This window comes from Myotis yumanensis, unplaced genomic scaffold (genome assembly GCF_028538775.1).
Source record: "Myotis yumanensis isolate MYYU_CA2020_CCGP unplaced genomic scaffold, mMyoYum1.0.hap1 SCAF_6, whole genome shotgun sequence".
Classification (NCBI taxonomy): Eukaryota; Metazoa; Chordata; class Mammalia; order Chiroptera; family Vespertilionidae; genus Myotis; species Myotis yumanensis.
The window spans coordinates 28,357,140-28,501,318 of record NW_027223757.1 but is presented as its reverse complement, the minus strand read 5'-3'; the positions used below and the strand labels follow the sequence as shown (position 1 = coordinate 28,501,318).

The following is a 144,179-nucleotide window of genomic DNA, read 5'->3' as shown; positions in this document are numbered from 1 at the left end:
GGCATTTCTGAAGAATGTTGCATTGTGGTTTGTACACATGAGGCTTACCTGTTCAACAGGCCACAGATCTGTATCTCCCGTGGTAATTACTGGCAGTCATATAACGGAACCCTCCAAACAGGTGACTAATATATTTTGTACTTACTGCTTTTGAAGTGGGATATGAGGTGCATATCAACATTGACAAATTCCTAGGTAATTTGAAATCACTGACCACTCAGATAACCGTAGTTAGATTGAAACGAGCATATTTGTTGAATTATAGGTGAGCAGCCTTTTAAAATACTGGCTTAATGACTGGCCACCCTCAAGGAACTTAAGTCCTCATTTGAGGCAAGAACTACATAGTTTAAGAAAATAATACTTAACATAAGAAATTATAAAGGACAAAATGGTAGATCTAGTCTGTTGTACAGGTCAATTTCATATTATACCTTGAAAAATTAGTGAAAAAAGAATTTTTTTTAATTTTCTTTTTTTATTATAGTTGACATGCAATATTACATTAGTTTCAAGTGTAGAGCATAGTGATTATACATTTGTATACCTTACAGAGTCTAGTACTCATTTGGCACTGTACATAGTTATTACAATACTAGAGGCCCACTGCACGAAGTTCGTGCACTTTTGGGGGCGGGTCCCTCAGCCTGGCCTGTGCCCTCTTGCAGTCCAGGAGTCCTCGAGGGACGTTCAACTGGCGGCTTAGGCCCCCTCCCCGTGGGGAACCGGACTAAGCCACTAGTCAGACATCCCTAGCACAGCAACGGAGGTGGGAGAGGCTCCTGCCACCGCTACTGCGCTCACCAGCTGTGAGCCCAGCTTCTGGCTGAGTGATGCTCTCCCTGTGGGTGTGCACTGACCACCAGGGGGTAGATCCTGCATTGAGCGTCTGCCCCTGGTAGTTAGTGCATGTCATAGTGACCGGTTGTTCTGCCATTGGGTTGATTTGCATATTAGTCTTTTATTATATAGGATTATTAAGTATGTTCCCTGTGCTATACTTGATATCCCTATGACTATTTTTATAACTGGAAGTTTGTACTTCTTAATCCCTTTCATCTATTTTTGCCTATCCTCCTATCTACCCTCCCATCTGGCAACCATCAGTTCATGCTCTTTATCTATGAATTTGTTTCTGTTTTGTTTGCTCGTTTATTTTGTGTTTTAGATTCCACATATAAGTGAAATCATGCGGTATTTGTCTTTTTCTGTCTGACTTATTTCACTTAGCATAGTACCCTCAAGTTTCATCCATTTGCAAATAGCAAGATTTCCTTCTTTTTTATGGCTGAGTAATATTTCATTATGTGTATAGCTCATCTTCTTTGTCCATTTATCTATCAATGTACACCTAGTTTGCCTTCATGTCTTGGCTATTGTAAATTGTGCTGCAGTGCACATTGGGATACATATATCTTTTCAAATTAATGTTTTAGATTTCTTCAGATAAATACCCAGAAGTGAAATTTTGGGGTCATAAGATAGTTCTATTTTTAATTTTTTAAGAAACTCCATATTGTTTTCCATAGTGGCTACACCAATTTACAGTCCCCCAATAATACACAAGGATTTACTTTAATGAGAAAGGATTCTTAAGAATCTTCAAGTCCATTCCATACCATGAGAGGAAGCACCATTACTTTTTCTTGGAAAGAGACTTTCACAAAGATATGTTGTTAAACATATACTAACACAAAACTATCATGACAAGAATCCAGCAATGATATTATGAAAATAAATACCAAATATTATTTGAAGAAGCCTTGCTAATTCTTTCATGAAAGGGCTGGAAAAATAAATTATTTTCACAGCTCTAGATGTTCAAATGTGAAAAATGACTGTATAATTTTGTATGATATTGCAATTCATTGTTTAGGTGCCTACATCTGTTGAGACAGTGTAGTTTAAAATAACCAAGTCATTTGACATTTATATTGTCATATTAATGGCAAGAATCCTAGAATAATAATTAAGACTATTTATCTCTGGAATAAATACATCTTTTGAGACCATATCGAAATGAGTTTCCTAGATAACTACTTCTTGAGTAGCAATAAGACAGAAGTCCAGGCATAGGTTGCCTTGGCAGTGGAAACCTAGTTCCCATGACTACTCTGCATTTGGGCTTAGTATGTATAATTATTGCTATTTGTCTTCATTGTCAGGAACATTTTTGTTTTGTTTCACTTTTTTTTTCAGCATGTACCTTCCAATAGTAGAGAGGAAATCTATTTCAACCTTTTTTTAAAAAATGAGATAACTATCAATTAATTTTTCTAGCATGTGTAGTGGGATTTGGGGAGTGACAGCATGCGGTTAATTCCAAATTGTATAGTAAAACAATCATGTATTTATGGCGTTGGAGTAGGTTCTTGAACTTTCGCTTTAGTATAGTTGTATTTGATGTTCTGGGACTTTAAAACATACTAAGTCTGCCCTGAGGAAACCTGATTCAGGAGAGGCTGGAAGCTGTCCACTTTTCTATTTCAATCTTCTGGTCAACCCTCCAGCATCCTATTTATTTTAGGCTCTCACCAGTTGAACTACAGCTTGCTTTCTCTCAGACTTTCTTATGGAGCTGAGATGATTCTTTAATATTTGGGCTTCTGAAATAGGTGTATTTACTAGTAAAATGAATAGAATTAACTGATTGGATCTTTAATAAACTCTTTCTGTGAGAGACAAGGTGTAACATTTTAAGAGTGATTTGGAAATTCATGTTAGTTCTCTCCAAATGATCTGAATATTAGTTTATATACCTTAACAGCTTTAAGGAACTGCAACCTACACATTTTCATTACATTCGCAAATTAATAAGATTCAATGAGTCGAATTCCAAAGCAGTCAGCTGCATCTTTCCCTCGTGTCTAATTTTACATATTCTAACTGACAGTATATAGTCATCATTTCCATGTGCCAATCAGTCCTGAAAATAAACTCTTCTGCTCTCACACTCTATTGTGCTATTTTATTGTTTTCTCTATGCTTGAACATTCATTTTATCCCAAACTTGAAAATTTAATTTAGTTGGCAGATGCTTTTGTTGTTTTATAGCTTTAAGTAGCATGCTACCACAATTATCTTGGTTTGATTTCTGTGTTATTAATGTGTAGATCATATAATGCTGCTCTGATTTAAACACTACTGTTTGTTGTTCTTTTCTCATTAGGTGGAGTCTTTGAATTTTTAAAAAGACGATAGTAATCAGATCTACTTGAAAAATTAAGTGAATTGACTTGGCTGGAACAATCTTTCCAATTCTTTAACATCCAACAGCAGGGTAAGTTGAGTTAAGTGTTTTCTATGTGGCTTGATTTAAAAATTATTGGAAAGATCGCTCAAGAAAAATACTAAGCTTTATGTAAAATTTTGTCAGTAATGATTTGAGGCCCTCAAACCCTGTAAAAGATGTCTGCAATGCTATCTAAATAAACATGTTTGTAAGTTTTTCTGTATTTCTGGAAATATCCGGATTCAAAGGATGAGAAGATTAGAAAATATTGTCATTTATAGTTTGGAACCAGATTTTAAAATTTACTTTATCAATGATTATTTGCTTGTAATCTTGAGGTAATGTGAGAATGTCAGATTTTTCTTTTAGTGAGATATTTATGTGTAATTATACTGTATTGTATCAGAGTCAAACCTAAGGTAAAATAAATAAATCAGTACCTCTTTTTCTTTTAAGTCATTATCATTTTACAGAAATCTTGGTTTCTGTGATAAGAGTAAAAATACCTTAAGATCTTAATTCAACTTCCCAGTTGCACAGTTTCTGCAGAAAATTCACAAGGTAGAAAACTCTAAGCCAGGAGGAGTTTAGGCTTTTAGCAAATTATTGGTGCTGCCAAGACAGAATTCAGTGGGAACAGGACTTTGGCTACTGTTAAAATGTCAGTATAGTAAAACCTGCTCTGTCAAACAGATTTTTGGCAGCAGAAGTCTAAATGATACTGATTTTAAGGTTGGTAAATTTTTTTAAGCCCAGGCAAACTCATGTTTTAATTAACCCTTTACAGAGTAATAGAAAATTTGGGGGAAAAAAGTATTTCTAGTCTAAAATCCCAAGATATGAGCTTCTGAAATACTAAATTTTATTCATATTTCTAAACTGTGCAGCTTGTTACTCAATTTTCCTCTGAATAAACTAGAGCTATTCTAAAACCTGATGAAATATAATGAATAAGAGAGGCAAGTGTCTAATCATGTGGGGAGCAGACTTTGCAACCAAACTAATAGTGTCTGCTTTACCTGTGGGCATATGAAGACATTTGAGGTCAGGTGGTTTTTCAGGGTGATGGTTGCATTGTTTGTACAATGCCAACCACTGCCTTTGCGTTGTCTAAAATAATCTCCCCTGAAGCGATTGCCCCGGAAATTGATTTGTTAGTGTAGCCTCTGAGCATTCCGTGAGTGTAGAAATATCAAGTGTGGAAACCCCAGGTAACTTTTCATTTTGCCTGCAAGGTTCATGACCCAAGATTCATTTGTGACCAATTATTTCCATTGTTATGGGCAAATGGTGCCATTCGGAAACGTTTTTGGATAATTAAAGGGATATAAGTCAGTTAGATGAAAAACCCATCAGGAAGAGAAATGTTAAAAAGAGTTTCCAAAGCAAAGGCTTAATTTCTTCAATAGCTATAATAGATGTTCGAAGATGAAAATTAATACTCTGAGCCACTAACTTCAGTGTCTTTGTCTGCCACATCTAATTTTCTACCTACTCACAAGGTTGGCTTTTACAATTATTCCCCAGTACCCTATAGTGGTACAGTTAAATCTTAGTTGGCAGGACCTAATGTTAAGTTGTGTTTAGGAGACTGTGCTATTCATGCCTCCTGAGGATGGACATGGCCTGGACATTGAGTCCAGCTGGCCTTCTCTTTGCTTATTGCACTGTGCGTGGAAGTCTTTGGTTAAGTCAGTTCCCTTAGGTCACTGTGTTCTAAAATCATTTCTTTGAATTAAAGAAGGATGCTACTGAATTCATAAGACTATGTGAGGATTAAACTCTTGGAAAGTAGTAGACACTCAGTAACTGGTAGTGACTATTGATGATAGTGATTAATAGTGGTAATGGTCACACTCAAAACAATACTTATGTTTTATGAATCATGTGACTGATACTTTAGCCTATCATCGTGGGCATAACCCATAGAGATGAGTATATTTTCTCAAACCAAGCACTTATTTTGGTAACATTTTATGAAATTGGTAAGCTTTTTTTCATGATGTGTATGCCTTGCACAATCAGCAACCCCTCAGGGACTTTATCTGTTTACCTGGCCTTGACCATTAGCCCAAATGAGGATTTACTTTTTTAAATAATAAATTTTAAAAATTTGTCCAACTTTCTCCATTACAAATTGGTACTAAATAGAAAACTGTTTGCAAGACGGAAAACCCTCGCCATTAGAATGCTTTCTTTTTTGTGGTCCTTTTTAAAGATTGCAAATACAAATTATTTTATTTATAAAGTAATGTGTCTTTTCATATCCTGCTGTTTCCCTTCAAGTAGCCAGTACTTTGGACTTGCCTTGACCTTATTCATTTTAAGGTCATATTAGTTGAACTGTGAACCTTTCACTACCAGTACATGCACAGATTTATATGCTCTCATTGCATTGGAGGTGACTTTTATGAATTATGTAAGTGGTATTTCTTCTTTAAGCTGAGGAAAGGTAAGAAGGAAGGTGAAAACTGTTAACACTCACTGGACATGTTCCACGGAGTCAGGTTCTTTGCTGTAGCCGCTTAATTGTTTAAAAGTAAAATTTATTCATTTGAGGAAATCGGGTTTCAAAGCAGTAATTACTTTGCTGAGAATTACATAATTATGACAGTAATTTTTGGAGTCAGAGTTATTGAAATCTTACTTTAAATTAGGATATCTGAAATATGTCATTCTACTTTCTGTGAAAATTACTGTATTTTGTGATTTCCCAGACCCATTGTTCATCCATCTGTCTTTCTTCTGTTATGCCTTTATATGTTTTTGTTTTTGTTTTTTGGCGGTGGGGCGGAGTAATTACTTACACCAGTATGGAAGATAATAGTGAAGGACACTTCTAATCCTTTCTACTTGGACACATCTTGGCAGGTCTCAGAAAGAATTGATAAGGTTGCAAATAAGATCTGCTGTTTGCTTCCTATGGTGTGATAGAACTTTTCCTGCTATTACATATAATTCAGAGTAAACCTAGTAAGCTTGAAGGTAGTTGTGACCTTCAAAATATTTCATTTTATATATGATCATTTTTACAGCTTTTCAGATGCATACATTCTTCTGTTCAGGTCTTCTATGTTTTAAGGTAACTTGAGAGTGTCTCAGTGTGTCTTATTATTATTAAGCTGATGTGAAACATAAGGACTCTCACGCCTACTTACAAGGACATCTATATATTTCTCTGTTACAACCTGAGTGTGTGGAGCCCCTTACTGTTAGCCACATGGTTTCATCTTTCCAAAATTTTTTTCTTACCCTCTTCTGTAAAACTTAACTCTTCCTGCTGTGTTTTCAAGAATGTCGCTCAGCTATACCTTGATTTATTCCTACATTCAATACTTTACCCGTTTATGTATTCATCATTCAGCCAGCAGGCATTAATGAAACCAGTGGTACAAGCAAAGCACATTATGTTGCATGGGCATTCTGTAGCCATCTGAAAAACTGACTGTGGGTTGCATTCATATCTTTTCATAGTATTACCTTCTGCCTGTCCTTCTTCCTGTCTCCTTACTTTAGCTTACAGTGTAGGATGGCTGTGTGAGGGAACCTCTCATCTTTTTCTCACCACACAAGTGCAACTGTGCGATTGTATGCCTTGTTTCTGTGATGGCCTGAATTACCATTTGGGTAGAGCTTTACAGTTTACAAAGGGCTTCCGCGTGACATTATCTCACTAAAGGCAATGGGTAGCATGTAGCTATCACTCACTTTTTGCTTTGTTTATGAAGAAATGGAGGCAATTTAATGAATTGCTCAAAGCCATAGTATTAGTGAGTCATAGAACCAGAATTCTGTTTTTCTAATTTCAGATGGTATGCCATTCACTGCCAGATCACTGGCCTAGTTGACTGGCAGTGTTCAAATATCAGAGCTTTGTTGATGTGGCCTCTATATTATATTAGTACCAATCATATAAGGAAATGGAAGTCATGTTGGAATTTGGAGAATTACAGTTCATAATTGTAAGGAATTTTGGAGGCAGCACACCTTTACCTTCCTTGATGATATTAACTATGAAGTTCACCCAATCACTCCCCTGCTCTGAGAATCTCAATCTCCAAGCAACATCTTTATAGATCAAGAATGGCCTTCAGAATTCTCAGTTCCTTGGCAATTATAGGTTTTATCATAAATTACTAAATTGGATATTGAACAAAAGCACCCACTTAGAGATCTTCATGTTTTATTATTTTTTTCTCTCTGAATCATTTTGACACTTTACGTTTCTCCCATGTCATTTCTTGTGCATATATTTATGGTCAAGTGGCTTTTGTGAGGTCTATACCTCACATGCTCATGCTGTACTGTAAGCTTCTCGAAGGCAAAGACTATGTATTCATTTTATTGATGTCCTCTTCAATCTTGAAAATGATGATTGAAAAAACAGTAGCTATTCAATAAATAATTGTTAAATTTAATAGAAATATTTGGTTGTGTGTTTCCTTTTATAATTTATTTGAGGACTGCAAATTGATACCTGGACACAGATTTAATTTTAATCATATTAGTGAGCTGAATCAGCAAGTCTGATATGTATTAAACATCCAGAGCAGAGCCATCAGGACACATTTATGTGCTTTTTTAGTGTTATTTTGAATGTAAAACATCTTTCTGAAAGTAAAATAACAACAATCCCTTCCCCCCTAGATAAAACAGAGCAAAAATCCCTACATTCTACTTACAAGAATGTTTTTTTGTCTTTGTCTTGACCATGGGAACAAAAACAATTGACCTCTGAAAAGATTTAAGAGAAAAAGTAAGACTTTCTGAATATAAAGCTTCCTGGGAGATCCAGGTGGCACTTTAAGGCAGGTGTGGAGCACAGCTCTCTGACTTCAGGACTAAGGCTATACAGTACATTTAATTTGGCCTGTAGTGGTGGGAAGCCCCTGAAATTGTTTGAGCTGCAGAGTGATGTAATCAGAGCTGCACTTTAGGAACATAGATGCTGCTGGATTGTGTTGGATGGCGTGGGGGTAGAGGTAAGGGTGGGGTGAGTGGGCATGGAAGCCATTTAGGAGGCACTTAGATTAATTCATACAAGAGCTGTCACCTCATGTTGTGCCCTTTACCTTTCCTCCCACACTGACATCACAGATGAAAGCACTGTTTGGAAAACTTTAGTGAACATTTGAATCCCAGGTTTAGGAAATTCTTTCTGACTTAACTTCCTGCAATCCCTTCCTTAGTTACTCATGTCTCAGGTTTTGCATCATAGAGCCCAGATTGTTTTGTGTGTTTTTTTCAGCTCAAATTGTTTTTCTTAAGACTCTCCTGATATTTCCATGGGTCGCTGCCTCTGATAATTGTCCCTGGATTTCCAAGGGTTCAGTGCCTAGACTTGTCCTTGGAAAGTTTGCTGCTTGGATCCAGAGAACCTTCTGCTCTCCTGACTTTGTGCTGGGAGATCAGGTGGGTGCTGAGGGCCTGAGTTGGAGTGGTGGCAGTAACGATTGACAGGACACAGACAATAGGAGGGAGAATGTGCAGGAGTGTGCTAACGTAGGACTATCTAATTGGAAACAGGAAGTGTGTGTGCGTGTGTGTGTGTGTGTGTGTGTGTGTGTGTGCTGCACGCGCACTCGCTCGTGTTCTTCTGGGGATACTGTCAATGATGTCACCAGATTTTGAGCCTGGGAGTTTGAATATAACTTTATAGAAAAACAGAGATAAAGAGAGAAGCTGGTTTGGGTAGTAGGATGATGACTGTGAGTTTTGAGTTTGAGATAAAAGTAGATATAAACATATACTTGATTTTTTTTCCCAAGCGGGTTTATCTTTGGAAACAGGAATTCACTGGAAGACGTGAGTCTTCTTCCTCTTTTTGCTGTTCTTCCAGCTCCTTATATTTTTCTCAAGAGCTGAGGATGGTTTTCGGTTTTATCAACTTTTCCTCTGCCAAAATCCCCCACAAACTCACCTCCTCAGGAACATGTGTACTTGTCAGAGTACTCACAGCAGCCAGAGTGTGCCTTTCAGCCTCCTCAAATAAAAACATACAAGCAGAACAGCTCTCTTTTCCTTTTGAGGGGCATGGTCATTGTCATCTCACGACTTGCAGATATAGCACAGCCCAGGAACATTTTTTTGGCAGGCTGAGAAATCTAGGGAATTTGCAAACACATGCACTTCTCCTTTGCTATGTTTCCGATTGAGGCAGTTTAGTTCAGGGCAGCAGGACAATTTTTATTTGAGCGCTAAAATCGAAAAAATGTATGTCATTAAACTCTAAAGTTATTTTCTCAATCGGTGGTGTTTCTAACAACAGGATCCTTACGCTCTTAAGTTTGGGGGTAGCAGTGAGTTGGCTGGTCCCAGTGGGACCACCACCCCTTTTCCCATCCACTGAGCAGTTTTGAATGTAGAAGAGATACTCTTAATTAAATCAGTTTAAGAGCATGTAATGGTCCTGTAATTATCATGTCATTACCTTGTGTATTAATGATTAAAGCAAACATTTAATAGCTATAGGGCAGTAAATATATTTCAGTTCTTAAACCATAAAAAGATTTCCATTAACAGAATGTTTTCTGCACAAATAAATTATTCATTGACTGTAGCAGAGCTTGATTCTGTCATCAGCCTTAAGTGGAAATTTTGAGAACACCAATCATCACAGATGCCAACAGTAAGTTGGCTTGAGCCCTCATCCCTCTTACATGGAACCTGAACTTTTTTGGCTATTTGTAAAAGCTTTAGTTCGGTTAAATTCAATGAATACTTATGGCATTTCTGACATATGAATTTTAGTGTTCTGGTGGTTGGAGAAATACAATGATCAGCAAGTCTGAATTTTAGCCTTTAAGTTGCTTATAAACCTAAAAGAGAGATAATACTACTGTACACCAAACTTGGATGAAAGGAGCCTAAGTAGCACCCTCAGAAATGCATTAAGTAAAATGTGTTGCAAATTCAGAGGAGAAAGGCATCATGCACTTTCTTGTGGTATAAGGTGGGGGAAAGGGCGTGGGGACCAGGAAATGTTTCCTGAGGAAGTCTTTAAAGATGGGCAAGGTTTTGACAGGTGGAGAGAATTACAACCACATAAGCAAAGAGATGGGATGGATAATAGGGGTGTTATCATGGAATGAAAAGTAACAGGATGGGAACAGCTTTGGTAAGTGAAGATAAGACCTTAAAGAAGAGGAAAGAAACATACCAAGAGATCTACAAAGGATAGAGGACCTTGAATGTGTAATTAACATATCAGTTAGTTAGACATTTGAGAGCTTTAACCAATTTTTGAGCTCAGGAGTAACATGATTGGATTATATTCTTGAAATATATCTCACCTCACCTCACCAATAAGAAGTAAAAAACTTGGAGGCAGACAAGTTAGGAAGCTACTGGGACAGTCATAGTCGCCATGAGAGGTAATAAGGTTCTGAACTAGGTTGGCTGTAATGGGATTACAAAGGAGGGGACAGATGGGAGAGACACTGTCATTAATTGTCTACACTGGTTGTGACATGAGATTGGCTACATGAGAGATGGGAAACAGGAAGGAGTTTAAAATTCCAGTCAACAATCTTAGTAAACTTTGAATCCAATCAACGTTTATGGAAAACCAGCCATGTGCAAGGCACTGTGCTTGGTGCTAGAGAAAAATGAGAATGGCCCTGTTCCCAAGTAACTGAAAATGTAGTTGGGGATATAAAACATGTACTCAACTAACATTTAAAGCAGATTATGATCAGTGAGATAACAGGGGTCGAACAAAGGGTTATGAACACAAGGAGAGAGGCCTTAATTCTGACTGGAAAAGTGGGGTAGCCTATGGACGAGATGACCCTTCAACCTTGAAGATCAGGTAGAGAACTCCAAACTAGGTTAGCTCTCAGATGTCCCTGAAAATTTAAGAGGGGCAAGTACCAGTGCTGAGAGGAGAGGAACTTTAGGGAGAGAAGAGCTCTTACTGCCTACTACGTGTCAGATCCTGAGCTGGCCCCTCTGTAGTTAAAGAATATAACTTCAACAGTGTTAAGTGCTACAAAGTCGTCACCAGTGTTATGACCTAAGAAAGGGCCACTATATTTCACAAGGTAAGGATTACAGGATGGCTTTTGAAGAGGTTTCAGTAGGTTAGAGGTGGGAACATTCTGAAGCTTATTACTTATCTTGAAGATATGATTAAACTGTATCAGCCAGAGAAAAGGCTAAGCTTTCCTCAGGGGTTTCTCCTCGATGGGTCAAGTTTATATAAACCTCAGTGGGTCTCAGTGCTTTGGCTGGATGTAGAGGTATCACTTGGGACTGCGTTTGTTAGTCCTAAAAAGTCTTTGCAAACTTCAAACTATTTTAAAATTGTTGGGTTCCTAGATTATTTTCTCACTAGTAAAAGATGTCAACACTTATTCCAACTTCCCTCTTCCTTCCTGCTTCCTCTTTCCTTCTTCCCACTCCTTTCTTTAAAGCACCCAGCTGTTTAGGGTGCATGCATTTGCCACACCCTTGGCTCAGAGTCAGGGAAGTCCTCGGGCTTTCCTTGGCTCTTTTCCCATGTGGAAGGAGATTTCCATGGAGAACAATCCAAGGAAGTGCATGTACACATAGACACACAGTTACACACACACACCAGTTCTTTTCCTGTCCTCAAGGATATTTATGTGCCAATAACCAGACATACAGTCATACATAGGCACATCGTGTCACATGCACCCTAAGGAAACAGGGCATGGATGCAGTCATCTAACAGGAAGCTGTAGAGATATTATTAACAATTTAACATTTGAAAAATAGAAATTAGAGAAAAAATTTTAAATTGTTTTATTAAGATGAATAACATATTATTATAGAATGTAAAGGGATGAGATTTATATCATGGTTATGTTTAGTTGATTTTTGTTGTGTTTTTTTAAAAATCAGTTACTACAGCAAACTGGGCAAATAAAGAAACTTTCTCAGAGGCACCCATATTATTATGGAGCAATTTAAAATTAAAACAGACCACCCTATAATTTAAAAGGGATAAAGGGAGAGCAATTAAAAAGAGTAGTGGGATGGAGGAAGAAGCAATTGCTCCTTAACCCCACAAATGCATGATAGCATGATAGTACATGAACATGGTATGTGTGAGTGTGCTATCATCCATCCATCCATCCATCAATCCATCCATTCACTTACTTGATCACTCAATCAGTAAACATTTACTGATTTCCTGTTGTATTCCAGGCTGGGGGCTGGGAAATATAGCTAGGTAGAGAAAAGATATATGATATTTTAAATAAAACACATTCTTCTTATAGGAAACTGACCAATATAAATAAGTTTGCCTGTTTTATAGGTAGATGAGTTGATGAAAGTACATTTACTACTGCTTTTACCTCTCAAAGCGATTCCTACCTTTGTGAACCCTAAAACGTGTTCAACCTGCTAGAATCCAGGAATCCAGTTATTTGATTAATGATAGTGGGACTCTTCAGAGCTTCTAAAGAAATTGCCATATATTCTCATCAGATTTTCCCTACTACAGAATTGGTATTCTTTTTCCTTAAGAATCAAATTGGCAAGATATTTCATCAGGCTGCTTTCCCCCTGTCTTATCAATAGGGCAAGTATGTTTATTTGTGTGCACAGGTAAATATTCTCAGGGAATTCCCCAAATGTAGGGATATCTTCTACCGTTGGAAAGCACTGTCATGATCTTTTCAATCAGCAATCAAGCTCAGAAGTGGGAAGGACCACTGACACAGATAAGGCAGAGTAAATCTGAGAATGGAGCAGTATGTTACCGTGATAGAAAATACTTTCAATTTTTATTCTTTTTAAAATTATCTCTCCTTGCTTCATTTTAATAATCCATTTTTTCTCACAACTGGGAAATGTGGCCGGGAGGTTTGTGTCTTGCAGTAGTTATCCTATTTTAATTTCAGCTTGGTTATGCTTATGAATAAACAAGGCCTTCATTTTTTTCTACCTATTTGCTTTGCAGCCCACACTCATGAATACTAGGGTCAAATGTAGCATGCCACCATGTTTACCTCTATTTTAAATAGTCAAAAATTCAAATTGAACTGGTAAACCTATGGGACCTTTGCCATAGAATTATTCTTGAGTTCTTTTGTTTCCAAAGCAAATTAAAAATATATATGTATGATATATGCATAAAGGCAATTTTTATTATGTCAAATTATAAATCGTGAGTTTTTGGAATTGATGAACATATTAACATGTTTTGTAGAGTTACTAAAATATTCAAATTAAACTATATGTTAATTTGGAAGTTTGTAATGCAGATTTTTTAAAATGTATTTTTATTGATTTCAGAGAGGAAGGGAGAGGGAGAGAGATAGAAACATCAATGATGAGAGAGAATCATTGATTGGCTTCCTCCTGCATGCCCCCTACTGGGGATTGAGCCCGCAACCTGGGCATGTGCCATTGACTGGAATTGAATCTATGACCCTTCACTCCGCAGGCCAACACTCTATCCACTGAGCCAAACCAGCTAGGGCTATAATGCAGATTTTAAGAATACCTTAACCCAAATTTGGAAATTATATTTGACAAAGATAAAATGTTCACGTGGATTTAAAAAAAAATTTAGAGAGAAAAAAGTTAGGTGCCCTAGTGAGGGTAGTTAATTCTAATGGGGAGGGAACAGTGATTAACTGGAAAGGTCATTAGTTGAAATGCCAGGGAACCACAGAGGTTCTTGCCCTAGATGCAACAGAATATACAGACTTTGGGCAAGTCTCTCAACCCTTGAATTTGAAGATACATATATAGACTTCTGTATATATCTGCAAAACCCCTAAAATTCTTTCTCTGTTTAAAACATGAAAATCAAGACTTCATGCACATCCTATATAATAAAAGCCTAATATGCTAAGTGTCCAGTCGGCTAGTTGGCCGTTCAACCAATCAAAGCATAATATGCTAATGATATGTTAAGACCGCTCAACCGCTCGCCATTATGTGCACTAACCACCAGGGGGCAGATGCTCCGACGGGTAGGTTAGCTTGCTGCTGGAATCCGGCCGATCAGGACTGAGCAAGACGGGCTGGACACACCCTGGAGCCCTCCCGTGATAACCTCCCCAGCTGGCCAACCCCTCATGTCCCTCCCTGGCCCCGATCATGCATTGGTGGCGTCCCTTGGCCTGGCCTGCACCTTCTTACAATCTGGAACCCCTCGGAGGATGTTGGAGAACCGGTTTTGACCTGATCCCGCAGGCCAAGCCGAGGGACCTTACTGGTGCACGAATTTGTGCACCAGGCCTCTAGTCTTTAAATAAAAATAGATATGGATTATTGCAAGATTCAGTTCCTTAATCCAGATATATAGGAAATATTCTTCTAAACTTCCAAGTACAAAGGGACAACTCTATTAAAAACACTCATAGTGCTCATGTAAAAAAAAATTGCACCAAGGTTTACCTTTCCAGTTTAAGATCTGGATAATGAGCAAAAATGTGAAAGGGGACTTTGAGAGGCCTGTTCATTCTATTTGGCCTTTGCCATGCTTTCTCCTACTAGACCTTAATTTTAATTAGTCTGATAGGGAGATGAACATGTGGTGTGGAGATGGTGGAGCTCATGGCAGTCCAAAGAGCCTTGGAGGCAGGGAGAAGAAGAATAAGAGGAAAGAGGGATAAACCCAGTACACGGCTCTGTCTATAAATGTATGGAAGCTATTGGGTTCAAACTGCAGAACTCCTCTCTCACTTCTAGTATGTGTTATCATCACAGCTCTGCTGGTGTATCTGGCTGAGGTGGGGCAGAGGATTCCCAAGGTGGGCCATGAAGGGCATAACTGTTGTCTTTCCAGCTCCTTAGACTGGACCTGAGCCATCGTGTAACATAGTGACAAGGCCTTTGCAGTAAACTTTGTGAGATTAAGAAGAGTGGAGGCCAAAACTTGGTGGAACTGCTTTCAAGACAGTCTTGAAGGAGAATTGGTTAGAAGCCAAGCCTGGTTGGACTTTAAGAATCCACAACTGAGGGATTTAGCTATTGCTGCCAATGCTTGTGGGGCCTCCAAGGCAAGAGTTCAGATGGAGGCCCACATACATTCTTCTTCATTTGATCAGTGATAAATTTTTTATTTGTAAAGAACATGCAGTTGCAGGGATTTCTGGATGAGGATAATTTTCTGGCTCATTTTTGTTTGGAATGGTAATTAAATCTTCATTAAGTAAAGAATTTGTAATGTCCTATCAGTGAATTTTATATGGGTCATGCTTGACAAAAGTCTGCTTACTTTCATTGTTTCCAGCTTTAAAAATTAAGCAGACTAACTGGTTTTAGATATTCTATTGCCCGCCCCCGCCCCTGCCCCCGCCTTAGCTTTTTAAGTTTCTGAACTACGAAAAGGAAGCTACATATACCAAGATCTCTACTTGTATTTATTCTGGGTGACCTGAAGGAGTTAAAAAAATAAAATGTAATTGTATACAAAGTATACAAAATATCAATATATTTTCAATAATTAAATTAGACTAAGTAAAAATACTAAAGTATTTTTGAAAAAGTTTTTTAATTAAATATTCAAAATTACATGTTAAAATTAAAAGGCAAACCTATGTTATAATGATTGTATAAAGCATTTTAAGTCCACAATCATTCAAACAAGGCCGAAGCTTATAAATATATTTTTTTGGAAATTTTATTTTCTTAGATATTTTAATAGAAGCAAATCCATATTCGGGTTTAGTGTTCAATGTTCATTTAATTGATAATGTAAAGAATTAGCATCATACTTCATGCAGTTTACGTATTCACAAATATAAGAATAAGAATTGTTTCATTGCAAAATGTTCCTCACATGCCATGTGTGGTTCTTCCACATTCAACACTAATTCATTAATTATTCTAGAACAGTGATCAGAGCATGAGAGAAGCAAGAAAAAGGATGATTGGCACTATTATACCTTGTTCCACTAGTGTGTGTGGCATTGCTGCCATCTGAGAGAAATACCTGGGTAACTGTCTTTTTCTTTAACATAAGCATGAATGGTGCCCACACCTTTTCTGCTTTTGAAATGGTGTCTAACTCCACGCTCTGCAATACCACACTCACAAACCTTCGGGGCATCTGAACTCAGTCACTTTTTGATTGGAGCAAAGAGGTTGGTCAGGGGATGTTGAGAAACATTTCCCTGAGGCCTAAACAGCTATAGTGAGGAGCCGGGACATTAGGGCTACAGGACATCTGGATGCCAGTGACAAAGGTGCCCATTTATTCTTTTGTGTGTACTTGTGGTACTGGGGCCTTCTAAAGCATGGGGCCCAAGGCAAGAGCCCCTCTTGTCTCAATGTATGGGCTCCACTAGCTGTGAGAGCATGTGGGCATTAGCATTCTCACGAGGGCCACCATCTCTAGGGGGAACTGGCACAGGAAGGAAGAAATGGCAGATGGTGTTGTGACTGTTTGTCGGAATGCCTGTGGGCTCGTACATATCTCCCTTGCTGGCATCCTAGAACTACTTGGTGGGGACTTTTCAAGGGGACTGGAGGTCCTGTGTGAACAGGTGGGGCTGGAACAGGAGCTGTGGGTAACTGGTGTTGATGCCCTTCATCTGTAATGCCTGTAGGCTGGGTGTGCCTGGGTAACTCATTTCCAAGTCAATAAGTGCTCCTTCTTCACTTGAGTATTGATGGGGAAAGGCACTTCCATCTTGTAAATCTGTTTTTCTCCACACGCTTGCAAAGGAGAGGATAGTTCCATTCTCCTTTGTGAATGTTTTCTGTGGAGGGAGCCAGGGACACAATGTCATCACTGATCCTCGATCACTGGAATTAGAAAGGAATTATTTATTTACTTAGATTGGGGATCTGAACCACAAAAGGATAGAATTCAGAGGGAGGGTCTAAATTTCAACTATCTTTTCACTAACCTGTAACTGAACTTCAGCACCTCCTTTATAATTAATGTAGGCAATAATGACAGTGGTTTCAGTCCTATTTGTGTTGTTGCCACCAATAGAAATCACAGATATTTTTATATCACATTACTGTTGTGGCTAATATCTCATTTTAATAAAGAGATAATTTTATCTAATTAGCTAGTTTTCTAATTTTAATAAAGAATCACATATTTACTATCAACAAGTTTGTTTTAAAAAATTTTATTTTTAGATAACTGGTGTCCTTTATAATCCTACACATTTTATTTTACATAGTTTAAAACATTTTAAGAAGGGATCTGCTGGCTTCATCAGATTGCCAGAGGGGCTCATGGCAGCAAGAAGGTTGAGAAGCTCCAATGTAGATGAAAAACCATCTTTTACTGCAGACCATTAAGACCTTGGAGAATGCAGCGTTCCTTAAGGTCACGTGGTGGAACAGGGATTAAAAGCAGTGCCCTTCCTGCACTGCGTGCCTCTTGGTGCCTCAACCCTGATCTCAGTGGCAGGGGACTGAGCACTTTGTCTTATTCAGCAAGCCCTGTGACCATGATGAAGGCCCAGGCAGCGTCCCTCTTTGTTCGCACTTCCCTGGCCTGTGGTGGCCTTTCTCCCTCCCTCCTCTCCTTTCCAGGCCTGCTGCTGCTGCTGGTGAGGTGTGGTCAGCTCCAGTGGTGCTTGCCCTTGGGTCCCACAGCATCACAAAGCATGTTGTCCTAAGACACCTGAATGGTCAACAGGAAGAATAGAAAATTTAACCCTGATTGCTTGACCCAATGTTAATGGTACTTCAGGTGATATTGGTCCCTGTATGCGCAGGGGGACTCTTTCATCCAACCCAGTGGGCTTTCTTAAATTCATTTAGGGACTCTTGTCCTATTGTTCCCTTCTCATTTTGGACTAACATATGCCTCAAAAATCAATAGAAAAATATAGAATTAATAACTAAGATTCATATTTCACTTATTGGTGCCATTTCTAAGCACTGTATAATTTTTTTAAACAATTCTAAGAACATTATTATTATCCCCATTTTACAGATGGGAAAACTAAGGCACAGAAAGGTTAGGTGACTTGCCTGATGTATATGTCTACTACTAATAAGTGTCAGAGATAGGATTTGAAAGAGGTGTTCTGGCTCCAGTGTCCATGATCTGGGCCATTATGCTACATGTCCAGTTATTACATAAGTGACTTTCAGCACCATTGTCCAGATGCTGTTTTCCTTTGGTTTGGAGTTTGACTAGGAACCTACATATCTGGGGTGAACAGCACCTTGGGATATTTTGATAACAGTCCTATGAGGAACTCTTTCCAGTGTCTCAGCGCTGTCCCTGAAAGCTACTTCACCACGTGATTCAGTCTGTTCAGCTTTTACCCCTTGCTTGTAAGTATTCAAGGCAATATGGAGAAGGAAAAACATGTTCATCCCCCAAAAGTTTAGGAGTGCTGCAAAATGGTACATTTGGATTGACTTTCTCTCTATTTCAAGGACGTTGACAGTGCCTTGATCTTTGCTTTTGAAGCCTTCTCGTCAGCAACATTGGCAAGTACACCTTTGAAAATTTCTGTCTGAATTTTTGTGTTTTTGAAAAAAAAAAGTTTGTTAGTGTTTCTCTTCTTGAACACTAGTTGATATTTTGCCAACTAGTTAAAAGTCTGAAAATCTGAGTGCTGGCTGGGAAGTTGGCTGTAGCCAGTTATCCCCAGATGGCCAGATTTTGTTGTGTACCACTTTTATAGATGCTCACTGGCTGTGTACTTGGGGCTATGAGGTGTACTGTTCCACTTGTTTTTGCCAGCCATGCACAGTACATTATTTGAAAGGTTGAGACAGATGGTATAGCTCAAACTAAAATGATGAGGGAGAAAAGAAAGTGAAAAAAATAGGAAGGGGCACTTGATTTTCATTTCGGAAGTGAATTTTAGTTTCTGTGATTGACTAATAAATGCAGCGTTGCTATAAGACTTGAATTCATTAACATCTTTTTAAACAGATATAACTGAGTAATCGGCAGGAAGCAATCTTTTCCTTCATGGATGCTGTCCCAAACTTCATGGGACCTCCTCCAGATTTGAAAATGTTTGGGCCATTGGAAGTTGTCAAAAATAGATATGGGTCTTTCAGAATAAGACAGACCACCACCAGTACCAATCAAAACAGAAAAATCCCAAATTTTATTTTTAAACTGAAGAAAATATATATATACTAGTATAGCCTGGTGAAGTAGCGGTGATAACGACAATTAATCAGTTTCATGCAGCTGCTTCCTGACATTTCTGCAAATTGTTGTGGAAAAATTAATGAAGGTTAGATCAGTAATGGTTTCAAGCTTGGCCAGTGGAAACTATGACAGTGTTTCCATCAGCAATTAAGCTGGGCTGCTTTCTTTTTTCTATAGGGGAAGTGGTATGATGTGTGTTCTCCACAGGAAATGGAAAACGACAGCTGAACTGTGTGAGCACAGGTACGGAGGAGCACCCCAGGAACACGCCACCAGGCTGTCTGTGATTGGCACTACAGATCTGCATTTTCTGCAGAAGGGATTTTGCTGTACAACACTGAGAAATCATTCCTTAAAAAGAGAGGAAGAATTTGGGGATTTTATTGAGCTGCCATTTCAGAAACACAGCTGTGCTATGAATTTAAACTTCGGGAACCAGAAAGTGGAATGTATGACAAATAGAAAGTGAAACTCACCTATCTAATTTTATTTTCCAAGCCAAAGGTAGTTCAGTACAGGCCCAGTTCACATCCTGTGTAACCCTATGGGATTTTCCCCAGTATTAGTTAAAAATTTTCCCATAGGGTCACACAGGATGTGAATTAAAGTAAACACTTAACAAGCATGATGAAAAGGAAATTAGCTTTCTAAATGATCCTTTCACTGCTAACATCCTGAGTAGTTATTAGAAATATGGGAAAGGGTTACTTCAGTGACTCATTATCAAGTCGTTACATTATTAATAGAATATATTAACAGTCTTCCTATTACATATGAAGTGTATTTCCTTATATATAAAACTAAATTTTACATATATTTTTTCCTTTTTTGAAATCATTAAAAAGCTTACCAAAATTCTCTATAGATCAGTGGTTCTTAGCCTTTTGGGAGAGGGGTTCATAGGCCTGTTTAAGACTCAGTTAAAAGGCCCTGACCCCTTCCCCCAGAAAAATGCATATATACCACATTTTGCATACATATAATAAAGTTTCACAGACCATTTAAGTGACCTTGGACCCCAGGCATTTATCGTAGAACTAGGTTTTTAAAGCATGGACAGGTAGAAAATTAGTTACAACCATAAAATGTTAGCTCATTATGAGTAAAGATTTTATAAGAGGCACTTCCTAAACTTTAACTGTAGCAATAATAATTATTTCCCTTTTTTGCTTGAAAAATCCTTGCACATTGAACAGAACATACAAAAGTTGGGTTTGAAGCTGGCTGGCTGTATGATAGTTTAGCAAGTGGCTTTAGGTGTCCTGCCTTAGTTTTACCATCTCTAAAATGGTGGCAACAAAGGTAATGTGTCACTTTTGTCTGGCAAACAATCATATATATATATATATAATCTCTTGTCTTCTTTTCTTCTTCCTTTGAGATCTAGCTTAAATGTCACTTTCTTGTACATCTTTTTGAGACTCCTCAAGGCAGATCCCTGCCCCAGTGTTCCTCTATTGCTTTGTAAATTTCTTTACTCTTAGGGTTGTGTTATGTCTCCTTGGTTACATCTCAAGGTGTGAGTTTTGAGAATGTTGTATCTTATTAATTATGTTTCATGTATTTCTATGCATGCTCTGTCCAGCAAAGTGCTTAAGACACATAGGCATTTTCTGTTTGTTAAATTGCTTGTAATAGTGTAATGATTATTAGAAATGAAATGATTTGTATTTGGGCTTCTAATTGTCTCTGGATTGTGTTTACGTGACTCCTAGTCATCTCAGAAGAGGGGTCAAATGATCAGTGTACAGCCAAAGTTGGATCTAGTGAAAGAACAGAGCCTGGAACTGTAAGTGTGTCTTTTCTAGGTTTGACTACAACCAGACGGCATCCTAAACTAGAGCCATAGAATTTTGGCTAGAGTTTGCAGTCAGATCAATTACCAAAGTGATTTAAAAGGTACCATTAAATATCTAAAATGTATAGACCTACACGTTATCAGAGCCTCAGAAGAAAATTTGGACCCTCGAAGTCTTAATTCATTCTTTATTTTTTAGGATCTGCAGTCGAATGATAGATTGAAGGACATACTTATCTTCCTCTCTTTGGATTAAGTCCTCACATGCTTTTGCGAATGATGTTAGACTCAAGTTATATGCAAATCGACCGAACGGTGGAACGACCAGTTGCTATGATGTGCACTGACCACCAGGGGGCAGACACTCAACGCAGGAGCTGCCCCCTGGTGGTGAGTGTGCTCCCATGGGGCTGACAGCTGGTGAGTCCAGCTGCGGTGGTGGGAGCCTCTCCTGCCTCAGCAGCAGTGCTAAGGATGTCCGACTGCGGCTTAGATGTGCTCCCCATGGGGAGTGGCCTAAGCCATCAGTCAGACATTCCGTGAGGGCTCTCGGACTCTAAAGGGCGCAGGCTGGGCTGAGGGGACCCCTCTCCCAGTGCACAAATGTCATGCACTGGATATATATATATATATATATATATATATATCGAGAGAGAGAGAGAGAGAGAGAGATACATAGATATTTACAGTTGTGAGTACATGAAACAGTTTATTCTTGTATCATTATTATTGCATTATTTTCCATATGCACAACTGTAAACCTATTTTTGCCCCACCCTGTGTGTATATACATATGGCCTGCAGCTCTTACAAATGTTTTATAAGCAACTTCAATAAAAAATGTACATGAAACCAGATTGTCTTCATACTTGAACAACTTAGTGGCAGTCAGCTCTGTTCTTTCTGTACATGATTAATGATTTCCAACTCATAAGTTATGATTTGGAGCCTTGAGCATAAAGAGTGACTTTGAGCCAGGAGAGGCTTGGAAGAGGGCAATGGATAGTTGTGCTGCCAGAGGCATTAGAGCAAATTAGTATGGGAAAAGCAGCAGTGAGTAAGAAAGGAGAAAGCGAGGAGAGTGAAGAGGGGAAAAATAAAAATGTGGGACATAGAGAATGATGTCTGGTAGTCTGTGGAAGGTTTTGACATATAGAGAGAAGCTGTTAGTCCCAGTATACAGAGCACAGGAAATCATGAGTACAACACTGGCTGAGGTGATATGCAAACCAGACCCATGGAAGGGGCTTCAACAGTAGAACTGAGGACCCATTGAGATGCTAATGAGGTGGGGGGTTGTCATAGTTGAAATACAGTATGAACATAAGTGTGTGGTTATGAAATATAGGTAAAGAGATACATTTAGGAGATATAAGGATGGAAAAAATACACATTGGAAATGGGCAGAATTGGGGACAAAGAACAGTAGGGTTGAAGATTTTGCTTAATAAATTGTTGGCGGCGAATTCTTGGCTCTCATGAGTTGCACAGCCATTCCTTTGCTCAGGCATTTCCACCTCCTGGAAAGCCTTGTCTATGCCTGTCAGAATTTTCAAGCCCTTATTTAACTTTAACCAGCTGCATAAGTATTTCTTGCACAACACTAGTTCATAGCAATCTCTCCTTTACTGAGCTCATACAGTGCTATTATAAATGTAGTGGCACTTAATTGATGCTTAAAGCTACAATTTAAATTTTCACCTGCATGGCTTATCTCTTCAATGATCTTCCAAACTTCTGTAGAATTAGATGATGTAAAAAAAATTTTCTATCGTCTAATATAAAGTATTGCATGTAGCAATCACTCAATATATTCTTTCTGTTTTTAAAGAATATTAGGTTTTTACTACATCCCTTAAACTGGAAGGGACAAAAGAAAGGAAGCATAATACAGTCCTTATTCTTATAGCATAAATGACCAAGCTGGATGTTTTGTTTAGAAGTTTAGCAATTTAATGGAAATTTGGCATTAAAGAAAGACTATTTTGGAGTCGTCTAAATTGTCTAGAATTAATCAAGATAATCCATGTAAATTTCTTAGTCCAGTATCTGACATTATTCCATAATCATTTTTTAGAATCAAGTTTATTATTAATATTAATATAATCTGTTGACTGGGCCTTCCATAACTGAAATTCTTAAAGATTAATCTCTATTAACAATGTCAGGTTCTTTACCTCCTATCTAATAGGAATCTGGCTTTAACACCTCAACTCAACTGCAGTTATTCATGTTAAAGATTCCCCTGATCTTGTAATCAGCAGCTCTAGTGGACATTTCTTATTTCTTACTTAATATGACTTGCCTTTTGCGTTTGAACTCTCTCCTCCTTGACATAGTCTTCTCCATTGGTTTTCTTGACACTATTGACTCCTGTGTTCTCCACTGCCTCTCTGATTATTCCTTCTCTATATCTCCATCATTGGTTCTGTCTCTCCATCAGCCCAATTGTTGCACTGGAGAGTTCTGTCACAGGATTTCTCACTTCCATTTTATTCTTCATGCTTACAAGGATTGAGTGTTTTTATCCTTTTTTATTTCTTCAATTACTAATCTGTAGTAGAAGCTCTAGTTTCCTACTCCGTGCTTCCAACTATAGAGGTTGGGGCAAAAGTGGCTTTGCAGTTGTTCATATGGAAAACAATACAATAATCCTATATAATAAAGAGCTAATATGCTAATTAGACCGAACAGCAGAATGGACAATCTTCTGGATGAAGCTGGGGCTGTGAGGGCTGGCCGAGGCAGCCAGGGCTTTGAGGGCCAAGCCCCTTGCTCGAATTTCGTGCATTGGGCCTCTAGTCTATAATAATAAAAGTGTAATATGCTAATTAGACCGGACAGCCAAACGACCTTCCGGATGAAGCCGTGGCAGCGGGGGCTGAGGCCGAGGTGGTTAGGGGCAATCAGGCAGGCAGGCAAGTGGCTAGGGGCAATCAGGTAGGTTGCAGAGTGATTAGGGGTGATCAAGCAGACAGGCAAGCAGTTAGGGGTGATCAGGCAGGCAGGTGAGCAGTTAGGGGCGATTAGGCAGGCAGGTGAGCAGTTAGGGGCAATCAGGCAGGCAGGCAGAGGGGATAGGGCCCATCAGGCAGGCAGGCGAATGGTTAGGGGCAATGAGGCAGGCATGCAGAGTGGTTAGGGGCGATTAGGCAGGCAGGCAGGCCAGTGGTTAGGAGCCAGCAGTCCTGGATTGTGAGAGGGTGCAGGCCTGGCTGAGGGACCTCACCCCCGTGTACGAATTTTGTGCACTAGGCCTCTAGTTAATAAATAGTAGTACACGAATAAACTCTGTTTGCAAACTCACAACTGTAAGCCAACTTTTGCCCCATCCTGTACACTGGATATCTCTGCTTAAGTAGCCCAAATAAACTTCAATTTCAACATGCCCAGAATTGTATTTCTTCCTCAAGATTTGATCCTCGTTCCCTCTATTCATTAGAAGCCCACCATCCCTGTAGTCATTTCAAGCTAGAACCCTGGAGTTACCCCTCATTCCTTCCTCACCTTCATGTCACACAGACACACACAACCAATCCCCATATTCTGTTCATTCTTCTTCCTAAGTGTCTCTTTAATCAGTGCCTTCTACCTTTGTCCCCTTCAGTTTTTCAATGTAGGTCCTTGAACTATTGCAATAGACTCTTGACTGATGTCCTTGCCTTAAGCTCCACCCACCTCCACGTTGATCTCTCCACACTGCTTCCAAAGCTATATTACTAAAAAAGAAATCTTCCTTCTGCTTTCAGATAAAGTTCAAAATCCTCACCATATTACACTGGGCACTTTATTGTCTCAACCTACTTTTTAATTCCTACATCATTTCTCTCATCTTATTATTATTCCTCACATAACTTATCTTCAGTAATACCCAAATTTATTTATTCCCAGAATATATCTTGCTTCTTCATGCTTCTGTGCATTTGCAGTTGCTGTTTACTCTGTTTCTAAAATAATTTCCAATTTCTCCATTATGTGAACTTCCACAGATACTTCAAGACATAAAGGTCACCTCCGCTGTGAATTTTTTCTTACTCCTCCTTTCCCTCATCCTTCACCACAGCAGTTACTCACCTTTTCACTTTTTTTCCCATAGACCTTTGTCCATACTTGACCACATATATGGTGTAAATTTCTTTTCACCTTGAGTGTTGTGTCTCATTCATTATTATATTTCCAGTGACTCGTATGGGCCTGCTAGGCATTCAATAAAATTATAAAAGACAGATTGTGAAAAGAAGCTGAATATATGTTCTGTTATAAAACACTAGAGGCCCAGTGCATGGATTCGTGCACATTGAAAGGAAATTAATTAGAAGGTGGTCGGTGGGGTGGGACTGGGCGAGATGGGCTGGACATGCCCTGGAACCAACCTCCCACAGTTCCTCCCCAGCGGGTTGCACTTGGGGTGGCGCTGGGGCTCAAAGGACATCTGCAAAGTAAGCAGGGTCCCTCCAGCAGGTGGGGTCCCTTGGCCAGGCCTGTGGGGATCAGGCCGAAACCCACAATCCGACATCATCCAAGGGGTCCCAAAGTGTGAGAGGGCACTCTGCAAAGTTGCTGTCCCTCAGCAGCTCCTGCATTGAGCGTCTTCCCCCTGGTGGTCAGTGTGCATCATACCTACCAGCTGGTCAGCTGGTCACTTAGCCTTTTATATATATAGATTGGAATTGATGTTGAAGCATCTATATTTAAATGTCTTGTGGTTTATAAATGATTGAATTTAAATGATTTAACAATATGATATTTCTTACTACACTAAAGAAAATTATTAAATATGTGTGTCCATCCATATATATAGGGCCATGTAATCTTGAGTATGAATGGTATTTTCAGAATCCAGAAGATCAACAACAGGAACGGGGAGATGTAGATGAACCAAAAGATGGTTTAATTAGAAACTAGATCACCATAACAAAGAACATTAATCCTTCAAGTGAAATAAACTCTCCTAACAAGTTTGATTGCATTAATAGGATTATCTACAATTATTGAAAACTAATGGCCTAATGGGTTTTAATTATTGTATAACATATTAACATATATAGCTGATAAAGTTAAACTAGTTTTTTAAAACTGTGAAGTTATAAGTTTTGTTGGTCCTCATTTAAGGCTCTGTAGCAGTGACAGGTCTTAGAAATAGTATGTAGAATAATCATTAGAAAGATTTAAAAGTGAGACAAGTCTATAAAGTCATGCACTTTTATCAAAAGAAAAAATAAACTTTTTTTTTTTCATTGTGTTAAATGGATCTTAAACTACATTGTGAATTTTGTCTCAGCCTCAGGGCAACTGGCCTCATTTCACTTTTAAAAGTTTAGACTGAATATGGCCAAGTATTTGGTCTGTCTCTCTGTTTCGTTTTGCATAATTTCTATTGCTGTCTTCAAGTTCAGCAGTCTTTTTTTCTGCAAGGTCTAATCTGCCATCTAGTGTATTTTTTCTCTCAGATTTTGAGGTAGTCCCTCTGGGAGTTCAATGTGGGCCTTTTATATCTTCCATATTTATTCTTTTTAAAATATATATATATTTTTATTGATTTCAGAGAGGAAGGGAGCGGGAGAGAGAGGTTAATGATGAGAAACATCAATGATGAGAAAAAATATCATCCATCAGCTGCCTCTTGCATGCCCCCTATTGGGGATCAAGCCCACAACCCGGGCATGTGCCCTTGACCAGAATCAAACCCGGGACCATTCAGTCTGCAGGCCAACACTCAACCCACTGAGCCAAACCAGCTAGGGCAGCATATTTATTCTTTATTCTAGCTTCGTGAACATATGGAATACAGATAAAACAACTTTTAATGGCTTTTCTACCAATTCTGTCACCTGTGTCACGTTTGGATCTGTTTTGCTCCATTAACTTTTCTCTTCTTTATCGGTGAGATTTTTCTGTTTCTTGGCAATGCTTGGTAATATTTTATTGGAAACTAGAATTTTACCTAGTTGGGTAACAGAGTTTTGTATTCCTATAAATATTCTTGAGCTTTGCTATTGGGCACAGTTAATATACTTGGAAATAGTCTGATCTTTTCAGATCTTGCTTTTAAGCTTTGTCAGGCAGGACCAGGGTAGCATTTATTTAAGTTAACCTTACCCACTATGCAAGCAATACCTTTCTTGATATTCTAACCAGTGCCCCGTAAATTATGAGGCTATCCACTCTGGCTCTTGGGAACAGGCGCTCTTCTTGGCCCCATTTGAATACTGGGCATTGTTCTCACTGAGTTTCACTTGTGTTTTTCTGACTGTGGGTGGTTTCCTCATATGTACTGCTCAATAGTTTTTCTGCAGATCTTCAGAGTTCTCTGTGTGGTGCTGTCCTCACCATGCTCTTGGTTCCCTCTATTTCTATATCCATGTTTTCAACTCTGGGAGACCACTTGTCTCTTCCTGACTTTCTCCTTTGTAACCATGGTGAAAAATTTTCTCCAGGTAGCAATCTGGAGCAATTTTAGGTCTCAGCTCATTTGTTTCCCTTCTCTCAGGGATCACTGCCCTTTGCTGCCTGCTGTCCAGTATCTTGAGAGCTGTTATTTCATATTTACTACCTACCTTTATAGTGCTTTTCAGGCAGGAGAATCGGTCTGCTTCCTGCTACTCCATGCTGATCTGAGGCTGAGTTAAGGCCTATTTTAATGTTCATTACCTCATTTATATAATATATTTTAGTCTGAAGAATTTAGGATGCTATGAGATAATTGCTAAATAAGGGATTTAACTTAATGTACACACCTAACATAGGGAGTTAGGTCTGTGAAATCTGTGTTGAGAGAATGTGTTAGGAAGTGCTTTCATAGCATAATGCAAAGTAGCATCGTTGGCTCTTTCTTTCTGAAACCTTCCATCCATTTTAAAATACTGAACTAAAAGTTGTGTGTGGTTTAAATTTAGTTGTGAATTTGTAATATTTCAAAATAATGGTGCTTTCTTTGCCTTATTTCCAATCTGACATCCTTAAAAGCAGCCACATTGTGTGGCAGCGGAGGAGGGGAAAGACTTGTGACATGCATGAAATTTTAGCCATTGCACCAAATGATAGGGTTTAGAAGATGTAAATAGCGTGGTTTGGACAAATCCACCTACTTACTCCTATTTGTAAGAAGCCAGGTTTCTTAAATTGATCTTAAGTGATCATTTTGCTTTCACTAACCGCTCTGCATCTACAATGGAAGACAGTTTGCATGTGTTGCATTTTTAATGATTTGTCTTAGAGTGCTTCTGAGGTTATTATATAGTAGAATGTTGTCAGATTCTCATTTTCTCTCTCTCTCTCTCTCTCTCTCTCTCTCTCTCTCTCTCTCTCTCACACACACACACACACACACACACACACACAGACATCTTCCAGAGAATTTTCTGATGTACTGTTCTTTGAATGTGATGACATTTGTTTACACAGGAAGCTAGACACTAGATTCTTTTCTTTGGAGACTGTCAGAAACACATTTCCCACATTGGTTTTTCTCAATATGGCATACATATGTACCACTTACATATTTAATGTTTGGGAGGCATGGAGACTGATGAAGAATTCTGATATGAAGTGCTCTTATTGATCTACTTTAAATATTTAATGCTTAGAAAACATCCTCTTTCCTCCCCACTAATTTTCTTTTAATTCTCCTTGACAAACCATAGAGCAGAAATCAGATTGAAGGCAGACTCTATAACCTTACCTCTTGTGCCATGTTTTGCACGTTTTTCTGTCAACTCAATATGGCCCATGTATATTCCATTGTGTGTGTGTTTGTGTGTGTGTGTGTGTGTGTGTGTGTGGATCAAGATTTTTATTGGAAGCATGAAAAATAATTTATAGCCCCAAATGATGTTGGTTATGTCTGTATGGGGTTTCAAATTAACTTTTTAATGTTGATTTTTTTAAAAACACAAACATTTATATATATTCATTGAAAAAATTATATATGTATCAACATTTACTTTGCCTGCCCTCTTATTCTAGTACTTATAATTGCTATCGTTATTGAGCCCTAACCAAATGCCAGGGACACTATTAGGTATCTTATTTACTTACCTAACCTCTAGTCCTTACAAGAGCTGCAGGGAAGATGCTGTTATCCCCATAGGATTCAAGAGGAAATCAGCTCAGAGGTGTAAGTGATTTGTCACAGATCATATCACTAGTAAGAAGAAGAGCTGATGCCAGGCTAAGTTCCACTACCCTAAGAGATTCAGTAACACATCCCATATTTGTTAACAGTGCTGGGTGTACTTGGTAGATAAAAAAATTAGAATGTTAACCAAATACTTCTAAAAAAATTATATAAGAAAACTTATTGAGAGCCCAGTATGTGCCAGATCCTGTTCTCGGGGTGACAGTTAATAGAGATGAGCAAAACTGACTCTTTTGCCCTGAGGAGGGAGCAGGAGTTACACAGTGGTGTGCCAGCCTTGTTTCGGAAGGGTGCATGCACATGATGCCTCCGGTGCAGAGAGGGGACCTGGAATCCTTGGGGGAGTGCAGTGGGGAAATTGGAATCTTGAAGGAGGAGTAGGAGATGATGACCTTGACTATCTCTGTCAAAAGTTAACTAGAGAGCTAACCTTTATGTGCTGTAGTTAAGGCTAAGCTAGGCCCATTTACTGATCCAGGTACTCATTTGTACCAGGTTTTATATCTTACTTGGATTAAACTTGCTATTATGCACATTTGCCATCTGCTGCCAAGTGTGCCATATTGCTTTATTTCTTATATCTTGAGCACACATTCTATGGAAGACCTTGTACTGGAATTTGTGTAGTTCAAACTTCAAGATCCTTCCATTTAATCATTGAGATAAGAATAGTATTCAGAGGTTTATGAAAAAAGGGAGCATGCAGAGAGCTTTAAAAAAGGAACAGAAGTGTGCTATGGTACACTGACAAGGGAATAATCTCTGCCAGGTAATGGATTCATGATGAGATCTACCCATCCATCCATCCATCCATCCATCCATTTATCCATGCATCCATCCATCCTCCATCCATCCATCCCCATCCAGCCAGCCAGCCATCCATCCATCCATCAGACATATAAGCATTTATTATGTACTAAACTTTGTGGAAAAGTTAACACGTGAGCTGGATATTATGTCTAGGTAGGTTATGATAGATCACAATGGAGATGATAAGGAAAGTCTATCAGGCAGAGCATATGGCCTGAGCAAAGACATAAAGATAAAAAATGTTGGTCCTGCTTGAGAATAATGACACAGCCATCTTTTCTACAACCCAGGTTATTGGAGTAGATATATTAGGTTATGCTGGGTAGACAGATAAGGACCAGATTTTGGAGGGTCATATACGGCAATCCAGGGAATTGGAACTTGGTAGATGAGGAGTCACTGAAAGTCTTTGAGCAGGAGAACATTAATATTAGAGATACTGCTTTAGGAAGCTTCTTGGGGCAGCCATGACATGTGGGCTAAGTTGGTGGGGGAGGCATCTGGAGATAGGGAGACCCCCCTGTAGCTGGGCGTGATTACCCCAGTCAGTTTGCTCAAGACTGGACTCCACAGGTTTGAACTTCTGGTCACTCCTGTTTTTGATGACAACTTGCCTCAAGCTGGTAGGCTTTATGGCCTTGTGCATAATTTCTCTCCTGGGAGTCACTTTGGAACCAAGTCCCACAGTTCCTCCAAGACCTTCAAAGGCTTTGCCTCTAGGGATAGGTTCAGTACATTTACATTATGACTGTGTCAGCACTCTTAATTTATTTTTTATTCATTTTTATAAATATATATTTTTATTGATTTCAGAGAGGAAGGGGGAGGGAAAGAGAGATAGAAACATCAATGATGAGAGTGAGTCATTAATTGGCTGCCTCCTACATGCCCCATACTGGGGATTGAGCCCACAACTCAGGCATATGCCCTGACTGGGAATTGAACCATGACCTCCTGGTTCATAGGTTGAAGCTCAACCACTAAGCCATGCCGGCTGGGCAACCACCACTCTTAATTTATATGTACACACTGAAGGTATTATTCTTTAACAAATACAAGTTATGGTACTGTTAGTTACAATATTTGGGGTGATTTTATTACAACATTGATATGAAATGCCATCCTTGTTATAATTTGTTTCTATGGAAAAAACAGATTTGATTTACATTATTTTAACCAACAGGGATTTCCCAGGACTTTGTCCAGCCCCAAGTTAGCATCCTTTCTGCTTTTGGATGACACACATGTCTGCTTGTCTTCCTTTTAGCTGCTTCCTTTCATTTCAGCTTTATGAGACACTCTACCTATAAGATATCTTTATCTGGTTGTACTGGTCGACCTCCATGCAAATTAAGCATATAGTGTACTCAGGGCATGCAAACTGAGTTTAAAATTTGCTTAATTAAACATGAAGGCAGCTTTGGCCTCAGCTGACCTTTCAGCCTTACAGTTCTCAATTTATCAATGCAAAACTATGAACTTCTAAACAAGAGGACTCCTCCCAGCTCACTTGCCCTTTCCCATCTCTAGGCTGCTGGTTCATTGTTCTACCAACCTGAGTTGCCTTTCCCTCTAACCCAGCCGTGGGCAAACTACTGCCTGCTGCTGGATCCGGCCATTTGAAATGAATAAAACTAAAAAAAAAGAAAAGACCGTACCCTTTTATGTAATGATGTTTACTTTGAATTTATATTAGTTCACACAAACACTCCATCCATGCTTTTGTTCCGTCCCTCCGGTCCAGTTTAAGAACCCATTGTGGCCCTCGAGTCAAAAAGTTTGCCCACCCCTGCTAACCCCTGCCTTCAAAATCCTTCTAACTCTTCCAGGTCCAAGTGTAATATCATTCTCCTTCATTCAGCCCTCCATGATTACTTCAACCACAAATACATTGTGATTTTCTTTGGATTATTCTTGTAGTACTTGTCACAGACTGAGAGCCGGGGCATTGCAGTGGGGTGTACCTGGTTTCCAAGCCAGCTGCTTACTTACAGCCTGTGTGACCCTGGACAAGTTATTAACCACACTAAACCTCACATAACATGGAAGTAAAACCACTCACCTAATAGGATTATTTTGTTGATTAAATGAGATAATGTACACAAAAGACTTAGCAAAGGGTTGTCACATGGGATGTGTTCAGACCATATTAGCAATTTTTATGTCTTCCTTCTCTGGGAATAAGTTCTGAAGTCAAGTAACATATCTTATTTACAGTATCTTCTTCTCAAAGCCTCTAAAAAACCTATCATAGCTCATCAAATATAACAAACATTCCAAAAATATTGATTTGAGAAAGGAACTAAATATGATTTTAAATTCCAAAATTCACCCCCTAAAAAGGGATTTATGAAAAGGTAATCTTAGGTTCTGGTTTACCAGGCCAAGTCCCAATATTAAGTTTTGCCAGTGCCCCCTTTTTCTCTGAAAAGTGCAATGGTTTGGATGACAAATTTTATAGGCACCTTATTTATGGAATATTTGCAGTTTTGAATTATCTATGCTACTTTTCCAATTATATTGTTATTTACATTTCATGTAGATGAGCTGTCGCTTAAAGGAGATTGTAAGCTACTTGAGAACATAAACCATTTCATATCTTATTTCTTCAAAATCTACTGAGTGTATTGGGAGTACTGACAATGCAATGAGGTCAGGCATATCTATAGGGCAGTGACCCAGGAGGTGCTAAGGATGTATTGATATTGACCATGATTTAAATGCTGCTTTTTAATGAAAGCATTAGTGTACAGATATATTAAGTGATGTGTATGTAAGTGGAGAATAGTCATTCTAACCCTTGATGGGAGGGATGTCTACTAGACAGAATTACTCTAGAGCAGAGAGCAAGTTTATTTGCTTCCCCACTATAGCCAAGCACAGCATCTAAAACGTAGTATGTGCTCAATAAATATTTGCAGAACAAATGAATGAATAGTGAGGTTCTTGGCACCCCACTGATTGGTATTTCATTACTTTCTCTTAAATTTCTCTTGGGTCCTTTTACTGAAATTGAGTGGTGCTGGCCAAGCCACAACCATGTGTAGTCTTCCCTTATAATTATTTCCAAGTCCGTAGAGCTCTTTATCACTAAGGTTTGATTGTTTAAGCTTTGAGCAAATTCTTCCAATTAGAATTTATACATCTTAGTTAAAAATAAACCACTATTTGCTTCCATGTGCAATTAAAGTTTGAGCTGGAGTTCGCTGCACTGTATCATTGGAAACTTCCAAGTGTCATAAAAATAATTAAAGGAAATTGTGAAAACAGGTAGAAATAGCTTCTGATATTCATACTTAAGAGCTCCTTGAGCTTAAAAGTTGAGCCTGACCGGTATGGCTCAGTGGTTGAGCATCGACCCATGAACCAAAAGGTCACCAATTCGATTCCTGGTCAGGGCATGTGCCCGGGTAAGGGGCTCCTAGGAGGGGGTGTGCAGGAGGCAGCCAATCGGTGTTTCTATCTCTCTATTCCTCTCCCTTTCTCTGTCTCTAAAAAATCAATCAAAATATATATTTTTTAAGTTGAAACCTTTATGAGTTCAACAAAGCTTTATATGAAAATGAGAGAATTTGGTTCCTTTCCCAGTACTTCCAACTTCCCATCCCTGAGGACTCGGGTACATGGAACAGCATTTTTACACACACACATCACACGAAAAGAGGTTTCTTCTCTGTGACTTGGGCTAGTGTACTGGTACTCTGGCCCTTGATGATAGGCAAGGGAGAATCATTTCATGGTTCCCCTTCTGATTTTTGCTCTGTCCTGATATTTGCTGCACACCTATGAGGGGAAGGTAACTTCTGAGTTTATTTTCAGTGTAGGCGTCTGTGCTCTCCTGCATTTAGGAAGGGTAGCTTCTCTCTGTATTATGTGTGTGCGTGTGTGTGTGTGTGTGTGTGTGTGTAGTTCTTTTTTTCCCCCTCAGTGTTGGTTACAGCTCTGCAAGATACAGGCAGCAGTAGCTTCATGGTTAATCCTAACTCTGTGCCCACGTAGTGTAGGTGAAGTCTTTTTTTTTACCCCTTTCTTCAACTAATTATATGCCTCGCCTATGCAACTGTAATTATTTCACCAGCATCTGCAGAACCCATGTCATTTCTCTTTTAAAATATAGTCAGAAAAATAGCAGAAATAAACCTATTTTGAGAGCTTGTGTGTTGAAGTAACTTCCACTGAAGTACAGAGATCCTCTGGGTTGGTGCATTATCCGCAGCATTTCATCACCTAAAATTTCTGGTGGTGATGAAATACTGGCATATGCACATAGTTTCCTAATGGAGCTTAAACTTATACTTGATAGATTTCTTTTCATAAGGATTAAATATACTGGCAATCTTGACTTGGTCAAATGTAGATTTGTCAAAATACTTTGCATACTACAGAGTTTTATATGATGTCTTTAAAAGACCATGCATTCATTCTTGGTGTATTTAATGACTTTACTTAAAACAAAAAATTTGCGCCTTTTTTATCTGATCCATTTTTAATCTCAACTCATTTTAAAGCTACTTAGATATTAAAACATCAGTATCAGAGTTTTATAATGTAAAGTCTAGTTTAGTTGCACAAACGCGACAGGGCTTTACCTCTTAGTATTAGAAAAATGTGAAATCCTAACGTAAATTGCAAAAGTAGACTCTGTCTTATTCTCTCACTTCTTCTTTATGTATTGCTAGGAAACTTTGTCCATGTTCATGATTCTCCCCTCTCTGTAATATTGACTCATTATGAGGTAATTCTTTCTTTGAAACTTTGGGCTTTGCTTTATGATACTTACCTTTTTTTCTCTTGGTAATATAGTTTTTCATCCTTAATACTGAGCTGGGGCATATTAGAAAAAGGAAGGCAAGCAGTGAATCAGTGAATTTTAAGTGAATTAGATCTAAATCCTATATGCTTTACATATAGTATATTTCCCCTTTTTTACTGTGTGGCCAAGACTTGGGTGGACTGGTCTGTCCATCCATAGATCAGCAAGCATCCCTGCAGTTTCTAATACAAGTGTGGCAGAGACTGGCTGGCTGTTCACCAAACCCATGTCCTGTCCTTCCGGGACTCACAGAATGCATTTCCCTGCCTCTCCTGCAGTTAGATGAGCCATGTGGCTAAGTTCTAGTGAATGTAATGTGGGTGGAAGTGTTACCTGCAACTTTAGTGCCTGACTAATAAAACCTTCCCTTGGGTGACCCTCCGTCTTTTCACCCCTTTTGCCAGCTAGAGGCAGATAATCATGGTGGCCTTGGATCCTCATTGGAGTTGGTGAAGCCAGAATGTTAATTGAGAAGGGACCTGGGTTTAACATTCATATTTTCCAATGATGTAGATATTTTTATTTTAATATATCATATTATATATGTACCATATTACACATATCTATATATATAAAAGGCTAATATGCAAAATGTACCCTTGGGAGTTCGACTGGGAGATTGGTCACTCGCTATGACGTGCACTGACCAACAGGGGGCGGTGCAAAATGAAGGAAGGCTCCGGTCAGCAGCCTGAAGGCCCTAATTGGCCCTGATTGCTGGCCAGGCCTAGGGACCCTACCCATGCACGAATTTCATGCACCAGGCCTGTAGTAAGTATATATATGTACATACAGAAGCAGGAGAGCTGAATTCTTTTGCTGATTGAGAAGTGCCATAGATCAGTGGAAATATTGGGGTTTCTAGGTAAAAAAATTAGCATAGAATCCTGTCCATGGCATTTACTATCATTGTAACTTTTGGTCTTATCTAACCTTCTCAACTGTAAAAATGTTATGTTTCAGTGTTTTCATGAGAATTCAATGAAATAAAGTATTTCAAAGTGCACTGGTATTTGCTTGAATCTGGCATTCTTTTCATGTTGCCATAGTACCTCTTACCTATAGCTGTGACTCTCTGGACCCCTTGTTCCCAAGGGTGTTTCTTTTTTTTATATTGACCACTGATTCCCATTTGCTTCGCTTATCATCCCTCAGAATACTAAAAGGAAGTGATTTAAAGATTTTATCATCTGGCTTAAACTGTTAATCTCAACAAATTTAAATCTTTTTTCATCTAATAGATACCCTCTAATAGAAAATGCATTCCTTTATCAATTTTCATATATATATTTATTATGCTCTTTCTTGTCGCTAAGCATACTGGGATTTTATACAAATGAAGGACAAACTGAAAAACTTGAGGTGATTCACTTGGAAAGGAGTCAAACGTCTAATAGGGAAACATAAATCACGTGAAGGTGCCACCTGGCAGTTTGGGTCCCACCTTATTAAGCCTGAATTCTGCGCTTCGCACGGCAGAGGCAGAAGTGTTAATAAGTGTCAATAGTGACTAATATTGTATCATGGATGCTAACCGAATGTTGCTGAGTATCTAAAAATCGCAGTAATAGAGACATGGATGCTAATTGAATGTTGATGAGTATCTAAAAATCGCAGTAATAGAGACACACTGCAGCAGCTGAATGTGGTGATGCTCTGTGTCCTGGGTTTAATGCTTCAGATCTTAAGCCACTTAGAGTTTTTTGATGCCACCCAGCTGTGCTGTAGCCCAGACACTCATCTGAAATAATGGGAAAATATTTGCTTCTTAATCCAATTTCTGGGAAACTTCTTGGGCAACAATAAGGTTTTTAACATTCTGCAGGGTGGGGATAAAGACGAGTGGTGATACACTTTAGTAATTTGACCTGCATTTGAAGAGAATCTGTTATTCATTGGCATTAAGAGATGTCTGGATTTTCGTGAACAAGGGAGTAAGGTAAAGTTCAAGCTCATCAATGGTGCTGGGAAAGGAGTTGGTATTGATGTATAGTTCCTTGCTAGCTTGCAAAAGGACCATTTTCTCCCACTAACTAGATCTCCGCCCAGAGGCTTCTTTGCTTTCTGATGTCACTAGTTTGCTACTTTACCACCTTGAACTTTAATTACAGTTTCGGGATGCATTATAGAAATTAGTTGATGGAACTCTGATGTTCGGAACTTTTATAATGTTTAGGGGTGGGGAACACTTTTAGAAAATGTTAATATTCCAAATAATTTGTTGATCTTGAAGCTACCAGCTAAAGACCAGAAATTCACTAATATTTAGTCACTCTTCTATAGGATCAGAAGAAGCAAATTACAGTATGAGTATCCAACTTTCCCACAATGATGCCTGATGGTCCCTCTCTCCCCTTTCTTAGTATTATAGCACAAGATTCATATTCTCATCTATCTTTCAGGGACACTGGGCTGCACTGGAGGCCTGAATGGCTTTCCTGCTGACAAGCTGAGAAAGGAGTTACATTTCATGGCTTGTCATTCTGTCAGTGTGTGTATGTGTGTGTGTGTGTGTGTGTGTGTGTAATGCATATGTTACATATATAATATCTATAATATGTGAAATAATTATAATATTTATATTCCATTTAATAATTTTTATTTTATGAAATACAATTAAAAATAATTTGCCTTTTTAATATTTTCGGGCTTTAAGTGATACCTGCACTGAGACAAAATCTACAGACCTACACACACATATTCACGTGTCCTAGAATACATGTGAAATCAAACAACCATTTTCAGCTAATTTGAGATGCCTGCTATTCTTATAGTTCAAATAATAAAAGTCAAGTACCTACCTACTTTTATAAATATAATATTTGCCTTTATTTACAGCCGCTGGAAATTTAACTCTGCTAGTATTTAAAAAAAGGATGCTAATACTTTGTATTTATTTGATCCAGATATTATTCTGAATGATTTACATGTGGTATCTCATTTAATACTCACAACAACCTTGAACATTTTGTGATCAGTAAACAGATGTTAAAAATGTCAGTAATTGGATCAAGGTTGTGAGAATTGAGACCCAGTTCCAGCTTAAGTTCAGAGTGCATGCACTTCCCCTGTCTTCCTGGGGTCATCCTTGACCCTGAGCACTCAGGAGCAGAATTGCTTTTTGTTTGGACAGAGTGAGTTAGGCGTAAAATTGCCACCCAGGTGGAAGACTGTTCAACCTTCCTGCTTCTTGGCTGCCTGCCTTCTTCATGGACATGTCAGCAGATCTCGGAAGTGAGAAATACCAACCAATGTCACTTAATCAGCATTTGTATGATATCTCTGATAGGGGGAACACAGAACCTGCCTCAACTCTCTAAAGCAAAAGCAGAAACATGATTGGCTCATGCTCCTCGCAGTCCAGAGGTAGTGTGCTTTCAGGCTCGGCTTGATCCAGAGACTGTGAAGCCTTCAGGATCTGTTGGTTTTTTTTGTTTGCTTTTGTGGGGATTCTTTTGGCTCTGTCCCTTCTGTGTATCAGATTTGTCACTAAGTGGGCTCCTTTCCTGGTAGTAGCAGTGACAAAACATTCCTATCTTCCTCTCCTCACCACACAAAGCAAAGGAAGAGAATTTTTTGTGGCTGCTCCGGAGGAAAACACTCTTCCTTCATGCTTGACAGACATTACCTATTGTTACCAAGAAGCCCATTGCAATTATTCAAAACTAGAGGCCTGGTGCACAAAATTCGTGCACGGGACAGGAGGGGGGGGGTGTCCCTCAGCCTGGCCTGCACCCTCTCGCAGTCCGGGAGCCCTCAGGGGATGTCTGACTGATGGCTTAGGCCTGCTCCCCATGCGCTGCGCTGCACTCACCATCCATGAGCCTGGCTTCTGGCTGAACAGTGCTCCCCCTGTGGGAGCACACTGACCACCACGGGGCAGCTCCTGCATTGAGTGTCTACCCCCTGGTGGTCAGTGAGTGTCATAGTGACTGGTCATTCCACTATTCAGTTAACTTGCATATTAGCCTTTTATTATTTAGGATACTCTTCTTGACATGAAATCACTACATTAGAAGCAAAGGGAAGAATTTTCCAGATATATGTGTACATGTTTTTGGGCACACCAAGAACTTATGTACACATGCGAAAACTGTAATTCAAGAACAACCTTTGTTTATAATTTTGAATCACATCATCTCCATTTACATTCTGAATGATTTATACCTATTTTACCTTAAAATCCTAATTACTAATTTCTTGAAAAAAGTATTTTATTTACTTACTATTGATAAGTATTTTCTTTGTTCCATGTAGGCTGTGAAACAACTTAGAATTAAATATTTTAATTCAATTTGGATATATTTGTGCAGATAATTTAATCCTAAACATAAAAAAATTACAACTCAGAACTTTTAAATGTTACTATTTTACACTCTTTTTATCTCACAGAAATTAAACCAAATAGCAATTTAGTCACTTACCATTTTCTTTGAGATGTTTCTGTCAGAGAAAATTAGCTAACAATATGAAAACCCTCCATTGATAGTTTCCTTGTGATGTGCTTATATTTTTTGGTTCTGAGTACCATATCTAAATTGTTTCCTTTCTCTTGCCTTTTCTTTCTTGTGGGTAAGGACCTCTAGCCTCTATTCCGCTTTCTCCACAAGGAGAAAAGAAAGGAAGGTCTGTTTTATGAACAAGTCATGGTAGCAGGTAATGAAATAAAGTTTCCACAGGCTCATATACTATATTATATTCTTTCTTTCCTCCTATGTACTTATCTCCAGTTTCTGAAATATAGAATTTAATGTTAACAATTGTGAAGAAAAGGGACCGTAATTGTCCACTGGGCTGTGGTTAAAATGTAGAAAAACATTAAGAGTGAACATGCCATGTGTCTTCAAGGTCAGAGCGCTTTCGTTTTTATGGACTGGGTATCACCAAGCAAGTGTGAATGTTTAAGGGTTTTTAAGGGCATTAATGATTCCCCTACCCCCAAATTAAGAAAACACTCTTGGTGGATTTTTTTCCTCCATGCCTCCACTCTCATTAACCTAAACTAAAGGTTAATGTCTAATGTACAATGTGCCAGGCCCAGCTGAAATAATGCCTTTATCAGCCTCTGGGTTGGAGATGCTGGAAAGCCCACACTAGAGGAACAGTAAACCTTTCCCCAAATGCTGATACATCTGTCCACGGTAGCTCAACGGGACTCCCATGTCTAGAGTTCTTCCTGGCCTTCGAGAGTCCTTTGTCAAAGGAAACTCACTTTTGGGTTGATGCTAAAGGATTTCCATTTAATGAGCAAAATGAATGAAAGTTTGCTGCTGCTCTATGTGTGCAGAAGGTTTAGGCTGACCTTGATGAACCATAAAGTAGTCCCATGACTACTGTGTAAAAGCTTTCTGACTGGTCACTGTGGTAATTGAACTTTGTAAGGGTTCTCAGTGAAGTAGGAAGTATTAGTTAGGGCTCAGGCCTTTTCATTTCTTCCATGTTAGTGTCTTTGGCAACAAAATTGCTTTGTGTATTAGTATTAACAAGAACAAGGATATCTACTATATGGTGATTTTAAATTGGCAGCCACCTTTCACCTGTCAGCTCAATTTGTGGCTCACCAATAGAGTGGTATAAAAATGGGACCAGCACCTTCATTATTCCCAATTACATATGAGGAAATTCAAGCTCAGAGAAAGTAAGGGAATCACCCAAGGTCAGTCCATGACAGGGGGGATCTTAACCCTATGTCTCCTGCCCACTCATCCCACACATGTTCTCTTAACTGGTTTATAGAATCCATGCGATCCATGCCATGGAAGTTTCCTTGTGCTAGGAGACAGGGGCTGATTGTGTAATCTTTGACAGATTTGCCTTGGTAGTTGCTTCACCTTCCTAAGCCTCAGTTTCCTCATGCTCATCTTACATTAGGAGGCTGAAATAAGTTTTGAAAATAAAATAATGCACCTACACTAGACATTATTAAAACATTTTCTTCTCTGAATTGTTCTTGCTAGTTATGAGTAAATGCAATGTTATAATGTGCTTGTTCAAATAATTTATACCGGTATTAAAAGCAGAGAGTAGATGCCGCAATAAAATTAGTGCTGGTACCTTAACTAAGACCCTTAATGAAATCAGGGCAAGCCTAGCAAGTTAGACAATATGATAAAATATTTAATTTTATAATCTTTTCTGCATTTTTGTTTATTTAAGTGCTTTTGCTTATTTTCCCCTATTTTTGTTGTTTTAATGAGAATATGTGCTAAGGAAGAATTCTTAACAAGATTTTTAAAGCACATTCTTTTTCCATCAATTTGTCAGAGAGAATGAAAGTGAGATTCCAAATAACATCAGTAAATGTGGAATCAATGAATATTGTATAAATTAAGTAAATATATATACTTGTGCAAGCCCATTTTCATGCCATGGACCCCATGGATCCTATAAACCAGTTAAGTAAATATGTATATTTACTTATAATTTTTTTCAAGATGAATTATTTCTGGTCACATTGTTTAAATTGTGTTCTTCAAGTTATTTATATGGGTGTGAAGAACACAGGAATTAAGCCAATATGCCCATATTGGATATAGGTCAATGTTGACAAATCCAAAATTATCAATCCTGTACACACATTCTCTAGCATTTGGGTTTATTTGAAAACAAAGATCAAATTAAATAACATGCAACTGGTTCATTGAAATGGCACTGAAAATGATTTTTAGACTAATTTGTTGTTTAAAATTTTAGTAACATTTAGGACATTTGATGCTTATACCTCAAAAGTACAGGTTGGTTTGAGACCTGACATGCTTTCTGAGCAAATGGGTTCTAAACTTGTTGAAATACATGTGTCCAAATCTGATTTTATACCCTATGGATGCTAACAAATAAAAAAATATTCATCCGACCCCTTCACTGGATTTGTGTGTAGGACCTGCCAGTATAAGTTATCTGTGTCCAAGAATATGTCAGGTGTATTTACCATGTGTGCAGCTGAGCTTTGACAGTAACTGAAAATTCGACCATGTCTCAAAGATAATATAATCTGACCATATTATTTCCATATTATTCATATGCAATTCTTTAGAGAAGGAAAATGGTTAGTTTCTCTTGAGTTGTGTTGTATGTACCTTTTCTGTTATATTTATGAGATCCTCCCTTTCCTTGGAATCAATACAGTTGAAGGCTGAAAGAAAAGACAAATATTTGGGGAGTTTTCACATTCCTTTTATATACCTGGAACCAATTAGTTTTCACAGTTGTGCTGCCCAACCACGATTGAAATGTAAATATATGTTCAATTTTCGAAACAGTTTCCAGCTACATTTATTGTGTGTTTTTTTGTAACAGTCCCCATTCTTAAGGTATGTATGTATACATATTAGTAAGTGTGAATATGATGGGAACCGAAAGTAGGAATAGTACTTGAAACTAGAAATGATGTTAGTGATCAAAATACATGCCAAGAAGGCCTGGGTACTTCCTAGAGCAGTGGTTCTCAACCTTGGCTGCACATTAGAATCACCTGGGTATCTTTTTAAAATCCTGATTTCTGGGCCTCATCCTCCGGAAATTCTGTTTCTTTGTTACTAATGTTGTGGCCCCACCCCATAACAAAGAAACAGAATTTCTGGAGGATGAGGCTCAGAAATCAGGATTTTAAAAAGATTCCCAGGTGATTCTAATGTGCAGCCAAGGTTGAGAACTACTGTCCTAGAGGGAGGCTCCGAATAAACACCTTAGCTTTCCAGCAGCCAACCTAAATGGGGACACTTCATAGGCTTCAAATGTAGGACCTATAAAGCCAGTTTTCAGTTAGAATAAAATTATTCTTTTTTTAAGTATATTTTTATTGATTTCAAAAAGGGAGAGAGAGGGAGAGAGAGGGAGAGAGAGATAGAAACATCAATGATGAGAGAGAATCATTGATCTGCTGCCTCCTGCACACCCCACACTGGGGATTGAGCCCACAACTCAGGCATGTGCTCTTGACTGGAATCGAACCTGGGACCCTTCAGTCCGCAGGTCGACACTCTGTATCCACTGAGCCAAACCAGCTAGGGCTAGAAAAAAATTATTCTTGATATTGACACACCAGATAAATTTCTCCCATGAGGATTAATTTTAAATAGACAATTAAAAATTGTATACCACACGGCTCCTTTTTAATGCTAAATAAACTAGAATAGATATATTACCTTGTCCATAGTAGCAATCAATGCATATTTTGATAACCATTGAATTGGGGGTAGCGGGCTGAATGTGGTATAGAATCATCAACAATTTTCTTTGATAAATTATTCGCTAAAACACTGAAAAAAATCACCTTGCTCACTAATGATACCATAAAAAGTGAATATTCAGGCCATCAATAAATATTTAAGTGTTGATAGAATTTAGCATAACATGACTATTACAATGTCTTCCTTGGTGTAGTAATATAGAATTATGAGATACAATATCTTTAATTATTATAATCTCTTCCCCCACAGGAGTCCCCCTTCATCCCATTATCTTTAAGAAACAAACAAACAAACAAACAAACACCAGTAGGCATCCTGGTTACAACAACCATGATTGGGAGAAATTACTGTTTTTATTTCTGAGGGAAGAAAAAAAGGGTAAAAAAGATTAAATGAATTGTCCAAGATTATACAGCTCCAAGGTATTAGAACCAGTATAGGAGTATGGATTTCCTGACTCAAAATCCAATATTCTTTTCTTGGCACCTTTTCTCCCTCATTCCAACAATTTTATGTCCTTTGCAAAATTGTGTTAAATTATTATATTAATCTTCTCAGTCTGCCATTTTAAAAAGCCACAGACTTGGTGGTTTAACAGAAAAGTATTTCTCATAGTCCCATTCTGAAACCTAACTTGGCTTTCCGGCAGCCACCACCTCACTGTGTCTCACACAGCCTCTTCCTCCTGTGCATGTAGAGGGAGAAAGTGAGCGAGAGCTCTCTGAGGTCTCTACTTATGAAGATACTAAACCTGTGCAATCAGGACACCACCCTTATGACCTCATTAAACCTTAGTTACTCCTTAGAAGCCCCATCCAAATATAGCCATATTGGGGGCTAGGGCATCATATCTGAATTTCGGGAGAACACAAACATTCAGCCCATATCAATTATGAGAAAAATTCATGTAGAGGAATGCAACCAGGCACTCCTTCCTCATTCCTGTGCCTGGGGTGTAGATGAGGCTCCCAACCTAGATATAAGGGCTTAGGTTTGTTCTAAGCCAGGCTTGAGTGAACCATTGTCATCTTGTACAGTTGCCTCAAACTCAAAGTTGGCTCTATATCCTGGTATTATCTGGAATTGTAGTGACCAAGGCCCAGGCTAAATCTCTGAGGGCAGTTAAAACCCATAATAATAACAGCCACAATAATACTTGAACAATCGCCATGTACCAGTTACTTTCGGCTAAGTGTTTTGGGTTCTTTGAATTTGATGTGTTTTATTGAAGTCTCACAATTGAATGAGATTGGTAGGTGATATTTGATATTGTTACTTCCTTTATACTAAGAGTTCATGGTCATGTAGCTGGTGAATGCTTGATTCTTGATTTATTTAAACCTAGGTGCTTTAAATACTACCCCATTCTGCCCTTCAAGTTAGCAAGTAGGCCAGGATCTTGATAGTCAGTGAGGTAAATGTGCTCTAAGACTGCAAAAGATAGGAATATTCATGAGCAAACCCAAGGGATGGCTTTTTATATCTCGCGAGCCATTGATGTCAGCGTTGTCCTACTTGTCTTCACCATCACTGAGAGCAGAGGCAGAAGTTTGTGGCTGAAGCATTGCCCTGATGCTTCAAGTTCTGATCCAGGAGTCATCTTTCATTTCCCCTGGTTTTCTATTATCTTCACATTTCTATGTTTGGAATAAGTAAAGCACATAGACTCAGTATCACACGTCACTGGTCTTTAGCAATTAAAATGACCACTCCAATCAATAAGGAGACAGGAAAGAAAGCGTGAGAAATTGGAGAGTCCAAGTTAAATCAATAGTTTATTGTTCACATTTTTGGTAAAGAGATGTAAGCCTAACTCTTAATTGCTTAATTTAATTACTGTGTTGAATTGAGATCCTTAACAAAGGGTAAAGTGGTTAGATGTTTAAACTTATTATTTGGTTACAAAAAATACATACTTCTGTTTTGTGTTTTTTTTTTTTTATGTAAGTGTATAGCATTTAAAATGTATGAAAAGTTTCCTTTTGTGTTTGGTAGCTGAAAATGTTCCAGAAATTCTAAAATGAATCCTTTTTGAGATGGGGGTTGCTCAAGTTTTCCGAAGTCCACTTACACGAGTCACTTAGATCTGATGGGTTTCAGTGTCCTTGACTGTTGGGTATGGTGTTGGACTTGACTAGATCCCTTACAAGCTCCATGTGTGAAGATATATGATGCTCTTTCTCAGTAATTAAGTCAAAAGAGTGTTTTCCCAGGTTCTGGACATACACACATGGTATATTCACGTTCATTTCTTAGTTCATTGATTCATGTATTCACATTTATGTTATTCATTCAATCACTCAGCTGACAAATATCTGTTGACTTTCTACTCTGCCAGCCATTGTCTTATGTCCTATGTGACATTCAATTGGCTTTTTAACTTTCAATATAGTTCATGTGTGATGAATGTAAGTAGTTAATTCAGTAAGGTAAGGAATCTGTATTTCGGATATTAACTATAAGTTTGACCTTCTAAGACTCAGTAACATTTCTAAAATTAGTGTAGATCACTGTTTACATTTATAGTAAAAAGGAAACCTCTGCAACTATGCTTTCAAAGAATCTTTATACAGGATATAAAGATTTTTTAAGTTGTCTTAAATATACTGGTTTATTGTTCATTATCTTCAGAGTTTTATTTAAAAAAACAGGTAAATTTATATATTTTATTGTATTATTTGATATGATAATATATTATTTGCATATATTTATCAACTTAGATAAATTTTGCAAATATTCTTTTTATTTATTTTTTTCAATATGTTTTTATTGATTTTTAGGGAGATAGGAAAGGAGAGGGTGAGAGAAACATCAATGATAAGAGAATCGTTGATCGGCTGCCTCCTGCATGCCCCATACTAGGGATCAAGCCCCCAACCCAGGCATGTGTCCTGACCCAGAATCAAACCAGTGACCTCTTGGTTCCTGGATCAGTGCTCAACCACTGAGCCATACCCGACCAGGCAACAAATATTCTTTTTAAATAGCACAATAAGAATAGTGTTCTACCTAAGACTGTTAAATGCATTAATTACTCAGGGCAGTGACTGTTTAAACTCATCAGGCCCCTCAATTAATTCTATCCCCTTTACTCAATTAATTCCGAACATCTTAAGGGAACTTCTGAGTTTATTTTCTATCGAAAAGGTTATCTTGCTTTATTATTTCTTTCTTCCTTCCATTCTAAAACAGAAAATTTCTCATTCTTTCTTCTGAAACTGATCCTTTAATCTATATTTTTGAGTTCTCTTTTCTTTCTCACTTTTCCAAGAGTTTTTTACTACTAATTATAACTTGTATCTTTTCCCTCTTAACTTCAAGTTTTCTTTTTCTTAAAACAAATGTCCTCTCAATTTGATTCTTTTTCAGGCTACACATTTGCAGAAGCTGGCCCAAAAAGGGGATGGAAAGAGATGAGATATAAGCATAAACTTTTGTAATGTGTCTCTATGACTGTGGCAGTCTTTTGCTTAGAACTTCTGGTGGCTCTCCTTATGAACCAAATCAAGCCACCTCCTTTCGTTCTCACCCCTAACTCAAGTTGCCTGGGTATACTGAATGTTTTAATCATACTAACTGTTTCTTCAACATCCCCTGCTACTCTTTATTACAGGATCTGTTCACATTAAATGCTTTTCCTCTGCATTTCTAGTTGCCAAATCCTAGCCTTCTTTCAAGACCTAAAATAGTGTTTCTTAAATGAAGTATTCCCAAGCAACCTCTTGTTTCACTTGTTTTTGAACTCCCATTTATGCCTCCGTTGCTTTTACAGCTTATTGTTTATATGTTTTTTCACCCATTAACAGGCATGAATTGTATCTTATTTATATTTTAGTTTCATGTGTGTGCATTATTCTCAAGTCCTTGTTGGTGTCATTGAAATTGACTTAAATTACATATATTTATATTTAATTACATATAAACTTATACAAATGTATACATTTGGTAAATGAGACAGTAATATCTGGATTCAAACTCAAATAAAAATGAAATTTGCATATTAATAATATTTGACTTGATTTTGTTAATATATAAGCTTTGGAAAAGATGTGATTTGAATGAGTGAATGGACCAATAGATGGAATTCTGAATTGTCTGACAGAGTTTGTCCAGTGGGACCTTATAAACGCCTACTTGAAATGAGTATTTTTCTAGCCTTAACTTTGTAGGCAATGATAGATTCCAAGATGAGTCTGAAAATATGAATGCCATTCAGAGTTTATCAGTATGCCAGGGAGTCCCTGAATAACCAGGAAGCACAGGTAATTATACAGCTTTTCTGGTTATTTCATTTGGGTAAAGTATGGCTTCCATTTGAACTACCTATTGGGTCTTTCCTGGTTGTTCAAGCCCTGTTTGATCATATGCTTTCTAAAACTGACAATAACTGATGTTCAGGTTATTTGCTGTGTGCTAACTTTATGTCCATTTCTAAAGTCTGGAAGGATAGTACCCTATAATTTATTTATTCTTTGTGCTGCACCAGTTCTGGGCCAGTGTTGAATCAAGATTTTCTCTTTGATTTACTAAGGTTTTATGCCTCTTCATTGGCAGGCATACTGGTCAGTTTCCCGACTCTGTTAAAATTTTTAACAGAGGAGAAAGAATTGATGATTTCAGAAGCTCAGTTATTACAGGTGGTTATGCCTATCTGGTTAGATTATATGTCATAGGCCTCACCTTGATTTCTTTTTGAAGGATATTTATTGTGTGTAGGCCTACTGTAGGAAGACTGAGGGCAATTCTTTTTCATCACATCTGAGAATCACTTGTAGCATGAAATATGGAATGCAGTCCAAGTTTTCAGCTGTGCTTTTATTGCTTTTTGTATTATTTACATTGATGTGGGAGGCTGTTCTTTTCTAAGAGATGGATTTTTCTTCAGACAAGGTCAGCCTGTTTTGTGTATTCTTATGAATATAATACATATTTGATGATTTGATTTCTCTATTTTCTTTGTTTACATAATCCAACATTAACTTTGGCCTTTCTTTATGCTAATTTGGCATATCCAGGAGTAAAAGAAAAATTGGAGAAAGAATCATGACCTTGTTTACGTACACCTGGAGCAACCAAAATAGTAAACATAAACACTTAACTTAAAAGATAAAACATGAGAAAACAATACTTTGGAGTTAGGACTTAGTTATGGCATATTTCTCATTAGGGTAGTAGTCAAATATCGCTCCTTTGGTCTTCTCTTCCAGATATTTAATTAACGAGTAAATATTTAAGATAGCTTCATAAGAAGTAGTTATTTACCTGCCACAATAACATTAAGGGATAGAGTAGAGGGAATTGAAAGGAAGGGAAAGAAAAATAAAAATGGGAATGCAAAAATAAAGATGTATCACAAATGAGAAAACAAAAAAGATTTTTAATTATATGAAACATCTAATTGGCTTGACTTTTTGCAAAAACAAGACAGCTTACATCATTCTGCAGAACTAGTGCCTGTGGAGATGGGGTGACCAGGTGATCACCTCCATGGTAAATTCTGGATATTATGATGCAAAGTGTTTGCTTCTATTGACTGTCAATGAAAGAACTGGCCTTGCTTTGGAGATGATCCCATGACTTGACTTAAAATATTTACTTTAAAAAGTTTTTAATTATTTGAGCATAAAAAAGCTTGATAATGGAAAATAGGTTATGCTGAAAAATGGTTGAGAATGAAATAGTTTTGTTTTGGATACTAAATAGTTTATTGCTTGTAGAAATTGATTGCTTTGACAGCTAATTTTGCTACCATGTACTCATTTTTGAAAAATTAAAAATTTCATTTTATTAAAATTTTCATTTTATTTTCTATAAAAATGGGCACGCAGTTCAAAGGAGCACAGGTTTTAGCTACTGTTATTTTCTTTGATTAGCTTTAAAGTACGGATGATAAATGTCTTGCTTATCCTAAGTTCAATATCATTTATTATTCATTTTTCATTCCTTTACTCAGTCAGTGCCTACAATAAGGCCAGGTTAATAAGCTTTAAATAAAAGGAAGTAGGCCTGGCGGATGTGGCTCAGGGGTTGAGCCACCCACCAAGTGTCTCTTACCTTACCATTCTAGACATTGCAAAGTGGATCAATGGGCCAATTTAGAAACTTTTTTCTTTTTCTTTTTCTTTTTCTGGTGGAATTGATAAAGTGTATCTTGAGCATTGATTTATTTTTCAGTACCCATCTTTACCGACTACTTTTAAATCTCTTCTACTATATTCTATAAAATAAAAATAGCTCTTTTCTAATGTATGAGGAGTAGCATTCATTCCTTTATATGTAATACTTAAACACTCCTTTTAACCAAGAAACATATGGGTCACATCTTGTTTCCAGCTCCTATGCCATTTTTTCATAGAGTTATGCAAATAATTATTATTTTTAATTGTGACAACTCTCATCTAAACTGTAACTGGTTTATCTTATCAGCTCTTCTATTAAAATTATTATCTAGTGTGTATTTGTTTAACTTCAGAAAAAAATAAGAATGACTGAAAGTACTTATATTTGCATGAGAAGTTTGCTAATGAGACTTCAATATCTTGCAAGATTCATCAAAAAGTCATATTAAATTATTAAACCATAACTTGTCTTAAAATAATCTGAAGTAATAAAGACTTAAAATAATAAAGCACACTGCCAACAATGGATAATTTAAAAATCCCTCTCTCTGCCTGCCTATCATCTATCCATCTATCTAATCATAGCTCAATATAACCTATGACCCTTGCTTAGCTTAGTGATTTAGTGATAATAATCTTTAAGCATCCAAGAATAAATATCTAATGCCAAGAATTTTTTTCTAAAGTAGAAAGGCTGAGAAGCCACTGAGAGAGAAACAATAATACTCGAATTTTTCAAGTGTTTGTTACAAATAGGAGATAGAGGGTTGGAAAATATTTTTAAGGAACTCTTCCACAAACCTACAGGTAACAGAAGACTCAGTCTGTATGTTGTTATTAAATTGAAAGGTAATTTTCACCTCACACTGAGGAATGGATTTTAAATGACTGGGGATATTTAACAAGATCTCTTAACACTATTTCCTGAAAACTTGTTAGTTTTATTGAATATTAAATTTTCATTGTATGGTGATTTTTTTGAATCTAATAAGCTGAAAGTAAAGTTAAAGAAATGAAAATCTCTTCTCTCTCTTTTGTTCCATTGTTTAATAGTGTACTGTGTAAACTGTTGATTTCTATGGAACAGAAGCATGAGTTGTCATACCACATTCTCAGGAGCTGTTGGGGGAAATATTTTTCTTTTATTTTGTTAGAGAAACTAAGGCACAAAAACTCATCTAAAACTAATGCATAAATACTTTTCTGAGATGATGATTATCACCATGTCTTTATTATAATAGTACCAATAATTACCCCCCTTGGAGATGCCATTACTGATTCCAATTTGCAACAAAATGATTTGTGCAAAATCTCAGAAATTGTTGTCATATCTCTCATGTTAATATTGTCTAAATACACATATGTAATACCTTAAACAATATAATAAAATAAAATGTTGTCTAAATCTTTGCTTTAAAATCACACTAATTACCTGGGAGTTTCTATGAGGTAAAATATAAGTACATCATTATCACTGTTTTTTAAGTTCACTAAGGGAAAATCAGACATTGACAAAGTCATGAGTTGTAAATCATATGACAGAAACAAATTCTGGATCCTCTTTTGAGTGAAAAGGATTTTTTGTATTCTAAAATTCCAGAAATAGCCGAAACAGGTTTGGCTCAGTGGATAGAGCATCGGCCTGCGGACTGAGGGGTCCCGGGTTCGATTCCGGTCAAGGGCATGTACCTGGGTTTCGGGCACATCCCCAGTGGGAGATGTGCGGGAGGCAGCTGATAGATGTTTCTCATCGATGTTTCTAACTCTCTATCTCTCTCCCTTCCTCTCTGTAAAAGATCAATAAAATATATTTTAAAAAATAAAATAAAATAAAATTCCAGAAATAATCCTTGCCAGTGTTTCTCAGTGGTTAGAGCATCAGCCAGCACACCAAAGGGTCAAGGGTTTGATTCCCCTCACAGGCAAGTACCTGGGTTGTAGACTTGTTCCCCGCCCCCAGTCAGGGTGCTTTTGGGAAGCAACCACTTGATGTATCTGTCTCACATCTATATTTCTCCCCCCCTCTCCCTTTCACATTCTCTAAAAACAAAAATCAATGGAAAAAATATCCTCTAGTGAGGATATAAAAAATAAAATTCCAGATACATATGCATGTTGTGAGACAAGTGTTTTCTGTTGCCAGTAACCAGAGCCCTGGAAAGTAGGGCTAGAAAAGCAGAGTCAGAACTGAAAACATCGCCCTGTCACCACTTGTATGGGGGGTTCTCACCTGCTCTGCTTTGCCTGTGGAGGTTGTTAGTGGGAATGATGATTTCTGGGTTAGGGAATGGTTGGGAGCCTGTCTGTAGTTGCTCCACAGTTAGAAGTTGTGGGCTAGCATCCTGAGAATTATGTTCTCCTTTTCCCTTCTTACCTCTTAGTTCAGTGACTATAGGATTGCCAATCATAGGTAGTGACTCAATAGTGCAAGTTATGGTTCCATATATAGAGCACTATTTATAGAATCTTGGCCCATTTTTGTCTTGGTGAATTTTGCTCGGAGTGTAAAGTAGCTCAGTGATTTATTTGTTTTCTGAAGGATGCCATGCTTTACTTTAGCTTAGAGTCATATTGCCAAGGTGTAATTGTAGTGTGTATTTTTTAAGTTTTATAACTTGATTTTTTTTTTCCAAAAAAGGGGTGCTATTTGGTTTGTTAAAAATATACCTATAGTTAATTATTTATTATCTTATAGAACATATATGTCCTTTCTTTCTTTCTTTTTTTAGGACACTGCCACTATTCCCTTGGTGTTTAATCAATCATGCTCTTTGGTTCGATGAAGCTTTCAGTTTTGAAAATAGTAGAGCTTGTCAAGTGTCATTTTAAGTGCCAGCATATGGTTGATTTGAGGCAAGAAGAACAAAGTGTAAGAAAGAAAATAAATCTAGCATTCGCTTAATAATTTGCCCTTTGCAGCAACACAATCTTATCTGACCACCCACATTCATCTGGTTGCTGATGTGGTTCTTGCTTCAATTGCAGAAGCTATTTTTGCACCTTTTGTGTCTTTTGAGGAACTGAGTGGGCCTGCTTGCTTATAATGATTCATGTCTCAATGTGCACAGGGTGTCCCAAAGTGCTACTGCAGTGATGAGCAGAATGGAGGGGGACAATTAAGCAAGCTTCTTCCTTTAAGCACTTTGAATGTTCTCATGAACTGGTACTAGATTAAGGCCCATTTTAGTTGTCATGTATTGATGCTTTAGTCCTTCCTATGAGACAATAGCTTTTCTGGAAGAAAGAGCAATGTTTTAAAAAATGAGAAAAGCCCAGCCAGCATAGCTCAGTGGTTGAGCATTGACCTATGAACCAGAAGGTCACCTTTCGAACATTCCTGGTTGGGGCATATGCCCAGGTTGTAGGCTCGACCCCCGGTGTGGGTGTGCAGGAGGCAGACATCAATGATTCTCTCTCTTATCATTGATGTTTCTATCTCTCTCTCTCCCTCTCCCTTCCTCTCTGAAATCAATAAAAAAATATATTTTTTAAAAGAGCAAATATACAATAACCATCTAGGGGAGTTTAAAACATTTTATATGGGCCTTTCATACTTGGTGCTAAACCATCTTAAGATGCTTAACTGATTAATCTGTTTGGATTAAATAGTATGAGTGACCTTCCATGCCTTTCTTTGGATCAGACTTGGATAAATATTAATTTTAAGTATGAGAAAGTCCCTTTCTTTGCTACTTACTAGGGTTTGTTAAGTATCAGTATTTTACTTTGGTTGGTTTTGGCTTCCTATTTTAGAAATTAATTTTAGCACAGAACATAACATTGCTGATGTAAACTATAGAAAAGAATTTGCTACAAGGACCTGAGACTTTATCCTGTGGAGTTTAGTTTTGTGAGAATCTCAGCTATAGTGCAGAATTGTACCCTGGACTCCGGTGGCATAATTTCTATGTTAACTTTTAACTCTAGCCTTATTTTCTTAACGGCCTCCACTTTTGCTGTTACTGCAACTTCTCTTTTAATACAAGTACTAATTCAAAAGATTTAAACTATATTAAAAGACAGGATTTTTTTTTTCCTTAGGGAAAAAAGTAAGTCTTCTTGAGAGATCCAGTTCAATTCCTCCCCCAGCCCCCTCAGGAAAGGCAGTTTCTGTGAGTAAAGAATAAGCATGCCTATTAAGTACACTACAAGTGTCATCATTGTTTAAACCTTCTTGTTCATCTTTTAGATTCCCAGAAGTTGTGCATGAGTTGCTGTGGGAGAGTTGGAACTGTGGAAGGCAAAGACAGTTGTGATGCAGTTTGGTGATATGAGGATAACAGGTTAATAACTAAAATTTATTCTTTAATTCTATTGTTTTTTTACATTTAACTTAAAAAGCAGTTTGGCTAAGTTGCATCCATATATAAACTTACTTTGTCATCAAATCTGGGGGAATGATGTATATGCTATTTAGAGAGAAAAGTGTCATGAAGATTTGGTTTGACTTTTTGTTTTTCATGAGAGACTAGGTTTAATTATAATTTTTGAATGAGATAGCCTCATGTAGGAGAATTTCTTTCTGGCAAAGTTTATTTTCATGTCAAATTCGACTTGTAGTAATTCCTAATTACTTTTGCTTTATAATGGGAAAACATTTCACTAGAAAAACAAAATTGCAGATGTAAAAATATTGCAAAAAATGTGTGACAAAATATGAAGATTCGCAAGCCACAGTCAAATAATAACATTTTTTCTTTTTTCCAAAAGTTATCTGAATTGCTTCGCAGGGTTTTACAAAATATCCAGTATCTTTCTCATATTGGTGACTTGCTCATTTTAGGGAGAACTGGGTTGTTATGGGAATTTTTGCTAATAAAAGAAGCATTTGTAATGACTTTGGCTCTCAGGAAGGTGGCTTTTTTAATCCTTCTGTGGAAATAAGTCTGTATTCAGCTGTACTTTGGCACTGGTCACAGTTTTTAATAGATCCTTTTCCCCCTCATATGTGGCAGTGACTTGTGGGCTATCATTGTTAAAGCAACGGTGCTCTGAGATACTCATCTATTTCTTAAAATATTTTGTGATTGATCTCTGGCTTTTGAAAAGCAAATGTACAGAAATGGCCTCTAAAATTTTGTTCACTAGTTATCATAAGACCTAAGTTTGTTTACAAGTGAAACGGTAACACTAAATTCTCACACACACAAAAGACCAAATAACCATTTTAATTTTTCTAAATGTTTCAGTATTAAAATATTGGAAGTAGAGAAGCGGTGTCTGTGGCCAGTCATTTTATACCGTTATTATTTAGGATGTTATTATTTAATGCTCACTTGACTTTTGCCACCACTCAAGTAATGATTAATTTCCTGAGGTGAAGTTTTTTTCTAAGATAGTGTTTTTCTAAGCAAAAGATCCCAGATTGACAACCCTGGACACTGTGGGCCTTTATTCATCTGCAGAGCGAGCCTGCCTTCCTGCCAATCCCACCCAGCCGCTATCCTGAGGAGACCTCTGTCAGGGTCTGTACGGGAGGCTGTTCTGTGCCTTTCCTTTCAGGGCCTGTGTGAGGAAATGATTGAACTGCTTGCCAAATTTGTTTGAGTGGGACTGTGAAGAGGGGCCAAAGGACAGAGCACACTTTTAGGAAATTGGCAACTCTTCCATGAAGTATATCATTTTCTTTTCTTTTTTAAAAAAATATGCTTTTATTGATTTCTGAGAAGAAGGGAGAGGGAGGGAGAGAGATAGAAACATCAATGATGAGAGAGAATCATTGATTGGCTGCCTCCTGCACAACCCGCTTTGGGGATCAAGTCTGCAACCCAGATATGTGCCCTGACCAGGAATTGGACCATGACCTCCTGGTTCATAGGTCAACGCTCAACCACTGAGCCATGCCAGCTGGGCTCATTTTCTTTTCTTTTGCTCAGTCCCTTTAGTTCCATTACCACTGAAGTAGCCATGCAGAGGGTAGTATCTTTTTCATCACTACCTCTCTGAAAAATGTGCTGAGCCTGCTAGATACCGCCTGTCTTCACTGACTGGTGGACTCCTATGGGCTGGAGCACCTTCCACAGAAAACCCAAAAGTCATATCCTCCGGCAAAACATCTTACTCCTCCCGTAGCACTCAAAGACATTAGGGAAAATTTTAAATGGGAATGTGAAACCATGTTTGGAATACCTCTTCTTTGTTGGCGATGAGTGCCAAAAATGACTTCGCATGGGTTTGGTTACCATAAAAAGAAATCGCAGAGAATGAAATGATAGCTGGCTGTTTTCATGTGAGGATTGCTCTCATACTGCTTTTCTTTTAAACTTATCAGAGGAGTGGGGAAACTGGAAATTTACTTTTAACATGCCATTAGAGATGAAAAGTGAAATGAATCTAGGGAGCTATAGCTAACCACATTACTGTAGGTCTTTACAGCACTAGGGAGCTCCATATTGAGAAATTAAACTAAAACTGTGGGTGTATACAATGGTATATTTGATGGTTTGTGATGATATTAATAAGGTCCAAAGAAGCTGTTTCCCAGCCTATAAGCATCTTCACACACTCAAGTAATAAAATACAAGCTTGGGAATTTATACCATTGTTGGTAGAGGTAGATTCCTAAGTAAAAGTTTCACCTCACAAAAAAATGACAAATGTCATTATCAAATCTTAGATTAAACTTTGAAAGCCTTATGGTTTTGAGGTTGAATTTTCTTTCCTAAATATAAGTTGAGGAAAGCAGTAAAGAGATTTTGAACACTCCCAGCTCCTGCTTGGTGAAGAGACAGTCATGCCATGCCCTGTAATACATCTGTGAATATAATGTACATGGCAGAGGGTTTGTTTGTTTGTTTGTTTTTTCAGTTTCCAAGAGAAAGCAATGGTAGACAAGAGATTAATGAAAAAATCCCCATTTTTCATGGTTAATGAATATGATCAGTAAATTCCCCAAAGGACTCAGCATTCATTTTCTCTCCTACTTAACCTTTTTCTATATGGCTCAGCAGGAAGGAAACTGATTTTATGGATAACAGTTTGTTGGTGATGGAGAGAATATCCTCAAATATGTTTAAAATCTAATGTAAAAGGTCCCTGTGAAATAGGAATGATTTCCAGTTCCTGAGTAATATTCTTAAACCTTTTACTGAAGTGCAAATTTAGACACTGCAGCTCAGATGAATGTAGACCAGAGGGACCCGCAGTTCTGGGGGTCCCTCCAGCTCAGACACACACACAGCTTTTCCTGAATGTCCAGGAGAAGGGAGCATGGCTGGGGGGATCATCTGATTTTGTGATAAAATGGAAGGACATATTAGGTAGGAATCTTAGAAATTTAAAAGGAAGAGATTTTTCTGACAGAAGCTATTTGCATAATTGAGTCAATGTGGTTTTTACTGGGATCAAAGTTTTGAATTTTAAAAATGTTCTGGATAATAAATTATATTGGATACACAGTAAACAACAGCATGTTTTCTTACTTTGATAAGCACTGCCACATTGCCTACCCAACAAATCTCTCAGCTTTCATCATAACTGACACAATTGAGCATTGAGGTTCTCAGAATCCTCTGGGTACTACATTGACCATTTGCTTATGAAAGTTGAATATCACTTAAAATTTAATGGTTTCTAAGTTGTCAAGTTCTCACAGTCATTTGGAGGACTCCTTTACTTGCTTGTGATGTAAATTTCCTAAAAAGGAAATGTATTCTTTTAAATGTTCAAACCCCTAGGTTCATAAAAACCCCTACTATTTTCCACTTTTTACTATCTAAGGGATTGGAACCAGGCTAATTGTGTCAAAAAACTAAATTTTTTTCATATAATTTTATATCTTAGAAAAGGTTACTCTGAAGTTTTTATAACTTCTCTTTGAAATATTTTTGGACACCATGTCAATATAAGGTTTACTGCTTTAATGCACTGTATTCTAAGAAGTTACTTGCTTTTATTCTTTAGGCACATAGCAGTGTGAGTTCTATAGATAATGAACTTTAAATTGACATTTGTATGCAGCAGTGTTGTGGTTTAATGGGACAATCTTTCCTAACTGCATTTATTTTCTACATAGGAAGAATCAAGACAATCATGCCCATGAGAACTCCAATCCATTCAGGTAATCATTACCTTTTTAAACAGTTCCAAAAATATGTTTTGTCTCCCACATTATGAACATTTTATAATTATTTATTTGTCTTGACTTACCTGATTTTTCTAAAGTTCTGTGGCAATCTTTGATTCTTATTGACTTCATCTAGCTCTACTAATTCACTGTTTTTAAGCTATAACTATATCTATAGTATATATTATATATTATGTTATATATTTATACATATGTATAGTGTTATATTAAATATTTATAAATATACATTTTATATTAATCTATAAAATACATCTACATAGAGAAATATGTACACCAGCATACAAGAACTTGGTTAGAAATAGCTATAAATTTATATTAATGGAGGCTTTAAACATTTTTATGATTTCATAAATAATATTTATCAAAATTTGTCTTTAAATTCTTTTCTAACCAAAATTAAGGTATATTTAAAAGAATGACCACAATTCAAGCATTGAAGAGATTTATACTTATGACTTAATGCTAAGTTTGCTATTAATATCCTTTAATTGTGGAAATAATGTAGCAGCCATAAAAAGAATTTATTAGAGTGAAAGTCATTTTCAATTTATGCAATTTCAGCCTGGTTATTTAGGAATGATTTTGTGGTGTGTTTTTTTTTTTTTTTTTACTTGATAACTGTTTTGACAATCTCTTTGTATTTCTTTTTCCCCCAGATCATTTTATCTTAGTGAAACTGACAATTGAACTTTGCTCTAGTTGATGGGCAAAATTTCTCCTAGACTATTCACCATCCCAATTTCATCCTAGTTGAAAATATTCAAATGCCATAAGAAATTTTTAGAGATTTACATTAGCTTTTGGATGGACTTTGCTACAATGGAGAGAACTGTGTTATAGCCCTGGTCCAAGGACATTACCATTTATTGCCCATAGACTGTGGGGTGAGTGTGAAAGTCTCCAAAGAGAAGGAGCATTTGGCAAGTTTGCAGACACCCTGGAACATGGAAGCAAGCAAGCTTTGAAACGCACAGCTTTGGTGACACTCCATGAGTCTGCAGGGCTTTCACGCGAATTAGCACTTAAGATCTTGTGTAACAAAATGGACACTGGGGACACAGCTCTAGGACAAAAAGCTACCTCAAGGTCTGGAGAAACTGATAAAGCGTCAGGTAGATGGAGACAGGAGCAATCAGCTGTTATTAAGATGAGCACTTTTGGCAGTCAAGAAGGACAGCGGCAACCACAAATAGATCCAGAGCAAATCGCAAACACAGCATCAGCACAACTCTTCGGTTCTGGGAAACTGGCCTCCCCTAGCGAGGTGGCCCAGCACGTCACAGAGAAGCAATACCCACTGCACCGTCCGAGTCCTTACTCATGCCAACATTCACTCTCCTTCCCTCAGCACTCAGTGCCACAGGGTGTCATGCACAGCAACAAGCCACATCAGAGCCTCGAAGGCCCTCCGTGGCTTTTCCCTGGCCCTTTGCCATCTGTTGCCTCCGAGGACTTATTTCCTTTTCCGATCCATGGCCACAGTGGTGGTTACCCGAGAAAAAAGATTTCAAGTTTGAACCCTGCTTTTAGCCAATACTCCCAGAAAAGTATCGAACAGTCAGAAGATGCTCACAAGAAAGAGCACAAACCCAAGAAGCCCGGCAAGTACATTTGCCCTTACTGCAGCAGGGCATGTGCCAAACCCAGCGTGCTGAAGAAGCACATCAGGTCCCATACCGGGGAGCGGCCATATCCATGTATACCGTGTGGTTTCTCTTTCAAGACAAAGAGCAATTTGTACAAGCACAGGAAGTCGCATGCCCATGCAATTAAGGCAGGCTTGGTCCCTTTCACAGAGTCAGCTGTCTCTAAATTGGACCTAGAGGCTGGTTTTATTGATGTAGAAGCAGAAATACATTCAGATGGTGAGCAGAGTACAGACACCGATGAGGAGAGTTCTTTATTCGTTGAGGCTTCTGACAAAATGAGTCCCGGCCCACCCCTCCCTTTGGACATTGCCAGCAGAGGGGGCTACCACGGGTCATTGGAAGAGTCACTGGGAGGCCCCATGAAGGTGCCGATTCTGATTATCCCTAAAAGCGGGCTTCCTCTGCCTAATGAAAGCTCTCAGTATATTGGCTCTGATATGCTACCCAATCTGTCTTTCAATACTAAGGCTGATGACTCTCACACGGTGAAACAGAAACTTGCACTAAGGCTGTCAGAGAAGAAAGGACAAGATTCTGAGCCATCGCTAAACCTCCTGAGCCCGCACAGTAAAGGCAGCACTGACTCCGGTTATTTTTCTCGCTCAGAAAGTGCAGAGCAGCAGATAAGCCCCCCAAACACAAATGCGAAGTCTTATGAAGAAATCATCTTTGGAAAATACGGTCGGCTTAGTCCCAGAAACACACTCAGTGTTACAACCACAAGTCAGGAGCGCGCCACGATGGGTAGGAAGGGGATGATGGAGCCATTACCTCACGCCAACACCAGGTTAGATGTCACGATGTTTGAAGATCCTGCTTCACAGCTGATCCCCAGCAAAGGAGAAATGGATTCCAGTCAGACGAGCATGCTGAAATCCACTAAATTCAACCATGAGTCCAGACAATCCCAGGCTATCCCATCATCTGTCAGGAATGAAGGAAAACTTTACCCTGCAAACTTCCAAGGCAGCAACCCGGTTCTCTTAGAAGCTCCTGTGGACTCTTCGCCCCTAATTCGAAGCAACTCGATGCCAACTTCTTCAGCAACGAATCTAAGTGTCCCCCCTTCTTTGAGAGGAAGCCACTCATTCGATGAGAGGATGACGGGTTCCGATGACGTGTTCTACCCAGGGACCGTGGGAATCCCCCCTCAGCGCATGCTCCGCAGGCAAGCTGCGTTCGAGCTGCCTTCGGTCCAGGAGGGGCACGTGGAGGCGGAGCACCACGGCAGGATGCTGAAGAGCATCTCAGGTTCATCCTTGAAGGAGAAGAAACTGATTCCCGGGGACAGGGGCGGCTATGACTACGACGTCTGCCGGAAACCTTACAAGAAGTGGGACGACTCTGAAACACCAAAGCCAAGCTACAGGGACATGCCCTGCGTGAGCTCCCTAAAGCACGGCGGAGAGTATTTCGCGGATCCCTCGGGGCCGTCGCAGGGCGTGTCAAGCATGTTCGGAACCACGTGTGAAAACAGGAAGCGCCGGAAGGAGAAGAGTGTGGGAGACGAGGAGGACACCCCCATGATCTGCAGCAGCGTGGTCAGCGCGCCCATGGGCCTCATGGCTGCAGAGTACGACCCCAAGGTGCAGGTGCAGGAAGGCGCGCGAAGCGGGTTCGCCCTGGCTGGGCACGAGGGCGCTCCCCACGGCCACGCCGAGCGCTTTGACCCGGGTCGGCCCCACCTGCCAGCGGGAGGAAGCCCGTCTCTCGGGTCAGAGGAGTTACCTGCAGCCCCGGATCCAGAAAAGATGGCAGACCTCGGGGGCAGGAAGCCCCCGGGGAACGTGATTTCTGTGATCCAGCACACCAACTCTCTGAGCCGACCCAATTCCTTTGAAAGGTCCGAGTCTTCCGAGCTGGTGGCCAGCGCCCAGGAGAAGGCCTCTTCGCCGTCGGAGGCCGGTGACAGCGAGGTTTCCGAGGGCCCGGTGAGTCCCGAGTGGGCTCCCCCCGGGGACGGCGCGGAAAGTGGGGGGAAGCCATCCCCGGGTCAGCAGGCACCCCCGCAGGCGTTCCACGCGCAGCCCCGGCTGGTCCGCCAGCACAACATCCAGGTTCCGGAGATTCGCGTGACGGAGGAGCCCGATAAGCCGGACAAGGAGAAAGAAGCACAGAGCAAGGAGCCGGAGAAGCCGGTGGAGGAATTTCAGTGGCCGCAGAGGAGTGAGACGCTGTCCCAGCTGCCCGCCGAGAAGCTGCCGCCCAAGAAGAAGCGGCTGCGCCTGGCGGACATGGAGCACTCCTCCGGGGAGTCCAGCTTCGAGTCCACGGGCACCGGCCTCTCTCGCAGTCCCAGCCAGGAAAGCAACCTGTCCCACAGCTCCAGTTTCTCCATGTCTTTCGAGAGGGAAGACACCGTGAAGCTTGGCGCCCCGGGTAAGCAGGATGAGTTTGGGAAGCATTCGGAGTTCCTGACGGTCCCCGCTGGGTCCTACTCGCTGTCTGTGCCCGGCCACCACCACCAGAAAGAGATGCGGCGCTGCTCCTCCGAGCAGATGCCTTGCCCGCACCCAACTGAAGTCCCAGAAATTCGGAGCAAATCCTTTGATTATGGGAACCTGTCCCACGCTCCGGGGGCCGCGGCGCCGGCCTCCACGCTATCCCCGTCCCGGGAGAGGAAGAAGTGCTTCCTGGTGCGGCAGGCTTCCTTCAGCGGCTCTCCCGAGATCGCCCAGGGCGAGGCGGGCACGGACCTGGGCGTGAAGCAGGAGCAGATGGAGCACCTGCACGCCGGCCTGAGGTCCACGTGGCCCCACGCCCCGTCCTCTGTGCTGCCCCCTCTCCAGGCAGAGGACCCAGGGAAGCAGCTGGTGGGTCCTTGTGCCCAGCTGAGCTCAGGGCCACTGCACCTGGCCCAACCACAGCTCATGCACATGGACAGCCAAGAAGCTCTGAGGAATCCCTTGCTACAACCAACATCCTATCTGACAAGCAAGCACTTGTCTGAACAGCCACATTTATTTCCGCACCAAGAGACCATCCCGTTTTCTCCCATCCAGAATGCCTTGTTTCAGTTCCAGTATCCAACCGTCTGCATGGTTCACTTACCCGCTCCGCAGCCTCCTTGGTGGCAGGCCCATTTCCCACCTCCCCTGGTGCCACACCCTCAGAAGAGCTACGGCAAGCCTCCTTTCCAGGCAGAAATCCATCCTAGCTATGCCCTGGAGCACGCTGCAGAGCACACTGGAAAGAAAGCCGCTGATTATGCGCACACAAAAGAGCAAGCTTACCCGTGTTATTCAGGAACATCAGGCCTACACTCAAAGAACCTCCTTCCAAAGTTTCCATCGGACCCGAGCACCAAGTCAATGGATACTCCCTCCGAGCAGGTTCTTCAAGAAGATTTCACCTCAGCAGCCGCTGGGCCTTTGCAATCCTTACCGGGAACAGTGGTTCCTGTTAGAATCCAGACCCACGTTCCGTCCTATGGGAGTGTCATGTACACAAGCATCTCTCAGATACTTGGGCAGAACAGTCCTGCGATTGTCATATGCAAAGTCGACGAGAATATGACCCAAAGAACACTGGTAACCAATGCGGCCATGCAAGGGATAGGGTTTAACATTGCCCAGGTGTTGGGGCAGCATGCAGGCTTGGAAAAATACCCCATCTGGAAAGTACCTCAAACCTTACCCCTCGGCTTAGAATCCTCAATCCCCTTGTGCTTACCTTCCACCTCGGACAGTGCCGCCTCCCTGGGAGGGAGCAAGCGGATGCTCTCTCCAGCCAGCAGCTTAGAACTCTTCATGGAAACGAAGCAGCAGAAAAGGGTCAAGGAAGAAAAGATGTACGGACAGATTGTGGAGGAGCTCAGTGCTGTGGAGCTAACCAACTCAGATATCAAAAAGGACCTCTCCCGCCCGCAGAAACCCCAGCTGGTTCGACAAGGCTGTGCTTCTGAGCCAAAGGACGGCTTGCAGTCGGGGTCATCTTCCTTCTCCTCACTGTCCCCCTCCTCATCTCAAGACCATGCCTCTGCCAGCGTGCCCCTGAGGGAGCCATTCCCTCCCAGCTCCAGGGCACCCTCTCTCTCGCAGAAGTCCAGTGGGCCTTCTGAGAGCAAGGAGTCCTCAGATGAATTAGATATTGATGAGACAGCCTCCGATATGAGCTTGAGCCCACAGAGTTCCTCATTGCCGCCCGGAGACAGTCAGCTCGAAGAGCAGGGAAGGGGCCAGAAGCTGCCCGTTGGCATGCTGGTCCACATGGCCTCCGGCCCAAGCAGGAAAGTAGCAAACTCGACACTTCTTTTCACCGATGTGGCAGATTTCCAGCAGATTCTTCAGTTCCCCAGTCTGCGGACAACAACTACTGTGAGTTGGTGCTTCTTGAATTATACAAAACCCAATTATGTGCAACAGGCCACCTTCAAATCCTCGGTTTATGCTTCATGGTGCATTAGTTCCTGTAATCCAAACCCATCAGGATTGAATACCAAGACCACTTTGGCTCTTCTGAGGTCCAAGCAAAAAATCACCGCAGAAATTTATACTCTGGCTGCTATGCACAGGCCCGGAACCGGCAAGCTGACGTCATCGAGTGCTTGGAAGCAGTTCGCTCAGGTAATGGATGTTGTTCTGAAAGCATTCTGCATTGTGGATTTGATTGCTGAGCAGAATACATAGTGAAGGGCATTCTAAAAATTGCAAATAAAATGAAGGTTTAAGTTGGGGGAGTCCTGTGCAGCATTAGGCTTGGCCCTGGGTAAGAGAAGCCATTGGTGTGGGCTCAGTTATAAGCATCCCAGGAAAAGTCCAAACCACAAGTATCCCCTCCACCCAAGTGCCAGGAAATTCTACCTCCGAGACTGATTCCTTTGGGTTCTCCCTTCTGACCTGTGTTAGTGACCGAGCACGGTGGTCGGCAAACTGCGGCTCGTGAGCCACATGCGTCTCTTTGGCCCCTTGAGTGTGGCTCTTCCTAAGCCTTAGGAGTACCCTAATTAAGTTAATAACAATGTACCTACCTATATAGTTTAAGTTTAAAAAATTTGGCTCTCAAAAGAAATTTCAATAGTTGTACTGTTGATATTTGGCTCTGTTGACTAATGAGTTTGCCGACCACTGACCTAGCAGATTGACTTTTCTTTTCATGCGAGGAATTCAGGAAATTGTGAAATGGGGGCATAGAGCAGGGAGTGGAAGGAACGATCAAGCAGCAGATGGACAGGTTGTCAGAACTGAACTTTGCAAACTTTGGAGCACTGGTTCCCACTGACAATATTTGTTACTAAAATTTCTTTTCTATGTATTTCTCTCAAATCTCATTTTCCCAAGTGACTAGCTGGTTTGTTCAAAAAATGAACAATGAATGCCTCACATGTGAAATTAGAAGAAAAAAATGTTAACAACGGACATTTGGGAATTTAATGCTAAATTATTAAAGAAGTACATGGGGGGTTTTAAATATTTTACTTATTTCAGTTACCATTTCCCCTCGTTAAGTTTTGAAAATATTTCCTTAATTAATAAAAATAGCTTTAATTGCTACTTCAGAATATAAAACTTGTTCTTAAAGTTTTTCTTAGTGCTCCACAGTATAAGTACTAAAGGAGTGTTTTTTAAAAATATGTTTTTATTGATTGCAGAGAGGAAGAAGGAGAGATAGAAACATCAATGATGAGACAGAATCATTGATCTAGTGCCTCCTGCACACCCCCTACTGGGGATCGAGCCACAACCTAGGCATGAGCCCTGACCAGGATTTGGACTGTGACCTCCTGGTTCATAGGTCAATGTTCAACCACTGAGCCACACTGGCCAGGCGAGGAGTATTTTTTTAAAACAAAATGTTAAATTTATTCAGTAGACCATGTCATTCTTTTCTGATTTTATCCCTTATTTTATCTAACCAGCCCATGGCTTTTTAGTGTGGAATTGAGGCTAATTTTCAGAGATCAAAGAAGAGCGGAGAATGTGAGCTTCCCCTTTGTCCTAGAGAAAGCATATGAAATGATTCTCTCTTCTTGTCCTACAGATGAAGCCTGATGCGTCCTTTTTATTTGGCAGCAAACTAGAAAGGAAACTAGTGGGAAATATCTTAAAGGAAAGAGGGAAAGGAGATATTCACGGAGATAAAGATATCGGATCCAAACAAGCTGAGCCAATCCGAATTAAAATCTTTGAAGGAGGGTAAGAAACATAAGTGCAAATGGAAAAGATTCAGTGTTAAGTCAGAGGAAACGGTCCTGAGTGCCTGCATGGGAAAAGTGGTATCTACTCGGGTTGGAAGGGTAAAGCGAATTCCTTTTCTATTGACATTTCTGAAGCCTGGCTGGTAATAGATAATGAGTTCATGTCCTTGCATTCATGACTAGGTTTTGATGAACATGTCCCTGTTGTAAATGGTTGGAGCCGCTGCTTTAAATCTTTATGCCTCTAATTTAGTATGAAATTGACTAAGTTGGTGGAATCTTCAAAGTTTTATTCTTCTATATTATTTTTATGGGCATTTGTGTGCTATGAGAGGGCATTTTTTATTCTATGCTTACAGAAATGCAATCCTGCACACTCATATATAATCCTAGGCACTGGTTAATTTGTTTGTTTTATTGCTTTTATTACCTACACTCTAGATTTCATTGGGATTTCACCAGTTCCACAATGTCCTCTTTCTGCTCCAGGATCCAAGCCAGGGGCCACACTGCATTTAGTTGTCATGCTTCCCCAAAGTCCTCTGGTCTGTGACAGTTCTCTGTCTTTAGGAATTTCTTTTTAAATGTTAAATTCTGAGTGGTAGAAACATGTTATAAGGCCCAATGACTTTGTTATCTGTATAGTTAAGAAAAAGTACACATATGTGTAACGTCTAGTTTTAGATTTTGATGGAAATGTATCTTTGATCCAGTCAATGGGAGAAAAGCCCAGATTTTTGCTTTTAAAATTTTAAAAATATTTAAAGCACATTAACCACATTTAGGAGATTATGATGTAACCAGCCTTATCTGTATAACAGATCTATAACTTACATATTTCCATGTGCGTGAATTTATTCCAATTATATTTACAGGACAAAATAATGTTATCTGTTTGACTATAAAATGTTGAATGTTTAGTGAAATGAAATATTGATTTCTCACATAGATTACCATTTTGGAGATGGATGATTAAAATTGATTCCCTCTTAGGTTTGGCCTTCTTTTGATGGATGTCGAGTATTTTCACTAAAACCGTAGTTGCATATATAGTCATGAAGCTTGTCTCGCTATTTTTTGACATCCCTCATCTTTTGATACAAACGAGAGAAATATAGATTTTATCTTTCCTCAGAGACTGAGAGGTCCCTGTGACTGAATCAACCCTCTTACATTCAGCAGTCTTCATAGCAGTGCACTTGTACTAGATTAGAGAGACCTTCACAGTTACTGTGTGCTTTGGGGAGCCCATCTCCACTAACGAAGGACACGAATGAAAAAGCGTATGTGAACATTTTATTGCTGTGTTTTGATGATCCAAAAGGATTGTGCCCATATTTCATTTCTTCTGCCTTTCATTGCCCAATTTTATAGGCTATGTCCCAATCATCCCTTAATCTGTGGTCCAATTTCTGCTTGGTGGTGACCAGGTTCATTCCAAGCAGTGTAGTACCAACTCTTATTTTGGTGATTACAAACTGATAACTTAAAAAAAAGTATTACTGACCAGTTGTTTAAGGGTATGTGTTTTTTAATCTAATTTGTAGATTTAGAATTTAATTAAACATATCCTTTAATTATTTTTTTCAAAAATCTATTAATTATCACATCAAGTAGATTCATGGGTGTGCAGAATGGTAGGTTGGTACATATTTTACTTGTATAGATTTTTCTAATGTAGAATAATAGTTTATACAGAAACTTTACTATATTTCCATTCTGGAGTCAACTTAATCAGTTAAGACATTAAAAATAAAATGATATTATTTGAAGAAAAAATGTATTCCCATCAACTATGATGATGGGCTACAATAAGTTTAAAGTACCCTTCTCCAAAGAAAATTAGCTTTCTATGAAATTCTTTTATTCTGTATTTCTTAGGTAATTTCATCTAGTTAGTGGGAGAGAGTAGTGAAATTAAAAGGTGAAAGATATTTTGCATCTGTAGGTTCTTATCTACTTTATGACAAAACACAATGTGAGATAAAAGACAAAGTCTAAAACAGTTTTGAAGAACAAGTTGATACTGAAAATTTTTTGTGAAAGAGGACAGATTTAAAGGAGCAGAAAGCATGCAAAATTAACCAATAATTTTTTAAATCTCACCTGGATTAGCACTAACCAAAAAGTACATCATATTAAGATTAAATAGTATCTATAGCAGATCTGGTATTTAAATATGTGTGTGGATTTTTCTGTTAAAAATTCTTCAGTGCATTGGATGAATGAAATTGAACTTGCTTTTGTTCCTGACGATGGATTAGCTGGGACCTGGGATGAATAGAGAAGTTTACAGTGCTCTGAGAATGTAGAAAATTAGAAATCTAGTGCCTTTAAGTCAATCCCCAATGAACAAGGGCATTTTTATGTCAATTTACCTTTGAAGTTATAAATAATACTTCAGAAGGAATATCTTTCCAAGAATGACATTTAGAACCATAATTCTAGCCTCGCTGTGATGTATGAGAGAATAAGAAAGTAATAATATTCACATATTTATTCAATAGAATGTCACCCTACTCCATAGCAGATTATGTTTCTTTGTATTCTAAATAAAATATGATGTTTGAGCACTGGGTAGGTTTCTTCTGTAGATTATCACAGTGGATACCTAAGACTTTATTCATTTAACTGATTTCATTAGACATCCTTTCAAACTTCTCAACTAAATCCTCCAGGACACCAATGCAAATTTGATTGAAAAATTGAATCTCTAGTTTTCATTATGTGACAGTATCTCTCAGAAGCCACTTGAAATTTAGACTCCATTTGTATACAGATTCTCAGTCCTTGGGAAGAGCAGATAAAATCTGTAGACAACAGTTGGTGAGCTCAGCTCAGCCTGTGTAAGCTAGAAATTTCCAAGGCACTCTCGTGCCAGGATTGTAAAAATAGAGTAGAAACTTGCAAAGAAGAATTCTATTATCAGTTACATTAATTTTAGCAAATTTGGAGGGGTATGTATGTTGGGCATGCACATCTTAGATTATGTAATATTACTAAATGATATATGATGATTTGAATATGTTGGGAGAACTTTTTGGATGTTTCTTGTTTGGAAGTTTTACTAGAATCCAAAAGTAGTAAGGCACAGCTCTGCAACTCCTTTAGGCTTCTATAAGCCCATTTGAACGTCTATAACAAGTCCATACATTATACTTAATAGAAAAGAGGAAATTCCATGTTGAACTAAATGTAGGAGAAAGTCCATTTTTTTACAATGCCAAATCTATTATCTAGCTCTTTCAGGCATTTATTGCATAAATTTCATAGATTTTGTAGCAGTAAGGTTGAATAATTGTAAAAGCCCCTCATAAAAACTTGCCATGCAAATAGTTAGTTTTGGGTTTGATTATATATATCGCGTGCTGAAGTATTTGAAAACAAACTGGATTTCCCTTTTTTAAACAGGTATAAGTCAAATGAAGATTATGTATATGTCAGAGGACGTGGACGTGGGAAGTACATTTGTGAAGAATGTGGGATTCGCTGCAAGAAGCCGAGCATGCTCAAAAAGCATATCCGCACTCATACTGATGTCCGGCCTTATGTGTGCAAGTTATGTAACTTCGCCTTCAAGACGAAAGGTATGGGTCTGAAAATCACTATTTTATGACTACCATGGATTCCAAATCCCATTTTACAACTAACTTTCATCGACAATAAGATGGTTTTGTTTGTGAAAATATGACCCCATGAAATGTGTTTCCTCTCTCATGTAAGTGATCAAAGGATGTATGAGACAGTGAGGCTCCTTTTACGACTTAAGAGCTATATAGAGTGAGGCCCAGGCCAGTAGTCTCTGAAGGAAGTGGCTCAGAATTGCCTGGATAGCTATTACTTCATGTTGGAAATGTTATGTGGTCTAGAGAACCTTTGCACCAGTATTGAAATACTGCAAGGAGACAATCCATGCAGTGGCATTAGCAAAGCAAAGCAGCAGCTGGGGGAAAAACATGTGCCCATGGTCAGTTTCAAGATTATAAATAATGTAGAAATCCACAGACTCCCAGGTGGGCCCCTCCATCCACAGTAGCATTAATTATGCATAGAAATTTGATAGCTTGGGATCTGTGTATTTATCAGCACAGAGACAATCTCTTACTCTCGGGTCATAAATAGGACTTGCCTTGAAATGACATTCTGTGTGTTTTCTAAATCTGTTTTTAACAGGTAGTTTCATATGAAAGCATTTTACAGGAGAAGGTTGCTTTGATTATGTTTCTATCATTTTATAGAATCATGAAAGTTTTCTTAAGCCCAGTATTCTCAGAATACAAACAAGAGTGAACTAGAGGTGGTTTGACTTTTGTAGAAGCACATTTTACTGTTTTTTTGTAGAAGTACTAATGGATCCTCTAGACCAGTGGTTCTCAACCTTCTGGCCCTTTAAATACAGTTCCTCATGTTGTGACCCAACCATAAAATTATTTTCGTTGCTACTTTATAACTGTAATGTTGCTACTGTTATGAATTGTAATGTAAATATCTGATATGCAGGATGGTCTTAGGCGACCCCTGTGAAAGGGCCGTTCGACCGCCAAAGGGGTCGCGACCCACAGATTGAGAACCTCTGCTTTAGACACCCCTCACCCTTCAGGAGCCTCACATCATTTTCCAAAGTTTTAACTTTAAATTTGCATTCCAATTGATCTGCTCCACTCCACATCAAGAAAAGTAAATATCAGAGAAAAGATAGTCTTTGCTAGAGAAATGTGTACTTATTTTCTTTTATAGTTCAACTCCTGAATTGTTTCAATGGTTTGTCAGAAGTATAAATGTGTAGCCTCTCAATATACCTGTTTCTTCTTTATTAACAAGCCAGAAAAGGGGGAAGAGAATGTTCATTTGCGTTTCAAAAGAAATACACATAAGGTCCTTTAAATATCATTCACTTTTGCATCATCAAGACTTTCATTTAGAATTTCACGAAGAGACTTCCTGGGAGATAAGAAAATATAAACTTTAGTTTTAAAATATACTGCAAATCTGCCAGTCATTACAACAGATATATCTTCACTGGACATATGATTTGTCTGCAGGTACAGCTGTGTGAAACACTGGGGGAAGAAACATTTTAAAGATATTTTTGAAATCAAATTAAATTTGGCTTTGAACCATTGTCTTGGAGTTTAGAAGGAAATAACTTATTCTTGGTCATTATTTTAGTTTACTATGCACCCTTTGGAAACGTGAAAATTTCTGAGAATCTTAAAATGAGCAAAACATTCTAGGAATCCCCTCCAGTTTTCACCTCTTGCTGAGATCCTGTTATCCAAACCCCAGACACCTGATCTCAGATCAGGAGCACACTCATAGGACCAGTACTTCCTCCAGGCTCAGGCCACTCCTTCAGTGCCCTCCCTCTGCCACTCAGCTCCCCTCTTCTTACTCTAAGCCCTTCAGAAATTCAAGAATCCCATAAACCAAAGTCAGCGTGGGGTTGTTTCAGAGCCAGATTTCTAACAACACACCTTCCCTAAAGATAAAAGCTCAGAGCCCGACCACCTGCTTGAAACGGGTGGAGAGAAAAATACAGAAGAAGAAACACATATTAAGATCTAAATAAATTATCTTGACCCACTTAACATCCACACCCATCCACATACACAATTTCTAGCTCCCTTGCAGAAGTAGATGGTTTTATTAATTTATACTTATATTTAATTAATTTTCAGATTTTGGAGTTCTTGATGATTTGTCTACAAAAATGTTTGAGCTTTTTTAAAAAATTGTAATAATATAAGTAAAATAATAAACAACAGTGTCCTAGCTTAGAATTGTGACTCATATATTACGTTAATAGCAAACTAAACACCCTTACAAGTGGAACAAACTATCTCAGCAGACTGAGGGTTTCCACCCAGATTCAATGAGCCTATTCTTTAAAATAAGGTATTTGCTGGTACACTACTAACGCAGCATCAAAGGGCTTAGACAATATTATGGCCTTTACAACAATTAATTTCTGGATCTCTTTTGATAAGCTATATATGACATTAAACAGTATATATATATATATATATATATATATATATATATATATAAGTCAAGAGTGATTAGATCAGTGTTTTCATAATTTATCACATTACATATAGCAATTATATAAATTTACAGAAACTTACATACACATTTGTATGTATATACATAATTATATATCTCTCTGTCATCATCATACATATGTGACATAAAATTCTTTCTTTTTTTCTAAGAATAATGGGAGTTTCAAGATAAGTAAAAAGGCAGTATTGCTGCCCCAGAAGAAACTGCTGTCATAAAGTATGCCAACATATGTCAGACAGATAGATGCTCAATACTGAGAATACGATTCCCTATGAGTTAGCTAAATATTTGTATTGTTCTTTGAATTAATTACAGGGTTGCCCCTAACATTAGTTTGGATTATTTTTTCTTCTGACTAGTTAGGATCCTGTGAGTCTAATCTATATCAGATCAGTGCCAGGAGGTTGACTGTGTTGATAATATTTCATTGGGAAGTTTCTCTGAGATGTGTGACCCAGTTTGTCTTTTTATGAAGTACTAGAGGCCCGTTGAAGGAAGATTCCTGAAAGAATAGGGCTTCCTGTGGCTGGAGCAAAGCAGAGAAGGGAGCCAAACCCACCAAGTGGGCTTCACTCCTGCCTCCGCCACCCTGCTTGCTTTCCTCCCACCTCTGCTGCCCCGCTTGCTTCCCCCACCCCCTATCTCCGCCGTCCCACTTGCTTCTCCGCAGCTTCACTCCCTTCTGCAGCAGTTGGCTTCCTTCTACGTTGTCTTCAGTCTTCGCTCCACGCCTGTGTATGCAAATTAACCACCATCTTTGTTGGGTTAATTTGCATACTCATCTGATTGACTGGTTGGCGTAGCAGAGTGACACCAATTTGCATGTTTCTCTTTTATTAGTGTATATTGGGAGGCTAACCCATTTGGGCCAAAGATATTAGATCCCTTCTCAGCCAGGAAAGCTTGGGATTCCCAGTCCTGCTTGGAGCCTACCCTTGAAAAGATGTGACCCTAGGTGTCGACACATCCTCTAGAATGAAGGAAACCTGAGATTGGGCTGCAGCCATCAGGGCTTAATATCTTCACAAACCAGATTGTCCCTCTTCCGTTTGAATCAAGGGATCATGGGTAGAAACAAATCCCTGTCATCTCAAGTGAATTTTGGAACAATCATCACATTTTGGTAACATTAATTATTTTACTATGTGTGTTTTCTAGGAAACCTGACGAAGCATATGAAATCTAAAGCGCACATGAAAAAATGCCTGGAGTTGGGCGTCTCAATGACTTCAGTGGATGATACAGAAACCGAGGAAGCAGGTATTTATCATTTAGTTGGTGGACTGTTGCACTACGTATGCTTCACCTTTGTGGCCGGTGGTAAAATAAGTTTAGATGTGTGTTTTTTTTTAAAAATGATCACATTTTATTTTATCAAATACTAAATATAGAAAAGAAGTCTGACATATTGAATTGCTTGAAACCTACTAAGAAGATGCAAATGCATTTCGTTTATAAGTAGGAAGGGAGAAAGGTCTTACCAAGAAAATATTTCTATCTAGAACCATAAAGGAAATCCAGCTATACTTTTGTTGTGTTAGGAATGTACATTTTATTAAACTTTCTGGGAAATTTGAAAATTTGAATGTCTTATTTTTCCTATTAAGAGGAAATAAAATAGGAAAAGAAAACATCACTAACCTCAATAGAAAACCTGAGGCTCAGCCAAACCTCCTGAGATACTCTCCTTACACATAAGCTTATACCTGTAGAGATAGGTTGTTGCTTTTATTTATTTTTTTCTAACATTATCATTTACAACATTACATACATATTTGTTGGGGGTTTTCTATCAGTGGTGTGATATCTGAGATATAAGGTCCTACTCTGGAGTTTTTACTATAAGGTGGGTTGACATAGGACAGGTACATAAAAGATAAGAACCAGTGCAGGTTTACAGAGGTATGTGTCCAGTGAGTGTTACAGGAGTTCAGAGATGGAACTATCTGCAGGGGCTGGAGGGTTGAGGAAAGCTTTTGGAAAGAGATGGGGCCTAAATTAGCTCCTAATCTTGATGTTTGGATCTGGAACTCCACTATCTTTGTTCAATTGTTTCAGAAACTATGGAAGATTTGCACAAAGCAGCTGAAAAGCATAGCATGTCCAGCATTTCAACTGATCATCAGTTCTCAGATGCCGAAGAATCGGATGGTGAGGATGCAGATGATAATGATGATGATGATGAAGATGATGATGACTTTGATGACCAGGGAGATTTGACACCAAAAACCAGATCAAGAAGCACCAGTCCTCAGCCTCCTAGATTCTCCTCCTTGCCTGTGAATGTTGGCGCCGTACCCCATGGGGTTCCCTCGGATAGTTCCCTGGGACATTCTTCATTGATCAGCTATTTGGTTACTTTGCCAAGTATTCAGGTTACTCAGCTTATGACACCAAGTGACTCATGTGAAGATACCCAGATGACAGAATACCAGAGGTTATTCCAGAGCAAAAGTACAGACTCAGAACCAGACAAAGACAGGTTAGACATACCCAGTTATATGGATGAAGAGTGCATGCTGTCTTCAGAGCCCAGCTCCTCTCCGAGGGACTTCTCTCCCTCAAGCCACCATTCCTCACCGGGATATGATTCTTCACCCTGTCGGGATAATTCACCAAAGAGGTATCTGATACCCAAAGGAGATTTATCACCCAGAAGACATTTATCACCTAGGAGAGATCTATCACCCATGAGACATCTTTCACCAAGAAAGGAAGCTGCATTGAGAAGAGAGATGTCACAAAGAGATGTTTCACCAAGAAGGCATCTGTCCCCAAGGAGGCCATTGTCACCGGGGAAAGATATCATGGCAAGAAGAGACCTCTCTCCCAGAAGAGAGAGAAGATACATGACTTCCATAAGAGCACCATCTCCCAGAAGGGCTTTATACCACAACCCACCGTTGTCCATGGGGCAGTATTTGCAAGCAGAGCCAATCGTATTGGGGCCTCCTGTGAGTATGAGTAGCTTTCTCTTTTTAATATATAAGTCATAGCGCATGAGAACCTCTTGATAACACAGTAGTGTGGAATTTATAACATGAGTCTCTCTTATGGGGAGGAGTGAACGCAGTTACTGAAAATAGCAGGAAGACATTTTTATCACAAGCTATTGTCAGTAACATGGCTGTGGCATTACCCCAAGTGTAGTAGTATTGCATCAGAGCAGTGGTGCATTCCAGCTGGTAACAGGTGAGGCCTTCCTAAATGCTTTCTAAGCTTAACTAATTATAAACATGAGCTGAAACTTCGACATGAATAGAAAAGATAAAGTCTTTGGACTGTCATGAATGCTTAGACCAGCGGTTCTCAACCTGTGGGTCGCGACCCCTTTGGCGGTCGAACGACCCTTTCACGGGGGTCGCCTAAGACCATCCTGCATATCAGATATTTACATTACGATTCATAACAGTAGCAACATTACAGTTATGAAGTAGCAACGAAAATAATTTTATGGTTGGGGGTCGCAACATGAGGAACTGTATGTAAAGGGCCAGAAGGTTGAGAACCACTAGCTTAGACAGACACTCTTGGGGATATTTAGTTGTCATAGTTATATAACTCTTTACTAGGTAAGGATTCTGATTCAGGTATTAGTCTTGACTTTCAATAACTTTTTGAAAAATAAACTCATTACCTTGAGCACGACCTTGCTCACAATGAGTGAACATGTGACACTAATGAGGGACTGGGAGAAGAGAGAATGATCCCCGCTGTATGTTTGTAAATCAAAGGCATCAACATATATGTGTGTGTTTTACCATTACTTCCATCTCCTGCTAACCAAGGGCACTTGCTTAGTGAGATGGGGGCCCAAAGAGAGTGGGAATTTGGGAGAGCTAAAAGAGAAAGTATCAGAGGAGATTTCTAGGATATGCCTTCAGTGTAAATTAAGAGAACAATAGTACAATCATGAATTAAATTTAGGCAGAAGGTTTAATGCAAATGCATTGAGGGAGGCCAGCTGCCTCACTGTTACTACCATTTCACCAGCCTGAATCATAAGCTTAGGTTGTTGAATTTTTCAACTTTAGGAAAGCTCCCTGGTGTTGCTTTTTAGTCCCCTGCCACCAACATCCTCTTTTCACAAGCCTGCCATCAACTTAGTTTTCAAGCTGTAACTATTGCAGAAACATGTATAGCAAACAAGATGGAATTTATTTGCCAAGCTAATAAACTAGCTAGCTAAGAAAAAAGAGGTAAGTTTCCACTGGTGTTTGTGTCTTGGTGTTAAGTAGAAAGGAGGAATCTGAAGTTAACGCCATTGCAGCATAAAGAGTGATAAAGCCCTCAGGTGCCAGGACACTGCATCTGGGTGTAAAATGCTTTCTCTGGTTTAGACCCAGTGATGCTGGTGGTATGTGTGAGATATGACTCTCCTGTTCTGAATTGGTCAGGTCGACTGAGACTGTGGTATTAGTAAGATGTTGGAGCATATTCAATCAATTGTAGTCACCCAAAAAATAAGCCTTGCTCATGCCAGTTTAGCTCAGTGGATAAAGCCCTCAGACTCAGGTTTGATTCCCGTCAAGGGCATGTACCTCAATTGTAGGCTCGATCCCTAGCCCTGGTTGAGGCACAACCAATAGATGTGTGTCTCTCTCACATCAATGTTTCTCTCTCTGTGTCTCTCCCCCTCCCTTCCACTCTCTCTAAAATGTCAATATAAAAATATCCTTGAATGAGGATTAACAACAACAACAAAAAATAAGCCTTTAGTGCCAACACAGTATTGTTATTAAAAAATAATAGCACTCACAATCAACTGGGGCAAAGGAACTGAAGAAGTAGGCTAAGGGAGTTCATCTTTTGCATATACTAGCATGCCCAATTCATCTAGATATTTAATAGCATTATTAAACATTGCCATTTATGAAGCCCAAGTGCTGAGCCTTTGGTCTATTACCCAGTGTAATTATCTTGAGAGAATTGATAACCCACTTCTTTGGTCACATGATATGATGGAACAGATCTGGGAATCCTCCTTGAAGAGGAAGCATTTAATCCCAAACATTTTTATGCTTTATCACACAGTTTCTGAGGGGCAAAGGAGGATTTGCATCTTTCTGTGATGTATACATTAGCTTCTTGTTGCCAGACAAAATAAAATTGGCAATACTATGAGAAGTATTTCTCCTGATTGCTGTATTTGATGAGTACTTCACCCTTCTCAGTAATGTTTGAAAATATTAAATTGCATTACCCCTAAAATATTTTTTGGTGTGTTTTTTTTTTTTTTTTTTTTATGGAAATGCTATTAGCAATACCTTTGTGGTTGCTTAACCTTGACCAAGGGCTCACAAGACAGTGACTGTGGTGTGAAAGGACCTTGTAGCCCAGCATATTACACTCATTATTAGTCTGAGTAGTAGGCCCCAGGGAGCAGGTTTGGAGGAGATGATATGCAATCACTGGGACTCTATTACCCTGCTGTTTCTGCCCTAATGCCCCCTGGTTAGTTTCAATTTTAGGATGAATGGATGACTAGATAGATAGATAGACAGATAGACACATAGATACATAGAATAAGAAGGTAAGTCTTTTTTTCAGTTAGTAAATATTTCTTAAAAGTCTACTATATGAGGCTCAAGGATAAGGGTGAAATGTTTGAGGTTTCTGTCCTCATCTTTTCTAAATAAAAAACATTTTCATTTTTAAAGATTTGGTAGATCAATAGCAAGGAGACAAAAGAGTGTCTTGGTCCTCAGTACATAGTGTAGATGAACATTGTGTCCAGTGAAAGAGTCCACATTCGGTTCTTTCCTTTGCTATCTCTATGATCTTGGGCAAGTCACTTAACCTCTTGGTCATAGTTTCCTAATCTGTTTGTGGCAGCCAGAGAGCTGATCCAAGCAGATTTCGGTCCTGGAAAGAACTTGCCATTCAACTGTAAGGAATGTAGTCAGCTGAGAACTTCCTGCTGTTAGCTCCCTCAGGCTACACCTCAGTTTTTAAGCCAAGGCCATGCTTTGTTCTGGAGCCCCCAGCCAATGTCTGAGCCCAGATGGGTCACAGCTAAGCTGAGCACTTGCTTCCTTTCCCCATTACCTTCCCCTGCATTAGCTCCTCTGCTCCTGCCCCCACCTCCACACACACCAACCAGTGAAACCTCTTGCAATCCTTCCTTCTTAGCATTTGCTTCCAGGGGGCCTACTGACACTGTTGAAAAGATGAGTGGGATAATCTGGCACATGGGAGATATATATATAATACAACCCACACATGAATTCATTATTTGTATTTTCACATCAAGATTTTTCTTACTTTGATTTAAATTAAGTTGCGAGTTTGTTCACATATCACAACAACAAAGCATAAATTACAGAACACAGTAGGGTTGCAAATGGAGTAAAAACCGAAGTAGAAACACCTTATTGAAAATTTATTAGGAGGGTGAAGAAGGGGTGAATAGGCAGAGAGAGGATGTGTGGTTACCTGATAGGAATTCTGCTTGTGTACTAACTTCTGTGGTTATAATCATTGATTTTCTGATCAGTAAAGGTCTAAATGTGACACTTCTATTCTTAGCACAAATCCAGTTTTGTTGGAATTTGAACATAATGAATAAATTTTAGTTTTACAAGTTCATCATTCCCTTCAAGAGCCTTGAGTGAGAGACCTCATGCAATGGGAGCTCTCTCTCTCTCTCTCAGGCTCCCTCCCAGACCCCATTCTGATTAGGGGTATGCAATGGCCATCACAGAATAGCAACCCAAAGCAAAATGGAAAAATAACCAAACCACATTTCACCTTAAACTTTGAATCTGTAACAACTGTGACTAAAAGAAGATTCACTTGATTATTTTCAAGGATTATTGTAGGCATTACAGTTCTTCAACCTTAATTGGAGTTTGATAAAGGAAATGTGCCTTTTTCAGAACCGAAGCAAATACAAGTAGGATTTTTTTGGTAGCATATAATGACTCTTTCATGCCATAAAATTCTCTCCTTATCTAACTTACTAGGCCCTTGTGATTATAGGGTTGATGATTACATGATTTCTCATGCACTTCCAGGACAAATCATTTGTTTTTAGTTTGAATAAGTTGGAGCCTAGAGCAGGGTTAGGGCCAAGTATGGAACAGAGTAGCAGAGATGATGCATAATTTATCATTCCTGAGCCGATCTCACAATCTAAATAGAACTGGATGAATCATTAATGGTATAAAGCATACCTTGAGTTTTAGAACTGAAACATTCATGAAATGAATGAAAACATTTTTTTTGTCTGTCTCCTGGATTACTACCATACTTGACATGTTTAATCTCCATTTGATTTTAAGTTCTCAAAAAAATAACAATAAACGGATGATAATCCATTAAAAGAATGAATCTCAGTCATTAAAACCACACAATCTCATTAAAACCTGATAATCTCACAGTCTCAATTGTGTTTTGCTACAGAAACATTTGTAGAAAATAAGTTTTCCATTTTCTGGGCTGGAAACCATGAAATCTGGAATTCTGGCCAAAAATTTTAAGTATCTTTAATTCATTAATTTATGAGAAGATATGTAAATGGAAGTAATAATATAAACAGAGGACTTAAGACATAGTCGTCTTTGGTTCCCACCTGTGTAGTTGAGTAAGAGCTGTAACTACCCACAGTATTTAGAGTTAACTGCATATCTGATGGATTGATAGTTTCCTTATAAAACCCACCCTTGATTTGGTGAAGACTCTGGTCATCTGCCTGGGGTATCTCTTGAGCAGGAATATATTTCATTAGACTAATAACTTGCACTTTGGAGCAACCAGTTTGTGTATTGCCATCATTTTGTCATCTACTAGATAAACATTTTCCTTTTTATAAATAGAAATTTTCAGGCTTGTTACTTTGATTATACTTATTAACACTTCAGAAAAATGTTAAAGTTCTACATAGTATATAAATGGATGGTAATATTTTTAATTTCTTTTGAATTTAAAAATCTATTATTAGTGTCGTTTTGCTTGGAAAACTTTTTCTAGTAATTTTCCATTATTTCCTTTTCATCCTTTCTTATGAAAAAAAAGCAGACTTAAAATTGTAACCTAGTATAAAACATATGCAAGTTGTATCACATTGCTGTTTATAAAGTAAAGTAACTTTTCAAAGAAGGGCAGCTTCATTCAAGGATTCTAAACGACAACTGAGATACCTCTTTTGTATTGAAAATGAAAAATTAATCAAAGGATCAGGTAGTTTTAAAGTGTTTTGAATGAACCAGTGAAAGCGTGAATGGATGAAAAAGCTTGACCTAAGCATGAAGAACAGCGGGTCCTAACTGTTGTGCTCTCTGTTTCCAACGCAGAATCTAAGAAGAGGATTACCTCAGGTTCCTTACTTCAGTCTCTACGGAGACCAAGAAGGTGCTTATGAACATCCGGGCTCCAGCCTCTTCCCTGAGGGACCTAATGACTATGTCTTCAGTCATCTTCCACTCCACTCTCAGCAACAAGTACGAGCTCCTATCCCCATGGTGCCCGTTGGTGGAATCCAAATGGTTCACTCCATGCCGCCGCTCCTCTCTGGTTTACATCCTCCACCCACATTGCCTCTGCCAATGGAGGGCTCTGAGGAGAAGAAAGGAGCTTCCGGGGAATCCTTCGCTAAGGATCCCTACGCTATTTCTAAGCAGCACGAGAAGCCATCTCCTCACCTTTTGCAGTCATCTGGTCCACCCAGCATGCCCTCCTCTCCTCGGCTGTTGATGAAACAGAGCACTTCGGAAGACAGCTTAAATGCAACAGAGAGGGAACAGGAGGAAAATATACAGACTTGTACAAAAGCCATTGCCTCTCTCCGGATTGCCACAGAAGAGGCCGCTCTGCTTGGGGCAGACCAGCCAGCACGGGTGCAGGAGCCCCACCAGAAACCCTCGGAAAGTGCACAAGTTAGCATTAGACACTTTAGTGGACCTGAGCCAGGCCAGCCCTGTTCCTCAGCTACCCATACTGACTTGCATGATGGTGAAAAGGACAACTTTGGTACATCACAGACTGCATTAGCTCACTCCACGTTTTACAGCAAGAGTTGTATGGATGACAAACAGTCGGGCTTTCACGGCAGCAAAGAATTATCTTCAAGCACAGAGGAAGGCAAAGAACCTCCGTCGGAAAAGAGTCAGCTACATTGATCTCAGATGCATGGAGACTTTCATTTCCACATTTTCTTATTTTGTTTTGTTTTTTCTAGAAATAGAGGTAATCAAGTTTATAGCATGCCTGTCCTGAGTTACAGTAGTTTGCTATTATATATACTTTTGTTATAGCAAAAGAATAGGTAAATTAACAAGTCATCATGAGCCTGACCAAAACAAAATTTGAAATTAACCTATTGGGTCTGGTACTTTTAAAACTGTACAGATGTTTGTGCCTTTTCTTTACTTTGCTTATATTCTTATAAGCATTTTTTAGCAGTAATTTGTACATATTTTAGAATTTGTGTATCTGCTTTGTAATAAATGTAATTTCTTTCCTTTTTTGGACACTTGGATCTAAATGATGTAAATCAAAACAGCATCAATATATATGTGAGGTTGCACTAAAACATATTTTTATATGATTAAAACTGAACAGCTTTTATGTACAGCTCTGATTCTGTAATACTAATATTTATTTACCTTGTTTCATAAATTGTACATTTTTTCTTAATGTTGTGGATTGCTTTTCTATGTGAAGCATGGGATTTACTGTTGCATAACTAGAACAAAAATGTATATTGTAAACAAGATATTTAAACTAGAGTATCTTATTCTGCACTTATGCATTAGTTACAAAAAAGATAAAGGATGTATCAGTCAGTTCTTAACTCTTGTAAATTTTTTTGTCTCTTGTTTGCTGGATTGACTATAACTTAAGTGCTGATTGTGATTTTAAACTGATAGTACCGTAAAGCATTAAAGTAAACAATGTGCTATTGTGAGTTTTTTCAAAGCTTTATAAATCAGTTATAAATAATATTAAAAGTATTTGGTCTTATGTGAACATGTTGATCTATATACTCATTGAAAAATATGGGAAAACATTCCGCCCCATGTAAATATGTACAAGTGCATCACTGGTACAATTTTATGTAACTCAGTTGGACACTAGGTTGCCACAGACCTATGCTAGGGTGTCTTTAAAAATTAAAGTGACAAAGCACATGGGACTTTGTAGAGCTTGGTTATCGGCCGGCCCGGTGGCTTGGCAGGCAGTGCTGGGCGCTGCCTGTAGAGAAGACCTGGGCTTAGAAATCTCCTTGGTTCTTGCTGCACACGACGGTGACTGAGCTAAGGCTACTATGGAGGGGTTACTCTTGGACTCTGAGGAGTGGGTGTGGAAGCGGGGAAGAGGCATGGAGACCTACCTGCTCACAGCCCTTCCTGTCAGCCAGTCCGCACGGTAACAGGGTTGGCATCAGCTTTAGGAGAAGCCACTTTACCCTTTGGAAGAGGGGAAGAGTGTCACACTTCGGGCTATCTCAGGGGGAATGGGAGGAAGAAGCTTTCCAGGGGAAAGAACTTGTGGGAGCAGGAGGTTTTTTGTATGTAACATTCAAAGTGGGCTTTGGTTGGTGGCATAGGTGGGCAGAGCCTTTGTAGGTCCAGAGGAATGGCAGAAAAGGAGGGTACCACATGTGCACACACACCCCTGTGTGTGCACGCGCACACACACACACACACACACACACACAATCTGGGTTATCTTTGTGCTATATAGTGGATTATAATTCTGTGAAACCAAGTTTGTATATTGAATTACATTAAGGAGTGTTCTTTAAAAAGAGAAATAAATATACAATTACATGCTTGAGGTGTCTAGTTTTTATGTGTTGTTTTACATTTTAAGTTTGCCCATTTTGGTTTCTAAGAAAATTTTGATGCTACCGACATACCATCTGTGCCTTTAATTGCCAGGCTCAGCCCATCTTGCGGTATGCTAATATGAATGCTTTTAACAAGTGAGAAGACAGCCATTGGCTTCCACATGTCTTCCATTAAGACAGATAGTGGTCACCACAGTGTGGGCCCAAAAATGGACTCATCGGAATGTCAGCATGGGCACTTGCAGAATACATTGTATATGAAAAGAGTCATGGGTAAAGCAAATTATCATTTCCCCTTATGCCTCCTCTCAGTATGCTTACATGTCTGAAATTTCACTGGGGAAACCTCTTTTTTAAAATTTTGTCAGTGACTGAAGGCAAAAAGCCAACTGAAATAAGTAGATCATAAAATATGTACATATCACAGTTCTTTTATTACAAAAGAGTAGAACCTTTTAAATAATGAAAGTAGAAGTTTATTAAAGGTCAAAATCTATCAGTATTGCCATTATAAAAATCTCAAATTGGTGGATTTACAACTCAACTATTTTCTTTTATGAGCTAGACTGCTAGACTGTCTTTTTAAACTATGTTTTACAAAGGTGAATTAAAGGTCAACAAAGCCAGCCAGCCTAATATCTGTCTGTCATGGAGAAGAATCCTTGAAACATTCAATTACTTAGAGTAATGTGTGTCTTACTCTAAACCAAGATCTCCCTGTCCAGATTTGCTTAAAGAATAGTTTCTGATTATGTATGCTGTTCTCATTTAGACCATATTACAATAATGACAATTTACAGTAAAATGCTAGGGTTGAATGATCTCAAAGTAACAGAAAGCCCACCAAGGTTATTATTACTAAGTATGTTGGCACCTACTTTGTCACAGTATTCTGTCCCTCCCTCCCCAGGCTGTTTGACATCAGAGCTTGAAAATGTTCCCCTTGATTCTTGAGTGTAGAGAAACCTCTGCGTACCCATACTCCAGATTCAGCAATAAACCACATTTGGCCATGTAGCAGACGTACTGAAGCACAGGGAAAATGTCAGAAAATACTTTATTTGGCATTTAAAAGTGCCAAGGAATAACAAGCACAATGTATCAATCTTAAATATTCCAGAACACTCTACGGATCATTTTATATGCGCACATCCATTGCTTAGCAACAACTAGGATCGCATTCAGAAATATATGTCGGTCATCAAAATGAGCCAAACCATCAGATGTCCTCTCTCTGTTTGTTAAATTCCTAAAGTGTATTTTCAATCCGGCTACAGATGACTGGCATGTTTTATACTTCAAGTGGATGCCAAGCTTTGTTATCTTCTTAAAGAGTACATTTAACAATTATGGTTTGATGTGAATAAGATTTATTTTTGGCAAAAAAAAATATAATGCTTAATACATTTTAGTAATTCGTTGAACATTATGTTAATGGATAAAATATTATAAAATAATAACTTTTCTATTAAAAAATTCCTAAGGAGTCTTATATGATATCAGTGATCAAGCCATATCCCCAAAGCAAAGTGAAAAGTTCAAGCAGTCCTGTGGATAATGAAAAGAGAAAAATTAAAAAGGTGCAACAGGACTTCTCCAAGGAGAGCAAGGTGTGGGATTACCTCAGTAACTGTGGTAGATCAAACAGAAAGTGTGGCAGCAGCAGGGGACTGGGGCGCTTCACTCTGAGCACTTGGCCTGCCTACCGAAGCCCCTGGACATCTAAAATCCTCACAGGCATTGCGTTTTACAGCCAACTTCCCAGCGCGAAGAAGGGCAAAGGCCATATGGATCTTTTAGTCTTGAGCATCTCTACCCTTAGCAATAATTTGTCTTGAGGTGCAGGTCTGATTATAAGATAACCCTCAATTGTATGAATACCCCTTGTCATGATTTAAGGGTGGATGGTGGCTTTAGATTTTGCAGACTCAAAATCGTTATCCTTGTCAGTTTCATCTTATTATTATACCCCATACACACACTGTATATTGTCTAGGGAGCCAGTTCCTTGAATTGGGACAGCATTCCAATATGAAAGCATTTTTAGCTAACAATTAAGAACTATATGCTAACCCTGTTTTCAGTGCTTTAGACTATTCGCTCATTTAATGGTCACAAAACTGAAAGAATTAATTGCTTGTGTTTACACAGCTAGTATGTAGAAGAGAGCAGGCAGTTGAGTTCTAGAGCAAACTATCCAATAGAATGTTCTGCAATGATAAAAATGTCCTGTTATCTGCCTTTTCCAATACAATCCTCTCTAGCTACCTGTAGCTACTGAGCACCTGAGATGTTCGAGTGTAATTGAAAGACAGGTTTTTAAAATTTTATTTAATTACTAGAGGCCCAATGCACGAAATTTGTGCAGTGGAGGGGAGGGGGGTGTCCCTCAGCCTGGCCTGCACCCTTTCCAATCTGGGACATCCCTCTCACAATCCGGGACAGCTGGCTGCTAACCGCTCGCCTGCCTGCTTGCCGGATCACCCCTAACCACCTCTGCTGGCCTGATTGCCACCTAACCACTCCCCTGCCAGCCTGATGGCCCCCAACTGCCCTCTCCTGCTGGCCTGATGGCCCCCAACTGCCCTCCCCTGCCAGCCTAATGGCCACCAACTGCCCTCTCCTGCTGGCCTGATCCCCCTGACTGCCTAACTGCTCTCCCCTGCTGGCCTGATCACTCCTAACCTCCTCTGCCTCAGCCCCCGCCACCGTGGCTTTGTCCAGAAGGAAGTCAGATGTCTGGAAGATGGCCAGTTGACCCGGTCTAATTAGCATATTACCCTTTTATTAGTATAGATACGTAATTTAGTGACCATATGTAGCCACTGGTTTCTGAATTGGACTGCACAGCTTGACAGGTTGTATACTTACTTTTGACACAAGCTGTACCACATATTTCCATATACGTCAGTCATTTGACAAATATTGAACTCCTATCATGTGCCAGGCTCCCTTCTTGGTACTGGGTATATAGGAATGAACAACAAAAAATAGAACAAAACATCTGCCATGATAAAACTTGTGTTCAGTGCTTACCATTAAACATCCAGTTAAGGATTTTGGTAATGCAGTTCTACTGATTGCTTCCCTTTCTGTTGAGTTTCAGACCTTGGAACTCACCCAAGGAATAACAACAACCAAAGCAGGATTTTATGAAGAGGTAAACAAGCCTCTGATGCAACTCCTCCTCCCCTGCTGGAAGTCTCTCGTACAAGCTAGGGTGCAGGCTACATCATAGTCTCAGGATGGATGCGGGTCCCCACTTCCTGCCTTGGTGTAAATGCACACGCTCCAGCAGGTCTATGAAGGGAGAGGCAGGACTGAGCTCCAGGAAGGGCCTGACAGCCTACAGCTCCTGCCCAGGAAGCAGAGGTCTGTGGGAAAGAGCTGTCTGCCCTCTGCTCCTGGAGTCCCGCCTTGCATTTCTGAATAGCACACGTAAGTAAACTGGAGGGAAGCAGAAGAAAAGAGTCAGCTGGGGGTGAGGGGGGAGGGTTGTCTTGAACTCATAGGACAGCTCTCCTTCCACAATAACAAAAGGGGTGGAGATTCGGAAGAAATGGAGAGTGTTCCTTCCTCTTAAGTGAGGAACCTGGGGGAAAAGCCTTCTCTTTCAAACATTTCCCATCGGTTTACTAGCCACTCAAGGGCAACCATACTGGGAATCTTCCACCTTTTGTAGAAAACCTACCATCACCACGGACCCACTGCTCCCCCTAAAACACATTCTGTGTCTCCATGTTATCCTCTTGAAATCAGTGAGATTATAAATCAAGTAATATTAAACTGACACAAACTGGACAAAGAAATAAAATAACTGCAACTTAGGTAAATAATTGGACATTGCAGCCATTTCTGGAAAGAATTAAGCTCATCAAAAGACGATTTAACTATTTTCTCAAATCTCCTAAGGAGAGCTCATAACTAGTACCATCCTCACAATGGATGTCTTAGCTGACTAGTCCTATTCTTATGGAATCTTATTGGTGAAGTGATGCGCCATAGTATACTTTCCCGCCTCAACTCAAGCCCAGCCACATTGTCACATCTGGTTTACCAGATATTATACATTTAGTATCACAGGTCAGCATAAAATCCTTTCAAATTGTACTTTAAATGCTACTTCAAGTTTATATGTGCTATAAATGCAAAGGATATGCCAGATTTTGAAGACATAGCACAAGGAAAATGCCAACTATCTCATTAGTAATTTTCATATTGAAAACATGTTGAAAAGATTCCAGTTTGGATATAGTAGGTTACATAAAATGTTATTACAATTGATTTCCCATGTTTTCTTTTCTAAATATTGCTACAGAAAATTGACTGTTGCATATGTGGCTCACACCACATTTCTATTGGATGACTTTTTCAGTGAGAAACATTTTTTTGAACCAAGAAAACTGCACTTAGCTGAACATGTGTGTAGGAATATACAGCTGCACACACTAACACCTACCAGAGACCTCATTTCACCACCTGCGTTATGAGCCACGTTCACACACATAGTGCATGGTGTCCTGACTTTCTGGATCATTTCGGAGAACCCGCCTGCCACTACTTCACAATAACTCATTAATTGCTTCTCTCTGTCACCACTTCCACTAGCAAACTTTAGGTCTTTTTCACATTAAGTGCTCTATTTATTGTAATACTTGTGTCTTTCTTAACCATTCAACACTGTGCTACTACTGTTACTGGGGTCCTATCTTTATGTGTCACCATGAAATTTCTGGGTATTATGTCTCAACTCTGTTTTTCTCATAAGCCCTGTAGATTTTATTACATGATTTTGGTAGCACAGAGATTTTTAGAAAAGCACATGTCTTCTTATAGCAGAAATTACTTATTAAAATTCTATACCTGCCCCCCATCAAAAATTTGTCTTTATAATTACACAGAGTTCAGTTCTAGGTTCATTTCAATCTAAATAGATTTTTCACTTTCAGGGGTGTCTTGTTTGAAGGGTCATTAGAAAGTTGGACTAAACTGTCTTAAGCATTTCTGGAACTCCAGTACCAGAACCCCATCTCCAGAACCCCATCCAATAAATGTCAGTGGCATCCTACAATCATAGCATCAATCACAGAACTTTTATAAATTTCTAAAATGCCCTGGAAATATACTGCCCCAAATGAGAACCACTGGTAGGTTTGAAGCTGGGGGGAAGGAGATAAAGATGAATAGAAATTCATCAGACAAAAATGTATTTACCCTAAAAAGCTCATCCTTAATATTATAAAATCAAATATTTTGGGTTTTATGTCTGAGAAAATATTTCAAAGCCTTTGACAGTTTTTGGAAGTTTATTCTGAATAGAGTAGTTGAAACGTAAGTAAACTCATAGTGTGTTAAAAAGACTACTGCTATTTTAAGTCAATTTAAAAATAGTGATGGCAATAACTGCATTTTTGCTACTGCGTTGCCATTATTACTAAGATGATCAAGTTCAAATCCAAGTAAGTCAGACACCAAGATCATTACTGTTTGTATTACACTGTTATAGTTCATTTAGTCTCATTATTACCATCTTTATTAAATTACAACAACAGGAGATTTGTAAAACCTATGAACATGCAAACATCACCTTACAAACACAGTCAAAGATCTTCAAATTGACCTCTACTAATAGATTCATAAGAGTAACTGCATTTCTTCCTTCTCTTTACAAACAGAGCTGAATGCTCAAAGCCACTCTCCATACATCTGTGCATTTTTGCTGACACCAGTTGAATTATATGCAGTTGACTTTAATCCCAAGTTTTGTGTCTAAGCTACATAATTTAAATATCCTGTAAACCTGTGAAGTATGATTGCTAAAAGAGAGTATTTATATCTATGACTACTAAGTTAAATGATTTATAAAGAATAAATGAGTCATTAAAATTGGCCATTGAATTATGTGTGGGTGATACAACTGTAAAAGATTCAAAAATAAAATAAATGATTCTGCCCTCTAATTGATTTTTTAATGTCTTTAAATTCTTACTCCTCTTTAAATAAAGTGAAATTGGAATTTAGTTGGTTTTATTTAAGCTACCTGACTAAATCCTAATCGCAAACTCATGCTTAAAAAAAAGATGGTGTGCTACACTACACAAAATGATGATAAATTTACGGGCAGTTTAAACTTTTATGTTATAAGAAAATAATTAAAGATGAATGTATTGAATTTTTATGATATTTGGCTTTTTAAAATTAACCAATCACCTACTAGTTCTGCTTACATTGGGTAAGACAACTTACACTATGTATTGAACTTCTAGAATTTGGCATGATAGAACCAAACCACCACAACTAATAATGGATTATTCACAAATAGGGAAAAATATATAAATATAGATCATCATTTGTTTGTCTTTGTAACCTTGGGTTCAGGATAAATAAAAATAACTGCTCTCTTCTACCTTCATGAACTAAGAACAAGAACAGAGTCTAAGGAAAATTCCAAAATGAGTAGTTATGAACTGTTTTCTCTTCTAACAACCTTTGTTTTCATATTAATCATCTTCTTTTTCCTGAGATGGGTGGTAGAGATTAATTAACTGCACCCTTAATTTAAAAATTCAAACATCACCACACAAACCTTCTTTTCACATTCTTTATCCATGAGTGAGATCTCAGAATTAAAATATCTATTTTGAGGCCAACCCGTAACTATAAACACCAGTATAAACAAATCCTGCCTGATGGGGAAAGATGGCAAGAATGAGCGGGAGAGGTATTTTTTTGAAGGCCAATTTATTTCTTTCCAAATTTAAGAACTGCTTGTTTTTTAGGTACTCTATATATCATCCAGCATTTGGGATGTGGACATGGTCACATCCATGGTCCCTCTTTTCATTTGTACTTCCTGTAAAGTTCCAGAAACAAATACATTGTTTGTTTCCTTAGTCATTTTAAATAAGGTGTCACACTTCTCTAAGGGAGGTAGACTTTGGGAAGTATGGAATGATCCCAGATCCAGGCCTTACACATTTCTTCACTCCACTCCTTCCAGCAGAAAGCCATTATGCTTCCAGACTCTGAGAAGGTGCTGGGTAGAATTGGAGCTGGAAGAAATGGCACTTACGGGTAATTATAAAATGCAAAATATTAGTTCTACTCTTCGAAGGAACAGTAACAGGCCAGAAGATTTAGGATGGCAATATGAAATGCATGAGCTTCCTCAGCCTCTTCCCACCCATCAGCAAAGGTCAATAATCAAACTTGTCCTCTTTCTCAAAGTCAGCATCATGCATTGTCAGTGAGCAGAGCCTTGACAACCAGACTACGTGGGTAGCTTCATCACTTCTCCCCTGTTTGACCTTAAATGAGATTTTTTAAAATCTAAGTTTCAGTTTCTCCTTTCATAGCATAGGGATATCAATAGGAATATTCTCCTGGGCATTTTGTTATGATTAAATAGGAAAATGCATATGTAATATTTAATACTTTCTAAGACTTAAATGTTATATATATAATTATTCTTATTAAGTTTCATAATTCTTTGTCACCCAGAACTCTTGGCAGCTACTAGCAATTAGGATTCAAACTGAGACTATTGTCACATTTCTGATTAGAATAATGGTGTGTTAATAATTATCTCATTTCAGAAGGTCAATGTAAGCTAATTAATAATTTACATAGTGCTATGGAAATGACATTTGCTCACCCTGTTCACCAAAAAAGGTTATTTTACTTACCTACCATGATATATAACATCACCCTTTTTTATTAACTAAGAGTTCTACATATTGGTAACATAAAAAAGAGAAAATAATTAAAAATAAGATATGATAGAGGCAAAGGTAAGGGTATCATTATTAAATTGCCTTTTCTCTGTAGATGAAATTTCATTTTGATCCTTAATTTCTAATAAAGCCTTCCTATTATTAGGGTAAAAGAGTAAACTCTGATGAACATGTTCATATACAAAGATTGTATTTATCAGTGGTTGCTAGGAGTTGGTAGCAGAGAGGTTTAACTACAAAGGGCCACAAGGGAATTTTGGAAGGTGATAGAAGTGTTCTAAATCTTGATTGTAGGGGTGGTTATATAACTGCATGCATTTGTCAAAACTCATGGAGTTGTACTGGTAGCGTCATAACTAGCTCGTTATTAATATTAATAATAGGAAGAAAGCAAAAGGAGACTGGACATTGTAAGCCTGGTTATCTGGGCAACTTCACCAGGAAGCTGCCAATTTACATTCCCCAGGGAACTGGGGGTCTATTCCCTGCAAATCACTGGGGAAAGGGGATTAAACAAAAGGGAAGATGGGCACATGCACAATGAGGTCAGGGCGACAGAGGGAAGGTACTTGTGTCAGTCCAGCCAGGGGAACATGGATTGGCTTGGAGTGGGAAGCCACTGCAAGGGTGTGAAATCCTGAAGGGGTAAAATCCCCACACAAAGAATTCTCTCACTCACTTGCTTGCTCTTGTGCTCAGTTTCTCCCTGGCTCTGTGTGACCACACTCGCCCATGTCATGTGGCTCTATAAGCTGCATGGCTCATGGCCATGCAGACTCCACATGCAATGGACTGCAACTGGGAACCCAAGCTGAGGTAGCCAGATGCTGGACTGGGTGATGCTTTAATATGGAGCAAAGAATCTGGGCAGTAGCTTTAATCCTAGCTCTACTGAAGACAAAATGGGACTTCTTCCAGACGGAGGGAGATGGGCCATACCTTGGAGGGGAACTCCCGTAATGTGACATCATCAATAAAGCTTTCCACAATACCTCATCCTCCTGTGGGTGGCCCAGGAAATTCCACAGCACCCCAAAAGGCCACTTCCACCAGTGACAAGTGGGGACACGGAGGACATCCCACCAATAATAGTACATTAAAAAGGTGTATTTTACCCTATGCAAATTGCACTTCAATTTCAGGGGAAAAAAGATTGGGTCAATAATTCTGTTTTCTCTTAAGATTCGGAAATGTTAATAATGACATTGGTTTTTCATTACTGAAGAGGTCAGAGTAATACATTTGTACATTTACACGACCACAATCTAAAACTCTATCAAGTTTTAAAACTAATTACAAAATAGCTGAGTTGTTCTTAAGTAAATGTCCTTGCCTCAGAGGCAGTGTACCGAATGTTGGAAAGTGGGGAACAGGGGAGGTGAAAGTGCAAAGCACAGCATCTAAAGAGGACCACTGAGAGACTGTAGTTTTACCTAAATGCATAGAATTTGGAAAATTCTAGATTTTTTTGTAAAAATGATGAGAGCACATTGACGTGGTGATGCTGGGATGGAGTATGGAGGTGTAAAACACGCCATCACTACAGAGTTCATGCTTTTCAATACTAAAACGACTTATGGCCTGCTAATTAAGTCTTGCTGCAGATGGAATTTCATTCTTAGTTTTGATGGATAAAAAGGGGATTTATAATATTTGCTTGGCTCTCATCCCTACTGAATGTAGAGAGTGAATACTTTGTGCAGAAACATATGGCTTCTTGGGAAGTATGAGTCATCAATTGAACCAGATGTGCCAAAATAACAAAACAAAACATAACAAAAATGTGAAGAAGGTAGTAACTACCCTGAGGCAGATGCTGTGATTGTTATTTCTAATGTTGTTTCTATTTCGTTGGGGAAACGTTACATCTTATTATCATGAACTATTTTTCTAGCTAAAAACTATATTTGTTTTAATGTTTGTTAAAGGTGCAAAACTAGCCATCTCTCTCTTTTTACTTTCCTTGGATCAACCTGCTATTGATAGACTATTTCTTGCATTTGTTAAACATTTATGAATCCTCTATTATTTCCTGGGTATTGTGCTAGATATTTGGAATTCAAATCTGCTACCAAAGATTTTCTTATTACTACTATGTCTGTGAGACTTTTTACATTATGTCTACCAACTACAATTTTTAGATAATCAGGATTACCTTTAAAATGTTTCTATTCATCCACTTGTACTTACCTGTACACTCTCTATACTAACACTTTATATCTGATACTCACCTGTAACATCATAATATTAATCATTAAATTCTTGTCATAAACTAGAAAAACCGATATATAAATGGAAGACAAATAGCTAATAGATTTGTGTTTTAATTGCAAAGGTTTTCTGCACTATAGGCACTTAAATATTTATTTATTGATTCCAAAACATTTCCATAGAAGTTTCCATATGTCAAGTAATGTTTTAGGTGTCAAAGATATAGGAGCAGACAGGATGGATGAGGAGACTGCCTTTCTGAAATTCAGACCGTTTTGAGTACTAGTATAATAGACAAGTGAAGGAGGAAGTAAACATGGTAAGTTCAGAGAGTAAAGTGAGATAAGGCAATACGACTGAAGGTGGCTCCTTCAAGCAGAGGCCTCTCTGAGGAAGTGACAGCTGACAAAACACCTGAGCAATGAGAAGGAGTGGCCATGCAAAGCCTGGGGAAGACCTTTCAGGGGAGAGAACACAAGTGTCAAAGTTCTACGGAGAGAATGAACTTGGCCTATTCCAGGAGCAGAAAGCATGCAGGGTGACGAGTAGGACTAGCTGAGGTGAGAAGTGGGCAGACCCTGGGCCTTTGGCAGCCCAGAAGGCCAAGTGAGGACAGTTGGATTCACTTTTCGTGCATGGGAAACTGCAAGGAGTACTTTTAGCAAAACATTGGAAGGCTTTTAAGAAAACTTTGGAAATAATTTCAAATTTACAGAAAATTTAGGTTAAAGAGTATGAAAATATTTCTATACTCTTTACTCAGATTCACTTACTGTTAATGTTTGGCTTAATTTCCTTTATCATTTACTATCTCTTTGTCTCTTAAAAACTTTTGTATCTGAGCCATTTGAGAGTAAATTGTATACATCATGGTTCTTAAACTCTAAACACTCCCATGTGTATTTCCCGATTAAAAGGTTATTCATTTGTATAAAAGTAAATTGTGTGTGTTAGTTTGACTGGATCATTGGAGTGCCCAGATATTTGGTCAAACATTACTCTGAGCATTGCCATGAGGGTGTTTTGGATGAGATTAACATTTAATATACTGAGTAAAGCAGATTGCCCTCTGTAATGTGGGTGGGCCTCATCCAATCAGCTGAAGGCATGTATAAAACAAAAAGGCTGATCTTCTCCTGCCTGAATAAGAGAAAATTATTTGCTTGATGGCCTTAGAACTGGAACATCATTTATTTTTTCCTGCTTTCAGATTCAAACTGAAACACTGGCTCTTCCTGGGTCTTATTAACCTTGCTGGCCTTTAGCCTACAACTACATCATCAGATCTCCTAGGTCTTTAGCTTGATGACTTATCCTGAAGTTCTTGGGACTTGCCAACTTCCACAATGGTGTGTTTCAATTTCTTATTCTCTCTCTCTCTCTCTCTCTCTCTCTCTCTCTCATCTACTCCTACTGGTTCTGTTTCTCTGAAGAACACTGACTAATACTCCTTACACAACCACAGAATATTTATCAACTTAAGTGGAATTTATCATTAATATAGTTCTTCTATCCAAACTACCATCTGTATTCCAGTCCTGTCAGTTGAATCAATAATGCCCTTTATAGCAATTTTTCCCTCTTTTATTATAAGATTCAGTGTAGGATGACATATTGAATTTAGTTTTTATGTCTTTTTCATAACTTTTATGACTATGGACAGTTTTGAAGCATGCTGTTTCCCTCTCACTCTCCCTGCTCCTACCACCTCTTTTCTATCGTTCAATCGCCATTTCGGGTTTGTCTAACATTTCTTCATGATCAGGTTATGCATTCTTGGCAAGAACAACATAGAACTGATGTTTGTCCTTAGAATATCCCATCAGGAGACACACAATGTCCATCTGTTCATTATAGTAATTTTAATCACCCAGTCAAGGTGTTATTCAGTTTCTCCTCAGTACTAATAAGCAATCAGGCAAATAGCCCGTCCTTACCAAAATTTACTCCCTAAACTTAACATTTCTTTCTGATCTTTGCCTGAATTCCTCTTTACTGTGATGTTTGCAAAATGATGCTTTTCCAAATTCAATGTTCACCCCATTTTTTCTTTCATTACTTATTATTAGTACACACGTGTGGCTTTTTAAAAATGGCTTGTGATTAATTACTGCTCTTAATTACTTTATTTCTCAAATTGTTCCAGTGGGAGCTCCCTCAAGCTGTTCATTTTGTCCTTGTGACAAGTCCCCATCATGTTTGGGGCACATATCCTCAATCTTTTTTCCCTTTTATTATTTTTAATTTAAAAAATTAATTACAGTTGGCATTAAATATTATTTTATATTAGTTTCAGATGTACAGCATAGTTGATAGACATTTATATAATTTATGAAGTGATCCCCCGATATTTCAAATACCCTTCTGGCACCATACATAGTTATTACAATTTAACTGATTATATTTCTTATGCTGTACTTTACATCCCATGACTATTTTGTAACTACCAATTTGTACTTTTTAATCCCTTCATCTTTTTCACTCAGGTCTCCATCTCCCCTCCCATCTGGCAACCATCAGTTTGTTCTCTGTATCTATAAGGCTGTTTCTGAATCTGTCACTTAAAGGAATTTTTCATTACATGTTGCACTTACCATAACCCAGCCTGGAAAACAATCATTTCTCTGAGAATCCCTTTTAGTGGAGATGGTGTAGAAGTCAAGATCTAAATGCTAAATGTATCAATTGCTCCAAGGTTTACTCAACAGATAGACCTAAAAAATGTATGTGTGTATGTATTTGTATGCATATATGCATATGGCTACTTATATATACTCAAGAACACATTTTAGAAATTATAAATCCATATCAATACCTCTCATTCCAATCTATTCTCTCAAAGTTTTCTCTTGCCTTTAACAGAGTAGTGATGGAATACTGAACGATCTTTCTTGCTATTCTACAGACAATGTACTCTAGGTGGGCAACTGTGGCAGCAGGGAGACCAACTTGGAACCATTGTAACAGTTGAGGGAAGAAATGATGGTGACTGGGACTTGGGGATAATGGTGGAAGTCATGAGGAATGATCATACTTGTATTTTTAAGGTATAGATAATACTGTAAGGGCAGGATATGCTGTGGGAGAAAAGGAGAGACCTCATATATTACTCCTGGGGTTTTAATCTTAACAATGAGTATGATTCAATTGGCAAAATTTTTAGTGTAATTGATTAGATACTATTAATGACCAGAAAAATGGTGTTCTTCAATTGGATCCCTATAGAATGTGGAAGTGTGCGCATGTTTGAAATAGCCAATGAAGTCCCTACAACCCAAACTCTATTATTAGAAAAATATTTTAAAAGTCCAACATTTAAATATTTCCTTTACTTTAGGGAAGTAATTGGAATACAGAAATCCTAGAGGGGAGGCTCTATGGCCAAGGGAAATATGTCAGTATTTCCAATACAAACAAGTTCTGGAAGAAAAGTAAGAAAACCAGCCTATTTTCCAGGTATTCCTTAATTTTATCTTATTTTTAAAAATATAGAGAGATATATAGAGAGAGATTTATATATATATTTATATATGTAAATATATATAAATATATATAAATATATATATATATATATATCTACACTAATAAAAGAGAAAAATGGTAATTGGCGTACGACCGCTACCCTTCCGATTGGCTAATCAGCGTATCCTTATGCAAATTAACTGTCAGCCAAGATGGCGGCCGGCAGCCAGGCAGCTGGAAGCGAACATGAGGCTTGCTTGCTCCAGTGACTGCAGACTCCAACGTTCCCTGCCTGACTTGCTGGACTCTGAGCTGGCAGTTTGAAACATTCTAACAAATATAGCCAGAGCTGAAGTTATACATTGTTTCGATTATAGAACGGCAAACAAACCAGCAGCGAAAGCCTCAGAGCTAGAGCCAGAGCTAAAGCTGGCCCAGAAGAAAAAAAAAAAAAGAAAAAAAGGAATGGTTGGGAGTTTCAGTCAAAACCCCTAGCCTGAAAGCAGTCCTCAGCCCCTCACCCAGACTGGCCAGGCACCCCAGTGGGGACCCCCACCCTGAAGGGTGTGTGACCAGCTGCAAACAGCCATCATCCCCTCATCCAGGCTGGCCAGGCACCCCAGTGGGGACCCCCACCCTGATCCAGGACACCCTTCAGGGCAAACCAGCCAGCCCCCAGGCCTCTATCCTATATAGTAAAAGGGTAATATGCCTCCCAGCACAGGGATCAGCGGAGCCACGAGGCCTCCTGGCACCAGATCAGCATGACAGGGGGCAGCGCCCAAACCCCCTGATCGCCCTGCAGCTCTGTGTGTGACAGTGTGTGGCGTCCCAACCCCCTGATCGGCCCTGCTCTGTGTGTGACAGGGGGTGGTGCCCCAACCCCCCCCCCCCCATGGGCCCTGCTCTGTGTGTGACGGGATAGAGCCATAACCTCCCCATCGGCCCTGCCCTGAGTGTGACAGTGGTGGCGCCCCAACCCCCTGATTGGCCCTGTTCTGTGGGTGACAGGGGGCGGTGCCCTAACTCCCCTATCGGCCCTACTCGCCCTACTCTGTGCGTGACAGGGGGGAGCTCCCCAACCCCCTGATGGGCCCTGCTCTGTGGGTGACAGGGGGCGGTGCCCTAACTCCCCTATCGGCCCTACTCGCCCTACTCTGTGCGTGACAGGGGGGAGCTCCCCAACCCCCTGATGGGCCCTGCTCTGTGCGTGACAGGGGGGAGCTCCCCAACCCCCTGATGGGCCCTGCTCTGTGCATGAGGGGGGGAGCTCCCCAACCCCCTGATTGGCCCTGCTCTGTGCATCACAGGGGGTGGCGCCGCAACCTCCCCATTGAACCTGCCTTGAGTGTGACAGGGGGCGGTGCCCCAACCCCCCAATCAGCCCTACCCTGAGCGTGACTGAGGGTGGCATTGCAACCTCCCAATCCGCCCTGCTCTGTGCATGACAGAGGGCGGCGCCCCAACTCCCCAATCAGCCCTGCTCTGAGCCCGACCAGGGGCTGCACCTAGGGATTGGGCTTGCCCTCTGCCACTCAGGAGCAGGCCTAAGCCAGCAGGTCGTTATCTCCCGAGGGGTCCCAGACTGCGAGAGGGCACAGGCCGGGCTGAGGGACTCCCTCTCCCCCCCCCCCCCCCAGTGCACAAATTTTTGTGCACCGGGCCTCTAGTATATATATATATATATTTAAATATAGAGAGAGATAGCCCTGCCGGTGTGTCTCAGTGGTTGAGCGATAACCTATTAACTAGGACAATGATGGCAAACCTTTTGAGCTCAGCTTGTCAGCATTTTGAAAAACCCTAACTTAACTCTGGTGACGTGTCACATATAGAAATTTTTTGATATTTGCAACCATAGTAAAACAAAGATTTATATTTTTTATATTTATTTTATATATTTAAATGCCATTTAACAAAGAAAAATCAACCAAAAAAATGAGTTCGCGTGTCACCTCTGACACGTGTGTCATAGGTTCGCCATCACTGAACTAGGAGGTCACAGTTCGATTCCTGGTCAGGGCACATGTCTGAGTTGTGGGCTCAATCCCCAGCAGGGGGTGTGCAGGCAGCAGCTGAACAATGATTCTCTCTCATCATTGATGTTTCTTTCTCTCTCTCCCTTCCTCTCTGAAATCAATAAAAAATATTTAAATATATCCTATATAATAAAGAGCTAATATGCTAATTAGACTGAACAGCTGAATGACCTTCCAGATGACCTTCTGGGTGAAGCCAGGTCTGCAAGGGCTGGCTGAGGCAGTTGGGGCTGCGAGGGCCAAGCCCCTTGCACAAATTTCGTGCATCGGGCCTCTAGTATATATGTATATTATTGTGGTAAGATTTAACATGAGGTCTATCCTCTCAACAAATTTAAATGTACAATGTGGTATTGTTGCCTATAGGAACAACGTTATACAGCAGCTCTCTAAATAATTCACTAACATCAGAACACATTCAATGTACATACCAAAAAATGCAAAAAACAATATAAAATCAGCAATTACATTGTCCACTGTTATAACAGTTGTGTGCCATATGTAAGACAATCGGGGAACAAAAGACTGACCCCCTGGCCATCAAGAATATAAATGCTTTTTTTTCTTGATGTTTTCCATCAGCTATGTTAATAGATATAATTGCTGCACTGAAGTACTGAAGTCACTATTGCATGCTTTATAACATGTTTCACTTTTGTTTACTGCTCTTATTTCATTGAAGATTATAAGAGAAGCATTTTAATGTTTCTGACTATCCCCTGTTTGAGATTATTCATGTCATGTTCTCATAACATATTCACTATTGTACCCCTATTCCCACTACACCCCCCCCCCATAACCCTCTAAATAAATAAAGCTCCCAGAATGCAGACATCAGAGCTTTCATTATCATGCTTTACCTCATGGCTTATATCCTACTTTGCTTCAGGGCAGGAATGTGTTTCAAGTTCCATAAAAAAATGATTAATAATTTATTGACTGATTCATTTGATCCTTTAACCAGACTCTGGGCTGTCAAATCTACACCTGCTTTCTTATACAAACCTACCATACACAGTTGATCTGCTTCTTTTATTCTGGACTTTGTTACCATGAATGAAACCAAATTCCATAGCAATGGCTGGCTAGGCACTTGGATATAAGTTTATCTGTACATATACACAATAGCCTGTAGCAAGCCCAGCCAGGAATTGCAGCTATCCACATTTCTCAGCACCTAATACAGTTCCAGTGGGTGATGACACCTTAAGAACAGTTTCTTGTCTATTTGGTACAGGACTGCAAACTCCATATCTCCTATAAAATTCCAATGGGCTATCTAAAAACTCTGAATGGTGCAGAACCTTTCTTATCTCTGAAAGCACAAGGGCCTGTGGAACCAGCACTTCCTGCATTACAGGAATAGGAAACACAGAAAACATGATTTATATAAGCTGTTTCATGCTACACCTCATGCATCGCCAAAGCCCCAGACAGTCTGCATGGCTGTTGATCTCCTCTGTTTAGGGAGAAGCATTAAGACCTATGATGTGCTCACCAAGAAAATGTAAAGCAAGATTCTTTAGGTGTGGGGTAGGTATGTTGTCCTTTGATCGCTTGAGTAATCCGGTAGGGGTTTACTGAAATGAGGAGGAAGTTGAGGCAAGGGAAACAGCACAGAATTGAAACCCAATTGTGTTTAAACTGCAAAGCCTCTGGGAATGTGATTTCATACTTACTTTCCCATTACAGCTTTGCTTCCTGCATACTCCCCTTATTGCCCCTCCCCAGGATGATATGTTTAAAACTTTATGAGGCAAGAGATTTTGACCTTTAGTCTAAAGGGATACTAGTAAGCAAATCAAAATTTGAACCTCTAAATTCAAAGGTTCACACACATTTGGAAATCAAAATAAAATTCTGGCACTGCAGAAAGGGGGCTCCCACTTAGAAGCCATAGCCACTTTTTCTTGGCATTTCACTAGCAATTTCCTGGTAGCAATTCTCAGAGAGGTGTTCCCTGGAATCCTGCCAAATCAGTCTTATGCGATTTGTTACAATGACTGTAGGTCACAATCTTTCACTGTTGGCAGGTGTTCTGGGCTTGCCCTCACTTGAGGAACCCTAGTTAATCCAGCTTGGTACAAATCTTTTCTGTTTAGTTCTTAAAGGTCTTTTATAAACCACTCTCTGAACCAGAAAAATGAGCTAGCATGAATTCACACACTCAAATCCCCATAGTGCTTAGAACGTTGATTTCCAAGGGTTTTGGGAATCTTGTGAGAGCTCTTCACATAGTTCTATCTATTCTCAAAAAGAATTTTCAGTGGGCCTATGAATATAAAAAGTATGTAATAGATACCAACTTATTGGCAAGAGTTACCTGACCTGCTCCCGTAACTATATGTATTAGTCTGCTTGGGTTACAATAACAAAATATCATAGACTGAGTAGTTTAAATTCTTGCACTTCTGGAGGCTGGGAAGTCCAAGATCAAGTTGCTGGCTCATTCTGTTCCTGGTGAGAGCCCTCTCCCAGGCTTTCAGAAGGCTGCCTTCTCATTGTGTCTTTACATGGGGGAGAGAGAGAGAGAACCACTTCCTCTTTTTATAAAGCCATTAATCCCATCATGATAGCCTCACCCTCATGACCTTAATAAATGAAATTATCTCCCAACTGCCCCACCTATAAATGCCATTAAATTGAGGGGTTAGTGCTTCAATGCATAGATTTTGAGGAAACACACATTCAACTGGTAACACTGTACAATTAGACAGTATAAATCCTGGAAGGAACCTTGTTGAGAGTTGGATAAAATAACTTGACAAAAGAATATGTGTCATCTCTGAAAGTAACCACCCTAAGCAATGATGGTTTCAAGAAGTTTAAGATCAATAGCATGTGTTGTTGCTCTTGGCTGAGAAGGTGTTGGGTGTTTCCTGATATTCAGGGTAGTCGTTCAAAGCCCAAGGGCACAAGATAGTTTCTGCTGCCCCAGCTGTGTTTGTGAGTCAAACACTGGGGGCAGCTCAGCCCAGGAGGTGCCTTTGGGAGATGTGTCTGCCCAATTTTCAGGTGAGGAGAACCAGGAGAAAGAGAGTCTTATCTTAGTCATCTGAGGCTTCTAGCTCTCACTTCTGCTCAACTATCTCCAGCCCGGTGACTATGTGTTCTCAGATTCTCTCAGATACTCACCCTTTGGGATGGGCTCTGTCTTCCTGGCTACAAGGTTGCCTCTCATTCCAGGGCTGCCTCTTTCTCCTGAGAGAATGCCCCTCCAAAGCTCCCATTGGCCTCATGGTCACCACCCAGACTGTGATTGGAGATTAAGAACAGCAAAAACTACCACAAGAATATAACCACTTCTCCCATTCCCAATAGTCTAAAGGTGGTTGTATGGTGATACCCTAGTTGCTTTAGATTTTCATTACAACTGAACCCAGCTCTGGTTTTCCTCAGTTACCACATAAACATTGAGTGGGCACCTTCACTGCCATCTAGTCTTATTAGACTGCCCACTCCACTCTCCCACACTAACACTATGACAAGTGATAGGTTTTCTGTTCTGTTGTGCTTGTTCCTCTTTGATGATTAACTTCTGTCTTAAACAAGTGCTAACCTTTCTGTATAGGGCTTTACCTTATGCATCAACCCTATACAGTTACAGAGTCAGGTATTGGGGAGCAATAAAGAAGTTATATTACATCTCTTTTTAAGATGTTTTTATTTTTACTAATATCTAGATAATGTAAGCTTGCTTATGTCTTTCTGTTTGGAAGACTTTGTCAAATTCAAGTGACAATACATAAAAGGATGGTAGTGGCCAGTCTCACAAAGACATGTGAGGACCTGAAATAACCCAGAAATGCTCAGAAATCTTTCCTTTGTCTAATGTTAATGGCAAAGAAGAGTTGATGACTCAAGGTTCATTTTAGTCTTGTAGTCCAACCAAAGTTCCTGAAATTTTCACACATGGAAATGTATTTCTCACATTAAAAAAAAAATCGATTTTATAATGAGGGAAATGTTGACTGAGAAAACATTACAATAACTGGAAGATAAATTCATACATTTCAAGATATATTTGGATTTTATCAGTGGTAAAAATCAATGTACATTTGAAAAATAGTATCACAGATGTGTGAGAAATTTATTCAGTCGATAGGCCAAGCTTGAGACATAGCAGGCACTTAATACTTGTTAAGGGGCCAAAACCGGTTTGGCTCAGTGGATAGAGCGTCGGCCTGCGGACTGAAAGGTCCCAGGTTCGATTCCGGTCAAGGGCATGTACCTGGGTTGCGGGCACTTCCCCAGTGGGAGATGTGCAGGAGGCAGCTGATCGGTATTTCTCTCTCATTGATGTTTCTAACTATCTCTCTCCCTTCCTCTCTGTAAAAAAATCAATAAAATATATTTTTTAAAAAAAATACTTGTTAAGGGGATTATTTTTATTACTCTATCAATACCTGTCATATTCAGACAAATTTTTTTACCATTAATTTGAAAAACAATAAAGTTCATAAACATTTCTAAGTCATACAAAACATACTGAGGTTTCTGTCCCCTTTGAACTTCAGCTATATTTGAACATTTATCTATAATACTAGAGTCCTGGTGCACAAAAATTTGTGCACTCGGGGGGTCCCTCAGCCTGGCCTGTGCCCTCTCACAGTCTGGGACCCTTTGGGGGATGACCACCTGATGGCTTAGGCCCGCTCAAAGGGGGATTGGGCCTAAGCTGACCATCAGACATCCCTCTGGCAGCCCGGGAGCCCTCAGGGGATGTCCACTTGCCAGCAGGGAGCAGGCCTAAGCTGCAGTTGGACATCCTTAGCTCTGCTGAGGAGGCGGGAGAGGCTCCCACCACCACGGCTGTACTGGCAGCCATCAGCCTGGCTTGTGGCTGAGCAGAGCTCCCCCTGTGGGAGCACACTGACCACCAGGGGGCAGCTCTTGCATTGAGAGTGTGCCCCCTGGTGGTCAGTGTGTGTCATAGTGACCAGTCATTCCCAGTCCTTCTGCTGTTAGGGTCAATTTGCATATTATCCTTTCATTATATAGGATAGAGGCCTGGTGCATGGGTGGGGGCCGGCTGGTTTGCCCTGAAGGGTGTCCCAGATCAGGGTGGGGGTCCCACTGGGGTGCCTGGCCAGCCTGGGTGAGGGGCTGATGGCTGTTTTCAGACTGGCCACAGCCCCTTCAGGGTGAGGGTCCCTGCTGGGGTGCCTGGCCAGCCTGGGTGAGGGGCTGATGGCTATTTTCAGGTTGGCCACAGCCTCTTCAGTGTGGGGGTCCCCCCTGGTGTGCCTGGCCAGCCTGGGTGAGGGGCTGAGGGCCGTTTTCAGGCTGGCCACACTGCCTTCAGGGTGGGGGGGTCCTGCTGGGGTGCCTGGCCAATCTGGATGAGGGGCTTATGGCTGTTTGCAGGCTGGCCATGGCCCCCAGCCACCCAAGCTCCCAGTGGAGGCTGGCTGGAAGCAGGTATCTAGGATTTATTTATCTTCTATAATTGAAACTTTGTTGCCTTGAGTGGAGGCCACAGCCAGCCAGGGCAGGCGGGAAGCTTGGCTTCCTCCATCGCCAGGGCAACCAAGCCTCCTGCTTGCTCCAGCTCCTTGGCTGCCGGCCACCATCTTGGTTGGGTTAATTTGCATATAGTTGCTCTGATTGGCTGGTGGGCATGGCTTGGGGTGTAGCGGAGGTGCGGTCAATGTGCACGTTTCTCTTTTATTAGATTAGATCATTATACTAGAGGCCCAGTGCACAAATTCATGCGAACGTGGGGTCTGGCCAGCTCAGCCCCAATTTGGGTGGATTGGGGCTGGGCCTGTCGGGAGGAAGAGATGGCAAGAGGTTGGCTGCCAGCCTGCCCCAATCAGGGCCCAATCAGGGTCGAGCCTGCTGTGGGTAGGGGCTGTGGGTGGTGATCCGGCCAGCCCCACCCCTAAATGGGTAGGAGGGGCCGATTGGGGATCAGTGGCCTAGGGGAGAGGCCATGGGTGGTTGGCTGACCGACCCTGCCCCTGATCGGAGTGGGGGGGGGCCGATCAGGAGTGGAGCTGGCTGTCAGGAGGGGCCATTGTCTGATTGGGATGGTGGGGGCCCACTGGGGGTGGGGCCAGCTTGGGGGAGGGGCTCCAGGAGTTTGAACGGCTGGGCCCGCCCCCTATTAGGGTGGGGTGCAATCAGGGGTGGGGCTGGCCAGGGGGAGGGGCTGTGAGCTAATCAAGGTTGTGGGGGCCTATTGTGGGTGGGGATGGCTGGGGGAGGGGCCGCAGGAGGTTGGCTGGCAGCACCACACCCCAATCACGCCGGTTTGCTGGCCACAGTGGGCATCATAGAGACTGGTCATTCTGGTTGTTACGGTGTTCCAGTTGCTGGCATTTTATATATATAGATGGCCTCAATGGCCCTGTGATATTTAACAAATAGCTTCTTCATTGGGGGAACTTTCCAGTTTGCTTCCTAGAAACTGTTCAGTAATGGAGACGCACTAAGAAAGTGGTTCCTAAACATTCCTTCAGTCCTGTAGCCAGTACTTCAAAACCAGTCTTAGCCAGAAGCCCTGTAAAACATATTGTCTTGGGGTACACTCACTGAGGAAATGTCTAGGAACCTCCCTGCTTTCTTCTCCCTTGCAGGTCTCCAAAGAACATCAGAGAATCTCAATTTGAAAAAATTGACCATGGGACCAAAAATCAGGCCTTTCCAAGTCTGCTAAGCCTGGCTAGTGATCTTTAGCAAATCAGTTCTCTAGTTTTTAATTTCCTTATCTGTCACGTGAGAAATTAGAACTAGATCAGTTAAGAAGTTTTCTGTTCTAAGTTATAAACTCTCTCACTTGTGGCCTAGTACTCTTACTTTCTTTCCATTTTCTGAGCTTCTTTTCAGAACAGGGCCTGTGTCTGGTGGAACATCTCTGTGTGTTCCTGTGAGAGGCACCTGGGAGGCTGTGATAGGCAGCACTGCTCCGTGGCTGCCACGGAAGTGACTAAGAAGCCACTTCAGAGGTGCACTTTGTCATGCCCGAGGAGCCCCTGGTAGAGAGCTTGAGTCTCAGCTGCCACCTCCCAAAGGCCCTGCCTCCTTATACCATAATGTTGAGGGTTAGGTTTCAACATATGATGGTGGATGCAAACATTTAGTCTAGAGCTATGATGATGGTGATGACAATACATTATTTTGGAAATTCAAGTTTGAGTTTGTCCCTCTGAGGCCACAGGCCCTGTACAATACAGAAGAGGTCAGAGGTGGTCATGGAATTGGACTCTGTGACACAACTAGTCTTCACTGGTCTCCCTATGAACAACAAAAAAAAGATTCCTGACAACTCTGGGTTACAACCCAACCTGCACTCCTGGGAAAAACAGAACTGTTTGGATCTCCAACAGATTCCCTTCTTGTGAAGAAAAAACAAAAACAGAAAATAACTAGTCTTTCTGCTAAGCATGAGTTTGGAGGTCCTTTTTTCTGCCATTTTAGAAGCCAATATGTTCAATCCCAGAAGCTACAAACAATGTACTTTGAATCCAGTGGTAGGACAACTTTCTACAGCAAAACCCATTTCAGCCTTTAGTTTGTCTTCACCTCCAGGCACACACACACACACACACACACACACACATACACACCACAAAACAACTTTTAAATAGACATATTATTATTGCTCTTGTTGTTAATAGAAATAATAACGAAACCACAAGACAAAATATTTTTCACATTCACTTTTGTTAATATTCATGACTACTCTATGAGGAAAGTAAAAATATAAACCATCATAAAACTCACTATTTTCTCAGCATCTGCATGGTATTAAACCCTCATTTTAGATTCTTTTTAAATGTGCATTGTGAGGTCACCAATGACATTTTGCTAAATTTTCCTGTTTTTTTGAACATTTGACCTTTGAAATCTCTGTCCTCCCCACTCCCATCGAAATTGCCTTAATTAAAGCCGTCTTCTGTCTTGTGTCTTACAACAGCCTCCAATAGGCCTCCTTAGCTGAAGGCAAAACCAATTGCCACTCATTGTTGTCAAAATGTTGGCCTTCAAAAATTGGGATTCAATCATATGTCCTCTAGGAAGTTATCAAATTCCACCATTAGAATTAATGTCCCTATCACTGAACCCACATTACCTTTTACTAATGCCTCTTCTCATGATAATATACAGAACATGCTACTTTAATAATAGCTGTGAATGGACTTGATTCCTTAACTGTCAGCAAGCTCTTTGAGGGCAAAAGCTCTGATTTATTCTGTTATGCAACTGCTCAGACCCTAGCCTAGACCTTCCACTATTGACAGAATAAAAAGGCCGTGACACTCAGTGCTCTAAGACGGTCTATTACAATTATTTAAGCTGCTCTTACTCTGCAATGCCAATGATATTTTTTCAACATTAGTTCTTTAGCAAATAAAGTTTTTGTTTTTTTGTTTGTTTTGCACTAAGATTACTTTAATTGATCAAATGACAGAGACTCTGCCTTGCCCTCAATTTTAGGTTGGCTCTTATGGAAATCTGCTTGTAGAGCAAATGCAGAATTTAAAATGCCCCTGGCCTTTAGAGATGTTTAGAAGGAAACAAGGAAGTTGAATATGAATTAAAACAATTTCATTCACTGGCTTCCTCACATTAAGCAAGCTATGGTTAACTTGAAAAGTTCTCAAAGATTATACTTAGAGAGAATTGTGTTTTGAAAAATGGGGTCAATGGTAAGAAAATAACGTCATTCCAATTTGTCAGGATGAAGAAAATTCTGTCTTTTTAAATTGTGCTTTACAGAGCATGGGTAATTGTTGTAAAGTGTGCACAGGAAATTTCAAAAGGACTTGATTTTAACAAAACCAGAATGAAGTATTACTCGATAATTGGCAGAGTAAGTATTACTTGATAATTGGTAGAGAAGCATAGGAAGAAATCTTAAGGTTCTAATCTTTTCTCTGAACTCTATATGTCCAACTTATCTATTTGATGTCTGCAACTGGATGCGTAGGAGACAATTATATTCTAATTTCACTTACATACAGCATCACTGTTAAGTGAACAAAAAAGAACATATATAGTGGTTTTAATTTTTATATAAAAAAGAAATGAGTAAGTGAAATTAGAATATATATGTGTATATACATTCTCTCATATTATGCATATAAAAATAAACATAGAAAAATAAACCAGTAATTAAAATAGTTAACTCTAAGGATTGATGAAAATGAAGTAGAGGTAATTGAGGTAGGAGTGAGATCTCCCAGCTAGCATTGATTTATCATGTGAATCTTACACATTATTAAAAAATTAAATTAAATTTAAATTGGTAAAATAAGAGCAAACCCTAAAATTAAATAAAACAAAAAATAAACTTAACTATATATCAAATGTATAACAAAATAACATACAAAAATTTAATCCAAATAGTTTTGAACACAGTACTCTGGCTGTACATCTTATGTGGGGAATATTTTAAAGACAAGAATAAATGCAAGAAATCCTAAACTTATTTATTAGGTTTGTTATGGTAGTGATGTTAATGGAATAATTATAAAATTAGTGTTTGTGCATATTGAGCAAATCTGTAAACATAGTGATGTTTTGGAAACTAGGGTTCACAAAATTGTAAAAGAGAGAGAGATATATGATGTAAGGGAAGACTAAGAGAATGTTGTTGAATTTGAATTCACAATATCAGTATAAGGTAATAATTCAAAAAGTTACAGATTGAATGATACCACAGCAGAAATGAGCAAATCTAGCTCCCATATCTTGTTTTCTAAATACTATTGCCCACTAAAGGACTTAGATCTCTTTGCAGGAATGGCTGATTCTGAGTATGGGACTGGAAAACCCAAGAGACTCTAGAATATCTGGTTGTGTTAGAAAGCAAAAAGATAATTTAATACTGATAAGAACTTAACAAAAAGACAGTGAGGACTTTTCTTTTCATCAACCATAGAGTAACAGGCACCTAACTTTCCTTCCTGTCTTAAATAACTAGAAAACTGGGATGGATATATATATATATATATATATATATATATATATATATATATATATATATATAAAATAGTGTTTAGACATGAATAATAGCTATCACAGGATTATGATTTCTGATAAAAGGAAACAGATAGCCCTCCAGTTGACCCAGTTCACTTCTTAGAGGCAATTTCCAGACTGAAGTATACAAAGGAGAAACTCAGCAGAGCTCATTGAATTGAGGAGAAAAAGGTTAGAATTCAGGGAGGTCAAAGCCACCAGAATTGTCATGTCAGACTATTGAAGAGGGTGGAGCTGCACAGAGAGAGTGCCAGGGATTTGCAGAGGGTCACCACAAGGCTTTGACAGAGTGCCATTTTGTGCACACCTCAGAAGAAAATATTCAAGGCCAAAGAAAGAACTACTAGAAAGCAGGAGGCAGAAGAATTCCTAGAACTCACAAAAGGCTGAGAATAGTTTGTTTCCATCAGCTGGGGGTAAAGACCTCATAACACATAGGGCATTGGATAGAGTTCTCAGAAGGAGATCATCTTTGCAGTGGGGATAAATTTGCCCTAGACTAAAAGCTGCTCTTGATCTACCCCCCAAAATCTTATTCCAAATAACATAATGAACAAAACTGATTCCAAGTATCTCAACTGCATACCAGAACAAGCTCAAATAATAGTTAAAAGAATATGACAAAACACAATAATGACAACCTAAAAATCATAATGGCCAGAATCCAATAAAAATGACTAGTCGTATAAATAAGTAACACAATATAACCCATGTCTATGAAAAAATTCAATCAATAAAATTTTACCCCCAAATGTCTGAGATGCTAGAATTGGCACATAAAGACATTAAAATTGCAAGAGGTAAAGGAAAGCATGAGCATAATAAAATTGGGAGTTCTATAATAAAGGAGACAGAAGAGATATGACACTGAAATGTAATATGGGAACCTTGATTGGGAAACTGAGGCTCTCCAAGTGTAAACAACTTACCTTATGTCACAAGGACCAGAGAGGCAGGAACAGGAGACTAGCCGGTTGTTTTCGTCTTAAAAGTCTGACGCTCAACTTTTTGTCAGTATTCATGGGTTTCCACAAGACCCCACAATTAGCTTATTAAAAGTTAGAGGAGAATTTAAACATTGCTTTTCCAGAAGTGCTATTTTCACTCTTCACCCTTCATCTCATCAGTTGACTATAAAACAACAAGTATCCCAAATTTCAAGGAGCAGTTTATCTTAGACCACAAAAATGACAGGTGATTTACTCCATCCTAATGGGAAATTACAGATAAATAGAGGCACTCTTTTGACCTAAACATAGATCCAGAATATGGAGTCTAGGTCTTGACCTCCAGGGCTCTAATCATAGGCACCTACTTCTTAGTGACAAAGAAGGAAGAAAGTTAATGTAAAATAGAGAAGGCAATAACACAATAAGTAGAACATTTAATGGGAACAAAATGTGTTCACAACCTCTGTCTCCTTATTTAGCCCAGCTACCATGCATCATTTGCCAAGAAGAAGAAGAAGAAGAAGAAGAAGAAGAAGAAGAAGAAGAAGAAGAAGAAGAAGAAAGAAAAAAAAAGGAAAGCCTCATGTTTGTGTTGAAAGGAGGAAAATGTAGTGGCATCTGAGGTAGCAAGGCTGGAAGTGGGAGGCAGCAAGGAGCTATATATTACACCTGGAATTCAGGCGTACTGCTGCCAGCTTCAAAAATGGATTTGAGAATAAAAGCGAGCTAAAATCTTAACAGAATCTGGAGGCTTTGGAAGTGTGAATGAATGGGATGAGATGTGTGAACATGCACAGGCCCGTCCTTCTGTTCATCCTAGGAAGCGCCCAGACTGCAGCTCCCCAGATCTCCGGAGAGGAAAAGACCTTCTGGATGAGGACACGTTGGGTTTCCCTGTCAGAACAGCGTGGGGCACTCAGGGTGAGTGTCAGCCTACTCTCCGGCCAGTTTTTGATCTCTCAAGTGATGGGGCTTCCTTGGGTCCACGATGGAGCAGCCTGAGCTGTCAGGGACATCTTCAGACATTCACTGGAACATTCACAGCGTGGATGTATCTGTGAAACACGTTTGGCTCTTTGTCTCCTCTTAATGGTTGCCTGCCATTCTCGGCACGGTCGGGGGAGCTCTGAAAGGCGAGAGCTGGCATTGGCATCCTACAAGCTTTTACTGTGGGGTCTTCACTTGGATGAAATCTCCCCTTAGAATTTTATTTCACAGGGGATCCAAATTAGAAGCCAAGTTGTTAGATGCCAAATCATCCCAGTTCTCCAAGATTTAGGCTTTCTGAATACTTCTGATGAGAGGCGGTGGCATGGAGCGTGGATACAGCATAGGGAGACCAAAGGCTCTGCATGTTGAGGAAATGAGGACAGTCGATTCTTTTTTTTTTTTTTTTTTAATATATTTTATTGATTTTTTACAGAGAGGAGGGAAGAGGGATAGAGAGTTAGAAACATCGATGAGAGAGAAACATCGATCAGCTGCCTCCTGCACACCTCCCACTGGGGATGTGCCCGCAACCCAGCTACATGCCCTTGACCGGAATCGAACCTGGGACCTTTCAGTCCGCAGGCCGACGCTCTATCTACTGAGCCAAACCGGTTTCGGCGAGGACAGTCGATTCTTACATGTGCAATGAGTGATCCAAATATTAAGAATGTGTTTCTTAATTCTTGTTTCATATACCACTCCTGTCATATAATTTATTCCTCTATTCATTAAGCATTAAAGATAGTACTTCTAAATTTTGTATATGTTGCCTTGGGACATTTCTCAAATAATTTTCTTTATGCTCCAGTTGTTTTTGTATTCAGACTTCTAGCTGCAAAAATGTCAAGCTCCCCCCCCCCACCCCCCAATTCCAAGTGTGCTTTCACTAGGGCTCATTTTGCTTTAGGAATGTGGAAATGGATCCTTGCCCTTAGTCCCATGTATGCTAGTGATGAAGCTGAGCCCAGACTTCATAATTCCTGACTCCTGGAATCATTATCATTTTATTTCCCCACCTGCCCCAGGAGGGCTTCAATTTTACACACACACACACACACACACACACACACACCACATCCTCACTTACACACACACTCAAACACACATACACACACACTCACACACACACATGCATGCACAGCACAGAGCACAGAGTAAGCCTTCAGTAAGTTCTTACTAAATGAACATTCAAGTACGAAGGATGCAATAATATTCATGGGAGGTTGGATCCATTTCTCGTTCTTCTCTTTCAGAACTCCAGCTTTCCTCCCCAAAGCAGAATCACTGGCTGTCAGGGCACCTCTTTTGGGGAGTGGAGTATGGGAGGTCTACCAGAAGGTTGAGCAGTCCCATCCTGAACCAAGCTGCCAGGACAAAAAATATTCTGTTCCAGTATTGTTTTTACAGTGCTGGGCACTGCACAGAGGTTAAGCGACAAGCGGACTGTTGCCCTGCTTGATGAAAGGGTGGGAGATTCAGAGGTTGTGAGCAGATCCGAGTAGGGACCCCTAGCAGAAAAGGGGCAGCAGCATCTGAACATGGACCAGAGAAAGCAAAGATGGTTGGAGATTCTTTGGCTATTACATCTGCTCTAAGCCACCATAGCTTTGAAAAATAGAAGGATTAAATATGGATTCAATTAAGAAGAACAATCCATTACCAGGAGGGTCTCCTTTCCCTGTAGAGGTGCACAGAGGCTGTGCAAAGAAGCTGGGAGGATTTAGTTAGGGCCTCATAAAAATTACAGCAATATATAGGAATTTTTTCTTGTTCACTGATGGTGGGGAAATAGACACATATATTCAGTGAGAAGCTTGATAGTTCCTGGTAGATGGGAGATAAAGGTAGCACTTCCTAGAAGTGGAGGCTGGAGTCATTATTGAGAATTGGGTGGTTATACCTTAGGCAGAGTTCCAGAGGGAAGTTGAGAGAGAGAGAGAGAGAGAGAGAGAGAGAGATGCACTGAGATAGGGAGACATCCAGGGTGGTGACAAGGCAGTCATATACTCCTTGGGATTCTGAACATGATAGAAGTCACTCAGCACTGAGGAGGTTTGCTCAGACAGTGAGGCCTTTTGGCTGGTTGGAACTTTCTCATTCTGAAACCGGACACCAATGGGTCCGGGCTACCTGTCACTACTTGAGCCATTAAGCAGAGAAAGGGTTGAATCACATATGAGGGCTTATTCCAATAATGCTGGCAGTATGAGAGAGCAGTAGGTCATCCATGAAAATCTGCTCTGCACCCCCACCCCAACATAAGTCAGCTGCTTATATGGGGTACAAGGACAAAGGTTGCATAGGGAAGTGGGCAAAAGGAATAAGAATGAGTGTAATGATTACAGATTACAGGCAATGTGGGCAATGTGGGCTAGGAGTTTGCAAAGGGCAGGGGGTTCCATTGCTTCTTTTCCTCAACAAAGTTGTTAATCTTTCCATGATAATAGGCAGCTCCCAGATTAGGAGGATGGGCCACATTTCCAGTTGAGCTCCCAGGTTTTACAATTCCCAGCCAGGTTAGAACGTGCTTTCTTTAATTAGAACAAAACAATCATGACTAATAGAGCATGATTAATATTCCTTGTTAGAAATAAGAAATATTATACTAATAGCTAATAACCAGTATTCTAGTTCTGCCCCTAACAATTCTTACACCTTTGAGTTCTTTTGAACCTTCTGACTCAGTGGTTCTTGACCTTGGTAGTATAGTAAAATCATTTGAAACATGTCCAAGACTTACCCACAGACATTCTTACTTAATTCTTCTGGGGTTGAGCCTGCACATCCGTATGCTTAAGGCTCCCCAGGTTATTCTAATATGACAGTCACGATTGTACACAAAATTCAGATTTAAGTCAGGAGAAGCCTTCACAGTCTGATTCTGCAGAGCCACATGTACATACATATATAAGAGATTCTGGTCCAAAAGACCATTCCAATTGTTTTTAGCAGCTTTCATCACCATATTTCTTGATAAGAGGCAGTTGCTCTTCTGTTGATAAGCCTTTCCACAACTGTAGGAGCACTCCTAATAAGTAACAAATATGAAAGAGACTCCGAATTCTGCTAGTTTATGAGGTACATTTCCACCATGATGTTCCTGATGGAAAACCTTATAAAAGCTATTTCTGATTCATGGTGCCCCTTTATGTTGTGAAAATGTAGGCCATGAGTCACCAAACATACCTAGAAAGATTTTCTGTAGCCCAAGATTTCAACCCTTTTCTTAGTGTCTGATTTTCCTGAGATTTCTTGGAACACATTATAGAATGGGACATTCCACTTCCGCACTTTTGCTTGCCATTAAAACCTAGATTGTCATCAAGACATATCCTAATTATTAGCACATGCAAAAAGCACACAGTATTGTTCTTTTTCTTTCTCCCTGCTGCATGGTGCACAGAAGACACACAGTTGGGGATTCAACGTCAGTTCTAGTTCCAGCTCAAGTGAAATAGCTATAGGACTATGGGACAACCTTCATTTCTTATTGATTTACTCACTTGTAAAATGAAGGGGTTGAACTAAATATCTGAACTTTAATACACACACACACACACACACACACACACACACACCCTTAAATCAGGCATCTTAACTAAGAAAAAATATTTTCCTGGTCTTAGACATTAGTCTGATATTTCTGGGGTCCTCTTAACCTCTTGTGAAGTGCTCTAATCTCCCTTCTTTTCTCAAAAAAAGGAGAAAGTTTGACAGTCATTCTATGCTTTTAAAAGCAAGTACCTGAAGTCTGTTTCCTTCAGAACTTTCATATTAATCATGCTTTATAGTCTGTAGATGATCTGTGCTATTCACCTAATGAAACCACTGATAATTGGTATCATTTAAATAAGTGAGATATTAGTCATCAGTGTCCAACACAGTGCCTGACACCCATAAAAACAACAATGAAACAAACCAACAGGCTTCAAGCCAACAACAATAGTCTTGGAGGCTTGTTAGGACCTGAATGACTGAGTCCGAGTCAGGGAAAGGCTGGGCCACCAGGAAGCAACTAGATGGTCATTGGCATATTAATCTGAAAAGTTCTGACCTTCCCACAGCAATGCCTTGTTTGTGTGCTATGCCCAGGGCCTCGAGTGTCTACACCCTGACAGTTAAGTGGCGCTGCTTCCTGGCAGTGGCAGGGAGGGTACCATTATTTTGGTATGCTCTGTCTGGATAGTTATAAAGGTAGGAGGTTAATTAATGACTTCCTACTAAGATATTGATAGCAAGAGACTTCCATCAGAAACAATGGAGTATTGAATAGGTTGGTGTGAGTCAGGTGGGTGGAGTGGATGAGGGGTGATGAAAAAGATACTGGGGAGTGCTCGACAGGGCAGACATCAAACTTGGATTGACCCCATGCTCATTCACAATATGTAGTCAGAATGGAGGCAGATCACTTTGATTCAATTCACGACTAAACTGACTGTAGGCTGGGTTGAAGTTTTAAAAGTCACATCTCTTTCTGGTTTGCTCCTCATGGATGGTGTAGCTCCCAGGAGTCCAACTGAAAGCCTGGAATGTTGACCGGGGCTTCTCCATCTTGTCAGGCTCTGAACTCCTATTTCTGTCTCAGCTTTGGCAGGCCAAAATTCTGATTTGATTTTTGGTGAAATCCTGCTTAGCTCCTTGCCCTGTGTGGCTTAAAAATTTGGCATATGCTTGTAGGAGAAAATGAGTTATCTAACTTACTTCCCTGTGCTTCCCTTCTTTCCAGGATTCTGCTCCTTCAAATCTTGGATGCTTTAGCCAACATACCTCCCCTTCTCTCCATATATATGTATCTGCAGCCTTGTGAAATGTCCATAAATTCTATTTGTTCCTCTTCTTACCAGCCAAGCTTGCTAGATAGATTTTTAGCCTCGGATTCCAAGCCCAAAACTAGTAATTGCCCTGAAGGGAAAAAAATGCTTGCAGAGTATCAGCTCAGCTCCCTGTGGTTCCCATTTCTCTTCACTCCCGGATTTTGGTCCCTCGATCCTGGTTGCCTCAGTCATTTTCCAATGCCTTCAATCAGAGGGCTGTTGTTATTGTTTCTTCTCTTTGTGTTGTAGCTGACTTTTTCATTTGTTCCTGTCAGAATAATTTCTCTGGTGCAAGCTATTTCATTTCAACAAGAAGCAAAAGTCTAACACTTGATTTTTAAAATAGCTCTCAACATGTGTTTACCTGAAGAAAATATTAGCATCTTGCCTTAAACTTCCCATGCTATAGTCCACTCAAGTAAATTTGTAACCTTTAGAAATGAGAGAAAACCTTTACCTTGAGATAAGCATTAGAAACATTGAGATTTGGGGAAAATAATAACCCAAATAAGATTCTATATGTTATTAGTGCAAGTATCAGTTGTCCTTATAATAGGCAATGTTTGTTCTACTCTTATTCTTATTTTAATATACTAAGATTTTCTCAACTTCCCTTGGGGAAATACTTTGCATTGAGACATTTAATATGAATCTGGATGTGTTTGAGGCCTGATTGCACTTAAACCAGCACCTGCAAATTCTGTAATTTCCTTTTCATGACTCTTATTGTAATTCCTACATATCACTCCAATCATTATTAAGGCAAATCATAGGTAGCTATATTCCTGATGTTTTATTGGCATCACACTTTTTTTGCTTTATTTTGTTTGCTGTTATCATTTTTTCCTTGAACTTCCCTCTGTGTTAGTCTGTAGATCATCCCAACTTTGTCCAATATTTTAGAAAGAAGTTTGTTTCTTGCTTACAATCCCTTGTCTGTTTCATTAGTTATATCCCAGAGGAACACTGGGAGAGTAAAGACCGAGTACAGGAATAGAATGCAGGTTTTCTTACTTTAGGCCTGAACTCTAAATCAGAAAAACCACAAGGCCCGATCCCAAGTGGCTTGCTTTCTCTTTTATTTCTAGCATTAGGACGACCTCCACAAGAAGTGACCTACTTTCTCACAAGCCGTTACACTTATTTTGACCCATCTATGGGTACATTGCCCACCACCTCTGTGATTCTTTTGCGCCTATAAATATGATCTCCTCAAACACTCCCTTTTTTCCCCCATCACCTCTCATGTTACTTTTATCTACTACCACAGCATATGAAGAAAAGTAGTATTATATTATTTATATACTTGTATAAGTGGGAAAATGTTATAGGTATTTATCACTAGACAAATAAGCTACAGTTGGCTCTTTGGTGGATGGAAACATAAAGAAACTAACTCACTTTATCTTTGGGCATTCTATTAATAATTCTTTGCTTTGAGTACTCCACCCACCTGAAAGAAGCTCCAGGCATTCTAATGTGATTCACAGGATATCATAGCATCATGGCCACCACACAGCTAATTGGGGAAATTGGTCTTTGAAATCCCAAGAAGGAGCAGAAGTAGGGCCGCTAAAGGAAAGCTAAGAAAGGAGAGCAGTTTGGGCATCATCCTCCAGCAGTCATTGCTGTAGAAAACATTCATGAAATGACTGTTTGGATGGAAAGAGTGGAGAGTGAATAGTGAATTGTAGGAGAGGGAATACTTGAGGGCTAACTACCTTGATAGAACAAATAGACAAATTCGCATGGCACCAGGATACTAAATATTTGTTTGGAGAAAAGGTTTGGGGGGAACAGCAGTAAATTTAAAACAACAGAGTAAAAAGTGGAGGATGCTGGCTTAGTTACCCAACAATATTGTTTTCTTACCTGACAGAAATGGTGAGTTAATTGTAACCTTCTATGGTGACATGTGCCTTCAGGACATGTAGGTTCCTTTCCTGGGCTCTCAGAGGCCACATCAGAAAATGAATTTAATTACTGATGGATGGAAGCCATCCTAAAACACGAGGAGAGGGTCATTAGTTCCCTATTTGTCCGTCCCACAGAGGGAGGCCGGCCCTCTCTGTATTCTGCTAGGGCAACCTGAGACCTGGGATGGGCAAATGTACTCAGGATCTAACACTGGAACCATCAGTTACTGGTCCAGGTGACTCTTGCTGTTGTTTTTGAACACATTTCATACTCAAGAAACGCAGAGAATAGTGAGTAAAACAAAAGGACCCCTGACTAAGGAGGGCAGTTGCTCTGGCTTTTGCCACACGTCACCTTTTGTGAGTTTGGGCAAGTTATTTGAACTTTGTGAGCTTTGGTTTTATCCTCTAATAAGCAGAAATAATAATCCTTAATTAAGGGATTCGATGAGAAAGTGACTAGCAGGTGCCTGGCATATAGAAGTTGCTTAGTAAATGGTAGGAATTTTTATTAACTCATTTTTTTCACAATTTTATAAACAAAAGTAAGTAATAAAAGGGAATATGAAACTATTTTTCAAGACTATATTCAAGTGTAGCAGGGGAAAGAAAGGTAATTCACTTTTTTATATTTGAAAGGGGATATGAAATGAAATGCTAATGATAAGAGAAAGCATCAGTTACTTTGACACTTAATTTGATTGCTTTGACCATATTTGGTAAAGCTTCATTTCATACTAGACTAGCACTGAGCCAAGCTCTCTTTCCTTGAAGGGTCTGGAGATTAGACCTTGCACAGTTGCCAAATGCCATGTTTTGAGTGTTCAGGGGTCTATGGGCAAGTGTCTCAGGCTCAATAGTGAGTTGAGATTATCCAAGATGCCCTGACTCCGAATGACTTCAAAGCTTCTTCAGTACTCCTTTATGTCTTTCTGACTCCAGCAAATGAAACGCATAGCTATAATGTTCTCTTGCTTTGTAGTAAAAAGAACATTCATGCTAAAGGTTAACAGTTGGCACTGAACATCATCTCAGGAGTTAATGCATACAGTCCATGTCCTTCCCCATAGACAGCAATATATATTCCTAGGTAGACTGGATAATGTTGCCCTTTTACATTTTTTTATTTTTTCTCTCAAATTTTCTCTTGTTTAATTTGCAGACACGGTAACCTGGTCTTTTTCATAGTTACAACAGTTTCTCATTCAGAGGGAGTCATTTGATAAAATCTATTTTAATGGGATTCTAAGACAAGGGCTTTAAACTCTCTGTTTTTTCTTCTTCACCTGTATGAATTTTCTATGGCTTCTATGACAAATGAACACAAACGTAGTGGCCTAAAATAACACAGATTTGTTATCTTATGGTTCCAAAGGTCAGAAGTCCAACACAGGTGTCACAGGGGTAAAATCAAGGTGTCTGCAGGGCTGGGTTCCATCTCGACGCTCTGGGACAAGAACTGTTTTCTAGACTTTGCCAGCTGGTGGGGGCTATCTGTATCCCTTGGCTGGTGGCCCCTTTCTCTATCCTCAAAGCCATCAATGTCTCATCTCTATTCCCCTGCCTACCTTAAAAGAAACAATGAATTATGATTTTAACAAAAATTGTATTGGTGACTTCTAAGTCTTGTCTGCAGCTCGCTCCCAGGGGGATCAGTTTTCCACTAGGGGAGAGCTTGCAGGTGGCTTGTGAGAGAGAACATGACAGTAGCTCCTTTATTGAATGCTGTGGGCAAAGAGCTTAACCTTCCTGTGTCATGCCCTTCTCTTACCTGACAGGAAGTGGGGTTCTCCCTCATACTCAAGACATTCCCAAGGATACTAAATTGCCCCCAGGATCCTGGAGAAAGTGAGAGAAAATATCTGGCAAAGACCTGGAGAGTGGAGTCTTACCTGGGAAAGTCCTTGGACAATCTGGGCAGGTAAGGAAGGTTAGGCAGCCTCGAGAGATGGTCTCTATAGAGACAGCCAATACAAATAAATATCTTATGTCTGGCAATCTGAGCATGATGTTATGATGTTAACAGAAAGCAGGACAGTGTAGCTCTAATTGGATTAAAGAACTTGTGGGAAGCTGTAGAAGCTCCAGAGACAGAAACACACACAGGCAGGGTGGCCATGTGTAGTGGTGCCAGGGTGGCTGGGGTCTGTCTCAGGGAGGCTGACGTAACAGATTCTTCTCCTCAGAGCCCGAGAGGCCAACCATGAGCTTCTGGGCCCAGAGATGACAATTCTCTTCATGAAAAGTAAAATGTTGAGTGATACCCAGGATTTGTTGTGTGCTCATTTCCTGGCACACCTTCACGTGCTGCTAATGAGGAAGCTAAGGGCAGAGAAAGCTGGGAGTGAGCAAAGGGGAAGCTGCAGGGGTGATGGGTTTTCTGGTGTGGTTTAGGGCAAGTTCACGGCCCTGCTTCCTCTAGCCACTTGCTGTAACAGAGAACACTCCCAGGAGCCAGAAGAGTTGGAACAGTCTCCAGGGAGAAAGCAGCGCAGTAATGACAATGATGAAGACGGTATGACTGAAAACGCAGGGCGGAGTGAAGCAGAAATTGCAAATCCTCATTTTGAAAAAATGGAGACAGTTTCACCATCAAAGGGGGTCTTTACTGGCCATTTTTATATGTTTACTGAAATGACTGGGGCTAAACTAATGCATGGAGATATGAGGAAGCTGCTGCTAAGGTGTAATATGAAGCATTGTGACTTTGCTAAGTGAACATTTGTTAAGAAGAACTGCAGAGTGCCACAGGGTCCATGAAAGACCACAAGGGAATTGAAATGGAGAAGTTTATAACCACAGGTCTTGAAGGAGGTCCATGGTATGCCTCCAGGGGCCACAGGGTACAATTGGAGAGGAGAACAAGTCAGGACCTGCAAGCATGTGCCTTTATTAGGCTCTGTGGGTGAAGTGCTTTGGAGCTCCCAAGCTAAATCCAGATTGGTCAATTCATATAAAAAAGAGTGAGGTTTTGATAAGCTTCTGGGGTTCTTATCAGGGGCACACAAATTAACACAGGGTAGTTGGGGGAGTCATATTAGAGACTTGCCTTTACTTGTGAATCTGCAGGCTATTGTCTAGGGCCGTGGTCGGCAAACTGCGGCTCTTGAGCCACATGCGGCTCTTTGGCCCCTTGAGTATGGCTCTTCCTAAGCCTTAGGAGTACCCTAATTAAATTAATAACAATGTACCTACCTATATAGTTTAAGTTTAAAAAGTTTGGCTCTCAAAAGAAATTTCAATCGTTGTACTGTTGATATTTGACTCTGTTGACTAATGAGTTTGCCGACCACTGGTCTAGGGCATGCTCGAAGGAGCCCAGATCAAGACCCCTGTGGGCCACCTGGCCATGCAAAATTCATGCCAGTGCAGCAATATTATGGAGTAGTTTAGTTAAACTCTCAATATGAAGGATACTGAATGGGGATTGAATCAGAAAGATCTTAATTTGTGCCTTTGTGGAAACACATTATAGGAGATGGACAAGTATTGCTTTTGTTGTTTGTTGCAGTCACAGTTCCTGGAGTAGCTGCTTCATTCTAGGCACCCTGGTGAAGTCCATAGGCTTTGAATTCAAATAACTGTACTGCCACGTATTAATAGTATGGCACTGAGCAACCACTCCATGCCTCACTTTCCTCCTATGAGAAATGGGAATAATATGATATCTGTCATGTAGAGTTGTCATGATTAAATAAGATGATGTATTTAAAATGGTGCAATGTCTTGCTCATAATATTAAAAAATGGTAGCCTCTATTTTTAAGTGTAATTTAGTAGGTAAATATTTTATAAATTTACTATCAATAGAATGTTATATATGAATATCAGACTAATTCTCACCTGCTAGAGCTCTAATAACAGGAAACACGATGAGGAAATTTGGTGATGGGTAAGAGAATGGAGTGACTTATCCCATGTACAGGGCATTAATTAAGCATGTCCTATGATAAGCCCTGGGGATCCTCAGAGCTGTACTGAGGCATTGAATATTTTGGGGTGGGAACACAGTCTATTTTGCTCTTTTGCCTTGTCTAAGTATACTATCATATAACAGAAACTGCTGCTCAAAAGTTATCAATATAACACCATCCTGGTTTCCACAGTGTTGAATCTAATTGTGTTTGCTTCTGGAATGAAAAAGAATTCCAGTTTAAGACTTCCATTGAATAGCTTTACAACCTCTGTCTCTCTTCATCTCTAAAATGAAAGCAGAGGGCAAAAAGATTTCTAATATCCCTTTTGTGTCTAACATTCCATGTGTCTAAAATATTGCAAAGGCAGATAATATGCATTTTTTATAGGAATTCTCTTTGTCTGGGAGAGCAAGGCCATGTGCCAGACACGTTGTATAAGTCAGGTTGATTCACAGGGATTGTGCCTTCAGCCTTGGGTTTGCTTCAGCAAATCCTTAGAGCCAGCTGTTGATTTATAACTCTGTAGAGGACCAAACCAACTCTACATCTGACGAGGGCGTGGAGAAACAAAACACAGCTCAGATGCATCCCTAAATCATGCATTTTTCTCATTGAAATCCATGCCGTCACACAGTGCAGCTGCGTGTCATAGATAGTTTAGGGCTTGATTATAAACAACCTCAGACAGACTCCCTTGGGAGAAGGGTGAGAAAGCTATCCCTGTAACACAGCTGTGCTTCTTCCCAGAACTGAGGCTACAGGTCCCAAGGACAGTATCAGCACCAGTCCTGGCACCTAGAGAAGAACACAGGCTGTTTAGGAATGGGTTGAAAATCAGGAGTCCTCGTCATCAATCCTCTCATATGTTGGCTTTAGTAATTTTCTTACTGGCAGTTCTTAAGATTCCTCATTTCTGCATGTCAAGAAATGCTGAGACTTGGGGCCAGAGCTTCAAGCATCTTTATATTCTGTTTATTTGGATGCTTGATATCAAACTGTCCCCCAACCTAGTCATCCAATACACTCAGACGCTGGAACCTTAAAAGTTGCTTCACTGTCATTGGTTTGACTTCTACAAGGGTCCTTTAATTCAACCTCCTATCTCCCACAACCCACTCTAAGTTTCAATTGTGAAGTTCTTTATAACCCCAGGACCAGGATAAGTACTTCTCTTCGGTGGACCTGTAGTAACCTGTGGTTACACCTTTTGTAATACTCAGGTTTGTAAATGTCTCTCTATAGAATGAGCCCCTTGAAGTAGAAACTGAAGCTGATTCTAATTGTATCCCCAACACTTAATACAGTGTTCAGCACATATTAGGGGCAAGATATATTTGTGGAATGATTGAGAGACCATATTTCATCTCAGACACCAAACATTAAAACACATGGAGATGTTCAAGCAAATGTTGGCCCATAGTGACTCCTACCCTTGTCCACTTTTTTTGTCTTTTGAACAATATAACCATCACCCTCAATAGTTATGAAAGAAACCATGGAGTAATCATGATTCATTGCTCTGCTTTGTATACATACTTCATGCAGCTGTTTTTGCCTCCTTAACTTTTTGAATATTTTGTGAAGACAAACACTTGTATTTTTAGAAAGTCTGTCACATTCATTTTGACCCTTTCCTCAAGTGAGAACGTGGGACTAAATGATTAAACTCCAATTATTTCTCTGTACTTAGACATTTACCTATTTAATGGGTGATTAATTGCTGGTCCTTTAAATTAGGGTAACCATATGATTTATATTCCAAACTGCAACTGCTTTGGGAATGAACAAGGGCACTATTAATAATGACACAGGTCGACAGGGGTAAACTTGGACTCTATGGGGCATATGGTCACCCTATTTATAGATGAAGATGCTGCTGAACTAGCACCAACAAAGCATGCCCCTGGGACAGCGCTTCCCTGGTTGTGATGTGTATGCAGTACATCTTCTACCAGCACATCCTTGCAGCTTACAGGGTAGATGTGGGCAAGGTTGATTTGTGCTTGGGTCTTAGGTTATAAAGGTGACTGAGTGGTGATACAGAGAGGCTAACGCTATTGAAAGAACGTTTTTATTACTTAGTTTCTGAGAGTGGGCATGCAATGTCATACATGGCCATGAGGGGCAGCCCAGGTTTGCTCAGGAGACATGCAGAATCCATAAGAAAGCATGGTCCAGAGTCTTTATTGGGCTTTCGGTGGGACTGGCAAGATAGGGGAGGGTGGGGAAAATGGCTTAGGATTGGCTAGCCTGTATGATGGTTGAAGGGTCTGAGCTATAGGAGTGATCTGTAAGTTACCTGGTACCTAGCTCTGGGTAACTTAGGGGAGGGGAAATATTGGGTTAGTGTGTCAAAGTCAGTTAAAAGAGGCGATTGGGGGTATGGACTTAGAATTGGTTGGAGTGTTTGTAATATGATTTGTGTGCCCTTGCCAACAGCAAGGTCATTGGGGAAATGTAAACAACTTTGTCTGTTAGTTTGGCTTGGTGACTAATGGGTGCCAAGTAGACAAATACAGAACCCAAGAAAACACAGCTAGAACACAGGAAGTTGTTGGAAGGGAGGGTGCATTTCTGGAAATGGAATAAAGATTGTCTCTGAGAAACTCACTGTCTCAGTGGAGGTCAGAACTCTGAAATTCCTATCATTAGTTTGAGCCTCTAATCCAGTGGTTCTCAACCTGTGGGTCGAAACCCCTTTGGGGGTTGAACAACCCTTTCACAGGGGTCACCTAAGACCATCTGAAAACACATATATAATGACATATTGTTTTAGTGATTAATCACTATGCTTTAATTATGTTCAATTTGTAACAATGAAATTGGGGGTCACCACAACATGAGGAACTGTATTAAAGGGTCGCAGCATTAGGAAGGTTGAGAACCAGTGCAATCCATACTATTAGCTGATCCATTCTCAGTCTAGGGATGAAGGCCCCAGACAAAAAGAGTAGCATTGAGGATAGGTTGAAGGTACATCTTTGAGATCAGTGGTTTGAAAAAGAGTCCTTTCTAGGTTTTACATGAAGATGTAAAAATTAAACACATTTTAGTGCATTTCAAGGAACACTGTGGCAGACGGCCTTTGTGTTAGGGATCCCGTGCATGTGAAGTTCTCTTAGATGCATGTCAGGGAGGGGCTTAGAGCTGGGAACAGATTAGCCAACAGCAGGGCTGTCCAGTGGTGTGGGAAGGAAATGGTGAGTCCACCAGGGGATGCAATGAAGCCTCAGCTACAGGAGCTCCACATGACCCCAAGCAAAAGGCCATGGGGATGTTCACATGTTTATTTTTATAACAAAGGAGACTGAGAGGGGTTAAGGAAGTGTCCCAGTGCTGCAGCTTTTAAGAGGCAGAACAGATAACAGAATGCAGTTTTGTCTAACTTCCCCAGACTCCACTGGGAGCTCCCTCCCATGCAAGGGGAGAGCAGAGATCCTTTCTGCACAAGCCTGCTCTGTCCTGGTTTCAACCAGGGTTTAAAACCTGTGAAAGTTTCCTAGAAATGGGTGGCCCTTCCTTCCCTTGTTGCCTCAGGCAGCAGGCTTTTGCATATCTCCCAGCATGTTGCCATTTATGGATTTGGGCAAAATAACAGAATTGCAATGCTTCAGACTCCCAGACTTCTTTTCTTTTTTTTCCCCTTCCACACTGAGCTTCCTGTTTCTATGGCAATGAATAGGATGTTTTGCACTAAGAAACACTTTAAATGCCACTGGGGGAAGGTAAGAAACCACACATAGCTCTCTCCAGAGCAGAAACGTGAAATGAGATGCTGAGGGAAACGAGAAGAGAAAGGAAGCAGAGAAGCTAGAATAGAGGTGGGTAAAGGGAGGAGGGAGATAACGAAGCATCTGTTTGGAAGGAAAGATAAAACAGCACCATGGCAGGCAAGCACTGGGGCCCTCAGAGTGTCAGCCATAGGGAGACACAGGAGCATCCATGAGCGCTTGGAAGGAACGTGGCACTTCATGAGAAGCACAGGGGTGGGAGCATCAGGCAGTCTTCACCTAGAAGCAGGGGCGGGAATCAGGGAGGCACCTCTAGACTCACTACACAGCGCCCGCTGGAAAGTGGCTCCTGGTGTAACCTGTAAGTTACGGAGGCTCACATATTAAATCTGCAAATGCTCGCTGTGCACACACAGTCTGGCTCAAGGCCACTGGAAGTCAGCTCTCCACCTGTGAAGTTAGAGCCAGGATTTCCACCCTGGCTTGTTTGGCTCCCTGGATAGAGCATCAGCCTGTGGACTGAAGGGTCCTGGGTTCAATTCCGGTCAAGGGCACATGCCCAGGTTGTGGGCTTGATCCCCAGTGGGGGGCATGCAGGAGGCAGCCAACCAATGATTCTCTCTCATCACTGATGTTTCTATTTTCCCCTCTCCTTTCCTCTCTGAAATCAATGAAAATATATATTTTTAAAAAGAGCCAGGATTTCCCATCAATGGCTGATGCCTGGGGAGGAGCTCTGGAAGGTTCCACTACCTTCCTCTCCTTTACTGTCTTCTCTCGTTATTTGGGTGGGATTGTCCGCACATGTTCCTAAGAAGGCAGATGTTTATAATGACATAAAATCCAAGGGATACAAAAGAGAACCTGGAAAATTAAAACAGCAAAGGGGAACATATTCTTTCCCTCTTTCCCCTGTTCACCTTTCCTCAATCAATACAGAAAAGTAGACGACCAAATTGGCATTTAGAAAAGAAATACAGTAGCCCTTCTCATCCGTGATTTTGCTTTCATGGCTTCAGTTATTCACAGTCAAGTATGGTATGAAAATGTTAAATGAAAAATTCCAGAAATAAATAATTCTTGAGTTTTAAATCGTGGGCCATTCTGAGCAGCTTGACAAAAATCTCACACTACCCTACTCCTTCTCATCTGGGATGTGAATCAGCCCTTTGTCCAGTGTATCCACACCATAGACGAACCCTGCCCATTAGTCTGTAGTAGCCATCTTGGTTACTGTCAGCTATTAGAGTGTGGTGTTCAGGTAACCCTTATTTTATTCAATAACGAGAGGCCCGATGCACAAAATCCGTGCAAGGGGGTTGGCCCTCGCAGCCCTGGCTTCGGCTGGAAGGTCATTCAGCTGTCCGGTCTAATTAACATATTATGCTTTTATTATTATAGATGGACTCAAAGCCATTCACTTAGCTTTCATCACAGTATAAATAGTTACAATTGTTCTATTTTATTATGAGTTATTCTTTTATAAATTAAATTTCATCATAGGTATAAATGGGAAAATCATAACATATATAGGGGTCAGTACTATCTGTGGTTCCAGTCATCTACTGGGGGTTCTTGGGACATATTCCTGGTGGATAAGGGGGGACTAATGTACGTTAGAACAATTTAAAATCTAAGCTGGTAGAGCTCTGCAAGTGGCATACTCAGTAGCTCTCACTTTTAGTTTTACTAATTCCTCCACTAGAGCCAAGCCAAGTTAAATTAAACTCCATCTAGCTTAAAGTTCCTGTTACATAAGGTTTTATGAGCTATAAGCTAGAATTAAAGGCACAGTAACAGGAAGAGCCAATCAGAGGGCAGCCTCAAAATAGCCTGGTGCCCCTGGAAGGCCACAGCAGATGTATTTGTCCAGCTGCTTGATGGAGAAGGCCCGAGGCCTCTCCCTCACTTGCCAGGGGCCTGTAAAAGGCTCACCTGCAGCTGCTTGTGAAATTGGTTCCTTGTAAATGAAAGTTGACCAGGAGTCATCTGAGCCAATGGCAGCTACACAGAGAAGACCGGGGTGCCAAACAGGGCAGGAAATGGCCAGGGGCCAGGGTAAACACTGGGGCAGAGTGGAGGTGAGTATCTCTCCCAGGATAGCTCAGCGAGGTGCTGCTTTCCAAAGGTTTGGCCAGGGCAACCTGGTTTATTTTCAGTTAATCTGGGCATGCCCTAATTTACTATGGGAGCCTCACATTTGCATGACTACTTTAAGAGACCCCAACAAGTACACATAATAAAATGTTAATTTATGCCTTCTGCTAGGGTTGGAATTGAGAGTGGCTTGATGCAACAGCAAAACAGAGCAAATCTGGAAATTCTGGCAGGCAGAAGAGGAGGGTGGAGGGAGCACGTGCTCCTTGGACTTGTGAAGGGAGGCTGAGAGGAGGCTGGAAACTTCCTGGCATCAAACACCCTCAAAACCCCAGCAGGGACTTTCTACAACAGCTGGACCCAATTGAGGGAGGGCCTCTGTGTCTCAATAGCCCCAAACCCCACACTAAAACAGTGACTGGCACTGGGCACAGAGTAGGGCCTTAGTAAGTATTTGGGGAATTGATTAATAATCCTGGGGATTTTCTGAGTACAAACTCTCCCTCCCATGTTTTGGGTATTGTCAGGTCTTGCTTAGCTCTTTAAGAAGTCCACACCCATCTCCACATTAAACGAGAAAGCCAGCACACATACAATGTTCGGAGTTATTCTAAATCTCCATGCCCCATGGGTCTCTGAATTACATGGTTCCCAATTGTCATGTCAGCATGATGACAACCCCTTTTATAGCTCTCAGAGCACTCCCTACGCTGTCCCACCCACCCATCCAAAATGATTTATCTCTGCTACTACAATGTGCAACTTTGCTCAGGTCTGATCATTTTCTTTACATTTCTAGGAATCTACTCCTAGGGTTTCCTTCCAATTTCCTCTGGGATTGCTCCCTAGCCTTAGAATGGTTTCCCTCTTCTGTGGCCATACACGTCCATCTAAACTGAACACTAGATGTATTTTTATATAAATAGAATGGTTTCTACCTGCTGGCTTCTGTTAAAGAAATAGAAATTATCAGGATGAAAAAAATTTGCCCATTGGTGGGCCCAGTACCTATAGACATTCTGTGTCTGACACAGAATGTGCGCCCTGCTAATATTTGTATTGATGATATGGAGAGAATTACCCAATTGAAAAATATATCTGAACTTCTGAGGAAATGCGTGGGCTCAAGGAGTGGTACGTGGCCCGTGTCCTTGGCTTATCCAGCAGCCAGATTCTCCTTCACTAGAGGGAGACTTGAGGGGTGTCCAGTCCAGGGCAAGGTAAGGAACAATGGCAGTGCTCTCCCAGGTGAAAGGGTAAGATATACAGTCTAACTTTTTTCTTTAATTGATGTCAATAAACTACATCATGAAATGAAAGCCCACGTGATGGGGTAAAAGACCAATGACTGGCTGCCTAACCACCTGATGAAATTATAACCAGGGAGGTACTAGAGTTGGCATGTCCTCTCGCTCAGGAGCCCAGTAGGTAAGGGGAAATGTTACATTCACAGAACAGAACTGAGGATTGAGAGTTTTAGGATCATGGGGCTGTGCCATACATCTGTGCTGCTTAAGGTCTCTCATTATACACATGATGTGTATGATAAGCCTGATCAAGCTAGTTCTGAATTTCTAAATTTATGCAGAAGCATGCTGTGTGACACAGGCATGTTTAAGTTGACACTGTGATTCCCCTGAATGTACTGAGTGTCAGCTCGGTTTACTGTCTAACACTAGGTGTTATTTTCATATTCCTTGCAGTTGCTTCATCATAGTCTCTTTTACAAGAAACACTATTTGGTAATACCTACAGCAAGAATGAAAAGATTATTTTTATTATGAGATAGAGTTGTATCCTGCATATGCAGCATAAGGAATTGCTATATTTTTTTTTAATGGTCATACATACGGAAAAGGTCTCTCATTGCTTTACACTCTCCACTGGATTTCTCTTCTGCTCCTTCTGGCTTCCTGGTGTTCCCTGCCAAAAAAAATGTTCTTCTGTCATTCTTTGAAACCATTTTAAGTTTGCTTTGGAGTGGGCTCCAACTTGTTTAAGTGTGGGGTTGATACACATTTTTAAGTCTGAAATAGAGCCCTATTGGGAATATAGTGAATACAGTTAAATAATTGTTTAGAGGATCCCACCAGGACAAAAAAAAATTGTAGGAGATGGAAGACCCCTATAACACTAAAAATTTATAGTAATTTCCAAAATGCCTCTGTGAGATGCTTGCTGCCAAAATGCAGAGGGCACTGTGTCTAAGCAATGAGAACCATTGTGGACTCAGTAAACTCGCTCTACTAGATACTCCAAAACACAACCACACAGAGAGTACTGGGTGCCACTGGAGAAAAGGAAAGGCTTCTTAGAGAAATGAAAATTTAAACTTCTAGTTATGTTCCAGGCTACAGGCTGAGAAGTGATTTAGCAGGGAATCCAGAGTTATTTCTGGATCCTATGTTCTTTCACCACTTAGCCATTCTGTGTCTGGAGGTCTGTTAACCTCTTTACATAAAAGAACAAAATAGGAGTTTTTAAGTATTGGGTTTTAAAAGACTGTGGCCTCTTGGAAAATTTAAAACCTGGCAATCTGAAGAGAGGAAGGCTGTGTCCAAGACTCTCACGGCTGCATAAATGATTAAATGAGAAATGTATTACCAAAAAGGGGGGGAGGGGCAATATGGACCGAAAGGCTTCTGATTTGCACTTGTGTTTAAAGCAATGCTTCTCCTTCCTTCTCTGGGTCCCCATTGCTGGGCAGGATGCCCCAGAGGTGGTCCTCCCTGTGGGGAGATGGCACATGGGCTGATGGGGGAGAGTGGAGAAAGTGGCCACGGCTGAGGACAAGCAGAGAAAGTGGCCATTTCTATAAGGAAATGCCTGGCTTGCTTCTAGTAACTCTCTTTGTTGTTCTAAGTAATGACATTGGGAAATCAGTTCTGGAGTAAAGGGGAAGTAGCTGATAAAAATCACTGTGTAGGTGGCCTAGAAGGTTCCAAATCTCAGTCCTCATGCACCCCCTAGTGTAGGCCTCAGGGTAGTTCCTTAGCTACTGACTTGAAACTGAAAATACGTCAGCCACTTTTAATCCTACCTCCCCCTTTGAAGAATAGAAAATGTTGAGGGGAAATAAAATAGAAATAGTTTAAATTTAAGTAATGACTTAAATTTGCAACTGCAGCAATTTCAGGCTACAAATTAGAAATTATTTTTTAAAAAAACTAGCAGTTTTGATATACTTAGGACTCAAGTGTGAAGAAAGAGCTTTTCAAACTTTAATATGCATGTTGATCATCCGAGGATCCTGTGAAAATACAGATTTTTGATTCTATTGTTCTGGGCGGGGCCCTTGATTCTGCATCTCTGACAAGCTCCCAAGTGGTGTAGAGAATGCTGATCCACAGACCACATTTTGCTCGCCTTTAGTCAACTTGCGGACTACTTGTTCCCTGCCCCTGTGCTGTCTGTTTTGCAGTCTTCTGAAGTTCTGCTATAGTTGCCATCTCACCAGCCCTCCCACTATGCAGTGATTCCCTCATTCATTCGCCAGCACTGTGAATTTGTCAGCCTAGAGGGAATTCTCTTTTATTTCCTGAACTTAAGTAGTATTTACCAGTAGCATTCACTGCTTGAAATGCTGGATTGTTAATTAATACATATTACCTCGTGATTTCATGATCCGTGAGTTTTTGTTTGTTCGTTTTGTTGTTATCCCAACTAAGTTGTCTGTTCATAGGACTAGGGACTGTCTTAGATCACTTTGCTTCTTCCTTGAGGTCTTGAACAGTGCAAAGCACGTAAGTCACAATAACAATACAAAATAAATTGATTGTCTTCTATGCAGCCTTTGAAAAACTTCAGAACTCTTTCTTAAAAGTGAATTTTAATTCTGAGGTTAGAGGAAGGAAGGCTGAAGAAGGCACTGGGTCCCTCTGAAGGAAGTGAGGAGAGGATGCTAGGGAGAATATGAACATCTAGCACTCAAGATAAATATATCCTGGACTTCAACCTTTTACTTCAACCTAACTTAGAGTTAGGTGTCTTGTTTTGAATTGTATTTAAAGTTTGTACTTAAATCACTCTATAAAAAATGTTCAGAAATCCTGAGCAGAGAGAACAACAAAAAGTAGATTTGATTACACAACACATGATTAAGAAAAAAGTTGTATGTGCTTTGAAGAAATATAAGATGAGATTTTCAAGCCAAAGAAAAGATGTGATAAAAGTACTCTTCTTTGTTTTCACTGTGAAAGATGAGAGAGGGGTTACTATGCCACAGGCTTTAGGACAGGCCATCCTCTCATGAACAGAGCAGGTTGTTTCATGAGCTGGGTGTTTGTAAGACAGCATGTCTCCCACCTGCCACAGTAGACAATGCTCAGATGATCAACAGGCGATCATGCACATTCCTGGCCATAGGCAATCATCTACCTGCATTTGTTGGCTAATAATTCTATTTGTATTGGCTAGAAAAGATAACTTCTGAGTTCCTTGACAAGTCTGCTTATCTATAACTTTTATTAATGATTAATAATTATTATTAATGGCCATTAATAATCTAAAGGCACCATAAAAGCTGATAGAGGCAGTAAAAACCTCCTTTCCTGTAATAATAGGGTCTCCCATTGACATCCTTGAGAGTTCCATTTCACTGCTCAAACCCCTTCAGTGAAAAGGAACTCCCCATGACCCAAGACAACCATTTTTATTGCACAGTATTTTTCTGTCAGAAAAAAAATGTCTTCACTGTAATAGTTTTAGAAAATAAAAGTGAAAAGCACAAAATTAAAAAATATCTATAGTACTATCACACAGAAATAACCACTATTAGCATTTGTTTTCTTTCTTTTCTCTTTTTATCTTTCTTTTTAAAAAATAATATTTTTATTGATTTTAGAATGGAAGGGAGAGGGAGAGAGATAGAAACATCAATGAAGAGAGAGAATCATTCACTGGCTGCCTCCTGCATGAAGCCTGCAACCCAGGTATATGCCCTGACTGGGAATCAAACCTGTGACTTCCTTCAAAGGTCAACACTCAACCACTGTGCCACACCGGCTGGGCATTAATGTTTTAATGTATATGCCCATGTGTGTGTGTGTGTGTGTGTGTGTGTGTGTGTGTATTTTTATGTTGAACTGGAGGCCCGGTACACAAAAATTTGTGCACTTGGAGGGTGGGGGGGGTCCCTCAACCCGACCTGTGCCCTCTCACAGTCTGGGACCCCTCGGGGGATGACCACCTGCTGGCTTAGGCCCGCTTCCCAGGGGATTGGGCCTAAGCTAGCAATCAGACATACCTCTAGCAGCCCGGGAGTCCTTGGGGGATGTCCACTTGCCAGCAGGGAGCAGGCCTAAGCTGCAGTCTGACATCCTTAGCACTGCTGAGGAGGCGGGAGAGGCTCCCACCACCACCGCTGTACTGGCAGTCATCAGCCTGGCTTGTGGCTGAGCAGAGCTCCCCCTGTGGGAGCACACTGACCACCAGGGAGCAGCTCCTGCATTGAGCGTCTGCCCCTTGGTGGTCAGTGTGTGTCATAGTGACCAGTGATTCCCAGTCTTTCTGCTGTTAGGGTCAGTTTGCATATTACCCTTTTATTATATAGGATAGAGGCCTGGTGCATGGGTGGGGGCCGGCTGGTTTTCCCTCAAGGGTGTACTGGATCAGGGTGGGGGTCCCGCTGGGGTGCCTGGCCAGCCTGGGTGAGGGGCTGATGGCTGTTTGCAACTGGTCACACCCCTTTCAGGGTGGGGGTCCCCACTGGGGTTCCTGCCAGCCTAGGTGAGGGGCTGATGGCTGTTTGCAGGCTGGTCACACCCCCTTCAGGGTGGGGGTCCCCACCTGGGTGCCTGGCCAGCCTGGGTGAGAGGCTGATGGCTGTTTTCAGGCTGGCCACACCCCCTTTATGGTGAGGGGTCCCCACTGGGGTGCCTGGCCAGTCTGGGTGAGGGGCTGAGGGCCATTTTCAGGCTGGCCAAGCCCGCCAGCGACAGAAGCTCCCAGCCTCTCCTTTTTTTCTTTTTTCTTTTTTTTTATTCTGGGATTTATTTACCTTCTATAATTGAAACTTTGTAGCCTTGAGAGGAGCTCAGAGCCAGCCAGGGTGGGCAGGAGGAAAGCCTCCTGCTCACTCCAGCTCCGTGGCCATGGCCAGCTGAAAGCAGGTATCTGGGGTTTATTTACCTTCTATAATTGAAACTTTGTTGCTTTGAGTGGAACGCAGAGCTGGCCGCAGCAGGCGGGAAGTTGGCTTCCTCCATCATTGGGGCAAACAAGCCTCCTGCTTGCTCCAGCTCTGTGGCTGCCGGCCACCATCTTGGTTGGGTTAATTTGCATATAGCACTCTGATTGGCTGGTGGGCATGGCTTAAGGCATAGCAAAGGTACGGTCAGTTTGCATGTTTGTCTTTTATTAGTGTAGATAATAATACAATCTATATTTTATAACCAGCTTTTATAATCCTTTGTCGTTACGTATTTTTCTATAACATCACTTTCAAAGGCTGAATAAGCACATTTCATTTTTTAAAATAGCTATAAGATTTTTTTCCTTCTATTAAGCCAAAACTTTCCTTTTTAGAATTTATATATATTGGTTCTTTGTCTGACTTCCAGAACTACATGCAATAAAAAGGGTAATCCGGTTTTTTTTTTTCCAGGCCAACACTTCGAATATATGAAGACTGCTTTCAGGTCTCCCTAAGTCCTGTTTTTTGGTTTTAATGGAATTTGGTTTTAATGGAAAACCGGGTTTTCAGGCATATTTCATGGTTCTCAGGTCCCACTCTCCTGAAAGCTCACTTCTGGATTAAAATCAGGTTTGCCATTTTCCTCAGAATTGTATACAATATTTCAGGGAAGATTAGAAGAGAACTATCACCTCCTTTTACAGTGGAATTTCCAATTTGTTGATGTATAAGTATTATATTCACTTTTTGAAATCTTTACTCATTGTTGATATATGGGGTCTTCCGTGTCTTGTTCTCACACCACCAACCTGCAGTTTCTAATCATGCACTCCCCCTGAATGCATGATTTGTGTATTTTCTTTTATTAATTCAACACATTCATTGAGCACTGGTATGTTTCAGGCAATAGGGATGCATCGGTGAATGAGATAGAGGTGTTCTCTGCCCCTCAACAAATGTATCATCTGCAGTAAAGAGAGAGACAGATTGAGAAGCACAGGGGAGGCCATAAGAGGCCTAAGGCTTGGGTAAGACCTTGCTGAAGAAGTATGATTTAGGTGAAGACCTGAAGGAAGAGTGAGGTTCATTCTTGTGAGATTCAGCCCATTATCCCAGCCTATGGAGATAATTCCAGATCTCAATTCAATGGTTGTTTTTTTCTTTATTATCCCTCATGAATGATAGAAATGTCATCTACATTATCATGTGAACTGTTGAGAAATGGTGAACACAACATAACCCAGGACAGACCTGTAGGACACTTTAGACCTTCCCCCAAACTTTTCCAGATCCACCTAATTGTGTTATGTTTTAATGAACTTTTCTCTAGGAATACATTTGCAGCAGATAAAGAACATAGTTAGTATTAAATTTGCTTAACTTTTTTGTTGTTGTGAATCCTTGCTTAAGTCACTTATATACTTAAAGCCTCCAAAGGCTTGTTCTGGACCGAGTGTAGGCACATTTCACACCACCTCCTGACTCTCTGGAAGTGGCTCCAGATCACGAGCTCTGGCTTATGAAACAATATCTGCCATGGAGACTTCTTGGCTCTTTGGGCGGTGATCTAGAAACTTATCTCAGCTGCTGAACAAGCATGTTAAATAAATTGTGTTTCCTCCACATACTGCAGCCTCCACTTCCAGCATTCCTCCATTATTCTTGTCTACATTTTTATGATCCTTTTTGTCCTTTTAAATAATTGTGTGGTCACCATTCCTCCAAGTCCCACTCTGGTTCTGCAATGTTCACAGGGACCAATTCTGTTCCCATACAGCCATGTGTTTGCTAACATCACGAATACAAACAAGTGGGAGACTCAATGAATTGTTCACTTTTCACCCTATTCTGACACTGTGGAGACATGTATTCATCTTTCCTTGTTCTCACCAATCTTGAGCCACTACCTGGATGGAAAAAAAAAGATAAAGCAACATTTTCTAATAACATCATTTTCTTTTCCTGCTTTCTGGCCTCCTTGTGTCATGTTGATGTGCTTTTAAGAAAGATTGGGTGGCTTGTTTTGAGTGTCCTGGGCCTGTTTTACTGTTAGTGACCATTCTAATCCCAGTGATGAGCCAGAGATAGGAGAATGAATCTCTGTCCTGGGTGCAGAGTAACTGCTGTTGAAAATTATATGGCTGATACATTTTTTTGTGGAATGATAATTCTTTTGGAAATTACTTCCAAACTTGGTTTAAATAGTCTTGCCAAGAAAGCCAGACTGTCCTTCCCCCTCATAACACTATGACTTCATTCAGTTAAAGAAAGCATTTTTCAGGGACTCTCTCCTCTGTTTTTCTGCTATTTGATATTATCGAATATTCTTCCATGAGCTTACTGGAAGACTAGACCTTTTTCCTTTCAGATTTATGTTGTAATGTCATCATTTATACAAATTCATTGCAGACCTGATTTGAGAGTTTTTTTATTTTTAATTTTAGAAATAACATGTTGCTGAATTTCTGGGCAGAGAATACTTTTTTTTTCTGTCTGGCAGTGAGTCACGTTTTTAATACCTTGAACGGCTTGCCACTGGCTCCTTTCTCACATGTGGGTTGCACTTTGAGATGACAGTGTGTTGAACTAGATGTGATTTTAGGTTAGCTTGTTTGCAAAGAGCTTAGAGAGCACAGGCAGAGGGGTATTTTGTTGGAGGTCTCAGGTAAGTTGAAGTTGCACTTCGATATTTACTGTCACCTTTGATGACACAAAGAAAGTGTTCCTCCCATATACCAGACATGAGGCAGACCCCCAGCGGGAGACAGGCAGACTGTCAGGCTTTCACATTTAGCAGGATTTTTTTTAATGATGCTTTGATGTCTTTCTTGGCGCTATCAAACACATAGGAATCACTCTTTGAACATTTTTGCACTTCTCTAAGCGTGTTATGTATAAAATAGCAGCCATTTTCAGGTCACATTTTCCAGCATGGAGTGCTACATTTTATTTGCATCTTTGCAATGACTGAGTTCCTCTTGCACATTATTGAATGTTTTTGTCATTTGGGAAAATCTGAGCAGGGAAAATAACTTTGGCCAGTCAAAAATGCAAGACCCATTGAACTGCTATCACATAGTATTTATTGATTCTCTAATATTAAATAAGTGTTCTGTTAAGACATTAAAGTACCACAAGCATTAACAAAATTCTCAACAAAATGTATTTATTCATCCATTATCCATTCATTGTAGAACAAACACATATTTGAAAGTGTTCTGCACTGGACATGAAAGATATAAAGATGAACAAGACATTGGTTGGCCTTCAATGAGTTCACAATCCAGTGGAACATCCAGGAATGTCAGAAGGAAAATTATATTCATCATGAAAACGATTATTCTACAGGGAGATAGAGGGTGGTAGGGGACCATGGAGAGGGTTCATTCTATTCTGTATAAGGGGAGGAGGTAGAGGACCAGGGAAAACTTCAAGAACCAGCTATACATACACCACCTTCAAGGAGATGCTAATGGAATTGGCAAGACAAGCACACTCCACACAAGCAACAGGCATTGCTTTGCCACAGGATCCCATTCAGTGCTAACGATGGAACGGAGAACCTCATACTATGGGACTGCAGGCGGACGGTGGTTCCTGAAGGCGGGAGTCATCTTGGAGGCCTCCACACAGGGGCTGGTGCTGAGCATGAAGGATGGTTAGTGCTTTGGTAGGCTCTTCATTTGTACATCTCAAGTGAGGTCATACAACACAATAATACTATCTATTATAAGGGATGGAGACCACTGAATATGTTTTCTGGAGATTTATTGATACAAAAATGATTTCTTCCTGAGTGATAAGCCCCTGGTAAGGTTAAAGAGTAAATGACTCCTTAGGTTGAAATTGAACAGATGATTATATTGAAAGTAACAGAAATGCTAACATAACAGTCACCCATTTTGAAGGGAGTGGTTCTGGGGATATATTGTAAGGAAATGCTGAGAAAAGAATCCCAGTTTCTCACTGGAAACAAGACGAAGCTTTGACCATTTTTGCAATCATTTGTATATTTTTGTTGATGGCATGAGAAGCACAGAATGAAAATTTAGGAATACTGAGATGATATGTAACTTTCTGAGAAGGGGAAATTAAGGATCATTGATGCACTGAAGGGGCCAAAGGATGTGGGAAGGGAAAGATGGAACATATGCTCCAATATGCTCACAAACACATGAGTCTGCACTGCAGGTAACAAACAGATGAGATGCATTAAAGTCATCTGTTTCTACTACTCGTTTCAACCCACTTGCGTCATGCTGGGCCAGCTTTTGAAAGGAGGCCCCTCCGAGCTTCCTCTTCTGTAATTCCCAGTAAATGGTGAAACGCTGGATGCTTACAGAGAAGTGCGAGCTCTGAAGACACAGCTAAAGAAGACAAATCCCTGACAACCAAGAGCGCATCATGTGCAATCTGTGGAGGTAAAGCTGTTAAACAAGAAAATCCTTATAAGCAGAAAGTTTATGGTTTCACTTACAGCTGCTATCTTTCTGGGGCCACTGGCTAGAAAGACTCAGGAAGTACCTCATGGTAATGGCTTCCTCATAGTGGGCAAGAATTCTTTAGGCAGCACTCAGCTCAGATGTTCTTTTCTCTCCGAAAGTCAGGGTGGTCTGTAAAAACCCTTCCATGTCTGTGAGATGGAAAAAGGAAGGTCTTTTGCATAAGGCGAGTGGCAGTGATCCCTCCCAAGTTGTAGAGAGGGCCCTGGAGACCGGCCATGCTTTCCGTAGTTCATGCATTTGCATGAGTCCATATCTTCACAAGTACTAGTAAGACTAGAAATAGCTGCAGTTACATAAAGACAACAGATGAAAACTCTGAACTATAGTTGTATGGGTATGTTGGTTGTTTATTGTAACCCTGGATCTTTAAGCATAATATTAATAAACTAAGTATCCTATATTTCACAGCATCCATTCAAGTGCTATATTTTTCTTTAACAACAGCAAGAAAACACCTAGATCCAAAATAATCCTATCTGAACTTGGTACAAAAAGCTACCTGAACTAGGTAAGTCCAACTGATATTGGCAGAGACAATAAGCCACAGACTTCATTAAATGGTGCCCGAACTGGGCAAATTCCTCTTTGGGTGTGCCAGGTGAATGTCCGCAAGTTTGTGCTTGTTAAATAGATCCGTGGAATGCTTGAGAGCTGGAACAGATACTAAGCCCAACGCCCTTCATTTTATAGGTAAGGATGCTGCAGGCCAAGGGGACTTCCTGAGGAACAGCATTTCACCCCCAGGACTTGAACCCCAGTCCTCAGCCCCCAGCTGGGTGTTTCAACAAGTACACCAAACAGTCTTGGAAAAAGAAAGGGAAATCAGTGTTGGTTTCCAGTAGGATCCTCTTGTGTCATGTAAACATTTTTATCTACTTTCAAAGGAACTATATTTCTTCATTTGAGGGACATACTCTGGTTACTCAACAACTATGACAAAGAAGCCAGCAGAAAACTTAGTTAGTTCTCTTGCTTCTTTCTTACCCTCTGGCTGCCAGAGAGAAGTTATCTTTTCAGTTACTCCACTTTTCTTTCCTTAGCATGGCTAGCAAACTATGGCTTGAAAGTGCTGACCATGAGAGTGTGGTGGAACCAGACAGTTCTGCCAATTGTGTGATGGCAGTTTATCTGTCTCATTGTCCACCTGGGTACATCTGTGGGCTGACCGATCAATTAGCTCCCAGGAGGAATGAAAGGTCCCCCTTCCTTCTTATCTTTCTAGCAGAAGTAAATCCTTCTAGAGTGTATACTCTCATTATAAAACAGAGAGAGCCCAGAGGTTGAGTATCGACCAGGAGGTCATGGTTTGATTCCCAGTCAGGGCATATGCCCAAGTTGTAGACTCAGTCCCCAGTAGCGGGTGTGCAGCTGGTCAATGTTTCTCTCTCATCATTGATGTTTCTATTTCTCTCTCCTTCTTTCCCTTTCTCCCTGAAATCAATTATATATATATATATATATATATATATATATATGAATGAGAGAGAGAGAGAAATAGAGAGAGAAGTCTGCTTTATTAAGAGAAAATAGATACCTCTCTTTCTCTCTCTCTCTCCCTCCCTCTCTCTCTCTCTCTCTCTTTTTTTTTTTTTTTTTTTTTTTTTTTACCAAGTATGAGTATTTCTAAAGACACATCAGCAACTTATAATTTGAGCTGATGAAGATCAGAACACATAGGATGGGAATCCCTTACTGGGGAACAAATTTCTGAGATGAAATGCAACTTCTTCACTTAAGATCTTAAGGTCAAGTCTTTGGAATTGCAAAGTGTCAGACATCCTCAGAAAGGGGCATGAAACATGGGAGAGAAAAGTAAGGAGAGGGGTCTGGGCACTCATGGGTGATTACACTGCAACTGACCAGGTTCTCCCGAATCTACTGAGAGCTGAAATATTTGAGGAAAACATTTCCTTCACTCCCTGCTGTCTCTACCTCCCAATACCATGCCTTAAAGAGAAGTTCAGAGTTATGTGGGAAAAATTGACCAAGGGAAGGGAAAGGCCAGAGGATGGACATCAGGGCGATTCAGGATACAGCCTGGAAAGCAGCAGCCAGGTGATTATGTTCTCCCCCTACAGTGTCCGGAGACTCTTGAACACAGCAAGCTTCTCCCGCCACTGCCTTTACATTTGTTCCCTCAACCCTAGCGCCCTTTATGGAGAGGCCCTCTGGCTATATCACCCTTGCTCCCTCTTCTCCCATTCCTTTTTAATGACCACTGTTCTCATTTTTCATAATATGAATTACATTCTCTGATTTCATTTCAGTCATTCAATAACTATTTATTGAGCACCTATTCTATTTCAGGCAGTGTTCTAAGCGCTGGGGACACGGCAGGGAACACAACGACAAATGGCCCTTGCCTTCTGAGCTTGCATTCCATGGGGGAACAGCCAGCACTCAGCTAAGGCTTATGCTGTGCCAGGCACCATTCTCAGCTTGGAAACCATAGCTATTCATTTACCTCGACACCAAGCCTTGGATGTAGGGACCATTAATATCCCCCTTGTGCCGAAGAGGAAATGGTGGCACAAGAAGATTAAGATAATTGCCCAGGTTCACACAGTCTGTTCATCATCCCTTGTTTAAGGACAGATCCTTGGTTGTTTAGGATCTGTCTTTCCCAGTAGAATATACTAGTAAGCTCCATGAAGTTAGGCACCACTGGTGCAGTCCCAGCATCTAGTATATACATGGTGCTAATAAACATTTACAAAATGAAGGAAAGAAAAAAATGCTACTTCAAAATACCTGCAAGGAACAGTCTGGGCTATTTCCGTAAAAAGCGGTGGGTTTAAGAAAATGCTATTTCCATCCATGTTGACCACGGGATGGCAGAATCAGGCTTTGTCCTGCCTTGGACTTTGATCCTCTCCTCCCTCTATATAGAAATGCTTTCTGTCGTGTAGCCATGTTTAACTATTGTATGCTTGTTAGTTAAGATTCAAACCTGGAGTTTCAAATGTTCTTTTACTACTGCCTCCTTTCTCCCTTCTCTATTGATGCGGCTGTGTTTAGTCTCCAGGAAGCGGAGCCGAGTTCCTGAAATGAAAACCACCTCCCCTCAGCTTGGCTTTGGGCTGCATGACTCAGGGGCTGGCTCTGACTCCCGGTCAGGAGAACGCAAAAGCCAGTAGTTTGGAAGAGACTTTATTTTGGTATCTAAGTAAGAAGGAAATACCTGGTGCAGCTTGTCAGCCTTGGAGAGGGAAAATAATAATAAGAGCTGGTTTCCTGGGTGAAGGTGAGACTGTGTTAAGCACGTATTCGTATTCTGCGCACACGTGCACTTTGCTGGGCGGTGTGGGCCAGGATGTTCGCTGTGGCTCCGTGGAAGCAGCTCTGTTGTTTGGAACTCTTGTACCTTGGAGCTGCTTTGGAATGACTGATATTTATTAGGATTCCATATTAGTGAATTCATGGAATTCACACATGATCGAACATAATCAGGAAGAGGCTAAGAAAGCCCATTTGAAACTAAAAATAATTCAATCAGAAGGAAAATGAAAAGTCTCAGTAACTGATGTATTTATTGAAAGGTTTCTTTCAATAAAATGACACTTCATTTTATTGGACCGAAGGTGCTAATGATAATAAAAATCATAGGAGTGCAGCTATTATGGGCAGACACTACTAAACCTTTTGTGTGTTGTCCCCTTTTTTTCCTTACAATAACTTTTGTCCTAAGTAGATTATCCCTGTTTCACAATCAGTAGGCTCACTCAGCATGTTGGTGATGAAGTTGAGATTCAAACCCGGGTCTGACTGACTTTGCAAGCAAATGTTACTGTCTCATTTTAATGAGAGGTCACCGGTCACCAAGACACAGGGTAAAGATTAATTTGCACAATGTCACACAGATTCTAAACAGTAAAATTCATATTTGAGCCCCAATTTTTCTCAGTCAGAAGCTTTGTTCTTTCTGATAGTTTCTCTCCTCCTCTTGTTTGGATGCAAGTGGTCAGTGCTCTTTGCTCAGGGGAGGGAGGTGGCACAGGGCAGGTGCCCACACTAGTCCAGGGTTTATTCACTTCAGCTACACTGCGATGCCTCTCATTGCATCTCTGGCTCTTTGTGGAGCGATCATTACTGAGGGTGGACTGTTACTTTATTCTTGTGGTCAGGTCTCTATAAGTCTTTATTATAGAAACATGTGGCACAGGGAGGAAACGAGAGTTATAGGGCAAGAAGGCAATTCTCCTTCTTAGATGCTTAATGCACATTTTGGAAACCGAGGCTTGTCACACTGAATGGCCTTGGAAGAGAAGCAGGCAGATGAATCATAGTACCTGGAGGTCAAAAGATGGGATTGACTGAGCTGCAAAGGAGGATAGGAAACTGGAGGCCCAAGAAAGTACCAGACACCATCTCCACCTCATATTTATCCCCCAGAAGATGATTTCTCTGGGGGTGGCAGGTGGGCTGACATAAGAGCTGAGCCCCTGAGAGTGCAGGCTGACATGGAACCTGACACCTTGGGCTTGGAAAACAAGCATGTCAGTGATGACCTTCCATGAACAGAAGACCAGGGCCCTTCCCCTAACACTGTCAAATGCATAAAAGCACAGGGAAGTTTGCATAACTGGGAGGTGGGACCAAAGCCCCAGTAGTGACAGTGATTGAGTTTCTCACAACCTCAGAGAAGAGTGAACTAGAAGCACATTAAGAAAAGAAATTACTATGACATGTCTTGCACTCTAGTTCTGTGGATCAAATTTCAGATCCATTCTTGGCTAAAGAAAAGAAAATGTTGTTGTTAAGTGGACAATTCCTCCTGGAATAAGTTCTACTGCCTAGTGTCCATGATCAAACACCCCGAGAGATGGATAACAAGTTGTGCACTGGCTCACCTTCAGTCCCATCTGCCTGGTTTCTGAGGCCATGCTTTCTATTTGCTTATCAAAGTCCATATTGACAGACTGTGCAATTTTATCTTCTCTCCTTCCTGCCTTATGAACTGGGACTAGAACTTTCTAGCACATAATGGTGGGATCACTTATTGAATTCTTATCAAAGAAAGAGAAGAAGGTGGCACCTAATTTTGGTGAGAGAAAGAATCAGGTCCTCAAAGTGGGCCTGGTTGGATTAGTTGCAGAGATAGAGGCCCATGGCCAAGCTTGGTAAGTGTCCAGGGTCAGCAGTATGGTGGGGTGTGCCTGAGCAAAGGGCTAAATTCCTGAAGCAGGGCGGGAGACAGGCTTATTTCACCATTTATGCTGGGAGCCGTGCTGCTCAGAGAGAAGGATGCAAAGAAGCTGAAAGCACGTTCCCTGAGACACTTGACCATCCTCTCCAATAGAAGGTAGAACCCAAAGGAGGCACTAAACAGCCTTAGCTGGCTTTCCAAGATTAGTCTTGCTAAGGATCAAAACCTCACCCCAACCATTACAACAGTGACTCTTCTCAAACCTCGACATTAAGAAAGGCACGATGAGGTAACAATCTCATGTCACAAAAGGAATTCTTCAGTACAATCCCTTCCCTGTATGGTGGATTGAAAAGAAATAAGAAGCAATGGCAATGAAAAGGTAAACACACCTGCTCAGTGATCCTTTGGTAAGCTACTCAAGTTTCTCACTTGCTGAACACTGATGGAAATATGAACTACACACCTCCCTCTATCCTGTTGTTTCTTCCCTATCCTCCCATTCCCTTCTTATATCATTGTTCTATCTTTTATCAGTTTTTAGTCTCTCTGCAGATCCCCGGCCTCATTCAGAAAAATATTGAGAGAAAATGCACTTTGGTGTTTACAACATTGAGTATGTGTTCCAGGAAAACTTTGTTAAGTTTTGAAAAGGAAACAATTATGACAGTGAATTCAAGTGGTCTCTTAACAGAGGGGACAGAATTCCTTACCATCAAGTCCCAGTCTTTTCTGGGTTCTCCTGGCATGAAGATGAATCCGAAGTAGCTCGTGTGCTTCCAAGTAGACTTACAATAGACGGTGGCTGTCTGCTAAATTCCACAAGAGCGGTGTGCTTTTCTATGGCAGCTGATATGTAATTGAAATGCCAGGACTTATTTGGATATGAAGTAGTCATCTTGAAAACTTTCAGGTGAAGAAAAAATGCCTAACTCTCAACATGTGACCTAATGCTCAGAGAAAGGTCCTATTAGCTTGAAGCATGTGATTCCAAGCCGAGCACAGCCAGAGCCATAGAGTGTCTGCTGGTTTCCTAACCATTCTTAAATTAAGGCACGCAATCTGTTACATAAATCTCTATTTTCTTATTTTAGGTTCAGCCAGCATTTTGCTAGTGAATAAATCAGACATCCCAGATGTCATTTCCCTCTGACTAGATATAAATCACAACCAAAGGGCTGGCTAGGTTTGCCAAAAATCTCTTTGTATGTCAGTGATATCCAACGATACTGTCCCAGATTCTCACCTCCCCCAAAGGAATAAAGAGATCACTGGCCATCAATACAGCATCAAAGAATATTAAATTCTTATGTAGAGCAATGAACCCCCCCCCCCCCCCCATGTTTATGGTGTATAAATGGACCAGATGCATCCCTTAGTCAGTGGACATGGAGAGGCTCCACCCACCCTCCCCACCCCACTTTTTCAGGCCTGAGCCTCCTGGGAAGGAATGTAGGTTTGTGCAGGGCATTTCATAGGTCAAACCTGGAGGTGGTGAACTTCACTTCTACATTCCACCCCCCTGCCCCCCAACTCAGTCTAATGGCCACTACCAACTGCAAAGGAGGTGGCAAATAGGGCTTTTTCTGACACAGTAGAAGAAATGAGTTTGTGACTATCTAGCCAACTCCATCACAGATGCCAGACTCCCCTTTCCTTCCCAGAGTGTGCTGAGTTCTAGGTGCTTTGGTGAGAAATGTCCATTTTCTGCTCCTCTCTGAAGGTGTCTTAATGGTCTGGGTACCAGAAGCTGCATACTGGGAAACACAACTCAGTCATGGACAGATAGTCTAGAAAAAAAATTAGGACACAATGTTTAATCATTAAGAGTTAAAAGGATATAAAAAAGAATAAGACCTGGCTGACACATATATATCATCAGTATATAATTCTTAAAAGAAAAGATGCAAGATTCCCAACATATACCTTACAGATATTATGTCATAGAAGTGAAATATTTCCAAAACAAATTTACTAGTAGCAAAATATTTCCAGCAGTCACAAATAGATGGAGAAAACTATATCTAGCTTAATTCAATATTTAGCAATATTTAGAATGAATAATGAACTTGCATATTAAGCTCAAATTTCCCACTTTAAAACCAATTTTTGAAATTAGTGAAGGATGGAGTTCTACTATCCATCTTTACCTACCATTGGTGACCAAAGGCACCTGCCTGATAGTGATTCAAATACATCAAATTAAAAATTTAAGTTTTAGAAAGAAGTTTTAACTTCATTCATTGCTGATCCCTAGCTCAGTCATTCATGCCAAAGGTAGTGGTGGAGGGTCTGGGAGCTCATAGGAAGGAAGTTAAGAGCCATTACTTCTGTATGGGTTAAATACATGGCTTCTGTGGCTTTTTTTAAAAAACAGTGTTTTTATTACATAAGGCTGGAGTAATTTTTTAAATTGGGCATCTTATAGGTGTTTTTCTTCTCATAAGAATCTTACTGAGTAATTAATGCATTGGCAGAAGACTGTTAAACAGAAAGAAAATTGAGGAAGGATAGCACATAAATTAGATAAGCATTAGCTTAAAGCATAGAATAAACTTTCATAAAAATTACAATTCAGTTATTTCTGAGGCATATTTAATCTTTTTTTAGTTTATTTTTAAAATATCTTCTTTATAAACATACCAATTAG

The 144,179-nt window shown here is 40.0% G+C and overlaps 1 protein-coding gene across 1 annotated transcript; it reads left to right on the top strand.

Annotated features, from left to right (window-relative positions):
- The first annotated feature begins 58,051 nt into the window (after positions 1-58,051).
- Positions 58,052-81,011, top strand: HIVEP2 (HIVEP zinc finger 2). The gene is made up of 6 exons (XM_070417808.1): positions 58,052-63,470; positions 64,885-65,039; positions 68,453-68,628; positions 72,263-72,364; positions 73,163-74,058; positions 79,399-81,011. Exons 1-6 carry the CDS (start codon positions 58,299-58,301, stop codon positions 80,221-80,223), a joined length of 7,326 nt encoding a protein of 2,441 aa, XP_070273909.1. The 5' UTR covers positions 58,052-58,298; the 3' UTR covers positions 80,224-81,011.
- Positions 81,012-144,179: the final 63,168 nt, after the last annotated feature.

Excerpts from the sequence above, each read along its gene's own strand:
- HIVEP2 (XM_070417808.1), top strand. The coding sequence starts at position 58,299 with ATGGACACTGGGGACACAGCTCTAGGACAAAAAGCTACCTCAAGGTCT. Across the intron at positions 68,629-72,262 it reads CTTCGCCTTCAAGACGAAAG|GAAACCTGACGAAGCATATG; the intron begins GTATGGGTCTGA and ends TGTGTTTTCTAG. Across the intron at positions 72,365-73,162 it reads TACAGAAACCGAGGAAGCAG|AAACTATGGAAGATTTGCAC; the intron begins GTATTTATCATT and ends CAATTGTTTCAG.